This window comes from Argentina anserina, chromosome 2 (assembly GCF_933775445.1).
Source record: "Argentina anserina chromosome 2, drPotAnse1.1, whole genome shotgun sequence".
In the NCBI taxonomy this organism is placed as follows: Eukaryota; Viridiplantae; Streptophyta; class Magnoliopsida; order Rosales; family Rosaceae; genus Argentina; species Argentina anserina.
The window spans coordinates 1-142033 of record NC_065873.1 but is presented as its reverse complement, the minus strand read 5'-3'; the positions used below and the strand labels follow the sequence as shown (position 1 = coordinate 142033).

Below are 142033 nucleotides of genomic sequence, written 5' to 3'. Positions count from 1 at the left end.
GAAGTGAGGCCCCGACCTGTCGGTTTACACCCTAAGTGGGAAGGTCCCATGGAAATAATTGAAGCGGCTAGACATGCCGCATTCTATCTCCAGGACACATCCGGCCGCAAGTTAGCATACCCCTAGAATGCTCAACATCTCCGCTACTTCCCCAAGTAGCCCATGTTTCAATCGCCCGGTAGTTCTCTCCGCTACAGTAGTTGGTCTCCAATTTTACATCTCCATTATGTTTATCTCAGAATTTTCTTTGTACTATTTGCGTTGATTATCTCCATAACATTCTCCACTTTAGTTCAAATGTCAATTTATTACACAATTATTCGCCAAAATGAACTAAACAAAAGGTTGATTGCCAAAGGGAAAACCACCCCAGAATTTTTTATTCATACAACAATGCTTGCAACATTACATGAAAGCCACAATTGTCCTATGCTAACCCTAGCCGCATCGGCCAGGGACATTCCTACACTAATGAGAAACTAAGCTGCCGGTCCCTGGTAGCGTCACCCTTGGCAGTCGTTTGCACTCCTTTTTCATTCGCTCCACGATGCTGTTGCCTATGGGAACACAGGGTTGCTGGGCAGATTGTCCTAACTACCTCACTCTCGCCATGATAGATCTCGGCAGCTAAATGGTGCATATGAGATCCAACTTGGCATCAAGTAGGCTGCACTCTGCTTCTGGAGGGTTGGGAGAAGCAATCATCCCTCCTACGCAGCCTACAATCGAGACAGTTGAGCCGAGACGTTGATGGCCGCTGACCATCGGGGGGATTCCAAGAAAGTCTAGCATAAGGATAGGTTTTTACGCCGACCGTATACATGAGGATGTATTTTTACGTCTAAACCAGTTTATGGAAATATGACGGAATTTGGAGGAAAGAATTTGGGAATTTTGAGAGGTTTCGAAACCCCGAGAGAAAACTGGCAACTCGAAATTTTTTGTGTTTTCATCCTTGAGATGTTATCAATTTTATAGGAGAAGAAGCCACAATCCAATGGATAAGATCTCTCGCGCTAACATAGGGATTAAGAACGGCAATTATGCCTAATTATGGTAGTCAAGTGAACCGGGTGGCCACGTGGACTGGATTTACAACTAACAGTTTTCCCAAGGTTTGACTGTAATTGTCATTTATTAAGTGGTTGAACGTTCGAACCGTCTGACTATGGACAGTCACTGAGGTTTTATTTTGGGCATGGACTCTGGGGAAACATGGCCCAATGTTAAGTCCAATGGGCTAATAAAAAAATAAGACAATAATCAACATTTGTGGTTAATGAATACAAGTGTTACCTCGTGAAGCTATACTTGGTGGTCTGGTTACCTATTGGTGGATGTATCCAATTGAGAGAAATCTGGGGACATATAAAAAATATGTTACAAATAAAGCTAAACCTGAAGGTTCTATTGCAGAAGCATATATTGTGAATGAAGCAGTTACGTTCTGTTCTATGTATTTTCGTGAGATTGAAACCCGTTTCAATCGAGCAGAACACAATGTTGATGTAGAACATAACGAAGTAGGTGTTGATTTATCAGTGTTCTCTCAAAAAGTTCGTCCATTTAGTGGGAAAAAGTATAAATTACTGGACCGAAAGGAGGTGGATAAAGCTCATTGGTATGTGTTATATAACTGTGATGAGGTGCAACCTTATCTCAAGTAAGTGCCATTTTCTGCATTTGCGTTTATTAAGTTCAATAATGTTTTTCAAATTAAACGTCATCAAATTTAAACTGTAGCATGTTTGAAAAAGCAAGTGTAGAACTTTTTGTGCATCAGTGATCATTAGTACATGGATGCATGCATGTTCTAATGTATTTAATTATTTAATTCACATATGCAAAGAACATGAGGATGAGTTGATGCAAAGAAGTAGTGCCAACTTGTATAAAAGACAAGAAAAGGAGTTTCCAAATTGGTTTCAAAAAGGGGTAAGTTATTCAACTCAATATTAATAATTAGTATATTATATTTTGTATCAATAACTAAATATTTTCATTGGAATTCATAGATGACTAGCATGAGAGAAAATGGAATTGTAGATGCAACTGATAAGCTATATTGTCTAGCTTGTAAGCCGGATATACGTGTTCATACGTACACTGGTTGTATTGTTGATGGAGTTCGATTTCATACAAAAGATCTTGACGATCATCGCATTACCCAATATAGTGGGGTGTATGTTCCAGGAGTATTCACTGGTGGAAGTCATGATTATTATGGTATTGTACTAAGTGTTGTGGAGTTGACATACTTGCATATGAATCAAGTCTTCTTATTCAAGTGTAAATGGTTCAACACTGATTTATCAAGTAGAGACGAAAGGAAGAGAATGATACATTTTGATTATAATCTCACTAGCATTAATACAAGCTCAACGTGGTATGATGATGAACCATTCATACTTGCTACAGAAGCCCAACAAGTATTTTATCTTGATGACTATAAATTGGGTTCTCACTGGAAAGTTGTACAGAAGGTGCAACTGAGACATGTATGGGATGTCCCGGAGGTTGAAGATACTAATGAAGAGATAGATGAGGATGATGTTGATCCAGTGACAACTGATGCGTATCAGCAAGATGAGTTTAATGATGTCCAGTGGGTCGTTCAAGAAGAGGGTTTTCAAACTCCTGAATTACATTTTCACGATATTGAGCCAGAAGTTATTACTTTAGATGTTGGGAATAATGAATGGATGAATGATGATAAAGGTGAGAACTTCATAAGTGGCGACACTGAAGAAGAAGAAGAAGATGATGATGATCCAGAAGATGGTTATGAGGAAGAAAGTGATGAAGATAGTGATTAATTTATAATATAGCTTAAATCCAAGAATAACTAAACTGTTTCTTTTTTTGTTTGTTGAAAATCGTATCTTTATTCGTGACTTAATGACAAACTCCTGTGGTAATTATTTATTTATTTAGTATTAGTTTTGTAAGGCTTAATTCTTTTCTTGTGGCAATTAGTATTAGTTTTGTAAGATTTGATTAGAATTGGTTCATGTTGTTCTTGGTAATCGATTATATATTTTGTAGGATTGGTCAAGCTTTTGATCATGGTGGCATGGTGAGTTTTCATCATCTTTGTTGCTTATGAATTGTCTCTAATAAATCCTCAATTTCATGAGTGACTTCCCCTAGGCAAGCTTTGACGGTGACCAAATTGGCGAGGAAACTATTCATCAGTGAAAATTTAATCTTTAACAATAATAACATATTTTAGTCGTCATTGAGTTTGAAGGGTCTTGCAAGAGTTTTCACCAAACAAACAACAACGATATCATTATTTACCGACGAAATGAAACTTTGGTCAAGGAAGTAGTTCCTCATAAACTATGAATGTTTAGTCAGGAAACAATGGTCTTCTCGCCATTGAATTTGGCGGATTCCAAACAAATTGTCGCCAAAAAAAATAACGACGAATTTTTATTTCCTCACAAATAACTCCTTATTCTGAGAAAATAATTCTTCGTAAAACACAGAACTTTAGTGAGGAAACCTAAAACTTGTCGCCATTAAATTTGACGGGTTTTGCACAATTTTCCACCAAACTTACCGTGAGAAAACAATAATTCCTCGGTATAGGTTCTTTTGACGAGGAATTAATTTCTCGCGTAACATATATTTTTAGTGAGGAAACCTTATATTTGTCGCTATTAAATTTGGTGCGTTTCGCACAATTTTCCGCCAAACTTATCGTGAGGAAAAAATAATTTCCTCGGTATAGGTTCTTTTGACGAGGAATTAATTTCTCGCGTAACACATATTTCTAACGAGGAAACCTTATATTTGTCGTTATTTTATTTGGCGGGTTTCGCACAATTTCCGCCAAACTTATCGTGAGGAAACAATAATTTCCTCAGTATAGGTTATTTTGATGAGGAATTAATTTCTCGCGTAACAAATATTTCTAACGAGGAAATCTTATATTTGTCGCTATTGAATTCAACGAGTTTTACAATTTTTTCCGCCAAAACTATAACGACGAAATCATAATTTCCTCGTTAAATGTGTATTTTACGACTAAAAAGTTCCTCACCAAAATCTCAACTTTTCTCGCTAATAATATCCTAGCTTGTGAGACCAAATAATGACCATTTTTAGTGAGAAACTAATATTTTTGTCGTGAAAAGTAGTTTATTGTGAGAGAAATTTGTTTCTCGTAGAAAACATGAGAATATTTAGTGAGAAAACAAAATATTCATCGTAAAATGTGACATTTTATGAGGAAAATAAATTCTTCAAAAATAAATTCCTTGCTAAATAACCTTTGTGTTGTAGTGTATGAAAGCGATATCACGTCCTTCCATATGCGCTTTGTCTGTCTTTTTCAAACTTTTTTTTAAAAGAGGGTTAGAAGTGTCTTTAAAAAATATATATTTACATGCCTAGTCCATATAAGAAAATGCATGAAAAGATTGAGAACCCTATGCCCAACCTTCTAGGCCACACAATATAGCACCAAAGACTTAAAAGACTAATAGGGTTATCAAATTATTTCTTCTCCCATCCACATTCAACATACGGTTCTTATGCCACCACTTTAATTCGGCTGCCTCCACCACGACACCATGATTGCGCCGCCGCAACATGACGCTACCTCACCAGATAAGCATGATATCATCTTCATATATCACAACCCCTTACACACTAACGGTCACCTACAAAGAATATGAGAGACTCAGGGGGCATATATTAAACTTAAATGAGAATTAAAAGGAAATGAGAAAAAGAAAGAATGAGAAAAAGAGGGCCAAAATGGAAAATGGAAGGAATGATTATCATTCGATCCTTTGTTTACATGTCATCAAGAATTGGAAAGAGAAGTAGAAATAATTCTAGATATGTGTTTTTTTTATAACATTAACGTATTTATTAATTTGGAGGAATCAAAAACATGACTAGGTTAATTACCAAACGACTTCTCGCATATAATGTGAATTTATACATGGGATTAAGCTCATAATTTCATGTTATATTTGCCATGAAAATTTTGTTGGAAGTGGGATTTTGCTGGTGTGTATATATCAACTAATAAAAAATATGTAGAGGGTTGGTTAATTTTTGTTGTCAATGTAATAGAGAGGGTTGTCTCTGCATATTTACTAATCGTAGGGCTGGCATGGTATGAGAATTTACCACGATTACCGCAAAACCAACTGAGCTAATTAAATTGGTAACCGACTTTTGCGGTTGGTTACCGTACCAATTATAGACTTGGCGGTACGGTACGGTAATAGATTTTCATTACAACGGTAATTACCGTACCGACAGTTAATTTCCTCATACCTCATTCGCAGCTTCAACGCCTCTCACTCTCTCTGTCTCTCAACCCTCTCAAGTCTCACCTCTCTGGTACCTACTCTCACTCTCGCTTACTCTCAAGCTCGACCACTCTTAGCCGTCTCCGTCGCTTCCTCTCGAGCTCGACCGCTCTCAGTCGCTGCCTCTCTGGTCTCTCGATCTCTCTCGATTCTCTCTCATTAGTAGTTTAGTACTAGATGGGTCGTTGTTTACTACTTTGGCGTAAAACTTTGACAGTCACTTTCAGTGTCTCCATTCACAGCTCATCATGTTTCAAGGTTTCACCATCTGGGTGTTAATTAGCTGCCAAATTATTGCATTGTTGCATACTATAGGTTGTTGGCTTGCTGCATACTATACATTTCTCTCATTTGTGTGTTTTCTTGTTTGTTAATGGCAGAAGAACTCAAGAACTAGTGAACTACAAGGGATGGTTGGATGACTAGGCATCTAGGCAGACTAGCAACACTGCAGCCTTGCAGCAGTCCAGCAGCTTGTTCTCAACTATGTTTGTGATTTGTTAATGTGTTATTGAACAATTTGAAGTTTTGAACTATGTTTGTGACTTGTGGCTGTAATGTTGTATGATTCACTTGTATGAACCTTGTTAAGTTGGTTTTATAACTCTTTGTTGATTATTTCGTAGCAGGAAAACCCTAAAAGATTTGGGTCAGGTCTTATTTTTCATGAAAAAAAAACTGGCCCAATTTAATGTTGGTAAAGACCCAATCGTATCGTACCAACATGTCGGTATACCGACTTTGGTCGTTGGTAATGGTAATAAAATTTTGTTTACCAATTATAGTTGGTTGGTAATAGGTAATGGTAAAAAAATGTTGGTAACCGTACCATGCCATCCCTAACTAATCGTTTTGATATATAGTGCTTGATGATGCAGTTTTCTTATTGAGGTTTACTGTTAGAAGGTATCCAGACTTCTGGATTAGGTTAGGTTACAATTGAATCATTTTACAATCTCTTCTGTAATTGATATTATGTTGTAGGGATGAGTGAAGGTACATATATTGGTCTCCATAAAGTTGATGAAGATCCAAAGGTGTGGAGGACAAGTCATGAAGATCAGATTTGCATAAAGACTAATGAATGAGGTTTTCTAGTTGGACTAGGAATGGTTCACGACTTGAGTTTCCTACCATAGAGGTACTCTACCGATTGGCTTATTTAAGGGTAGAATAAATTATATTTGGAAGGTTGTTTTCAAATATATTTTCAGATTTATTAAGGTATTCAAAGTGATTAGGATTAGCTATAGAAAGAGATAAGAGTTGAATTGTTCTATCTTTTTAGCTAGATCGGTGAGTATCTAAAATAAGGTAAATATCTTTTACAATTGATTGTGAGATATAATAGGGTGGTGTGAGGTTAGATCCGGCTCTAGGAGAAAATAAAGGCTCAGCTTGTATATGTGATATAGGTGCTAGGGTTTCAGGTGCACATAGTGAAATACATCGAATACACAGTGGGTGAGAATAGAGAGAAGAAAAAGGTGAATCCAAAAAAAAGCTTAGTGCTAGAATATCTAAGTGACTCCATTAAAACCTGAGTGGCAACGTTAACGTTCTTAGTGAAGTTGATCATTCGTGTGACTACAACGATCTTAGTGAGATTGTTTCATACTTGATACTCGATCTTAGTAAGAAATATTTTACTTTTGAGAATACTATTATTATTGATTAAGGTGTAATCATTGTAATATGAATTATTTAATAGAAAAAAATGAAATTCTTTTACATATTTCGCTGCTATTACTCGTTCTTGTTTTATCTTGTATTTTTAATGAGTTTGGAGATTTTATGTCCATGACCGAGCTCTCTTAAAATGTAACTTATAATCCTTTTTTTATATTTTTTTTATAAAGATCTACTTTTCTAAAAAAATCACACGGATTGTAACAATCAATTTCACGTCAACTTCAGATCACCTTAGAGCGCTAACATCACAGCCTTCCTCACTCAACCATCTTTGCGACAATCTCTCTCTCTCTCTCTCTCTCTCTCTCTCTCTCTCTCTCTCTCTCTCTCTCTCTCAACCCAAAAGAATCATCACAAAATCTTATGTTGATGTCAAACCTCGCACCTCTCTCTCAAGTCTCAACCTTGCTTTTGGCAAGGGAGAATGTGATGAGGGCCTGATGGATCTCCACGGATAAGTCTCTAGGGTTGGTGTAGACTGTAATGCATCAGCGTTCGAGGATCTCCTTGAGTAGAACATAACCTTTTCTGGGCTCGTCATCGGGAAACCAGGAATTAGGAAGTGGAACCTTTTGAGTCCGAATGCAATGGCGCATACACATCTATACGTATTCAGAAAATAAGGGGAAAGGCGGAAGCTTTAAGGCCTCGTTTGTTTCACCGGCATACTTCCAAATGACATTTGTTGAGAAAGAAGGGGGAAAGTCGAGGTTTGAAATTCAAGGAGGAAGAGGGTTGAACAGTGTGTCAATGACCATCATTTTTTATTTTTCACATGGTTGACAGTGGAATTTAAATATATCCGGCCAACTAGGCATGGCCTGTACTGATGGCCGGTAGTCAAGCCTCATTCCATCAGTGGGTCAAAAAGATCATGAGCTCCGGAGACCCCCTCATTTCCTTGATCATTAAGGAGAACAAGTTGCAACTGTGTGTATAAAGCTGAGGAAATGAAGAAACAAAGGAGGCAATCTCCTCTCGACCGCCTTCCACTGTCATCACTTGTTATAGTAATGATGGATTTATGACGATGCCAAACTCTAACACTGTGTTTGGGTAGAGGACTCCAACGAGGGAGATGACTTTTATAAGGGATTACAAATTCCTCCGGGTCAAATCCCTCGTTTGGCAAAAAAAAGGGAGGGATTTTAATTACACGGGATTTCCACGGGGAATTTCGGAAGGGATTTCACCAAATAAAACTCATTCCTCTGAGTTCCACCTCTCCAGGCGTAACTTCAAAATTACACCGGACACTCGATTTATCGCGAATTCAACTCTTTCAATCGCTGATTTCCAGGTTTGTTCCACACTTTGGGCTTCTGATTCTCTTCACAATCTAGGGTTCCATGGTTAGAATTTGTATGTTTACATCTCCAATTTGGGCGATCTATGTTAGGTGTATAACTGTTTATTATCCTTGAGATAGTTCTTCAATTTCTTCATATGCTTTTGTTTATCGAATTGTTGAAAGGGATAAAAAACTTGTTCTGGGTTTTGTAATGGGATACGATCTGTTTCTATGTTTTACTTGTGGAGAGGCCTCCCCCGTCCTCTTTATGTCTCTGGTTTTTTGTTTTTGTTTTTGTTTTTGTTTTGAATGATTAGATATGGGTTTTGTTTGTTTTGATGAATATGTTACTGGGTTTTTGTAAGACTACTGAGAATCTCATGATCATCTTAGTGCCCTTGTTAGCTTACTGCTGCATAACTTATGAAGTTAGTATCCTAGTATCGTATCATCTAGCTTCATCATGCTTTCACTAGCTACGAGCATGTGATTGGTATCGTAATGGTTCCCATTGGGAGTAGTATGTTCAATTTAATTTCTGGCGGCACAACTGATTTACCTGTTTCTTCAGCCTACTTCATGCATGCATTTCAAGTCTGGTCCTTGTGTTTGTCTTTGTTATTGGCTTTAACTATCAAATTGATAGAACACATCAACTCATCAAGGGATGCATTTCGAGTTCTTATAATATCTAAAAATTAGTTTCATGACATGTGGTTGGTTAAAATGAAATGACGAACACTTTGCAGTAACAAACATTGAAATAGTCTTTATATTTTTTCCGATGTTACTTTGGCAATTGCAACAATTAGCTTTCAAACTTACTATTTCTGTTTAGTTAATTTTTCAAGCTCAGAGTGTTTTTTTTCATTTGGCCTGAGTATTTCCTGAGTGTTGATTATTAATAGGCTTAGCTAGGGAGATCCTCAAGTATGCTAAATATAGCTAGCTAGAGTTTCACTTTCTTCCATTACTACTAATGTTCTTGTTGCACTCGCACAATTGTTATCAGTAACATTAGTATCAGTAAGTTGTAGTAGCAGTAAATTATGATCAACAACTTGGTATTAGTTAATTAATAGGTTCCTACCTGAATGATGAATGTTGTTATTGATATAAAGTTGCGGTACATATTCATTTAATCGTTATTGCATTTTATTCCTTTCTTTCTTTCACTATACTTTGTGTACATTATACAGTAATTATATACATACATGCATTTTCTTCTCTTCTTTCTTTCGCTTATTTTCAGTCTTTTTTTTTTCACCATTTCAGTCATTCTTTATTTGATGAAGTTTTGTTCTTATGGGTGCAGTCGTGCATGTCCTAGGAATTTAGGATGGATCTTTGTCGTAAGCGTGCTAGAGATGAGTATGAGGAGGAGGGGGAAGAGAGAGAGGCTGAGGGGGAAGAGACAGAGGCTGAGAAGGAGGAGGATAGTCTAGACCAAATGAAAGCCTTTTTGGTTGCTGTAACTGGATTTAGAGCAGCAATAGTAGGTTGGTATCGTTGTAGGTTACTCAAATAGAGAGCCATTGCCTAACTGGGATGTACATAGGCAATTCTATATGGATCGATTATGTGGATCTGAAGTTGAGTGTATGGAGAACTTGAGAGTTAGCAAGTATGATTTTTCAAGACTATGTCAAGTGTTGTATGACAAAGATAGATTGCGAAGAACAAAGCACGTATCTATTGAAGAATCAGTGGCTATGTTTCTAAATATCCTTGGACATAATGTAAACTCACTAGTTGTGTATGGTTTCAGAATTGTCTTGGAGCTATTGATGGAACTCATGTTTTGTAACTGTTCGGGCTGCAAAATGACCTAGATATCGAAACAGAAAGGGAGATATTAACTATGAATTCAATTCTAATTTATAGTGTTTTTAATTCCTTTTTTCTCATCATTTTTTCCCTAGATTAATGAGTTTATAAAATTAAGTGAGGCAAGAAAATGCAGTCTACTTAGTAAAAAAATTAATTAATTATGATAAAACTAGAGTAAAAGTAAAAAAAAAAGATTAACATTATCAAATATAAAAATATGTCACCAAATTCCAAGATTGAATCCCTTTAAAAAAAAATGACCCAAACAAGTCATTTTAATAATTCATCACCCAAAGTCCTTTCATTCTAAAATTCCTTTCACTTTCAAATCCCTTCACTTCTAAATCCCTTCACTTTCAAATTCCTTGGAACCTCAAAATCCCTTATCCAAACACTCCCTAAAGGAGATTGAAAATCCATTATTGATTTCATCTTTCAAAATTTTAGATAAACCATTATGTACATAAATTAAAGAGGGGTAGCAACTTGAAAACAGAATTTTAAACAAACATAAGCAATTTGTATGCCTGGACAATGCCATTGGCCATGCACACAACTAATATCTATCCCTAATGTCCGCATAAACCCCAATGCCTAAATAATCTTATCAAGTCATAATCCATTCAAAAGTGTACCAAAGAACTCAGCAAACAAGCTGCTCAGCTCATTTTGTCCACTTATTGAGCTCTTTTGTAGTAGCTCTGACCAGTTTCTTGGTATTATCAACAAGCTCATCAACAAGAGCGCCAATGTCATCCCTGATAACATTAAAGCACAAAAGATTACTACCCACATGTGCAATTCACACCTAATATCATCAACAAGAGTAGGATGATATACAAAAATATCTTAAAAGGTAATTAAGTTGCACTGTTGCAGGCCTCCTAATATCATCAACAAGAGTAGGGGTATGTAATTCACATTCCATTGTTGCATACTCTGCCTGTAAACTATATATTGAACTCTTGGGAAAACGAGCTGGGGCAGACGAACATAACACTTACTGAGAGGTGAGATTTCCAGAACGAGTGCCAGCATTTTCACCATAAAAGAGATTGCCAACATTGGAGTACTTTCGTATGTCATCACGAGCGACGCCCTTGCCAGCGCCATAGCCGAATCCTAAGCCAACTCCACATCCAGCACCAACGCCAAAAGCAACTTGCATGCCAGGAATCCCAGGACCAAATCCTACGCCTAAAGTCAACTTGCAACAATTACATATTACAGAATAACAACACTAGTATTCTGAGCTAATATACAAGAGATGAGATTGAATGAATAATATCGAAAGGGAAATCGTAATAGGTACCGCCGAGGAGTCCGATGCCGAAGCCGACACCACAGCCAACGCCGAAGCCAAAGGCGGGGCCCAACTTGCCGAGTTGCTGGGTTTTGAGGACCGGAAGCTTCCACAACCAACCCTTGGCGTCCTCTCCATCCCTCGCCATCTCTTGTGCGACTCTCACCGTTTACTCGCTTCAAGGAGATAATTGGGCTTCTCTTGTTGGGCCCTTTTTAAGTTAATTTAAAAGCTAGCTTTTTTATTTGTTTTCTGTATCCAGAGAGCAGCATGAGTCAGAGTCATGTTGGTTTGTGGGCGGTGACTCCGGTGCGGGCGACGAGAGTGAGCCAATTATCTAGGTACCAGGACAAGTCCGCCTGCCGCTGCCCATCATCCTCATCCTCATCCACTCGTTGTTGCAGGTCTCCCTTCTCTTTCATTTTCAGATGTCAGTGATTCTACTCTCGTTTTTGGCTTGCAAATTCTTCCGCATGATTTACATGACCATCTCCTCAATGAGTCCGGGAGGTCTCAACTCTGAGAGGTTCAAGCCACAACCCTGTCGCTTTTGCATTCCTTCCTTGTTTTGCTCTGCCTAGCTAGTCACTCACGTACTGAATGGATTTAGGTCGCTTTCCGGAAGCACGCTATCTTGGTGAACCTGGTGGCCGGTATCTGAGGACAACTGTGGTAAATTAAAGCCATACTTTTGAGGTTACTATTTCTTTGTAAATAAGATACCCAAAGTGTCTCTTGCCTTGTTTGCCTAGGTCTCACTGCAAGAGTTGGAGCATGCTCAAGATGCAGTTGGAGACTTTGGAGGGGACAATAGAGCTGGCATTGAGGGTACGTTGCATAGAATATCCGCTATTAGGAGTAGGAATGGAGTGATAGTTGGATTGACTTGCCGAGTCGGAAGGGCAGTCAGTGGTCACATTGACATGGTTAAGGATCTGCTTCAATATGGGAAGAGCATCTTGTTTGTTAGAAAGTATGTCATCTAATTGCTGTCAAAGTGGTTTTCCTACCAAACATGCTTTAATTGAGATGGCACTTTTACATCATTATATTCAACCACTCCATGCCTCTTGACACTACTGAATGTCTATGGCTTGTTTATAACAATTTTAGCTGAGAAAAACTAAATTGATGACTTTGATTGCGCAAGTTCCCTCAGTTATGTACTGGTAGAAATTACATTATGTGATTTTGTAATATCAATGAATTCCTGCTGTCTATTGGAATGCTCTAAATATGGAAATTGTCATTATCAATGTCATTGCTACTCACCAAAGATGATCACATTACCAGCGGTAATCAAAATAAGTATCTAACATATCTCAGCTAGTTGTATAATGTCTTTATGATGATGTCTTTCAACTTGTGAAGGCCTGGGGTTGGCAAGACCACTATTTTGCGAGAAATTGCTCGTGCTTTATTAGATGAATTTCACAAAAGAGTGGTAAGTTATTTATTGGTCTAATACTGTGAACTCTCTCTCTCTCTCTCTCTCTCTCTCTCTCTCTCTCTCTCTCTCATATACTCCTAGTATTTCAGTTAGTAGTTCAACACTTGTTGACCACTAGGGCACTAGGACATGTTGTTGTAGATACAAGCAATGAAATGGCAGGGGATGGAAATATTCCACATTCAGCAATAGGAGGTGCATGAAGAATGCAGGTAGCAGAGCGATCCATGCAACACAAAGTTATGATAGAGGCTGTGGAAAACCACATGCCTGAGGTCATCATTGTTGATGAGATTGTCACAAAAACTGAAGCTCTTGCATGTCGCTCAATTGCTAAGAGAGGGGTCATGCTTATTGCTACTGCCCATGGAGAGCAGCTTGAGAATATAATGAAGAATCATACTCTTTCTGACCTGGTTTGTTCTGACTTCTATATAATTTATATGTTGAATAATCCCTTTAAACAATCCTTAATCTCTTCATCAGGGACATCATTTTGGTTGCCATCTGCTTGCAAATCTAAAATTCTTGTTGATGGCATAACAAAGTTTTCAATTTCCAGATAGTAGCTATGAATATCAGAGTCCTTTTAGTAAATTAGACTTATTAGAGCAATGACAAAAGATGTTGATGGGCCAGTGGCCATGGTTAAGGGATTTGAACAACAATTCTTTTAGAAATTCCACAGGATTGGTATTTCCACTATTTCAGCATGTTAATATCTTCTCTTTTTCATTTTTGCTTTTGCTGAGAAGTTTTTATCTTGATTTCGGCAGTTTTGAAAATAGAAGGAATCTTTAAATAAGTTGGAATATTAAACATGCATCATCAATGTGTTTGAAGATAATGTCTTTAGGCAGAGAAGGATGAAAGGAAGATGATACATGAAGCCAATCACAGTTCACATGAAATCATTAATCAACTTCGAGGGACTTGTGGTCTTATGCTCCCCTTCTTTAGTATGCCCTGCAAGTTGGCTGAATCTGTAGCCAAAATATTATTATGATTGTCAACAGCACTGATGAGTGGATGTTGTAATAGAAAATTCTTTGACTATCAACACAGTTTTACCCTTCTCTGTTGGTTCCCTGCTGAAAAAGATTAGGTACTAATTATATCGTACACAGGATAGTCTGCCAAGTCAAAGGTGATATGATTCGCTAAGATACAAATATGTAAGTGCCTGAGGTAGATAGTCCATTCATTTTTCATGATATGGGAGTCCAAAATTAGTAGAGCCATTAGCCATGTGTCTTTCAGTTCTAAGAAGGATGAGCACATGCCAAAATGATTTGATTGTTTATGATCCTCTGTTTCTTTATTCCATAAGATAATGCAAAAGTATAGTTTAACGCCATGTTGCGATTCCTCTAGTGTATATGGCTTAATGTTTGGTCGAAGGTGCCTTTCTAATATTTATTATCTGTTTTCAGATCGGAGGTATAGAAGCTGTTACTTTAGGGGATGAAGAAGCTAAAGCTAGAAAGTGCCAGAAAACCATTCTTGAGAGGCGAGCGCCTCCAACATTTGAATTCTTGATTGAGATGAGACACAGACACTATTGGGTTACCCATCAGGTGTGTCAGTCTATTTTTCTCTGTGTCACAATATTTACCTAAGTTTGCTCTCCTCCCTCTTCCATGGTATGAAAGAAAAAGTAAAAAAAAAAAAAAACCCCACCAAACACTTATACTTAATATACCCTCTCATCATAGTATGGAGATAGTAAATATAAACCATGAGCTTTTACTTCGTCTCTGCAAAGCTGAAACAGCTTACTCAATTGCAGAAGTCGGTGCCTGTTTATCCTGTTGACATGTCAGTCTTTTATATATCTTTGTTTAATGAAGTACTTTATAGTGGGTTAAAATGTTACCGTACACATCATCTTTATATTTAAGTACTTGTGTACAAGAATACAGCTAGTGTTTATTTGTATTTTTCCTCTTCCATTCTGCAGTAACTTATCTACATATATGTTTCTTTTTTCTTCTATTCTTATCCACAGACAGAAAAGAGTGTAGATATGTTGCTTCGTGGCAAAAGTCCACAGGTTGAGGTACATCTCTGAGTAATTGTATGTCTTGAAATTTTGTGGAGTTTTTCCAGAAGTTGTTTTGTCCTGCACATTAAACTTAAAAACCTTTCCTCTTATGTTTAGGTTGAATTTAAGATATTGCGTGGTACATTGGTTATTTATTCATTTTGAATCAAAAAAGCATAATTAAGTGTATAAACATCTATTTGTTTGTTGTTCTGTCTGAATTTGCAGATCCCAAGACTGTTTGAAGTTCAGTATTTCTGATATGTGGTCAATTCTTTGTTAAATGTATAAAAGTATATACACCAAAACTGTAATGGCAAAATTGCCAAAATACACCCAAAACTTGGTTAAAATTGTCAATTTGCACCCCGAACTTGCATTTGAGTAAATTTACCTCCTAAATTTGGTAAAAATTGCCGATTTGCACCTCATCAATTAAATTTAACTGTTTCTATCTAATTTTGCGTCACATGTCATGCACATGAGGGGTAATGTTGTCATTTTCTATTTATATTTTTCTTAAACACAAATAAAAATATTCTTTAAAAAGAGGATTATTTTTTTTAATCAAATTATTTATTTACATCTTTTTTCTACACACTTAACTTACTTCGAATTATATATTCAACATATCCACCTATTCAATTATAGTGTATTGTGTGTATATATATATATTTTTATATGTATACATTTATTTTTAATTTTCTATGTATTTATTTATATTTTTCTAATATCTTTTAACATACTATATCACGTAAAATAATAAATATATAAATCAATAACATGTTTCGAAAAAAATAAAAAAAATAAAGTAGCAAGTGTTCCTCTTTAGTAATTCTATTAATTTATTTCATTATTAAATATGAATAAATATATAATGGCAATCTGTCCCTCAAATGCATGACATGTGACTTAAAATTAGATAGAAAACATTAAATTTAACGGATGGGGTGCAAATCGGCAATTTTTACCAAATTTAGGAGGTAAATTGACTCAAATGCAAGTTCGGGGTGCAAACTGACAATTATGACCAAGTTTGGGGTGCAAATTGACATTTTTGCCAAAATTTAATAGTTGACGAAGCCAAGTTATAGCGAAGCTTAAGGATTTGTCATATGATTTTTATCTTGTTCCCTGTTTATTTAGAAAATTGGCTGGAGAATTTGGCAGTTCTTTCAATCCAATAATTTTCCGTGTCTGCATATTGGTTCAACCAAAATTATTCTTCTAATAACTTCTTTAGTATACCTTGAACTTCCTGGCAGGTAACTCATTTGCTGCACGCATGCCAGACTAAACCTTTGATCTTTAATTGAGAATTTCATTTTCTGTTTCTGGCTCCAATAATTTTATAATGAAGATAAATATTGTGGATTTCAACACTTCTAATATATCCAGTTAGTGATTTGATACAGCACATTAAGTAACCAATAGTAGTATCTTAAGTTCCGTATAGTTATTATAGGGCTCCATATAGACCATAATGATGACGTTTCCATCTTGTATTCTGGTGTCAGCCAATAGTCATTCAGCTCCTTTTCTTCTCGTGCTTAATGTTACTTTTGTTTTATAATGCCATCAATTCGATTTGCTCTCAATCTGTCTAGCATGTACCAAACTGTTAAAATTCTGAACACTTTGGTTTGCAGGTTAGGACAAGGGATGACAGTTTAAAGGTTGTAATTGAAAGATCAAAGGCATATGATAAATGTGATGCTTAATTTTTGCCAGCCCATTATGGGCTTCATTTTCCTGAGGTTTATACAACAGCTCTTTATTTAGCTTTCTGTTTAGCATTATGTGCTATGCATATAGCACTTACAGTGTTGTCATTTTCTTACTCAGATTCAACAAAACTCAGTGAAACCCGTGTATTGCTTTTATAAGGCAATAATAGTTTGCATTAGCCAAAGAGAAATATGGGAAGGAAAAGAAGGAAGAAGCCAGACGGCAGATGGTGTCCCTTTATTGAGCAGTCAAGCTGCAATCGGAGGCATCAGTAATGGATAGGGAAAGCTTTTGATGGTACATGATTTAATATAGAAATTAAAATACTGTCATTTCTATTTACTGTGAAAGCCTACTTATAAACTTTAAGAAAAGTTCATCGTAGTTTTCTATGAATCATCTCATAGTAAGCGTAATGTATTGTACTGAATTCAAGAATGGGCACTGTTTTTTTTTTTTACTCTAGCCTCATTTTTTTACGATGCACGTGTGATTCGTGAAAATTGTTCAGATGTTGTTTGAACCACTTATCTAAAACTATTTGTAATCATGTGTTTTTTTGGATGGTTTCATTATGAATTTTAGACTAAAGGTAATTTGCATTATTCAAAACTTAGTGAAATTTTTGAGCGCTTTTCGTTTTAGTATATTATCTAGCTGCATGCTATTCTTGCTACCTCTGTATCTATTCTTAACCAACAGTGCGTTTACTTCGTTCTAGTGTGCTATATAGAGTTGTGTAGATACTGAGTTTCAGAATAAAGGCAGGCTATTGGTCATGACCAGGGGTGGAGCCACAGCATGCTAGCCTGGGACTCAAGTCCCACCCAAAATTTTGGGGGAAAAAATAAAAGCTACATTTAATTAAGGGGTAATTAGGTTAATAATCAATTACCCCTAATATATATAACGAATCCCACCCGAAACAATAAACTCTGATTGTTGTTATAACAACAGCCCGACACCCAAATCATATTCAAAGTCGTGTTCGAATATTTTTTGGGTTTGTTTCACATCTAATTAGTTTTTTTTATGAGAAAATTGAAGACTACGTTTTTTTCTTTCTATTGTATATATATCTTACTTTTTAGTTTATTTTTGAGAAAATTGAAGTACGTTAAGGTTGTGTGCAGCCCTTTTGCACGCGCATGGAGCGTGTTGGAATGCTAGTCATTAATAAAACAGACCAAGGAAACTTGCTAGTTGCAATTAAACAAAATAGGCACCTCTCTTTTTTAGCTTTAGGCAAATTCTTCTATCTGACGGCACTGACGCAGTGCGCCACTATGCTCTCTAAAATTGGCTAGGAGCTAGATATTTTGATTTATATTAAGTTGATATATTTTGTGATATATTGGGATGATTATTTAGCTTATTTTGTGATGTATTGAGATGATTATTTAGCTTATTTTCAATTTTTATATTAAACTACCGTCAAAATTTTGTTAGTGTAAATTTAAGTCCCACCCGGTCTCAATTCCTGGATCCATCACCGGTCATGACTTAGTTCCCTTGTACGTAGTGATGAGATTGAATCAAAATTAGTTCTGTCGTGTATGATTGGATTCTAGTAGCACTGTTCAATCTTCAATGCAGGGCAATGCCTAAATTGGTTAAGAGTTTTGAAAAGTCAATACCGATTAAGAGCTTCCATGCATGGATGCTAGAGTTTCATTTTTCAAATAAAAACCAAAAAAACGCATGAGCCAACCTGGGCAGGCTTTGGACCCTTTGGTAGGCCGGCATGCATATATTCACATTTTGTAACATTTCAATTATTCATGCATTTGTGCAATATATGTATCTCTCTGTGTCTTCTTCGCTCTCTCCAACTAACCTGTTATTTAAATCATGCAAACTAGATTTGTCACCTTTCATTTCCATTACAGTTTGAACCATTAAATATGTGGAGAGTTTAACTTTGCTCAACTTCCCTTTTTATTTATTTATTTTATCAATTGCCGGCCACAAAATATCACCATTACATAGTTCTCTTCATCCGTTTGTCCTCAATGTACCACATTATTCTAAACTTAAATTGCTCCATTAAAATCCACTGCTATTGTTTCCTTAGCTCCATATCACCTTCAAAACCAGGAAACCAAGCTAATGGCACTATCTCTGAAAAACCAATTTACTCGGTTCTTTACATTTATGAGTATCCTTTTGCTTTCTTTAGCTGAACCTACAGAAAAGATCACTTCATGTTTGACTCTCCACAACATCAACAACTTTACTACATTCCCCAACACGGAAAATGTCTCTGATTCGTACTTTAAGTTGCTCAACTTTTCTATTCAGAATCTACGGTTTGCTGAGGCGACAGTTCCTAAGCCAATAGCCATTATACTCCCTGAGAGTGTTGAACAGATAATAAACTCTATATTGTGCTCCAGAGAAGTGTTCTTGGCAATCCGAGTGAGGTGTGGTGGACACAGCTATGAAGGTACATCATCTGTTGCTGCTGATGGAGCTCCATTTGTGATCATTGACATGATGAATTTGAACAGGGTTTCTGTGGATTTGGAAACCGAGATGGCATGGGTGGAAGGAGGTGCAACACTAGGTGAGACATACCATTCCATTGCCAAAGCAAGCAGTGTTCACGGTTTCTCAGCTGGGTCATGCCCAACTGTTGGTGCCGGTGGCCATATTGCTGGCGGTGGATTCGGACTACTTTCAAGGAAATATGGACTTGCAGCTGATAATGTGGTGGATGCACTTCTTGTTGATGCTGACGGACGATTGTTAGACCGACAAGACATGGGAGAGGATGTGTTTTGGGCCATTCGGGGAGGTGGTGGGGGTGTTTGGGGGATTGTCTACGCATGGAAAATCCAGTTGTCCAGAGTGCCACAAACAGTAACAGTTTTTGTGGCGTCTAGAGCGGGAAACAAAAGCCATGTAGCAAATCTAGTATATAAGTGGCAACATGTTGCACCCTACTTGGAGGATGACTTCTATATCTCCTGTTTTGTTGGTGCTGGTTTGCCAGAAGCCAAGACCAGCGGTACTACTGGGATATCAGCGACATTTAAAGGCTTCTACCTGGGTCCAACAAGTAGTGCTATTTCCACTCTGGATAAAGTTTTTCCTGACTTGGGTATTGTAAAAGAAGATTTCAGGGAAATGAGTTGGATCGAGTCGATCGTATTCTTCTCCGGCCTAGGAGGTAATGGAAGTTCTGTCTCGGAACTGAGAAATCGGTACTTGCAAGACAAAGGTTTTTTCAAAGCCAAATCAGACTATGTGAGGACTGCAATTTCTTACACTGGCATAAGCGCCGCAGTGGAAATACTTGAGGAGGAGCCGAAAGGGTACGTCATCTTAGACCCTTACGGTGGGATTATGCATCGTATAAGCAGTGAATCCATTGCTTTTCCTCACAGAAAAGGTAATCTCTTTACAATTCAGTACCTGGTGGAGTGGAAGGAAGAAGAAAATTACAAAAGAAACGAGTACGTAGGTTGGATAAGAAGATTATATAGTTCAATGACACAATATGTGTCATGGGGTCCAAGGACTGCTTATATTAACTACATTGACCTTGACCTCGGGGTGATGCGTTTGGTTGACACCAGAGTTCGAACCAAGGATAAGGATGATGATGCCGTGGAGATTGCCAGGGTTTGGGGTGAGAAGTACTTCTTGAACAACTATGATAGATTGGTTAGAGCGAAAACAATTATTGATCCAAGTAATGTTTTCAGTAATCAACAAGGGATTCCTCCAATGTCATATCTGAGTCAGCCTAGGAGTAACGCTGCGAGTTAGACTCAGATCGAGGCTTGTAATCGTATTATTCATATATATGCGAAACTTGTTCCGAGTCATCCAAATTCTTCCCTGTTTTGTTGCCAGTTTTTGTATCTAATCTATTCTCATTTCAGTATGAAATATTGTTAATCAGTGTCGACTTAGGAACTATAGATACATGCAACTGTGCTCTCAAATATAAGTGTTAACAAAAAATTTGCGAGCCCATATACATGAATATGGAGTGAATATGTGAACGCTCTCGGTTCTATGTGCATACTCTAGTCAGTAACGCTAAATAAGGATGAGGTATGTATGGATGAAAAATTGCGGAGTCGTGGACACCAGGAAATCATTTGAAAGGAAGAAATATACTAGAGAACAAGATGGTAGTGCAACACTGCCACGAGTCCACGACTCACTTGGAGATCAGAGCAAAGATAAGGAGTTGTGAGATCAGATGGCATCACTGTGCTTCAGTAGTAGCTTCATATTGAACACCCACACCCAAACTATACGCAAACGATCCTTCCTGCCTGCAACAACCAACCCAAGCAGAAGAAGATCAGTGACCATAGCAGCAGAGTCGTCTTCTTCAATGGCTACTGAAAATTTGGGTATCAGGATTGAAAAGAATCCTCCCGAGTCCACGCTCACCCAACTCGGCGTCAGGAATTGGCCAAAGTTTCTTTCTGTCTCTCAATATATTCCTTTCTTTCTCTTCTTAATTAATTTCTTTCCCATAAGATATGCGTCGCTCAGGATGAGATATGACTCATATGAGTAAACTGTTTCTCTTGCATATATTAGAATTCACTAGATCGTTCATCTTTGTTCCTCTGTTGCCTTTCTTTTTCTATCTATAAATTTCTTGGAAAGGAGAATATACAAGATTTGCAAAAATTGTCTTTTTTTAGTAACGTTAATTAGTTGCAAAAAATTTAGAACGTATTGATCAAGAAATAGGGGATTTGCGAATCCATATCTGTTATTCATTCAATAGAAATATTGTTGGAAATGTATATTGTAATCACTCGCAACTTCTCTCTATGATCCCTGCAGCAAAATGTAACTTGGCCTGCATAGGCAGAACAAAGCAGTTGAGCTACTTAAGTTTGGTCAGTGTAACTGCCTCTGTTTATTAAGTTGGTTCAGGAATTTTGGGTCACATTTGCTTACTTGGAATGTGAGGGAATAGTTACTCTTATGTGAGTATTCATTTGCTTACTAACACATGAAATAATCAGAATGGCTTTAGGTCCGACACCATCATGAATCCATTGCTGAATAACCCTTAACTTGATAATCAAGGGAGGCTTCGGTTTAATGATCATCATACACCAATTATTTTTTCTCCATTCCAGAGTCTCTGATCCATAACTGTCTTCATCTCAAGTAAATGTGTCATTATTTGGTAGCAGTACATTGTCTCATGTCTTATGTTTGAGGTGATGATACTTGGTATAGGCTGCACTCCTTTTGTCACACGATCGAATTTGAGAAACTAATTATTTTTTTAGTTTTTTATTTTTATTTTTTTGCTTCAGACTTTTAGCAGTTTTAGGTTTGGGGTCGACGTTTGTTATGTTTCATAATTGTAGCTCACGCTTTGGTCGACTTAGAGTTAGACATCGCAAACCGAATATTTCGAGGAGGGGAGTGAGAAAAACCATTATGGATCATGCATGCATGTGAGACAAATGTGCGCTCTACGATGTACTTGTCCGTGTATCACAAGCGTGCTTAGGCGGGCTAGTAAGCAGTTGAGTTTCCTTTGAAGTCGATATGTTTCTCTATGCTGTGTTTGAACGTAGTAATTTTATTTCGATGAAAATTTTATTTTCAGGGGAATTCAATTTTTAGTAATATAAAATTATATATTGTGTTTGGATTGAGTAATTTTACTTTGATAAAATTTTTATTTTCATGAGAATTCTATTTTTAATAATATAAAATTCTAAGAATTGATATTTTTTTTATTTGGATCTATTCCCTAGAATTTAAAAAATAGTTAGAACTTCATAGAAAAGATTGTGAATTAAAGAATAACACCTCTTTTTCATGGAAAATAAACAGGGAAAACAAGCTTCAAATTCTTCTTATATTTTCTAATAAAATTTGCTTTATTAGGAATTTCACCTCAAACAGGATAAGAAATGTCAAAATTTCTATAATTTAATTAAATTCTTCTTTATTTTTCTCTATCCAAACACAGAATGGTAAGTTTACCGGTTGCTTTAAGTTCACTTTTTTTTTAAGGCAGATCACCTAGAGGAGACTAGGTGTCGCAATTATTATTAATAAAAATAGCGTTATGCAACGGAGGGGGGGACGAAGAGCCTGAACCCCGGACTACATGAGTAAGACCACACATATCATCGTAGAGCGTATCATGTATAATGTCAGGAGGCTCCTCAAACCATACACTATCAAAATCACCCCAACAAACAAGGTGAGCTAGTCTATCGGCAACATCATTTGCTTCCCGAAAAATGTGCTGCATTGTAGAGGTCAGCAAGGCACGCAAGTACCGTTTACAATCCTCTATAACATAACCCACCTCCGATAGATCCACTATGCCAGAATTTAGAGCAGAAACCAACACAGAAAAATCACTTTCAATGTCTACATTCTCCCAACCTTGGCGAATCCCAAGGAGCAAGCCCTCTCTACACGCCTCGGCCTCCATAGTAAGAGCCGAACTAGAATATAGATAGGTCTTAGCAAGCACAGTGATACTTCTTCCACCATCATCCCTGCACACAACAGCAATACCTCCCCTACTCTTACTAGGGTCAAAGGCACCCTCAACATTAATTTTAAGCCTCCCCCTTGGCGGGGCCTTCCACTTCACATGAGGTATTTTCTTAGAACCATCAGTCTTAGGATGATAAACTTGGAACTCATCCAACATTTTAAAAACCCAGTGAATCATATTCATTGAATTAAGAGTCGTACCTTTCCAAAGAACCTGGTTACGCTCAAACCAAATCGCCCAAAGGCTCATAAGAAATCTGTCTCTTGCATCAATAGTAAGACTTTCCATCACATCCAGAACCCATTCAGTCAACGACCCCGCAGGGTGAGATTCAGCCTTTAAATGCAGTTGACCAAGCAACCAAAAACACTGGACCACAGAACAATTTTTAAAGAGGTGCAAGGCTGATTCCACATGGTCCCCACAAAGAACACAAAGAGGGTCACTAAGAGCATCCACACCCATAAATTGGATTTGCTCAAGCAAATGGTAGGGCCAGAAGCAAAATTTGCTTCAAGTAAATCGATTTCATATTTTGCTCAAGCAAATCGATTTTTTCACACACCCATTTACAATTTGTTTGAGCAATTCAATTTTGTCTTGTTGTGAAATAATTAATTTTTTTTACCAGATATATTTACAACCAATAATAATGTGCCACGTGTCATTATCGACTCAATATTATCCAAAATTTCCGATAAGATTTTCGACTAATAGATAATTGACATGTGTCACTGCCACGTGTCATTGTCGGTAAAATAATTGGAGCAGATTTCCGATAAGATTTTTGACTAGTAGAGAATTGACACGTGTCACTGTCGGCAAAATAATTTGACCAAATTTCTGATAAGATTTTCGACCAATTTGCTATAAAAACGTCTAATATCACTCATTATATACTCACACCATTGTGAAGAATCCGAGCATATAACTCATCCTTCAATCTAAACACTTAGCAACATTTCCTTGTTCATCACTCTGATGAATCCTTTCAGCTTCCACAATTTTTTCAGGCGGAGACAACGTCAACAAGAAGAGGATGACGATATGGAGCAATCATTCGTGAATCAGGTGGTCATGGCGGAAACACAACACGATGATGAATCAACACGACCAAGCGGTTCACGTCGCGGTAAAAAACCGAATAAGTCACGTCAAAGGCTATCTAGGGGACGCAATCTCATGGAAGATTACTTCATCGAACGTCTAATTTTCGACGCTCAAGACTTTATCATGACGGACCTCTGCAACCACGGCATGTCTTGGCATCAAAGAGAAGACGCCACTGGTTTGCTACGGCTACTTCCCCAACAAAAGATGACCGGGGCTCTACGAATGCTAGCGTACGGGTCAGCCGTAGATTAGTGTACTGAAATTACAAGGATGGGGGAATCGACTACCCTGGAATGTATGAAGGAGTTTTACAGCCAAGTGGTTCATCTCTATGGTCGAAGATACCTCCGCAGTCCAACACCAGAAGACCTCACGCGACTACTAGCTAAAGCCGAACGCCGAGGTTTTCCAGGTATGATTGGAAGCATCGACTGCATGCATTGGGAGTGGAAGAACTGCCCAACCGCCTATCAAGGGGCATACTCGGGCCGAAAGGGTCGCCCAACGGTTATCCTAGAGGCAGTGACCTCGTATGATACGTGGATATGGCACAGTTTTTTTGGGTGTCCTGGAGCTAAAAATGACATTAATGTGATACACCTATCTAATGTGTTCTCAGAGATCCTTGCCGGAAGAGGCCCAACTGTCGTCTACGAAGTCCACGGACAGAGGTACACCACAACTTATTATCTGGTTGACGAAATATATCCAAGGTACTCTACATTTGTCAAAAAAATTTCCAATCCCCAGACGCCGTAAGATAAGCTCTTCGCAAAGAAACAAGAGGCATACCGGAAAGATGTGGAGAGGGCATTTGGCATCTTGCAATCTCGATGGGCAATTATACGTCATAGTTGTACATTGCACCACAAATCGGTAATGACTACCATCATGTTAGCTTGCATTATATTGCATAACATGATTGTTGAGGAAGAGTATGTGGATGATGAGGATGATGATGAGGAAGAAGAAGAAGACTTGCAAAACCCATCGAGGGCTTTCCGGGTTTATGATGGGCCGGTGAATGCACAAGGGAATCAAGTTCTTTTTGAGCCAATTAGTAGAGATGGAGCTAATATACAACGGTTTCACGACGGTGTTGCCGATCTCGAATCCGCTTACATCCATCGAGAGCTCCAGAAAGACTTGGTGAAACACATTTGGAGAGTGGAAACCGGTGAAATACTTTAAATATGTTTTATTGTGTGTTTTCATGATGTTTATGTTTAATTATTAAGCTTGTGTTTCATTTTAGTATGTGTTTTAATTTAATGTGTATTTCAATTTCAACTTAATAAATAAATTGCATTTTATTTCTCGAAAAATTTAAATTACATAAAATGACGAGCCAAACCCAGATTTATTCTTAGTACAATACTATAACTATTATGGAAAAAGCACGCGACTTGGGTGATAACCATCCGAATATGTTTCATCGGTAGGTTGATCTTGACTAGCTTCTCCTTCATTAAGGATTGCTAGTTTCCTCTTGGTAAAATACATTTTCGAGATTGGGGTCATAGCCTCTAAATCCAATGTCATGATCCTTGTGTCATTCTCTTGTTTCTTCAATCGTAACACTTCTTCCGCCCTTGCTTCTTTCCGCTTTTGAATGTCTATGTACTCCGCATAATAATTAAGCTCACTTTCATTATGGGCTAGCCTCTTGGTATGCCATGATGCTTGGTGACTTGCAATGGTATGCAAAACCTCCACCCGTTGCTCAATAGGAGTCTTACCCTGTTTCTTTTGGCGCCTAGCTTCCTTTGCCGCCTTGGTTCCCATTGGTCTAGGAGGACTCGATGGAGCTGCCGTGTTGCTTTGAGGTGTCTCATTCAATTGGTCGTCATCCAAATTGATGGTTGAAGATGATTCAGTTGCGGAAGGAGTACCGTGGTAACTACTTGCATATGGAGATGGAGTAGTAGGTAGCACCGCAACGAAAGATGGATGATCTTTAACCACTTCCCAACATTCAAAGTGTGTAAACTTTTTCTTCTTGGCATTATAGTAACATGATTGAGCTCGTCGTTCCTGATGTAAAAAACTTATATTAGGTACTTATTTAATTACATAATTTAAATAAATTGGATAAAACAAATAATGTAACAAATTAGATATATTAAAACAAATAATGTAAACAATGCTACATATTTAAACAAATTAAATAAAACAAATAATGTAAACAAAATTAGATATATTAAAATAATTAAATATGTAAACAATGCTACATATTTAAAAAAATTAGATATAAATTACACAATTTTATTCATATAATCAAATAAAAATTATAATATATGATAAAACAATGTACTTACTTCGTCCATTAGCGAAGTGCCGCTAGCTATATGTTGTCGTGATGCCGCCAAACATTCGCCCCATTTTTGCAAGAGTAGCTTGAACTTGTTGTAGTGAGAAGCGAGCGCGATTCGGGTCCTCGGCTCCTTCGGAGGTTTCTCACCCGGTGCTAGCACCCAATTTTGCATATAATCGCCATGAATTGTGTCCCACAATTTGTCCCTATTTTGTTTGTTACCGTCATATTCATCAATGCTATGACGGACAAAAGAAATGCACATTTGTAAATCTTCGGAAGGAAGCCAATGGGTGCCCATTGTTTTGGAAAAAAATGCTAAACAAAATGAGAGAGGAGATGGAGGAAGATGTGAAATTTGTTGTGCACAAATTGGTGTGAGTTCATAACAAATTGAAGTAGTATTTATAGGCAATTTTTTGGGAGAATTTTGAATTTTTTGGGATTTTTTTACAATTTTTTGGGTTTATTTCCGTTATGATCAAATAGTAGCCGTTGCCAATTAATTCTGACCGTTGGATCGAAATTTCTGATTCAAAATGGAAGGCCCAGATCTATTGGACCGTTGGCCAATCGGTGAGACACGTGTCAGTCATTCATTGACTCGCTAAATTTTTTTTTTGACTGGCGCGTGCGTTGCACGCGCCTAACATAAAAAAAATCCGCCCGTGCCTGACGTCTTCCACGGGTGGTGGGCTCCGCCAGGCGGACGAGCAAACGCCGAAGCAAAATTTGCTCGAGCGATCGGACGAGCACCACGATTCGGTTGATTGGGCGAGCAGCTTGCCTCCTCCTGCTCGAGCTCCTCCGGCCGGTCCCTCCTCTTGCTCGAGCACGCCCGTGCGGATGCTCTAATATCCACCATACGTTTAAGAAGGGCTGCCCTTGTAGGTAAAATTCCTCTCAAAAGTCTCCACCCAAAGCTACGCACCTTAGGGGAACCCTTGCACCCCACACCATATGCCAATGTTTTTTGTTTACACCCCCTAGGTCCCCACTCGATGATGAAGCTTGTCCCCTAGACTTGATTATACACATGGTACCCACTTTTCACATTAAACAACCCTTTTCTATCAAAATGCCATACATATCTGTCAGCTTGTGATTCAAAGCTAATTGGGATAGCCGCAATCATCTCCATCTCGCCCAAAGTAAACAGCTCACATACTAAAAGATCTTCAGTCCCTTCCATTACTGAGGAATAAGGACGGAAACTCGGAAAGAGTGTGGAAACGGCATCCATGGGTCCTCCCAGACCCTAACCTGCTCCCCTGACCCCACTTGAAACCTGAGCCCAACTTTCAGAACCTCACGGCCAGCAATTATGCTCCTCCATGCATACGACTCCCCACCTTTCAACTCTACCTCCATAAACGAACAAGTTGGAAAATATCGTGCCTTAAGAAATCGTGACAGAAACGTTTCTGGCTGAGACATTAATTTTCACCCCTGCTTCGCCAGTAAGGCTAAATTAAACCCATGCATATCTCTAAACCCGAGACCACCATCACTCTTCGAACCACATAACTTTTCCCAATAGAGCCAATGAATCTTCCGCCCACTCTCCTCATCACCCCACCAAAAACGAGTCATAATGCGGTGCATTTCCTCACACATATATTTAGGGATCTCAAAGCAGCTCATAACATAAGACAGAATAGTTTGTGCTACTGATTTAATCAATAACTCCTTACCAGTACTAGTCAAACACTTCTCCCTCCAACCACTTGTTCTATTCCGAATCTTTTCATTCAAAAACGTAAAAGACTCCGCTTTTGAGTAGCTCAACTCAGTAGGAAAGCCAAGATACTTGTCATGTTTCTCCACTCTCTCCACCCCCAAAATAAAAGCAATACCCTCCTGCATAAAGGGGTGAACATTGTTACTAAAAGAGATACAACTTTTAGAAAAATTGACCACTTGACCAGAAGCTTCCTCATAAGCTGCAAGGATACCCTTAACCACCTCACATTCCACCCTACCAACTTGGAAGAAAATGAACGCATCATCAACAGAGAAAAGATGGCTCACACTCGGCGCCAAGCGACAAATACGAACTTCATGTAATGAACCAGACTCCTCCGCCGCCAAAATATTCCGAGAAAGAATTTCCCCACATAACAGAAAAAGATATGGAGGAATCGAATCTCCTTACCGTAATCCGCGAGAAGGCACAATCCTCCCTCTCGGCTCACCGTTAATAATAAAAGCATACGAAACAGTAAAGACACAACTCATAATCCAACTAATCCATCACTCTTCAAACCCTAACCTACGCATCACCTCCTCCAAAAAAGGCCATTCAACCCGGTCATATGCCTTACTCATGTCCAGCTTCAACGCACCAAAACCCACTTTACCACTCCTTCGCCGCTTCAAGCAATGATAAACCTCAAAAGCCATGAGAGAGTTATCTAAAATAAGACGCCCAGGAACAAAAGCACTCTAAAAAGGACTAATGATACCATCAAGCAGGGACACAATCTGTTAGCTAACACCTTTGACCCGATTTTATAAATTACATTGCACAGGGAAATGGGCCTCAACTGCTGCATGTGTTCTGGGACCTCAACCTTGGGAATCAAAGCCACAAAGGTTCTATTCACACTCCTCACTGCATCCTCCGATAAAAACAAATCCTTCACTGCCCCCACCACATCATCACCTACAACTTCCCAGAAAACTTGATAAAAACAAGGAGAAAACCCATCAGGACCTGGAGACTTTGAAGGATGCATACCCTTTAACGCAAAAAACACCTCATCCTTATCAACTTCCCGAACCAACATATCATTCTCCAAAGACGAGATAACAGGCTGCACCCCCTCCAATACGCTCTGAAAATTAGAAGGATTGGAGGACGTAAAAAGTTCCTGGAAATAATTGAGGATAATAGTTTCAATCTCGACCATACTTCTGCACCACACCCCTGCACTATTAAACAACCCCGAGATGGAATTTTTCTTCTTCCTGTTCTTTGTCTTCTGATGAAAAAACTTCGTATTAAAATCCCCATCCTTCAGCCAAAAAACCTTCACCCGCTGGCGCCAAAAGACGTGTTCCTTTTGAAGTAGGTTATACAATCTGGCCTTAAGAGTGGTCCTACTCTCATGTACCTCTACCGAAATCGACTCCTCAAGGAAAATAGCCAACTGGGCAGACACTCTCTCAATTTCAACACGCAACCCACCAAATTGGTCCCCACTCCACTTCTCCAAAGCTTCTCTGGTCCGTTTCAATTTTTGTGAGAAAAGACATAGGGACCCACTCCCTACAATACTCTCCCAACTCTCTTTGACCAATAACTTACATTTTTCCTCCAAAAGCCAAAACTCCTCAAACTTAAAACGTTTCTTTCTCTTCCTTCTCGGTCTGCGCACCTTTGTCACCTCAAGTAAGATGTGGACATGATCAGATGCACTTGGATTTAAATGTCTCACTCTTGAAGCAGGGAGCAAATCTCTCCAAGAGAGAGACGAAGTAAACCTATCCAGACGAATCTTGACTTCCTCTCCGCCCTTAATACCACTCCACGTAAACCGAGCACCCACAAACTTAATATCAAACAACTCACAAAAGTCAAGGGCAGCATGCATGTCATTCATAAAGTGATCCTTTCGACGAACACCACCTTGTTTGTCAATCAACTCACATATTTCATTATAATCTCCACCAACCACCCAAGGCAAATTGCCTTGAAGACTTAATTGACGAAGCAAGTTCCACGTTTGAACATGCTGCTCGGGCTTAGAAAAGCCATACAATCCTGTGAAACGCCAACAACCCGGCTCCCCCATCATTCCAATAACCACATCAATATGATGTTCCGACTGAGACTGAAGGTTCACCGTCACATCATCGTCCCAAAGAAGACACAACCCCCCTGCTCTACTAACTCCTTTACCATTCTTCCTTGTAATAAAACGACAATCCACCGTAATTGAATTTTTCCACCCTAACTCCCTTCTAACATCTTCCATTTCAACTGCTATACAATAAGTCTCACAAAGAAAAATAATTTTGGGATGAGTGAGGGATACCATCCCTTTAAGTCCAGTCACTATCCAAGAGTTCCCAATCGCCTGGCAGTTCTAACACAACACATTCATTGCTCGTGATGGGTCGAAACCGGACCCATCACGGAAAAGCGAGAAGAAACACGATCAGTGGCACTAGAACCCTTTACCGGCAGCTTAACAACACTTGTCCGACCTTTCTTTAGACTGCCACCAACCCTCACACCCCATTTTGCCTTCTTAACTTTATCCGAGCTAGGCCTAGCATGAGAAGGACTCAACACGGCCTGCTGTTGGTCCCCACATACATTTTCAGAGAAACCCACCTCCTTCTGGTCCCCACTTACATATTTAGAATTGCACACCTTCTTTTGGTCCCCACTTACATGTCCAGAAAAGCCCACATCTTTTAGACGTGTTGCATCCTCCACCACGGGCCCAACAACTAGAATGGGGCCACCATAAGTCACATGCGTGTCCTCACCACAACCTCCAGTTCAGTAATTTTTGAAATTGCCCCATCCGCTTCAGTTCCACGCGAATTCAATGGGGCACTCGTTCCCTCTATTCCCAGATTTTCGCTCACAACCACAACATCCCTACAATCGCTCTCTAAAGAAACCTCATTCAGATCAAACTGAGTAGCCCTCAAAACACGCAAGTTGTGATCCACTCCTAGATTGAAGGAAATCTCCAAATTCGAATCCGGAAAACCCGACTTCCACAAGCCGTTGACCCGCCGTTTCTTTCCGCCGCCTTCTACCGCCACCTCTGGGTCAACCTGCATCAGATCCCCACCAGCCTGCTCCGGCTCCACTCCGGTCCCCTCTGCCTCCCATTCCGCCCTATCCCTCGAAAACCCCGACAAAGTAAGCTCCGGAGCAGTCATCTTCCACCCACCACTAACCTTCCCCAAAATTCCAAACCCACGATCCTGGACAAGCTTTATACTTTTGTGCCGCCAACCAAAGATCTTTTTTCTCAGCACACAAACGAAGATCAAACTGTTTTTCTTGAATCTCTCCCGACTTATGTCGTACACACGAATTCTAGTCATGCCAGAGCATACCACAGAACTCGCAGAACCTTGGCAAGCCCACATAGTCGACATCAAAACACGAACCCCGACTCTTCCTCGGAAGACGAACGTGAGCCACACGCTGGAGGGGTTTGTCTGTATCCAACCGAATCCGAACCTTCAAATTTGATCCAAAAAACATCCTCGTTTTAGTCTCCTCCATCCTCGAGAACTGACCAATCGACTCACCGATTCTCTTCCCTGTCTCCGCTTCCATAAACAGAGGAGGAATCCCCCAAGCACGTATCCAGAAAAATTGCATATTCAAAGAAATCCGAAGAAGATCGTCGGACCCATCACTCGCCGCCACCGCAAACAAAATTTTATCAAAATGCTAGGGGCAGCCCCGCAGCACCCTATTCTGATCGTACTCATGAGAAAAAGAAAAGACAATCCTATCACTCCCCTCCAGCGCTACCGCCGAGACCCTAAGTTTGTCCGCCACAAACTTCTTTGGCCGTCAAAGAGACTTGATCGTTGCCATTAGAGCCTCCTTATTGTACCTCTTATGCGTTAGAAGCTGCCCAACAATCAAGAATTTCCTCTGGCGCCAGGACCCTGGATCATCAGAGAGAATAATCTCCTTCGCCTCCTCCTCTGACAAAACCAAACGCCTTACCATGTCACCCAACACATCCTCCATTATGCACAACCAATTCCCCAACACCAGAGCTCCTTGCCACACTTTGGAGATCAGCCCCCACATACGAAGCCCAGATCTACCCACAGAGGAACCCAACTGTAATCTTTATCGGAGTGGCCGACAAAGAAAACCCTAACTCCTCCCCGTTGAGAGAAAACGAGAGAGAGAGAGAGAGAAGAGACACGTTTTATCTTCTGCTTTAAGTTCACTTAGAGAGTAGCATATGTTGCGTGTTGAGTTTTAATACCCCTTAGTGTCTCTAATCTTTGGTCTAGAACTCAAACCCAAACTTAAATTTTACGACACCCAAATCTAGTGCTATTAATATAAGTTTTGCATCTCCAACCTATATGATCAGAACTCAAACCCATTTAGTTTGGGGAATTGGGGTTATGGTTTAGGTGGCTGGATTTAGTATCATGGGACCTAAGAAGCATGGACACGATTCAATACGTAGACACGGCATATATAAATGTTTTTGGACACGGAAACGTGGTGAAAACGTTAATTAAATATTATTTTTAATATATATATATATTTTAAAATTTATTTTATAAATTTGAAAGTATTTAGAATTTTAGATGTATATATATGTCAAAGTGTGCATTAAAATGATGAAAATATAACTTGTTAGAATGGCTAAGGACTTGATAAGTACCTTGGATAACCAAGGTTCGAATCCCATCACAAGTATTCTTATTTTTATCACGAGTTTCTCTCCTTATATATATATATATATATTAAAATGTGCATAAATATTAAAAAAACGGAATCTCTTAGAATGGTTGAGGAGTTGTTGAGTGCCTTAGATGACCAAGGTTCGATTCTCACCATAAGCACTTTCACTTTTATTATGAGTTGGTGTGTATCCGCGTGTCCTGGCCGTGTTCAAAGTCAATTCGCGTGTCCGATTGCAGACACGCGTGTCCGGCGCGTATTGGGGCGTGTCTGTGTCGGACACGCGATACGCCACTGCAATGGCGTGTCCGTGCAACCTAGCATGAGACTGTGAGTGGCAGATCTTAAGTCCTCAACTAGTGTTCAGTTTATATAGGGCAAGCAAGGCATATGTTCAGCTAGTGGGGTGGTCAGTTTCATTCAGTTTGTGGTTAGTGTGATATCGGGTTGTTGCCTCATGAGCAGCGGTGGACCTGTTTGAAGGGCGGTATGGGCGGCAGCCCAGACAGTTTTTCCAGTACATAGAACTTTTTGCTCGAGGAGTACTAAAATCTCGTGGAGTTTTTTTTTTGGTCAATAAATCTCGTGGAGTTCAGTTGGTTGTTTCTCTACATATAATTGACATGGGAGGCAGACTATCCAGGGTTCGAACCTATTTTTTCAACCTTTTTACAGTTTCTTCGTTCTTTTTTCAACCTTTTACAGTTTCTTCGTTCTTTTTTCTTTTCTCTCTCTTTTTTTCATAAAATATCTCTTGTTTTCTAGTTTTTCTTGTGAGAGAACCTTTTTTTCTATTGATATTATTACTTTTCTTCTTATTTTTATTCTGAATTTTTTCCCTAAAATTGAGTTTATTAAGATGAATGTATTGAAATACTATTTTAACTAAAGAAAAAAAATTCTGAAACTATATTGACGAAATTGATTGCATATAGGGTACAAAACTAGCCTAGACTAAATGTAGTTCTTGGATCTACCTCTGCTCATGAGTGGTTGTTTACCCTTTGTTTTGTTTTTTTATTTGATATTTTACGTTATTGTATATAGATGGATTCTATTTGCACCTTAAAAAAAAACCTAGCGTACCTTCATTTTTTTTTTTGAATTTTCAACTCACATGTAAATTTTGATAAACAATGGAGACATTTTAGTCATTTTAGAGGTGTAATAAAAAATAGAGGTACAATTAGTCATTTTGGGAGGTGCAAATAGAATCTCCCTTGTATATATGGTTGTATATGGATCTTATTATTCCAAACGACTACAAGTTCTACACAAACTTGGTTCAAGTAATTCTAAATCGATTTATGGTTCAAGTAATTCTAAATCGATTTATCAAACTGCACCACCACTGCACCATCACATTTTGAATGTATTATTACTGTAATATGAAGACATTAAGCGTAAGGCCTGGACGCAGAAAGCTGAAGTATTTCTCATCTTCGATTCGGAATTTTTATAATCTTCGATTTTAAATTGTCAAATATAAATTCTGCATAGTAATGATAGTGGGGTTTATCTTTACAGGTGGAGTTGCCCTCCAAGCAAGTTTCCATGGACGTACAGTGACAAAGAGACGTGCTATCTGCTGGAAGGAAAAGTGAAGGTTACACCTGCTGGATCAAAAGAGTCGGTTGAGATTGGTCCTGGTGACTTGGTTGAATTTCCTAAAGGAATGAGTTGCACATGGGATGTGTCGGTGGGTGTGGACAAGCACTATAAGTTCGGCTAGATCGAGTGAGGTTAGACCGATCGACCATCTCATTAGCTGTGTATTTCACTCCAACCTAGCTATAGATAAAACTTTTGCAGTCTTTGTTGATGAATCCTTTCTTTGCTGAAAGGGGTTCGGAACGCGCACTGGTAGGCTCATCTCTGTGTCCATGGTTATTTTCATTTATAAATAAAGCTTGCACCAGGGGGCGAAGTAATGTTAGAGAGAAGTAATGCTAGATATAATTAGAGGCTAAACTCTAAAATTTTCAATTAACAAATAAAACCTCAATTATTATTATTTTTGGCAAAATTGTTAAACTATACCATAAATTTGGCTGAAATTGTCAATTTACACCATATACTTGTAATTGAGTTAATATACATCTTAAACTTAGTAAAATTCGATAAGAAACGTTAAATTTAACGGAGGATGTGCTAATTGACAATTTTTACCAAGTTTAGGAGGTAAATTGACTCAATTACAAGTTCGGGGTGCAAACTGACAATTATGGCCAAATTTGGGATGCAAATTGACATTTTGCCTATCTTTTTCTAGAAAAATGAATAATTTCATTAGGCATCAAGCCAATAATGACCAACTATTGCTAGGTCAGGCAGGAGCAAGCTCCACTACAGTGTAATAGAACAAACTCATTATTTCTACAACTAGGAAGGGAAAACAACCAACTAAAATCCAAAAGAAAATCCAAAATGAAAACTAAAAAGCACTAATCTACACTCGCAAGAAAGGACTCGACACATAAATCATCAGGCTTGCGACCTAATGTGTACCTTTCAGATCATGCATCGAGTGCCTAACTTGCCAATGTAGGGTTTTGGAACTTCGATAGGCATCCGATCACCCCTCTCCAGGATCATCTTCTTCCTTTTTTGTTGGAGCAAGTACTGGCGACCCTGCATCCAATTCATCAACATCATCAGACACGTGCATCCCTAATCCAGGCTTGAAAGCCCAAGCCTTGGCCCATCTCCACCTAGTGTAGACCGAAGTCACCAACCAGGGCACCCGCCAACCATCGAAGCAAAACCAGAAACTTGGAGGACAGCGCCTCCATCTTGCTCCAGACCTAACGACCAAGTAGGGTCTTCGAGGTTGTCTTCGAAAGCTCGGCCCCGCCGACCATCAGAAGCACAACACCACCATCAAAACATTGAACATTCGAAGAGGATGTCCTAAATCCATTGCCCATATACCACATATCCCATCGAGCCAACCTCCCATCGTCAACCACAAGCGACACGGCCCTGCATCGCCGTCTAGGCACCACGATTGATGTCCCGCTCGAGAGAGTAACACAGTCGCTTATTGAAACCCTAGGTTTTGTTCTCCAAGGTCACAACGAAAGAGTCGGAGACGGCCTCATCTTTATGGGTTTATCTTGAGGAAAAAAATTAAAACCTCTATTATAAGTTTATAACCCAAACACAAATTGTCGAAAACATAAAGCTGAAAATATGGAATTAAAAAAAAATTGTTGAGTCCAAGAGCCAATATGCAAAGTTGGAGGGCTTGTGTATGCACATATTAGCTTGTGTAACACACCGAGACATAGTTTATATCTTGATCGGAACTCCACTTTGAAATTAAAGTGCATAATTTTTTATTTGACTCACTTTCTAGTCACATTTTTACGAGAAATTTTTATAAGCTACCGTAATACCATGTGACAATGCATAGTTGTATTCTTTATCTATTAGATTTCCACACGTGGATTTATTACACCAAAATTATGATTTAATATACTTTTATTATTTGTGAAATGATCTTTCATGGATATTGATGATTTTGAACTAGGATTTCGGGTTTAGAGTTTAGAGTTTAGGGTTTAGGGTTTAGGGTTTAGGGTTTAGGGTATTAGAGTATATGATGTAGGGTTTTAGGGTTTAGGGTATTAGAGTGTAGGGTGTAGGGATTTAGAAAGAAACCCAAAATAGTCTTTGAAAAAATAGCTTAAATATAATTTTTATAATTAAATATTGCATGTCAAATTGTGATTGGAATGATAAACCACTAGGCATTGCCACGTGGTGCTACGGTAGCATTGAAAAATTTCTCACATTTTCACATCTTTCCCATTAAGTGTTTAAGTATAAATCTATACAAAATTTTAGTCGATTTGATAAAACATATGTTTATGTAAATAAAAGCGGATAAATACTAGGAACAATGTCAAGACTTAATCTTGTGTTGATCCTAAACAAGAGAAATTTTTATATGCTACCGTGGTACCACGTGGCAATGCCTATTGGTCTTATTTACCTGCTATATTTCGACAAGTGGATTTATTACACCAAAATTATAATTTAATATATTTTATTATTTATGAAGTGACTTTTATGGGTATTGATGATTTTGAACTAGAATTTAGGGTTTAGGATTTAGAGTTTAGGATATTACCGTATTATAGTGTAGGGCATAGGGTTGTAGAAAGAAACCTAAAATAGTATTTGACAAAATAGTTTAAATATTTTTTTAATTAAATCTTGCATGTCAAATTATGATTATAAGAGTAGACCACTAGACACTTCCACGTGGTGCTATGGTAGCACTGGAATTTTCTCCCTAAACCAGTAATATCTAATCCAAAATGGAATGAATATCTACAATCCCAAAGGGATAGAATATATTTCATTATTCTTTCAAAAAACAAATATGACACTCTTGACTAGACATAGTATTTCGTATCTGCTTAACATCTCCAACTAGTTCCTTACCATGATTGGATAGTAGACATTGTTTAGTTTCGAAAAATCCTAATAAATTGCAAAGTGTTACAGAAGAATGTAATACGCATCAAAATAGAAAAAAAACATCATCTTTATTCATTGATAATGAGGCCTTATATATAGGCATTACAATGAGTATCCCGTTGAATAAATGATTATATATCCTTCTTTATTTAGACTAACATATACTAATTAGGATAAGATACACCGGAAGATTACGGAGAATAATTCTCCTACAACACTCCCCCTTGTATCGCGATCCTAATGTGTCATGGTGCATAACCATTGCCTCGGTAAAAACCTTGCCAAGCAAAACAAAAACCTCTTGGGTAAAATAAAAAGCTTGGTGGAAGGGAAAAATAGCACAAGGCACTAACTGCAGTTGAAGATAACATGTGGTATAGACTCCTCTTGAAGTCTGCAAAATAACTCCATATGATCGGTAACTCAATCTCGGAGTTTAGATAGATACCGTATACGAACGCTCTTCACATTCTTCAAAAGTAGCAATGGGTCAATGACTTGAATATAAAATCTCACAAAACATTCTTAAATCAAACATGTACACTTATCCGTACATGGATCAAAAGAAAGAGAATTGCATAACAACTCAAAACAAGAGTTTGCAATGAAAATCAGATTTACACGTGGTATGACATTCACGCACTTAAACAGTCATAACTTCTTCTATACAATAAGTATAGATGAACCGTAAATATTTATGGAAAGTAGACACCCGTCGTTTTCCATTGATATGTAGTTCACAACCTAGTTAGTTTTGAGCTGATCACAAAGCTCTATCAAAGTTGACTCAGCTGCAAGTTCCGGGACAGATTCGTCCTATTCTACTGAAACAGCTATAACTCACTCAATATAATAGATATGGTTAAATGGTTGGTGTCCCTGGAAATTACACACATAGCGATTTCCAATGGTACTAAATTCACCATTTTCAACAAGTGAGCTGTCATATAGGTCCCGTGGAAGTTGACCTACGAATCTGGATAGATTCTGACATCGCTTCATTAAAGTGTCTTTTGTGTTGGGATATAGGATTTGATGTCATAACGTGATGTGATCAAGCATTGACATATCTGTGGGCGCACTCAACCATCATTTTGGTCTTACAAGTTTAAACCGAATGAGATGTCGAGTCAAATATATTACAACAAGTACATGCATACACATATTGTACTTAAATGGAGAGTTTCATCTCCTAAGACTTATCATCGCTCTAACGGTGGAAACACGTCTTCTCCTGACTTTGACTGATTCATGAAATACTTGTAGGCATTGGTTTAACGTCTTTACTGCCTTTAACCAACCAATGAATAACATAATCAATAATGATCATCACTTTCGAGACCTAGTATTCTCAAGATCATTTCATTCTAAATACAGCTGCATGCAATATTGCATATCCCCAGATAATTATGAGTAAATTACTTATGTGTAACGAGGACCCTAGCTATAAGCTATAACCGCTTAATTGTCACTCCTAATCATCCATTCTGCATAATGAACATGGGGTTACGGGATGTTCAACATATAAACCCGGCTATGCAATAAAAATTCTTCAAAGTAAATTCTCCTGCATTATCCAATTTAATAGACTTGATTGGATGGTCAAGGTGGTGACCCCTGAGTTTTAAGCAAGGAGCTTCAGAATTGCAGCACTTGGCTCTTAGTTCATTAAGAGTCCTTCATACTTCATTTTAATATCCCTACTTTTATCAAGTTAACGCACTCCGTGGTCTGGAGGCATTTGAATTATGTTAAAACTAATCCATTCAGGATCTTTATCTACATCTCTTAACTAAGTCCCAACGAGATGATATGTGACCACAAGCTGTAAATTCAGTTGTTTTGGAAACCACCTAACTAACAAGGTATTATGAAAACAAACCATATCATATTAGATTCCAGCGCGTTTTTTCAGAGAGTTTGCATCATAAGGTGAGTCTAAACTCTTCTCTTTCTCACTACGCCTAACAAAGATATAACCGATAAGATTTACATGTGCGGTGTTGACATTACCTGACCAACGACCTATCTCTTTGTTAAAATTTGATCATACGGCTTTCCAAGAGGTTGTGGCGGCGACATGAGTCAATCATCATCATCAATTCTAGCTGGATAGCACTTTCCATGTAGGTCAATCTACAATGTTAGAATTTTACTTTAACAGAGTATGTATGGTTCGACATCAAACTCATTCAACGTCGTCATTCTTCGAGATCTCTCTTTGGATTGGTATTGACATTGAGGCGTCCTCCAATGATAACCATCATCCAAGAAAATAGACGAGTGAGTATCATTGATCATAGATCAAGTTGTGCCATAACTCACAATCAGCAAGTAATCGAACCAAATGGTCTCTTTACACTTTCGTGAGAACCACGGCCTAGTGACACCATCTACCACATTTGTGGACTCACCATGTCACCAATAAAGAGTGACTACATGTCCATTTGTCGGACATCAATCCTTACAGGCATAGTTCCCGCATGTGTATCTGATCTCATCACTTCCATTTATAGGACTATTAGGAACATGATGAGGCACAGTGGGACAAACAACGACAAAACCAAGTCGTTGAATTGGAAAAAAGTTGTTCTTCTCTCCCCCTAACGACGGGGAGACTGGCTCATCAAAAGTGACTAAATAAGATCGCATGTTAAGGTCTTTATAAGCGGACATAGATGGAAGTTCATGTCTTATTCAAAGACAAAATTCAACATCAAATAACCCATCATTATGCGCTTGTGAAGGTGCAATTTGGCACATAAAATATATGGACGATAAACCGTTAACATAATCCGTCAACAAACATGCATATTGTTAGACTTGGAACACTAACATGCGAATCGTTATAACTGTAACGTCAATGATGGTGATATAGATGGATACCGTAAAACAAGACACACTACAAGCCGCAGCTTATGGTTAGAATTGTTGGTTCGTTGGAAGCCTAGGCACATCAACAACCAATACCGAACCTCTGTTTTACACTTCCTTGAATGATTCACTGACTTTCCGGACCCCGAATGCTATGAAATATTAAGAGCAAGTAAAAATGGGTGTTATAAATTCAATGCCAATAGTCTCACTGCCGAAACCGGTCGGAAAAGTATCGAACCGGCCGAAATACGCGCCAGAGGTCAGTGATCAATTGTGTCGAGCGGTTCACCATATTCCAGGTCTCCAAATGCTCAACTTTTGTGAGTATGTAGCCTTGGATGTTTGGAATCAGTGGCCGCAAGTAGCACCTCAATAGCCCACCGAAAACTAGGTAAACCGGTCTTCACAATGACAAGTCTGCAATATGTAAATACTGAAATTTTAGCCTTTTTCAACTTTTGTCATTGTTTTGAGTGCTCCATAAGAACTAAGTGTTATGGTTTGATTTTAACCATGATATATGTATCGCCACAATATATTTTATCCTCAAAGTGAATCATGATAAACCAATTTTGGCTTCCATCATGTCTCATTCTCTTTAGCATAGGAGAGTGTATGACACTCCTAAACTTTACTAAAGAATAGGCTTGGAGATTGAGCATAGTCAATGAGGATCATAGAGGGGGCTTATGCACTTGTTAACGCATAGATTGCATCTCCATTACTTTGGAGGAATTTTATTGATCTGTTTAACTTCTTTTCTCAAAAGAATAGCCTACACGAGTCATCGATTCATTATTCCGAATCATAGTATCGTGAGAGAATACAATTCACACTATTTCGACTCATGAGATGCGCTATATTATTAGAAGTGATACATAAGAACTCTTTCACAATAAATTTGTAGTTGATAAATCATATTGGCACAAGGATTGTCTTCAAGTAGCTTATCATCTAACCAATTTTTATATATGGTATCGTTGGACATTTATCAACGTAGACAACTATTATGACAAAAACCATTTCATAGGTTCAATTGCTCAATTGGCCCATAAAAGCATGTGACTTGAATCATAATGCCATAAGGCATATAAACTTGAACACTAAACACTCTTTGATTCTTTTGTGATGATCTAGTCATCGTAGTCATAATGGATTAAAATTAAATTCATTAATAGCTTTCATTTAGCTATGTACTCAACGTCTCTTTAACATATTCATAAATAATAATATAGAGACAAGTAGTCTTAAGTCAAGACATATGAATATCACAATATAAAGCTCGGCAAGTGTACTAATATAGTCCCGAATGACCGCTTAACGTTACTTAAGGATTTTAGACCCCCAAACGACATTCACGAGTGATTTTGATATGCAAATATCATGCATATACACCATAGATCCAAATATAAATGATCGGTATTGCCTAGGCATACCCAAAAAGGGTTTTCGGCATAAACAAAATAGAGCCAAAAATGCTAGGAGTTTGGGAGGAGGCCGTGCGGGGGGCCTCATAGGGGTTGCCGGGGGAGGCTTGCAGGGGCTGCTGGGTGCCTAGGGGCCGAGATAAGAGCTCGGCCAATTTTTTATACCATTAGGGGTAAAATTGGGCGGCGGACGAAACATCTTGGCGATACTGCCAAGACCGTAACTCGCGAGCCTGTTATAGTTTACAACTCCCCTAATCTTGTACGAGCGTTAGTTCAATTCAAACTTTGTGAAAATATCATCATATTTTAAAACGGTGGAATATAGAGTGTATTTCATGGCATGTAACACTACAAATCATCACCAAAAAAAGGTGGAAACATGTCATAACAAGACATCAATCAAGGCTTCATCATGCCAACGAGACATAAATATGTTATAACAAGCTTTGTCAGTTCGAAATAAAGCAGAGAGTACATGCTCATGGCTCAGAGTCCTTTGGCGTTTTTTAATGCTAGTTTGCAAAGTGTTGATAAAAATCAATAATGACCTAATATGCCAAAGATTATAGAAAACCGAAACAAATGTATAATAACAACATCAAAGATCATATCAGTGTGCATTGCGCCACACAAAGATCTTGTAAGCCTGACTTATGTCACAATTAAAACCGTGGGTTTATGTAGGTAGTGCTATGTATTATGTAATGTGTTATATTACATTAACATATTACTTTTGGTAATAAAACCATAAATGCATCAAGACATTCTCGTAGATTCGTTTACTTGAACTACATGATAATTTTATAGCCAACAATTAGATTGAGATCATGACCATGAACCAATATATAAAAAAAGTATCAACTAAGTAACATTAGTCACAGAAACTTGGGAATAAGCAGATATGTAGTGGTTCAGACTATTAACCGAAGTATTTATGCTTCATTATTTTCATTTTATAACTGCACTGTATAATTGCTTTGAAATCAGTAATAGTGAGAAGATATTCTCATATTCTTCCATATAATGAGTGTCTTGTTTCAAGAACTTCTCATATCTCGCTCTTGTATATTTTGACCATAATGTTTCTGTTTTTCAATGAAATGATGTTGCACCAAAGAAAATTAATCCGGACTAGATGCATAACACATCCAACATGAAAATGCCAAATTTTTAGGTGCATGTTGAGGTTAATAAGAGGGAAGATTCATTAGTATCAATACGATACAACTTCCAAGTACTGAATTGGAAGTCAAGTCCCATAGAATGGTAATTTAATTCAATAAATCGTGACAAATTCCGTCACAATGGTATAAGTGACAATTTCAATCACAAACTGATTGTATAAGCGATAATTTCTGTTGCAAACCAATGTAGCTATACACAACGACTACGGATGATAACATCGGCACTCTCAGCCGCTCCAAAAACTCGGTACCAGGGGAATCATATCCATGTATACAACCCGAGAAGAGAAATAATCTGGTTGAAAAAGAAAGGGAGGTTGAAAGTCCCCGATGAAAGACACAATTTAGAGGAATTTAAATTTGCACAAAAACATTAACGTTAATTAAAACATACTTGTTTGTTTTCCAAATAAACAGCGTATAAGTGTTGCTCCTGTTTAGTTCTACGGTCATACTTGAATCCACGAATATACGTCGCGAAGTAACTCTCGCCATTCGATTACATATCGTCATGTGATAAATTTCAGCAAAATAAAAACATCTGGTTAGTTTAAATTCATCACATAGGAAATCAGTAAAAATAAAAATAAAATTACTAAAGTGACAGTAAGGTAAAAAAACTTTTTACCGGGGGGAAATTACCATTCCCCATTTACCAATTTACTGATTTACCAAAAGAGGTAAAAACCTCTTCAACCAAGTCGGGTCAAGCCAGAGAAGGACGACCGGGTAGGACCCTAAGAATTCGGGTCGACCTCGAAGGGCTAGAACACCGGGATTGCTCGAGGAGGGTTGTCAGCTTCTGGGTTTTTAGGCACGCAAGTCGGCGACCCAAGGTTGGGTTCATGTCTCCAGCGTCTGGTTCCTTGGCGCCGTTGGTGTTGTGTTGCGTCATTAAAACCTAGGTTGATCGGGGCTCTGACAGCAAGACTAGCAGCGTTAGGGCTGCAACTTGGCAACGAAGGCGGCGCTGCGTCGACCTATGTCGGTCGGAGAAGACCAAGGGGTGCCCAGAGCGAATATTTGGGTGCTTTAGTTCAAAACTGATATTTTATCTCTTATTTTCAGCAACAAATTTTCTTCTTCTTCTATTGAATTTTTTCATGACATAAAGAATTTTGCGTCTTCTTCTGTCGAATTATTTGCATGACATAATGAATTTTTCAGAAATTAGGGTTCTAGACCTAGGAACTTAGGGTTAGAACTACGTGTTGATAACGTGTTATAGAAGAATGTAATACACATCAAAATAGGGAGAATCATCATCTTTATTCATTGATAAGGAGACCTTATATATAGGCATTATGTGCGCCCCCGGAAAATTTCTTTATCTTTCTGGCATAATTGTCACGCTAACCGACATTTTTCTGAGATGTCCAATTTTTAGTCTACTATTTTTTGTACTAAACTACTCGTCGTCGTGAGTGCGAGAGTATTCGCGGAATGTTTTTCCGACACTCAGTTTAGGTTTTACAAATTTCTAAATTTTGCGGTGTTTAAAATTGTTTTCTGAATTTAGTCTTCAGTTTGGGTTTTTTTAAAACCTTGGGCTTAGAAGCCCAAGACCCGTCTCCGGGCCCAAGCCCGTTCCTCTCTCTCTCTCTCTTTTTTCTTTCTTTTTTTCTTCTCCTTCTTTTCTTCTTTTTTCTTCTATTCTTCTTCCTTTTGTTTCTCTTCCTTCTCCCCGAAAAGATCCGTAGACCGACGGCTTTGACCGGCCGCACCGACACCTTCCGCCACCTCTGGCCGCGCACCGCCTCTATTTTCTCCCTCTCCTCGAGCTCTTCAAGACCATGTGCTTGCATGCCGGATTCGAGCCACCTTCCGGCGAGTTTGAAATCGAGCAGTGACGCCGGTGAGCTTCTCGGCGAGGTTACGAGTTCTGGCCACATTCTCCTCCTCTTTTGGTAATCTCTGAGCCTCCCCTGGTATCTTTTCCCTTTCAATCCGCAACTCCCAAGCACTAGTCCCAAATTTCTTCCCTTGTTTTCCTCCGTCGTGAGCCCCGTCGCCGACGACCTTGATTCTCGATCTTAGATACCTCTGTTTAGCTCGAGTTGGATGTGGCGGCGTCGAAGCACCTTGGATGAGACCCCAATCGAGATACAATAGCTCGGGATCGACGCGGAGGAGTGCAGCTCCGATCAGATCTTTTTCCGGTTATTTGTAAAGGTATCAAACGAGCTCCAATCTCCTTGATTTTAGTGTTGTTGTGACCGTATTGTTGTTTCGATTCATTTGGTATGGTTGCATGTTAAATTAGGAGTGTTAGAAACCGGATTTTTGGCCGGAATTGCATATCGGAGGTGAAGGGTAAAAACCATGGTTTTTACCGTGGCAAAATTACTCTATTTACCGTTTTACTGTCATTGTGAAAATATCAAGATGCCCCTGTTAACTTTCAATAATTACGGTCTTACCCCTAGTAGTAATTAAGTTGAAAATTACTGTTTACCCAAACAATAATTAATTTAATTTTACTTAAGTCTCGATTCAACCTTTTTACCTTTAAGCCTCTCGATTTAAATCGGATTAAGGAAAATTAGTAACTTTTCGATAAAACGTAATTTTAGCTTTACGGTTAAACCTTTAACTCGATTTCTGCGTGAATCGGAAATCGAGAAACTCTTAAGCGTGAGAGATTTAAATGACAGAAGAATAAATTCAATCTTTTCATTATCGGTGATTCCGTCGTCCTGATATCCGGCACCAAGTCTTATTTAGTATTGGTGATCTCGTTGTCCTGATGTCCGGCACCATACTGTATTATTGGTGATTCATTCGTCTTGATATCCGGCACTGTGTTTGATTTAGTTTCGGTGATCCTGTTGTCCTGATGTCCTGCACCATACTGTATGATCATTGATTTTGTTGTCCTGATATCCGGCACCATGTCTTATTTAGTATTGGTGATCACGTTATCCTGATGTCCGGCATCATATTGTATTAACGGTGACTCTGTTGTCCTGATATCCGGCACCGTATACTTTATCGAAAATTGTATTGTTGTCCTGATTTTCGGTACCATGACTTGTGAATGGATAATACTAGACGCATAGTTCACCCAAAGGTATCCAGTGGTGTTGGTCTGGAGGCTAGTAGTTTGATAGCGTTCGAGGCTCGTTGGTTGTTGTCCAGTCCCAAGGATCTTACTACACAGTATCCATCTTTCCGATCTCCGAGTTGGATCCAGTTGACTTAATTGGCGTACTCTGGTACTCCTCGTCTTCCGACCTGGTGATTTACCTTCTTGTTAGACCGAGTTGGTCATTGAGACTTAGGCATGTTCTTTGTTTGACGTTTGAGTCTTACATCGCTACCTTTCGCGTTTGTTTATTTGCGTTTATATTTCGTTTGCTCTTCATGCCGTGTTGTCGGTTTATTTTTATTTTTATTCATAGCCTTGTAGTTTCGATTGATAGGTAGTCGACACGTCGTATTTGACGTGTCAGTTGCTTATTAATTCGGGGCTACGGCGAATAATGTTGCTTTCCGGTCCCGGAAATAGTCTCGGGGTGTGACACATTACATTGAGTATCATGTTGAATAATGGATTATATATCCTTCCTTATCTAGACTAACCTATATTAATTAGGACAAGATATGCCGGAAGATTACGGAGAGTATTTTTTTTTTTTTTGTAAAGGGGGGTTTGGAACCCAGCCTAACTGGGAGGCTCATCCCCACGCCCGGTTCCATTTATTGAAATAGTAATAAAATTTTGCATCGGGGGGACGTATAACCTGAACCCCGTGCTACATAGTCCAAACTACTCAAATCCGCGTAGAGAACATCCTGAATAATAGCAGGAGTTTCCTCTAACCAACAATCATCAACATAAGACTTACAAGCAAAGTGAGCTAGTCTATCTGCTACACCATTTGCTTCACGGAAAATATGTCTTATTCTGACTGAACGAAAAGCAACAAAGTAATGCTTACAATCATCCAAAATACGACTTACCTCTGAATAATTCTCTGCTTCACTCGTAAGGGCTGTAATAAGAATGGCCGAATCACTTTCAATGTCAATGTCATCCCATCCCAGAGAAATTCCCAGGAGAAGACCAACTCTACACGCCTCCGCTTCCATATTTAGAACCGAGTGCGCATGTACAAAAGGCCTTGCAAGTGCAGCAATTCCCAAGCCATCATGATTTCTAACTACAACCCCTACACCTCCAGAATTACTATCACTGATAAACGCACCATCTATATTCATTTTGAGTCGGCCTCGCGGGGGACACTGCCATTTTGTGAGAGGGCGTTTTTTCTTGGAGACGGGCTTGGAATGATACTGCTGAAAAACTTCCAACTGTTGTACCACCCACTGTGACATATTAAGAGGACAACAAGTACCACCTTTCCAGAGGATATTATTCCTCTCTATCCAAATGATCCACAGAGACATAAAGAGAATGTCTCTCTGGTCATAGCAGAGCCTCTCCACCATGCTAACCACCCAACTAACCAAGTCAAGAGGTTTATGCTTGTTGGGATCTAAATGTAGAGGACCTCAAGACCAAAACAACAGAAGGGAAGGGCATTGCATAAATACATGTTTACCTGTCTCAACCGCACCATGACAAAACACACATTCCAAATCCTCCACAGTCCACATGCATGTGTCGTCGGTGTAGGGCAGCCCTAGTGGGAATACACACAAAGAGAATTGAATCCGAGTATCCGACTAGCCTTCACAATTCAAGCCTCTTTACAACTCAGACGTTGAAATTTGAACGGGCAACAACCCAACTCAGAGGTAATGCAATCCTGTACACTTGGTGCACATTGTCTAAAAGTGTTCTCTATCCAATTTTTTGAAAAATAAATAAAAAAGAAATTTTTACAATGAATATAATTCGATAAGGTACGTACGTCTTTCACATGTAAGGTTGTAATGGAATTAGAAAACGGAGTAATAACCTCATTAGATGCTATATCCTTGAGTATAGGAATAATAGAAATAATGACTGACAGAAGTTGCAACTCACAAAGACAAGTAAATGATCCACCAATCAATTAACATAGAAATATAATCGGGAGGTCAATAATTAATTAATTACAGTAGATCTTATCTTTGATGAGTAATAAAAGATGAGGCTTACGTTGGATATAGTTTTAGCGCTAGTAGGACTGTAGGACACAAAATCTAATTTAATCTTGCGGTACAAAATATACTCGATCGAGATTATATCCTCGATCGATCTGTTTCAGTTGGGATATGTAATGGTTGTACCAATTTGATGCGAAATCAATCATATCGAGATATAGATAGTAAGTAAACATCTCATCCTAATTATACGCGATGCATTACCAGTTAGTTATCTTGCTTCCAAAGTCTGAAACAGCTCTATATAAAGGCCTCTTGTTGATCAACTTGTTTACCAGCCAACCTACATTTGAGATCTCGATCAGAAGAACAAGGTTTTAGATCTCAACCAAATCAGAAGGCCGGAAAAGAAGATGGCGGATTCACTGATTGTTGCTTTCGGAGAGATGTTGATCGACTTTGTCCCCGACACCGCTGGAGTTTCGTTGGCGGATTCCACCGGATTCCTTAAAGCCCCTGGTGGTGCACCTGCCAATGTGGCTTGTGCTATCACCAAGCTTGGTGGAAAATCGGCATTCGTCGGAAAGGTTCCTTTCGGATTCCATATATGATATGATGGATCTCTTTCTTTGTTCCATGCGATCTGTACATTATATATAAGTAATTATTTAACTAGCTAATATGATATGATATATCATGATGTATGACATGAATGTATAGGTGGGAGATGACGAGTTTGGACACATGCTGATCAATATACTGAAAAAGAATGGAGTAAACACTGAGGGAGTCTGCGTGGATACGCATGCTCGAACCGCACTGGCGTTTGTGACCTTGAGAACGGACGGTGAGAGGGAGTTCATGTTCTACAGAAACCCTAGTGCTGACATGTTGCTCAAAGATTCAGAGCTGAACATGGGTCTGATTAAGAAGGCCAAGATCTTCCATTATGGATCCATAAGCCTTATATCTGAGCCATGCAAATCGGCTCATATGGCGGCTATGAAAGCCGCCAAGGATGCCGGTATACTGCTTTCCTATGATCCCAACGTCAGGTTGCCCCTCTGGCCTTCTGCTGATGCTGCTAGAAATGGCATCAAGAGCATCTGGAATCAGGCTGATTTTATTAAGGTACCTATCATTGCATAACTTACCTGCATTTGTAGATAAATCAATATCCCAATATATATATATATAATTTATTTTTGAACAAAAAAAATTCATTATAACATGTCACGCATGTGTTATTTTATGTTTTAACCAATCTAGTACTAATTTATAGGTGAGCGATGATGAGGTGCAATTCCTAACTCAAGGAGATCCTAACAAAGAAGAAGTGGTTCTCTCCCTCTGGCACGATAATCTTAAACTGCTCGTCGTCACTGATGGTGAGAAGGGTTGCAGATACTTCACTAAGGTACGGTCCACCGATTTCACTGACCCTTCAACACTTTCTACATACTTCTACGTACATATACTAATCTACTCATGCTAAATTAATGTAACACATATACAGAAATTCAAAGGAAATGTGACTGGCTTCGCGGTTAAAACTGTTGACACAACTGGGGCGGGTGATGCTTTTGTCGGTTCATTTCTTCTTTCTATGGCTAAAGATATGTCCATTTTTGAGGTAAGATATATTTCAGTATGTTAGACTTTCATTTCCTAATTTTGATAATTATGTGACACAATCTTTTCTTTAGTAGATATTGTAAATAATCACGTTACAGTCATATTTCTTTAATAGATAGTGTAGATAGTCACGTTACAATCATTTTTTTTACACTATTATATAGGATGACGCAAAATTGAAGGAGGCTCTGTCTTTTGCAAATGCTTGTGGTGCTATCTGTACTACTCAAAAGGGTGCAATTCCTGCTCTTCCAGCCGAATCCGATGCCCTCGAACTCATTAAGTCGAAAGTCAAATAAATCTTATTTTTGCCCTTTTGTCATAGAGTTTATATCATGAGACTACCTTGTTCGGTTCTTTTATGTTTTTTTTTTATTTTGGTTCTCGTCTCTTTGGGCAATACTTATAAAATGGTCTTGTAACTATTGAAATTATTGGTCATGTAACTGATTATTTGCATGGTATAACAAGACCTATAATTAGTCAAGCGTCGATCGCAACAATAGTGTGGCTTATTTACATATGTAGCAAAGTGACTGAGTTAGTTACTTAATACCAACAGAGTTACTAACACAGTTACCAAACAGTTATCCATCTAGTTACATAAATAGTTACTAAGACAATTATTAAATGTCAATACAGACATTGAGATTTTTACTTAATGTCAATATAGTTACCGGAGTAATAATTGTGTAATTACTCAGATAACTGATCATGACTAGTTTGAGACAGTTTCTTAATGCCCATGCAGTTATACATCTGGACAATACTTAATGTCAACATAGTTACCAAAATAGTTACAATTACTAAAGTAACTATACTATGTAACTACTCAAATAACTAGTCATGTAACTACGTAAGTAACTATTAATGCAATCTAACATGTAACTACTCAAATGACTCGCAACTTACAAGATCCGGAACAATTATCTGAGTAACTGGTCATGACTATTTTGAGACAATTCCTTAATGCCCATGCATTTATACATTAGGACCATACTTAATGTCAACACAGTTACCGAAATAGTTACTTAATGTCAATACAGTTACTAAAGTAACTATTATGTAACTATTATGTAACTACTCAAGTAACTATTAATGTAATCCAAGTATCCAACATGTAACTACTCAAGTGACTCGTAACTTACAAGATCTGGAACAATTTATCTGAGACAAATACTTAATGCCAACAAAGTTACTTAGACACTTACTTAATGTCAATACAGTTACTAGAATAGTTATCGAAGTAACTATTTTGTAACTACTCAAGTAACTGGTCATGAATTTACTCAAATTAGTCAAGTAACTAAGTAAGTAAACAATCATGTAACCGACTATGTAATATTTTAAGTATGGTAACCACCAAAAAAACTATTCAAGTATGATAACTACTTAAGTAACTCACAAAGTGGCTAATCAAGAACTTGTGATGTAACTACTAACATAACTAGAATAATCAGTTACCTAGATACTGTTGATGCAATGCTTAAGTAATTAGAAGATTGATTATACTTACCCAACAAATAATCAGTTACATGAACAATAAGTTTGTAGTTACAAAACCAGTTACATAAGTAGTGCTAAATTACTAGAATAGTTACATAAGAGGTAACTTAGGTAATTTAGTTACATTTCTAGTTACTTGACTAGTTAGGTAGTTATAGAGTCAGTTACATGACTAATTACCATGTAACTTTCATGTAACTCGCAAACTAGTCACTTGAAGTAACATAATGAGAACTTAACAACATATACATGTAATGTTAGGTAACTGTTAAAATCTCAGTACTCCATGTATATACGTTTTAAAGGAAATCACTGCGGAATGGTTGTCTTTCCTCTACTTTGTTGTATCTCCCAAAATCGCACCTATGAAAAAAATAATATCCACAGTTACCAAACAATTATTTTATGGAAACACAGTTACCAATAAGAAAAGCATAGGTAAAGCCAATTACAATTGACCGTTACTCATTTCTTGTAGCGTATTTGACAATTAATTGATTGATATATCCACACATACTAGTTACTCAATTGTTACTTACTCAGTTACATGCATTATTTATGTGAACATGTAGCAAAAGCACAAGTAAAACTAATTACAGCCATCAACTTTCACAAAAAAAAATCCTACATAACTAGATAATTTCATGGTCAACCATATGATCATATGTTCAATGCACACACACACATACACAAACATACTTGTTATATATTCACCTCATCACCTCTATTATCTTGTCTCTGCTTTATCCTGACATTACCAGACAATTACCAACATAGTTACTAAGACAGTTACTCATTTCCAACAGAGTTACTAATATAGTTACAAAGACAGTTACACAATTCCAAAAAATTTACTAATATAGTTACCAAGACAGTTACGCAATTCCAACAAAGTTACCAATATAGTTACCAAGACAATTACTCATTTCCAACAGAGTTACTAATATAGTTACCAAGATAGTTAAGCAATTACAACAGAGTTACTAATATAGTTACCAAGATAGTTACTTAATTCCAACAGTCACTAATAGTTACTCAATTTCAATAGTTACTAATATAGTTACCCATACAGTTACCAATACAGTTACTCATTTCCAACAGAGTTAATAATATAGTTACCAAAACAATTATTCAATTTCAAAAGAGTCACTAATAGTTACTCAATTTCAATAGAGTTACTAATATAGTTACCAAGACAGTTACTCATTTCCAACCGAGTTACTAATATAGTTACCAAGACAGTTACTCAATTCCAATAGAGTCACTAATAGTTACTCAATTTCAATAGAGTTACTAATATAGTTACCCAGACAGTTACCAACATAGTTACCAAGACAGTTACACAATGTCAATACAGTTACTCAATATTATCAACATATGCTCATATAACTATTTTTAAGTAACTGATCATGTAACTAATTATTTAGATAGACAATCAAACAACATTAACACATTGTTTTACATACATTCACTTGCAAAGTCAATATAGTTGATGTGACATTTACTCAATACAAACAAACTTATCACCACAGTTATCAAAATAGTTACTAATACAGTCACATATAAAATTACAATACAGTTATGTGGTTAGTTACATGATTAGATACTTAAATAGTGACCTAACAGTTACTTAATAAAAACACGGTGACCAATATGGTTACATACACAATTACCAATACAATTATTAAGACAAAAACTCAATACCAACAAAGTTATTAACACAACTACAAATAGTCAGGTACATGACCAGTTACCTGCATAGTTACACGGTTGTTATAGACTGCACAACTAGTTAGATAAACAGTTACTTGATTGCATGATTAGTTACATGTATGGTTACTTGACCAGATGTAGACAATACATGCCCGGTCACATAAACAAAATACAAACCAAGCTCATAAAAACACAAAGATTAACTAACTAGGTAAACATTAGAATCAACTAGGTAATAAGAGACAAGCCTCTCATGCTCATATTACAACACTACTGACACTAATAACATACCAAAACAATAGAGGTTTTACATGACCACAACCTCATTGAAGACTTTTATCAAACATCTTATATGCATTACTTCTTTACATTAAAATTGAGCAACAACAATTGAGTAAGGCCAGTAGTAAATGAGCTATGGTTGGATCGCAACAATCATAGCATCATATATATCTATTCAAAATTCATAACTAAAAAAATCAAATTTAACTATTTAAGGTAAATAAACTATGCATCAAGCCAAAGAAGCTTCACTTCTTGCAAAACCGGACCAAAAACAAAGATGACTACAAGGTTAATTAAGCAATGAGAGCGAGGGAGAGAGAAAAGTCAAAAAACTTTATGGAGGTGATCGAATATGAAGGAGAGGATCTTGGAGACCCGATTAGTCGAGCACATCGACGAACCACAACTCAGCCTTGTGGACATCGTTGTCTCCGACATGGTTTGCTCAAGAAGAGGATTTCACGAAGCCTTGACGACGGCTCTAACGACGATGACATCGAGGTGTGGCCAAACTCCTCGACTATGTCATCAAGATCTTTGTAGGTGATGATAGAGATGTGGTGGATTTGAGAGAGAGAGAGAGAGAGAGAGAGAGAGAGAGAGAGAGAGAGAGAGAGAGAGAGAGAGAATTTCGATCTGGAGAGAGATAGAGAGTTTCGATCAAGATGGAGAGAGGAAGAGAGAAAGAAGGAGAAAATCAAATTAGTTAGGGGTGAAAAAAGGTATAAAAAAAGGAAATGGTATAAAATTCAAAGTGAAAAAAGAAAACTGTCTTTTTTATCATTTTGTAAATGAAGATATACATTTTTATCATTCACACCCTTTAATTAGAACCATTTTTATCAAATGTAAAACTAGGGTATTTAATTAACATTTTCATCTTGAAATAGCCATTTTAATAAAAATGGCTTTTTTAATTGTGGTTTCTAATCTTTCATAGATGGAGCATGGCAACACAAATACCATTCCAAAATACACATTGTTCCCCATGTGGTTCACAATATTATCCCAAATCTTATGAGCATCAGCACACACAACAAACCAAGTGGATAAAGACAAGATAGTTGAGCTATTATTTGATCGTTCTATTTTTTTTATAATCGACGCAAGGTCATATCTTAATATCAAAAAATGTACGAAACAATATGAATACATTCCGCCCTCGCGGACTACGATAAAATTTAAAATGTGCAGAACAATCAAAACTCTATACTAGAATTCTAACCATCTCTATGTTGAATCTCTGAGAATAGGCCCATAAATAACCGAGAACTGTTAGTTGTAGCTAACTTATCAAAGAAACGGAGAAACCAATCAAACCAGAGGAGCCACCCCATCCTGGGTTTCCTCATCAAAAACCACATCCTCTATCACCACCTCGGGCTCATCAGAAACAATTCCTCCGCCCCCACCGGCTCGGAGGCATGCTCAACAACAACCTCATCAACAAGCAGACCCACATCCACATCTAGCTTATTCACTGACCCATCTGGACTAGACCTATACTTCTTTTTCAGGACTCGCATATTTAAGGCTCTATACAGCCCATTCTTCATTGGACCTCCTACCTTGGGCTTATTAGTCGAGCCCTTTGGGCGGCATGGCTTGCGCATCTTGCATGGGGAGATAACAAGCAACCCATCTTGATGCAATAGGCTCAGCTCTGCCGGAAACAACAACACCAAATCTGATTCTGGCACCACCCAAACCACTGACGACCTATGCCTCTTAACCACTTCCATCCCCACCGCACGCTTAGTACCAACCAGAATGCAAGAAGCGGCAGGAACCTCCATAATAGCAGTCGAAGGCGACAGAGGAGGAGTAGATGGCATTACAACAGTTACCATCTCAAATTGTGTTGCCAGTTTGGCTGCCATGAAGCCAGGCATAGAAAAGGTAAACTACATCACCACCGCTATAGATCCCGACAAAGAAGAAGCTCCAGATGAGCCCAAACTCACCCTCAACCCAAACTCTAATCCAAAGTTAGGCTTAGGGTTGCTAAACGGCGCCATCACCGTCTAGATGACGATGACCCAGTGAACACCAACTACGCGAGCCTCAAACACATCTGACGGCCCTGGGCACTTCCCGACATGCTCCATCAACCCACAGGTCCAACAAAAGCCTAATGTATGCTCATACCTAAAGGTGAGCATTGCCGGAATCCTAGCCGTCCCAAATTCAAATCTCATTGGCGGGAAGGCTTGCCAGATAGGCTCCGACAGCCGGTGAAACACCCACACCCGAGCCCTAGCACCCCTCTTGATCTCATTCTCTTTGATCTCCTCCAACTCTCCTAGCGTTTCACCCACCAGCGTCACTGCCCCTGCCGTCATCAAAGCCGGCGGTAACCCCATGATATCCACAATGAACGGAAATCCAAGAATAGGAAATATCACTGGATTTGTGAGCCCATCATACTTTGCCATGATGAACAAAGCTTTGTTGTAAAACCATGGTCCCTCCGAGATCACATAATCGCGTTCCTCGCATGTAAACTTCAAGATGTAACGATCCCCTTGAGCTCTCATATGCAGTCGATTCTTATACCCCCATACCAATGTGAGAGCTCTTATCACCGCCTTAGGGAGTGATGGCTTCTTCATCCCCACCAAGTGTCCTACAACGAAGGGTTGACGCGAAATTGCAGTGTCACCGGCCGCCCCAGCAAACACCACCTTACCCTTCTCCTTGATGGCCAAGGTTGCAGCAAATTGAGAGGAAATACCATCCAACATGATGCGACTGAGAATTGTGCTGAACAAAAAGCGATTTTCAACCCTAGAGAAACCCTAGGGAGAGAACGGCGTTGTTGCTTTTTTTTTTCTGTAATACTACTGTAAGCCCCAGAAATATTGACGAGTTAAATTATTTTACGATCTCGGTGATTAAATAAGTAAATATTTAATAATATTTTACAGAAGTTTCTACAAGCTGAAATTATTGATTTAATAGCTTGGTGTTATAGTACACGTCACGATTAGTACGTGAGAGTTTTCTATAATTTATTCGGATTCACGAACTATTTATATGAATTTCCGAAGATTGAAAATTTAAAGAATTTATTTGGAATCCTTGTATTACCATTTAGGTAATCTGGGCCGTCTATTTCAAGGATCAATCCCACCCATTAGATTGTAAGCAGGTGAGTAATATGTATATGTATCGGAAAGGAAAGGATCAGAACAAATTGTTTGGTTCCCAATTGAGCTCACAGACTAGTTCCTCTGCTCCTCCCCGACCCGTGCGACTCCGTCGTCGATTCCGCCGCCGTACGACCGTCTCCGATCGGCGCACCAGTCTGGTTTTGATCATCTCGATGTCGTGCTTCTTCCTATGGCAGCGGCTCATCCTAGCTCCAGCCGTGGAGGGAGAATCAAAGAAGAGAAGGGTGAGATTTCTGGGTTTCTTTCCGGCGACTTCACAGCCTTTCATGGCTTCTCCGCCGCCGATTAGGTTCCTCATGGTAACGTTTTTCTTCTCTTCTCCGTGCTCCTTCCCTCTGTTACTCTAGTTCTTCAATTCGATTAAGTTTTGATCGATTCTTCCTCTCTCTTGGTTTGCTCGGATTTGGCATGGCTTGGCGATCCTCTTGGGTTTCCGGTGAATTTCTCCCTCTTTTCTTGCGTCGGTAGCTGAGCTCGAATGAATTAGAAGCTGAACTGCAGAGCTGCTGAAACAGAAGCAGCCAAGAGAGGATTTCTACTCTACTGGGTTCGTCAATGAAGCTTCGTGCTAATTTGGATTTAAGGGTAAGTTGCAGCTTGGAATTCAAGGTCTGGTTACTGTGAAATTCAATTGATTATGGGTGATTGATGTCCTTATAGTCTGGGAATTATGATGGTGGTATGATGTAGTTTGCTATGAGACTATGCGGCTGTGATTTCCTATTTTACTGTAACTGAATGGGAAATTGGAAAGTCTTTGATCATTGTTTTGTCCAGCTGATTGGTATGGAGTTGATTAGGAGTTTGTGGAATACGTTAGTATTTTGTGAAGCTCTTAGTTTTATGTACTTAGTTACAGATTTGGCTATGTGCATATGTGCATAAACTGAAAGAGTGAAATAGACAAGATGGACCATTAGTTATATTTTGTATGTTCTCTGATAGTAATTGGAGCTCCGTGAGTGAGTTTTGTTAAATTGTCAAGCTAGTACAGTGTATAAATAGAATTATTATATTATATATGAATTATCAAATATCTTTATAACAATATAAGGTTAAAATAAAAATCTAAAAACAATAAATAAAAATAACAAGTACAAATATTAAATCGAGGTACCCACTCAATGATAACTCTCAACAGATTTCCCTCCATTTTTGTGCCTTAAGTGGGCTTAGTATTTCCAGCAATTGCAATTGTTTCTTTATTTCTTCATGTTTATGATTCTACTATATATGTCTTTTTAACAGTGTCAGTAACTGCTCTGTATCATCCGTAACTAAACACTCCTTTACGAAGTGCTTAGTGTCCAAAACTACTAGTGTAGCCAACCCAACCAATCCAGATTCTGGATATCCTCAGTTTAAGTTAAGCTAGCGATGGGAATAAGAAAGGCTAGGTAGCAAAAAAAAACATAATAATAAAGTAAAGGCTTGGTTGATACTTCCCCTACCCCCTCCACCAGCAGCTCTAGTTCCAGGGATTGATGTTTACAAACTCGGTCTAGCCAAGAAGTTGTTACGGCTACCAAAAATTTCACCGTCACTTCGCCTACCCGTATCGAATAAAACATGCGGAGCCAAATCTTCTTCAAAAAGAGTTTTTACTGAAGCCGAAAGGTATCCTAAAGGAATGCTCTCAGCAGCTATCCACACAAGCATATGATGTGTAAGTGTGAATAGGTTCTTTAACTGGGAAATTGAGTTGATTGTTATAGGAGACCATGACCAAGGATCTGATATGGTACTCTTTTGCTTATTTTGCTTGGTTGGCTGTGCGGTGGTGGAGATTAAATGGATTAGGTGCTCATAATTAATTTATGGGTGTGCATAGTAAATTTATGGATCGTGTAAAATTACTATGCGACGGAAATTGAAAATATATGCATGTTGGTCTTGCATTTTGATTAGTATTCCGTAATCGGAACTAATCGTGCATTTGATTGAGATATCTAGATTGGTTGTCATATTGACAATGTCAAGTATGTGGTCAACGTAAAGAAATGTCGATTAGATGATTTATTTCGTAGTGATTGCATAAATATGTAGATATTATATTAATGACTATCTGTCGGACTCTAGGGACTCCAGTTACCCGAGGAATGGAAATGGAAAGTTCGTGACTCGCAAAATGGTGCATGTGTGGTTCGGTTGTTTTAATACATTTGTATTTAACCTAACCACAGGAGATGTGATGGCTTGAGAGCGAAGGGTGACACTGATTTCCTTGGGTTTGATCCCCTTAACCTCCGGAGGATTTTAGTTACACTAGTCGTGCGGGTTCCGATCTTAAGGACGAACTCGAAACGTTGTGTAGCTTGGTGTGGTAGCGAACGCTCTTGCTACGCTTACCTGTTATAGTATATTTGAGGTAAGGTCGTGTAGTTGGTCTATAGGACCGGCCATCAGATACTATTTGGTTTTGGCGCGCCGTATTGAGAATGTGCACCGATTCTCAAGTCAAGTTGTTTTAAAGTTTATCATTCATTTTTATGATTTGGTTTATAGATGTTTTATTGGGATCCCAACTGTTTAATTGTTTTCAAATCTTATCGAGAAATCATACACCAGTGTATGTGCAAGTACTGTGTACTGGTACAGGAAAGCAATGGATGAAGTTGGGTGTGTTGTTCAAATTTGGTAAACTGTCTTTCGATTTTCTTTTCAGATTCCATAGTTGGATATTGAATTCTAGAACTTTGTTAGAGCTAGTTTCTTTAGCTCTGTATATTTATTTCCATCAAGTTTGTTAACTTCATTTTGTTAATTGTATCAAGTTATAGACGGATATGTAAATTTCTGTGATAAACATATTTCACCTCAAAATTTATTTAAAGCTTATGTTGTGTTTACTAAAAATTATTCACAAAATGCCTTGCGTTTTTTAAAATGTAAATCAGGTTTTCGGTTTATGTTTTATAGACTTGCAGCACTGTGACGTACTTAAGCTAGTGAGGTGCAGTTTGGGGCGTTACAACTACTTTGATCGTTCAATGTTTTTTTTTTTTTGGGTAAACTCAAGAACTAAAATGTCGCCCATGAATACCCCCTCAAAATTATGAAAACTAAAGATACCATTAGTGGTAAAGATGAATTGGAGGTTTAGTTAGTAGATTTATGTATAGTAGATTTACAGACTCACTGCTTTCGCAAGATAAATAATCACCATATACTCATATAGGGGGTTCGGCTGGATTGAACCAGCGCCACCATTAACCATCGCTGTTAGAATGAGTAAAACTCCAACTATACCCTTACTTCAATTATGGGATACCTTGGTTGTCAATCCATCTCCGTTCCCAACTTGTGCAATAGATTTCAAACTCTAATGTGACAATATCAGTCACCATGGCCGTCGAAGGTCGAGCAAGGGTTGCTGGAGAAGAATCATTCATCGAGCCGAAAAGGTGTGAACCCAGATTTGTCTATTTTGCTAAACTCGATTAATATAGGACTCTTGATGAATAGAAACTCAAAAGGAACACCACTGTGGGTTTGAGTCGTTGAGTCTCGTCGGATACGCCGGATATTGCAGAATTTGGTCATAACCGTCTAGCTTCATTTCGATATGTTACCGTCAAACCTCAAAGCATGTACAATCTATGAGCATAAAGGGATTGATGATGAAGAAGCGAAGTGAATGAGACTGATATGGCGAGCTGTGGGTGGCAGATCATCAGAGAAGACGGAGTTTGGTAAAGGACATCATTGGAACACTGAAATAGCATCTAAATTGACTGATCAAATGAACGGTTGATATGTGGACACATGACATAGACAAAGATGGTTAGTGATGCTCATGGTTCAATGCAGACTCTTCCAGTGACAGAACATGATGGTACTATTAGTCTTAGAGCTATTGACTCTTTCCCAACTCACCCTAAAACAGGGGCAGCGATAATGGAGAAAACAATATTTTTAAGGTCTACAATGGAGGAAATTCGTTAAGAACGAAATTCGTAGTGTTTTAAATAAATCAGCCATGCTACATTTTTTCGCATCCTTTTTCTGGTTACAGTAATTTGATAGCTTCTTCTATAATAGGGTATTTACAACAGATTATGAATGTTAATTTTACAAATAGTCAGAAAGAAATTTATCACATTATAACCCTGATAATCTTTCCAAAAAACAAAACTATGATGGTATAAATGTTACATGCTCATAGCTCTGGAATGTTCTGATTCCCCCTCCGACTCCCCTTCAGCTGGCTCTACGTACTCCTGCACAGGTAGAATGTTTCTATATAATGTCTTCTGTTCATTTTTAGTCTGCTCTTTTCTAGTGTTCTAGAAACCACAAATTCTTTACTAAATAGTCCATGCCAACCAGAAATTGTATTTTCAACAGAACGTCCACTTTCATGAGAAAGAAAAAAGACAGACCGCCCCGCAAATAATTTGCTAAAAGCATGTACTGTTGACTAAAAAAAAAACTGTCAAGTAGATAATAAAATAGAGTAATTTCATTTCACCTACCTGACTTGTACGCCATAAATCATTTGTGCTCATCATTTTAATGAATCTTTTACGTTGGTGAGAACTAAGGTTCAGACAAGATCGATTACATTGGTGAGTCCATGGGCACCTGTGAGGAAATTAGAAGTGCAGGGTACTAGTGATTTAAGGTGTGAAGGTCAATGAGGTAATTGAAATTATTTGAGGGATCCTAAAAGGATATAACCAAAACAGGAAGACACGATTGGCAAGTTCATCATTCCTTGATCTATTGAGGACTACAGAAGGTTATTGGCTTTCCCGTGCCTTTTGAAAAGATATCATTCAAGATTTCAAGTGATTCAACTATACCAACCGGAAGCAATCTTTACAGAGGATTGCCAAACCCATGATGATGACACGATGAATGGAATCTCACTCGGATTAGAGGCCTTCCTTCATATTCTCTAAGTGGCTATGATTTTGACAATTTTAGTTCCAGCTGCCCTAGAGGCTTCTTTTTTCTAGTTTGTTTCAGTATATTCATAACAAAAGTAAACACTACAAAATAAGAAGAAAAAGGCAGGAAAACTGTAATAACTTGCAGAATCATACCACGGATTCTTTCAACTTTATTTTTCGTAGGTATCTTTCCAACGCACCATCCCCTCGAATAATCTTCCCTCCAAATCCAGGGGCATTTTCTGCACCCACGGACTTCTCATCAACAACTACAGCATCTATTCTATCTTCTCCTGTTTTAACATCTGGAATCTGAGACAAAAGCACATCAAGATAATTAGTAAACTGTACAGTACATTATTTTCATTCCAAATCATGCAGATACGCAGTGGATTCTACACACCTCATACATGGCTTCAGTTAGAATACTTTCCAATATCGCTCTTAATCCCCTGGCGCCAGTATTCTTAGCCATCGCTTTATTTGCCATGAGTCTCAGTGCTTTGTCCGTGAAATACAGCTTCACCTGAAATGGTTTCAATGTTCATGCCTGGGGAAAGTAATTATATAGTTGATGCTTTAGTTAAGTTTGCAAACATTGTAATGATAGAAACAATTTGATCCCACCATCCTGGCTTGTCCCCCACCCTCTCAATGATATCTCTAATGAAATCATAAGATTCCTGTCTTAACACTAGTCAATCATGATACATAAGCTTCAACTCTAGTAGCAGAACATGTGTAAACAAAAAACACAAAAAAAAAAAAGCAGATGTAACGTGCTCACATTGTTCATGCTAAATAGTTTCTTGTATTGTTTACCAAGGGCATTTTTGGGTTCCGTAAGTACCTGTAAAAAAAAATAAAAAGGAGAATATACAGAAGGTCAGTGCTGACATTAGATGCCAGCTCATTCAGTGCATTGAGACGGTTAATTAAGTAAAATCTAACACAGGAATTATTCTGTTACAAGTTCTAAAGCAATCTTTTCCAGGTACAGTATATTGTATGTAGGATCAGAAGCACCTACAGGGCAGTGAATCCAAATACAAATGCTTTCGTTGTTACCTCAACAAGTTGGTCTTTAGTTAAGGCAGATAAACTAACTAATATTGCAAAACGTCCAATAAACTCTGGTATGAGTCCATATGCAATGAGATCAGCACTTTCAACCTGGAAATTTGAAATACAGTTTTCAGACCATACGGAAAAAAACATATTACTTTGTATCAAGCTGATAAATTCGTGTTCCATAAAAGAAAATTAGAAAAGGTAAAATTTGTATTCATCAGCGACTTTGAAACGTCTGAATCATACCGATTCAAGTAAAGATGATGTCACTATTGCATTGGTTACACCGCCAGCTCTCATATTGGCACGGACAGGAGCACCAAACCCAATAGAAGAATCTTGTCGTCTGGTCAGAAATACATATAGTTTTCTTAGATATGTTTAGCCAAAAAGAAAAAGAATTTGCCTAGGAAAATACGGACATACCTCTCTGAAATGGTCTTTTCAAGATCTACAAATGCTCCACCGCAAATAAAAAGGATATCTTTTGTATCTATCTGCACGTCATTACATGAGTTTTAGGATCATAAAACTGTAATAGTGAACTAGTTAGTTGGAGATTATATTGTTTTGACAATTTTCATGGTAAAACACTTTACCTAGTTCTGATGAGTCGCTAAAGATAGAATTTATGATATAGTATGAGTAAAAGATGCACGATGACAAGTCTAATTTTGAATTTGCAACATTGACGTGGAAGCACAAAATTCATAGTGACCTTAATCAACACGGGGAAACTGATAATGAGATAACCTTAAAAAGATCTCTATGACTAATTTTCCACGGGAACCCTCTGCCTCCAGGACCTATTGCTTGGCATCCTTGACTAGACAACCCACGGGGTAACCAGTATCGTACGCTTGACAAAGGAATGTACTTCCTCTCAGGGCTCAATTGATGTAGTGGATCATTAGTTAGTCTTAAGAGAATACAGCTGCCAGCTGGTAGTCAGACCCCAGATGGTTTCTGTCAGGCCATTATACATAAACTCCCATGGTCGTAGCATATGTGCAATGAAATGAAGAACAGACATCACCATTCCTTGATCCTACACCTTCACAATTCCCTTTTTAAGAACTTGCGTTTATAATTTACTCTCCTAAATGTTGTACACATTTTTAATTACTCCTAGTCACTGTTGCTAACTTAAGGCATCCAGGGTCCTTTGCTGATACTCCACCAGTTGCCTTGGGTGAAACAGCCAGTAACAGGACAGCTAAGCTCACACAAGCATTACATCACCCAGATCAGCTTTGCATCTAGAACTGAGCTTAGTGTATTAGTCAGATGACGTTTAGGCCAAAACGCAAAGATTTCAAACTATGCACATTGATCAAATTAGGAATTTTGTAAGATATGATGAAAACTAGATGAAACTAGCTAAACCTAGGTTCTAGAATGCCCAATGGAATAATTAACATGATATGAACAAACTTTCTAATAACATTTACGAATTTTGAAGCTACAAAATGTCATACCTGTATGTTATCACCCCGTGGATGCTTCCTTGCATTCTTCTCAGGAACGTTCACTATCTAAACAGAGAAGAAAACATTAAATTATTAAATTGAACCCACCACAGAGTAGTCTTTAGTGAGTAGAAAAAACTCTGATGGCAAATTATTAAATTAATAACTCCGACTTGGCAAGTTCATTATAACTAAACGTGCTTAGCTGATATGTAGCCTGTGTAAACTTACAATTTAGAGGCTCATTAAAAAGAATCTTTTTGAAAATAAAATAAAACACGCACGTAAATCAATACATATAAAAACACACACACACACAAATCAATATAAAAAACACAGTTTGACTAAAAAAGTTAAAAGTTTAAATTTTGGATAGAATAAATAGTCCACCTTATTAGTAAGACTCAAGAATTATTTTGAAATAGTAGATTACAAATTTATATCACTGAGATAACAGACGGATTTCTTTGTACGAAATAACGGTGATCCAAGTAATTAGATGTCCAAAGCCTTAGAGAAAATCCAGTAGCTTCCCTTTACTCAGGGAAAATTTTCGTTGTTTCTCTCCAACAGATTCCCTAAACACTATCCGTAAAATAAGAATCGAGGATGAGAGCGAAAATAGCATTCTCTATACTTTTACTGATACCTTTAAAAGGTTTTAGAGATGAATGATGAAGTCTCCTTGCAAAGTTGCAATCTGTTGAGAAGCTTTTAGAGCAACTCCAACAACTTCCCTAAATCTTGTACTTTCTCTATTTTAGGGATAAATTTGGTTGTTTTGCTCTTACGGATTCTCTAAACACTATTCTCAACATAGTGAATGTGATGAGAAAAAGCAATATTCCCTATATTTACAACATTCTTTATAGTTCTAGATAAGGATTTAGGGAAGACTGATGATAAATGTAAAATAGGGTATCTGTTGGAGTTGAACCATAAAATGTATCCAAAATTGTGCTTTTTTGCTTCTGTATAATAAGAGAAATTCTGGGGAAGTTGTTGGAGATGCTTTTAGTAGTTTTTGTTTTCATGTCTTATTTTGTTTAGAGAGCCGATGAGAGGTGGTTGCTTAACAGATATCTTAGCATCCAATGCAACATAGGGATTAGGAGTCTTTAATGTTGTGGGAAGTTTAAAGGGTGTCTAAAAGAGTCTAGGGTTATGTACCTGTAAACTCAGTTCTGAGATATCATTTTATCAAAGTAACACCAGATTGAAATACTTCAAAGGCTTCCAATTTCCCATAGAAATCTTGGCTCCAACAGTGATTGGAGTAATCATCAAATGGCAAATGAATACTTTGAAAGTAATAAGGAAGTTACAGGCAAATTCAGAGATCAGTCAGAAAGTGTGGAGCATGCAAGAGACCTAATGTAAAATGATTGACCAACCCAAAGAGCACTTTTTCAAATTTCATCAAACAAAGAATCTTTCCCGAGGCCATACATAAAAATAGGACAATTCGGACTAAATCAACTACATGGTGGTTGAGACAAAAAAAGGATAGCACGGAAATCGTACAAGAGAGATTGTACAGCCTTCAGGCCAAGGAGTTAAAATTAGGTTTGGAAGGAGTACCAAATTTGGAACCTGAAAAGTGTTAATGAATTCAAATGAACTTCTGCTTTCAAAATGTCGACAGCAATGGCACTTCCATAATCAAGTCATAAGTCATAACAGACAGCCAAAAGTGACATTTCTGTTGTAATGTTCAATGAACTCCATTTTTGTACATGACTTGGGTTCGGGTGCCAATTTATATACCTCCTTTTCACTTTTTAATATATTATTTTCACTGTTTTCCAACCAGTCTTTGCTGAATTTAAATCACCTAGAAAGTGACCGGCCGGATTCAAAAGACAAGAAAAGAGACAATGTGGTGGAGGAAACCACACCCAACATTCAATTTGTTCCAGGCATTCAAAAGTAAATTGATTGCAAAAGGTTAGCCGGATAAAAACAGTAAAACCAAGACAAAAAATTTCACTCACAGTTCCTTCAAGCATTTTCAGTAAAGCCTGCTGAACACCCTCTCCAGAAACATCTCTGCTAATGTTTTGGCTCTCAGCCTGAAAACCAATAATAGAAAGTAAAAAATATGATGATGCCCAGTTGCCCACAAAGTATGCAGAAATAATTAAAATACAGCACCTTCTTAGTTATCTTGTCAACTTCATCTATGTAAACAATCCCCTGTTGAGCTGCTTGTACATTGAAGTCAGCTGCCTATTTACAAGAACAATCACGTGAGTTCATTGATGTAACAGGTATTAGAGCACAGGTTAGAACCTTGCAGTCAAGAGCTTATACAGACATCAAACGTTCGGTTAACTAAGTTGTAATCTAAAATATGCAGAAAATTCCAGCGGACAAAATTTTCATCAAGCTTATACAAATAAGGAAATACTTTTGGATATTAAAAAAAAAGCTTTTGGCAAAGCAGAAAGTTGCATTGCTGTCTATAGATTCACTATAACTAGAATGAGTCTTGTTCATCTGGTCAAGTGATTTTTTACCAGGTTGTGTTTAGCACCCTCGATTTAAATCCATTAGTGTCAATAACGCATACACTTACACCACTCTCGCAATATGCAAAACAACATAAAATTTGTAAGAAAAATTATGCAGAGAAAGGAGTAGATTATTCACATTTCAAAGATTATTAAATATTGGAGAATACATAGAACATAAACAAAACACATGTATATGAAAAGGTAACAGATATATGAGTGGATCTACGAAAAAAGAAAGAAAAAAAAACTGGAATGTCAGTTACTTGTTAGCAGAAGAGTGAAATACAATACATACCGCCAATAATTTTTGCAATATTGATTCGACATCTTCCCCAACATAACCAGCCTGCAAAATAGCAGTATCTGCTTCTTTCAGTTTACCAGCAATTGATAGAAGATATTTCCACCCTATAAACATGCATCATGGTTGATTATAGTCTATGAGAAGTGAGTGTTTCTTTATGACAAGGCCAACTTGCTATTCACTGCAATTACTGATAGATACAAACTACTCAAATTAGGCAGTAAAATGGATGAGCTTGAATTCAAGACTAGTATGCATGAATTTTCAATTCATAAGAGTTGTCAATAAATCACTATAAAAAAGAACTCACCTGTGTTAAATTTGTTGCATCAGTAATGACGAATGGCACATTCACAAATCGAGCTAGTGTTTTTGCCAGCAACGTCTTCCCTGTTTTACGATATCATCGTTAGAGGGGAAGTTAACATCCTAAGGGGTTTTGCTGTCGTATCCAAAATAAAATAAAAATTCCACAGTCATGTATAACCTTAGTTCATTATTCCAGGCTAAGAATAGAAACAAGTGGAGTGCTTAAGTTGATAAGAGTGCTTCAGAAATATTAAATACCAGATCCAGTTGGGCCCATCAAGAGCACGTTGCTCTTTTCTAGCTCTACATTATCTTCTTTATCTATTGTGTTTAGACTTGTGGATTCTGCTGCTGACCTAGAATCAAACTCCATTGGTTCAGTCATAGTACTAAATCCATAGAACAGATAGGAGTCATGTCTAACAGCATTAAGAAATGTTGTGTTTAAACAGAAGAAGAAGAAGAAGAAGAAGAAGAAGAAGAAGAAAAGACTTGACAGAGAGTTAAGAGCATGAATATGATTGGATGCAAAGAGGAAAGTGAAGACCAACCCTTTGGGCAAGGAGGCGTGATAGATTCGTTTGTAATGGTTATAAACAGCTACCGAAAGCACCTGCAAGGCATGTAGCAAAATGTCAGAGTAGCATGGAATGAGCATGAAATTAATGAAGCAGAGATAGGAGCAAACAAGTAGAATGGGGGAACCTTCTTGGCTCTTTGCTGGCCAATAACGAACTTATCGAGGCCCTTGCAGATCTCCTTGGGCGTCGGCAAATCCTTTCCCAAATTGGAGCCGCCCCAGGACGTCTTCTTGTCTTCACCATCTCCGGCGGGGGCCCGAATGACATTAACTCCGGGTGCAAAAGGTGGGCCCGGGGGCGTGTGCACAGCAAGTCCATTGGGAGGCGGAGGTGGCTCCGACGCCCCAGCATTAGCATATGTTCTCAAAGTGTCCCAGAAGGATGCCCCCAGGTCGGCACTGGAATTGGTTTTGATTTTGGTGGCGTGACGATGGGAAGAGGTTGTTGCGTTAGTGTTGCTGAGCCTGCCAATCTCTACGAAAGTGCCTTGGAGGGGAGCAATCTGGTGCGGTCGGAAGTAGTAGGCGGTCTTGCAATTGGGGCAGAGATTGAGGGCCTGATACTGAAGCTCAGAGGTCTCCGTCGGCGGCGGAGAAGGAGATAAATTAGGTAAGCGGCGATCGGAGAAAATGAGGTCCATGCGATTGAAGGAGCAGCGCGGGCAGTTGGCCTCTGCCCTGATTTTACGAGTGGTGCTGGAGCCGCTGTGGTCCCACTTGTAGCGCGCCTGCACTCCGACTAGAGACTCCCTCCGGCGATGAACATTCAAGTGGTTCAGGTGCGTGGAGATTGCGGATACTTGAGTGAACCGCTGGTGGAACTGTGCTATATGCTTTAGCTTCTTCCATCTCAGCATGCCGGACATTAACAACAAAGTGAGATACTGAAACTGAGATTGGAATTGGGATTGCGATTGGGATCTCCAATGCGTTATACTATTATAATAATATCAAACTGTGAGCAAGTGATAGCAATTAGCAAGCATTTGAAAAAGGAAAGATAAAAGTGGGGAGCGTTTGTAGGAAGAAAAACTGAAATACTGCCACCCAAAATCCACAATCCACACACTCTCCCCTTTCTTTTTCTGTCCAGTCTAATTTTTGCCAACTTTGACTCTTTGACCGTGTGTTCGCGTACCCAGCCCTCTTCTTTGCCGCTATATCCGCCCGTGTCAAAAAAAAAACCCAAACAAAATCTAAAGTTAAACCCTAATGCTATATTGGGCCAGACTATATTTTGGCCTCCTAAAATATCATATTTTATTTAAAAAGCAGTTTACCATCTCGAACAAGAGAGGGTTAAATTTTTTTAAGGTGTACATTTGGTTAGGTATACTTATATGGTTTCATTGATAACATTTTGACATGATATAACTAATCATCATCAAACTAAAAATAATAATCGATCATTATGATCTATGTAGTAACTATTTGGTTTTAGACTAAAAAAAGCAATATGAACGTAAAATTGTCATATTCAAGATCCTAACTATACATTAAATTATGTATACTTGTAATGTTATATCATTAATTTGTAATTTGTTGGAAGTGGAAACAATGGAGGTTTGCGTCATTAATTTGTAATTCGGTGCACTGTTCCAACTTTCGTCTGAATTTTTCATCCAGATTAACAAGTTTCATACAAGCAGTGAAGTCCAAATCGAGATGTAGCTCGAATCGTCGCCCAAATCCGATCGAATCATGTCTAAAAGGAAGGGATAAGACGATCTGCAATAGCCTCGAGCTCCGAATTCACTAGAAAAGGGCGCACATGAGTGTTGACTTTCAGTCGGATCTTGCGGGCGTTACAGCGTCGTGTACGACGGTTGGCGTGGCGTGAAACCGGTATGGAACGACTCGAAATGATGAGGCGGAGCGAATGAGACCGGTGGCGGGATGACGAAGATCAGGCGGCCGAAAAAATTCTGGGTTTCTTGGGTGAATAGTGGCAAGAAAATTTGAATAATACGAAAATCTCATTTCTCCCCTTTTTACCCCCTATTTATACTATTTTCAAAAAATGTCCAAATACCCTTTTGTTTTGTAAATTTTTCATATGAACTCCGATTTGGGCATGTCACATGTTTACGAATTCATATCGACGAGCTCTACAACTTCCGTGAAGGATCTTTCTCGAAACACTTGCACATCGAAAAGTCAACTTTTAGAGTCGCTACACTTAAAATGACTCTCGATTCGAGTAAAAGATAAAAGTAAAATCGTAAGGAAGGGTAAAAGGTTCGGTGCGTACCACTTTCCAACGACATATATTATATGTCACCTGATAGTTATAACGACGCCATGCTACTAGGTGAGATATTTAAATTTTCTCAAACGACACAACACATATGTCGCCTGAAGGCATAATTGGCCTAGTGTTGATCTCCATGTCGCATTATGATACCACAATCAAGAGAGATGAGGCGGCATTAATGATTCATTGAGGCCGAGAGAGAGAGAGGGTAACAGCACCGATGGTTCATCTAGGCTTGGCGTCAAAGAAAGAAAGTTTTTTTAAGTAAGGATAGTAATGTAATTTTAGGTTTAGGGTTATTTTTCTAATATTTTCTTTAATTATCTAATAAATTTATGATTTTCACCTTAAGTTAAATTTATATGAAAACACAAGGAAACAATGAAAATGACTTTGTTAAGTAAAGGCATTCATATCTCTTAAAAATATTTTGAAAACAAAAAAAAAGAAATACTAAAGAAAATAAAAAGAAAACATTTATATAAGGACATTTTGGTAAATGTATATTTTTGTTTGGAGAATATTTAACGGCCACCTCATCATTTTAACAGAGGAATTGATGGAGTTGACTATGTAGATTAAAAGTTGCAAGTTCGAGAACTATATAGAGGATATTGAAACTTCAGGGACTAAATGAATGACCGACCAAAAGTATAGGGATTAAACAGACGTTTGCCCTATTTATTTGTTCCAAGGGGCACATTGCATGGTTGTGAAATGTTATTTTGATTAGCGAGACTAGTCCATTTACTAGAACCGGGAGAGGGGATGAACCGGCAATTACTGATGTTATTAAGAGTATGATATCGAAAGAGAGGGGATGAACCAATAGTGTAGCAGATGCTACTAGGTCACTAGTACAGAGGGGATGAACTAGTGGACCTCAGATATATTTTCAAATATTGAAGGGATGTATGTGACCCTTGTTTGGTGTGCGTTGTGGTGTTATATTGTTTTATGAGAGATTTATTGATATGTACGTGAGCTTCGGGTGATGTTATATTATTGTGTGAAGTATCGGATTTACTTTATTATCGTATTGACTACTCCTTGTTTTGAGATCCAAAGTGGAAACCAAAAAACCTGACGATTACGAAAGAGAAAACCTCTGCCGCCAAACAACGTTGTAGATTGAGGTCATCACCGCCAGTTTTTTAGTAAATTTTTCAAAGTCTTGGAGTTACTTTTAGTGATATTTCAAACTATTGTCGAAATTATATCGACCTGGTGACATGGTGCCTTTGTATTGGTGTAAACTTTGCGTAGTGATTAAGGGACAACATCTTATCCCCATATCAGTTTAGCCCCAAAAGTGTCATGGGACACGTGTTAGCATGCATGGTGAAATAAGTGGGTATGTTTTTTTTTTGATTTGCTAATATATTACATGATACACTCATTGAGTGCTTCTTTTTTCTTACCCATTTGTTTATATTATTTTTTGCATAAAAGTATAGATTTGTCAAGTTGGGAAGGAGTATGTGACGATAATGTACTCATATTATCCTATATTTCTATCCCTCATATCTTTGGTTTATATGTTTAGTTCTCTAATTTATTATTGATTTATGTTATTTTAGTGTGTTTAAAGGTTTGTGTCAAAGATAGAAGAAAAAGACTAAAATGAGCTAACAAAGATTAAATGATAATTATATTCTTCATTGTTAGAATCTACCAATGAAGAAGGTCTAATCTTGCCGAGCTACTATGAGAGTTCCAGATCGAATTAGACCATGAGTCATATATCATTGGAAAGATACATAAGTATATTTTATATAGGAAGTTACGGATCTTGATTGGATACTCTGAGAGGAAGTTATGATATTTGAGTGATGAGAGGTCAGAGCTGAAATCTGCTCGGGTTCATTAACATTCATGGAGAACTCAAGTTGCGTTGCCAAATGCATTCAATTTCAATATATTAAGGTCAATGATTCAGATGAAGATGCAAATATTAAATGGATTCTTACTTTTACAAGAGATATTTTAAGGTTTTCCCATTTCATATCAAGTTAGGAGTCTCAGTCCAAGTCTTACAAGGAAATTGAAGTCAAAGATGAGTAAAAATCTTCCCTATATAAGGAAACACCAATTTCATATGAGGAGAGGTCTCCAGAGCACAATGTAGATGTCAAAAGAGCAAAGACCATCTATCCATCTTCACCATTATATTCTTCTATGTTTTTTTATGTTTTTCTTAGTTGTAGTTTGTCAAACCTTTTCTCTAGGGTTAGGATGATGCTCTTTCAAGATTGTTTATGTAGTTTGATGTTTTAATTGATGAATTTATAGTTTCTTTATGATGATTTCTTAGTCAACATTTGAATTGATGCTTTATGTTTAAGTTCTTTGATTGATCACCTTAGGACTTTGCATATAGTAATTAGAAGATGAATTTGAGGCGTACCTGCAATATAATTTAACTTAGCTTCTTGTAATTAAGAGTTGTGAATTACATTATTGTCATACCTAAAGTAATGGTTCATGATTCTCTTGTTTTCTAGAATGTAAACAGTCATTCATATTAAACTTATGTCGTACTTGGATAGACTGCATGTTAGGATATACGAAATCTGTCGTACTTGGAGAGTATCATACACCTAAGGAAAACTATGGTCTAAGTGTCGTACCTAGATTTAGATACGAGAATTGTCATCTAGAGAGACGAAGAATCAATTAGTTACATTGATACATAAATATAATTGTTAGTAGTTGATTCTGATACCCTAATTTTTTCATCTTGTTTGTTTGTTTCATTTGTTATTTGAAAATCTAAAAATCCATATTTTGATTGTTTTTATGTTCTTAGTTTAGATAAATTAAGTTAGGATTAAATCAATTATCAATCCCTAGTTTGAACGACCTTGTACTTGGACACTATACTAAAGACGATTTGTGCGCTTGCGAGTTTTAATTAAAATTTCACAACTGACAAGCCTAGAAAAAAGTGATATTTCATACATTCCTCTTTATAAAATTAAATCACGTGTTGGAACCGGCGTTGGATGCTTAAAACCCACCGATCTTGAGACCAGGGCATGACATTAGCAGACCCAAACCAATCATAGGATCCATGATCTCAAAATCACGGCAGAGTTTGAGGTCGTTGGTTAGTTTTCGGCATTCGTGGAGATTTGATTCATTTCCTCTTTTTTGATGACATTTTGTTGTTGGGGTTAGAGGAATAGTTTTCTTCGGCTCGCCTAATAGTGGAGACAAGGCGTATGCTTGGTGGTCGGATAAGCAGGTTTGATCTGAAGGGGAGGATTTTGGGCCTTACGTATGTTGTGGATTGAGGGTGGGTCTAATCCACTTAGTTAACTATTTATGAATATGTAATAATGGGTTATTGTGAGCTTTAACACAAGAGCTATAGTGATTCATCTCCCTCTTTTGGGGTAGACTACTCCACTTGAATTTACTAGGTATAGACAAATAGCCTACAATTATACAAGTGGAAGAGTTGGATCATTTCTAAATGGGAGGAGTGGTCCCTTTTATAAGTAAGGGAACCACTCTCCTTTACTTGTTCTTCAATGTGGGATGCAAAGTCTCATTCTAGTCTTCAAGTCTTCTTCTCAAGGTATATTGTTGATGTTGAAAAGGTGGCTTCTCGACGAGGTCTCAGTGACTTCTAACTGTCGTTGGTAAGTTTGTATGACGAGCTACGCTAAAGATGTCATGGTTGAGTCTTATCGTGGCTTCTAGGTCTGCCGAGAGATTAATACTTATGCTTGGTGGCATGACATACTACCTCCAAGGTGGTGTTTGGTTTGTGCTATTTCTGGCGAAGAATGGCGGAACAACGACGAAGGTTACTAGCGAGGGTGTCTAGAGCAGGATGCGTGTCGGTAGGTCTGAGTTGGATGCCTAAATTAGATCTGGGTTCTCAATTTTGGGCTATTTTGGTTTTGTATTAGATGAGATGGACTCTGCTCCTAAGGCCCAATCACTTTTGGGCTCGTATTTGTGATCTAGGAGGTTGGTGTTTGCTAACTTAGTATGTGACTCTCTTTTGGTTTGGAGGGCCAAATCTTTCATTACTTGGGTATACGTCTCATCATTCGGCCCTAAGGCTCCGGCCCGCCCTAAAGCCCGGTCGTCTGGTCTGCCCAAATGCAAAGGCCGGCTCAAGTCCTTTTCGATTAGGGTAAGGTTGTCGAAATGAACCCCGGCCTGACCCTATTGAGCCTTTTAGGGCCAAACCCGGCCCGGCCCTAAAAGCCCTATCCGAACCTACCCTATAATTTTAATTTATTTTTAATTTTAGTTATTAATTATTACATACATGATACATAATAGTACTATGAGACTAATGGGAGTATGGCCGTGAGGGTATTGGCCTTTTGGGCATTGGGGTAATCTTAATTAACTCATTCCAAATAAATGAGGCCCATTTTTTTCCAATATTGTCTTAGTGGACTACTGGACGTCTGGACTTTTTCAAAACTCTAGGTATCTAATTAACTCCATATCTCCATCTAACATTTAGTGGGTTATCCCCCGCCACTTCATTCATCATTCTCATCTTCTATATTTGTTTCCGACTATTCAATATTCCCAAATTCTCATCATCACCTCCGCTTCCAATCCAATCTCGTTGCTTCCATCTCCAGTCTGACCTCGTCGCTAAGGAAATTTTGAGGCCTCACCAAGACCTTGCATCGGCGCCAACTCCTAATCAGTTGCCTCACTTACCGTCGAGAAAGCTGAAGAGTTCAAGGTTGAATTCTACCATAAGAGAAAAGCCACTTTTGAGAATAACTAAGTTGCTATCGGGGAGAAAGAGAAGGTTAGAGCAAGTTACCTTTCCAGAATATCATGGATTCACGGTTTCTCTACTCTTTGTTTGAATGAATTGTTTTGGTGAATACGGCAATTTTTTTAAACTTTGATGCCTTTGGTTTGAGTGTGGTTGGCTCACAATCTCACATGTTCAAGCCTTTCAATCTTTTATGGCTGATATTGATATCTAATTACTCACATAGTATTTACGATTGATTTTTGATAGATTTTACAATTTAAATAGGTTTCTAGGAAAAGTTATATCTTGAAATCATGTCAACATATCTTGAAATCATCATCTGAAAAAGAACTGGTCTTGGGTTTTTATAAAGTAATTTTTTTCCTATTAGAAAATATGAAGATAAATTGGTTGTTAGAACTCTAATTTGGTCTTTGGGGCTTGTTTATACTGAATTTTTTACCATTGTTCACAGACCCCCAAATCCCCATTTTATCAGTTACCGTTAGACATTTAGACCCAAAAATATGTTCATTGCAATCTAGTTCCTTGTCTAGCCTCTATAAATAAACATAAACACCAACAACCTATTTTGATCTTCCAAACATGACCGTGTGAAAAAGTTTCCTTTCATTTCTCCAGCAAATCAATGACTGGTATGACTATCAATATTTTCAAAATTATATGTGGGCTCTTCTCTGCTTTTTCCAAAACATAATTCATCATACTTACCAAGCTTCTTTTGTTTTTTATATAACATTGGAAGAGATGGGAGCAATTAAAGACTTGGAAGGACGATGAGCTTCGTTTTATGTTCAATGGGGGTTGCTCCTGTATTTGATATCTTAAACTTCAAGTAAACTCTAAACCGTTCTCCTAACGTTGTAGTGTAAGACCTTGCTGCATTGTTGTGTATCAGAGTTTTGTTTGCTTAATTTCTCAATAGTTTCATGGATGAAATGTTTAAGTCAACAATTAGTCCCATGTTTGCTACTTCCATATACCCCATCCAAACTTCAGTGACTCAAACAACCCCAACAGACCCACCAACAGCTCCACAACCTAAACTCATTTCCTTAGAGTTCAGACCGTAAAACAAGAATCTGTTTGGAGTTTTTTTGAAAAGATTGAAGTTGTTCAGGATAATGTTACTGTTAAATATGTTAAGTGTAGTGTTTGCAATACATTGTTGGTACAAGGAGGAAGTAATGGAACTAGCCATTTACGTAGGCATTGGGGCACTCATGTTGGTAGTCAAGCACATGATTATAAGACTCAAAAGGCAATAGGTTCTGATTCTAGTGGGAATATAGCAAATTGGTCTTACGATAAGGATACTGCTAGAAACGAAGTAGTGGACTATGTAATTAGAGTTGAAGATCCTTTTACATTCGTAGATACACATGATTTTACTGGGTTGGTCAAAAGAGCTTTTACACCTCAATATGGAGGACTATCAGCTTCTACTTGCAAAAGGGATATGATAAAACTCTTTACTGCAAAAAGAAATGAGTTGCTCAAAACACTTGAAAGTTTTAAGGGCAAATTCAGTTTGACTTCTAATTGTTGGTCATCACATGCTAATATGGGATATATGTCTTTAACTGCGCTCATTTTATTGATAAAAATGGAACTTGAACAAAAGAATCATTACTTATAAAATGATGGAGTACCCACATAGCGGTGAGACACTTGCTAATCACATAAATGAAGAGTTGATTTCTTGGCGCATTCATGAAAAAAATCTTCTCAATATCTTTAGATAATGCCACAAATAATGATGTTATTGCTACATTACTCCCTGGTTTTCTTATGGTCAATTTCGTCCTTAAAAAATATTTTCATGTGCAATGTAGTGCTCACATTTTGAATCTTATTGTTCAAGATGGTTTGTGTTTGTTATCTTCATCAGTTGTTAAAATCACTAATAGAGTTAAGAGTATGGATTCATTTGGTAAAAGGCATGCGTTTTGGGTTAATTGTTTTAACAATTTGAATATGCCAAAGAGAAATATTGATATTGATGTTCCTCATAGGTGGAATTCCACATATGACTTGCTCCAATTAGCTGAAAAGTATAAGATTGTTTTGAATCATTATGTTCATAAACTAAACCAATGTAGTCGTCATGCTACTTTACCACTTCTCACTGATGAAGATTGGTTAATTTCTAGCATTGTCTGTTGCTTTTTAAAGGTTTTGATTCTTCAACAAAAATCTTGTGTGCTGTGTATTATCCAACGTCATGTTGTGTTATTGCATGCTTGGTAAGAATCAATGCAGCTTTTAATAAATATGCTAGCTATCATGTTATTGTTGCTGCTTTAGGTGCCATGAAATCAAAATTTTCCAAGTATTGGAAAAGTTTCCCTGATGTATTTTGTCTTGCAGCTGCTTTGGATCCTAGATATTAATTTTTTACAATTAGCCAATGGATGAAAAGTATGGATGTTGCTAATTGAGAAATTAATACTAATATTTCTAGTCTTAAGAATCAATTGTTTGAGTTGCATGAAATTTACAAGCAGAATGTAGTGGTCCAAAGCACTACTACTTTAAGCTCAAATATGTCTACATCTACATATGATTCTGTTGTTTTACCCAATGATGAAGATGAGGACTTTGCTGAGGAGATTTTAAAAAGGGCTAAGAATGCAACTTCTACTTCCACTTCTTCAAGTTCTGATTTGCAATACTATACTTGAAGTTCTTGATAGTATGGTATTTGACATTTTAGGTTGGTGGATATCTCATGAAGAAGTGTATCCAGTGCTTTCTTTGATAGCTTGTGACTTGCTATCTGTTTCGACCTCCACTGTGGCTTCAGAAGCTGCATTTAGTGCCGGTGGAAGAGTAGTATTTGAGAAGAGGGCGAGTCTAAACCCAAGCACCATACAAGCTCTTATTTGCCTAAAAGATTAGAGCTTGGCTGAGAAGATGGAGCAAGATAAGGATCAAGAAGATCTTTGAATTAAAGAGGAACATATTGCAAAACGAGTAAGACCTGAATATATGATTGCACTTGAACGTGCTAATTCAAACAACCAAGTGGTCGAGCCGATAGAAGATTGAGAGAAGCAACCTTTTGAATATGGTATGTCATGTTTACATCAAAATAATTGACTGTTGTGCTTATTAAAATTGTTTGATCTATGATTGATTGAATCATTTATCTTGTATTTAAGTTATGTGATGAATGATTTACTAAACCATCCATCTGTTTGTAGGTACATTGGGTTTCTTTTTGATATTACAAGGTTTTTTGAGAATTGATGAAGACTTGATCAGTTTTTGCATGACACACTACAATCTTTAGGTTCTATCTTTTGTAGCCTTAGTGGCGTATTGAGGTAGTTCATTATAAAATGAAAATTTCTAGTAGAATGACTTGATATTTAGAGCATGAATTGAGCTTCAGTTTTTGGAATTAATACAGGCTCCCAAACATATGAGAATCATGTTTCATATGAAGCTTGAATAGTTGAATATATGCATTGAAAGTTCAATAACCTAGATGGCTAGCTTCTCATATACTTGTTTTTTTTTTTCCATTATGAATTAAACAAAAGCCCAGCATGGCCCTAATTTTTAAGAATGGCTAGGCCCGGCCCTTTTGGTCTTTGCAGATTGGGCCTCTAGGGCGGGATGAGTCTTGCATTTTGAAGTCTTTGCCCGACCCTAAATTTTGTTGACTAAGTCAAAGTCCGGCCCGGCCCGACCCGACCCTAGGCCCTAAACTTTAGAGTAGGGCTAGCCAAGTCTGGCCCATGATGACCCCTACTTGGGTACTTCACAATCGAGTTTGCGGCATTAAGATTGCTTAAGATCTACTTAATCAGTTTCGCACAATTCAATTGTATCGTAGTCTTGCAAGGACTACTCTCCCCTTGGTGATTGCCTCGTCAGTTACGGTTACAGTTAAGAGTTACAAATCTTACTAAATTTTCACTAGATTTGGACATATGTAGGACAGCGGTGTCTTGTGACATCAAGTCACTTGGTTACATTTCATTCTCGATTCGTTTGTGCATATTGACTTTTGCTACCGGATGCGTCTCTTTTAATATAGCGATATTAAAAACTAAAATATCCACAAATAATAATAAAATGTAAAATAGTCATTAGAAAAATTTCCTAAATATTAAGCATTCTGCACTCTCGGTATTGTTCAACTGTTCACTATTATTTTCAAGTTTATAATGGACTGAGATCCTCTCCTAATGGATTTTTTCCTAATATTACCTAATAAACAGATCTTGGCCATCCATTATCAACCAACAGTCAGGATGAGCCCAATTGTTAAAAATTTATCCTCCCCTTCTCTCACCCAATTCTCTCTCTCTCTCTCCCTCCTTTCAGTCCCAACTCTTCGTCACTTTCATTTTCTTCTGTAAATTAGATCTGCAGGTTGATCTCATTCTCTCATTATGCAGGTTGATCTTCATTTTATTCTCTTCTCTCATACATCTGCCGCCGTAGAGCTCCCATAAGTTCCGAGAAGCTCTAGCATTCTGGAATGGCTGCGGCTAGCCCCGGACGGCGTGGTCCCCACTCGACGCCCGGTCGCACAACCCCTCGATCATCCACATCGCCATGACCTACCTCCATCGCCGGCGTCTTCTCCATCCTCCAGCACGCCACCTGTCCTGAGAACATAGTCTTCCACTTCGTCGCCGCGCGCCCGCCGCCGGGACAACCTCCGCTGCGTTGTCACCGCCACCTTCCCCTACCTCCGGTTCTGCCTCTACCACTTCGACTGCAACCTCGTGAGGAACAAGATCTCCTACTCTCGACCAGCCGCTCAACTATGTGCACATCTACCTCGCCGACCTCTATCCTTGCAGATCTAATTTACTGAAGAAAATGAAGAGAAATGACGAAGAGTTGGGGCCGCAGAGAGAAAGAGAGAGAGGGTAACACAGAGCCGGAGAAGATGCAGATCTTTGTGAAAACCCTAACCGGGAAGACCATCACCCTCGAGGTCGAGTCCAATGACACCATCGACAACGTCAAGGCCAAGATCCAGGACAAGGAAGATATCCCGCTGGACCAGCAGAGGCTCATTTTCGCCGGAAGCTCGAGGATGGCCGTACACTCGCCGATTACAACATCCAGAAGGAATCAACTCGCATTTGGTTCTGAGGCTTCGTGGTGGTATTATTGAGTCTTCTCTCATGGCATTGGCTAGGAAGTACAACCAAGAGAAGATGATCTGCCGCAAGTGCTATGCACGCCTTCACCCCCGTGCTGTCAACTGCATGAAGAAGAAGTGTGGACACAACAACCAGCTGAGGCCAAAGAAGAAGATTAAGTAGACATTGAATTGCACGTGTGGAATACAGCCTCTGGAAGAACTGGATACATTATGTTTGCTGTTAGAATCTGTAGTAACATCAATATGTTTGAACTTCAATCCTTTTGGACGACTAGTTTCATATTTTTACTCTATCTTGATGTCTGAACCTTATTTCATGTAATGGCAATTTTGCAAGCTTTCAATTAAAAAAAACTGAAGAGTTGGGGCAGAGAGAGAGAGAGGGAATTAGGTGAGAGAATGGTAGGATAAATTTTTAACAATTGGGCTCATCCTGACTGTTGGTTAATAATGGATGGCAAAGATCTGTTTATTAGGTAATATTAGGAAAAAATCCATTAGGAGAGGATCTCAGTCCGTTTACAATCGCCTTTACTGTTCTCATAACTGTTCAACTGTTCACGGTAATGTTCAAGTCTCGGTGCTTTCTATTCGTATTTACTGTTCTTAAGGATAAATTTACAGTTCTACCCTCAGTTTTGTGGTAATTACGGTCCTGCCATTCGACTAGGTATAAAACACGGTGATGATGCCACGCGTCAACTTTTTCTTCATCTTCACGCTCGATCCTGAACCTTTTGCACTGATATGGATTTCTTTCTTAGCGATCTGGCCACTTGGAAGCATCCTTACGTGTCTCTCTTTTCTTTGTCTCTCCCCGACCTCCCCTCTCCTCTACATCTTTGTCCTCCCAAGGACCATATTTGTAAGTTTCTATTTCTTAATCAATGAGTTCAATTATCCAATACTCTTCAAACCTATTTGATGAAAAAAGGGGGATAACAATCATCCTGGTGTAGACTCATTTGATCAATTCGAGGGATTCGATTGGATTCATGTGCATGTAACTTCTAGGTGGTGAACTATGGATTTATGGGTATGAAAAAATTTTGGCTTTTCAGTTCAAATTTTTTTTGTCGTGCATTGATGGTGACAAGTCTCAACTGTAGGGTTTTGGTTTGATCTACAAAAAGAAGTTGAGAGAGCACAATCATGGATTTTTGACATATTCAGTCTCGGGTAAGCTTCGATTTGGTTGTTCCTTTTGAATTGGGGTGTTATGACTTATGAGCATTTTTCTCCATGAAATCTGTTCTAAGACTGATGAAGTCTCGGTTATCCTTTAAGAACATATTTTGGAAGTTGAATTGGCTCAACTTTTTCTTCAGGGTACAAACTTTAAATCATTTGCCTACATGGAAAATTGAGGTTAATTTCATATGATTCAGTAGGAGTTGGTAGCTATATCTAATCTATTTCATGTTTATGTTTTTTGACATAACATATAGATTTAATATTAAATTAGCCAGATAGCATGAAATAGCAATTTGCTAGATACTCAAAATGTAAGAACGAATCCTCATGATTACTTGATTCGTATAATATCACAGCTCTTAGTTTGAGATATTTTTGTTGCTTTGGCTAATTTACATATTGCTTTCTTTTTTTATTCATAACTCTCAATCGTCTATCCTGCTTTAGTTTAGCTTTATTTTTAGGTAATACAACAACCTATTTTCTGATTCAATGTAAAAAAAAACTATAATTATGGTGAAGATGAGTTCAGTAAGATTGACCAATCGCCAATTTGTACTTTTATTAACTGTAGAAATTTTCCCTTCGATTCCAGTTGCGATGCCAAGTGATTAGGTTTGTTTCAATGATTCATTATGACTCGGTTTTGTATTGATTATGTTAGGGTGGTATTGGAAGTCGGACCATGAAAGAGGGAGTTTTGTTGATGATCTGATGGTTATTCCAAAGAGAATCTCAGCGATTTGTATTTCCTAACTTATTGATGAACTTTCAGATGCATTTGTTGTAAGAGACAGTTTACAAAGATCAAATCATATGATTACTCGAGTATTAATAGTATCATAGCTCCTCTGTTTAAGATACTTTTGTTGCTTTGTTTCCTGAATTTGCAAATTGGTTTCTTATTCATCTTCATTGTAGATATTCTACAATCTTCTGTCCTGCTTTACTTCAGCTGTGATCTCACAATTTGAATATGGATGGCATTGTTATATAGTTCCAATGACACATTTATATGCCAGACTCACACATTAATGTTGTTAACTGTTCATGTCTTAGAGTACTGTAAGAGTTGTATACACAAGATGTTTACGGGTAGATTTGGGTAAGCCGTTATGTACAAAACACAAGACTCCTATTCTCAAAGGTTCCCTGTGAGTTTCCAAGATAAAGGTGTAGGCCTATATGGTAGCACCATATCTTTCCAGTGTACCAGTATTAGAGCTTCTTATCTTGGCATTATCATCCATATGATATCTCATGTATAGATAATTGCAAAGTTGTACATCTAATCTGTATCAGGTTTAGTGATTGAGTTGTAATTGTACCTCTTATATGCATCATTATAAATCTTACACAAAATATATGGTTGTATCCAAGGTTCAAAATATCGGTATCGGAGGATATACCATTTTTTTTTTTGAAAAAGGGAGATATCGGATATATCGGGGATATTGGAAAAAAAATATTTGTTCCTCTTCCGAAATTATTTATTTATTTACTATTGAATTACATACAAACAAATACAATTATTAATTTTATCTAATATCAGAAAGAGGCTCTAGGTATTTGAAAAGATGCATGTTGATCAATAAAAATACAATACTTTGCTCAAGACATACGAGCCATATAGTACGAATTGTAATGGTTAACATGATAGTCATATATCTCTTTTGAGCTACTAATAGTATTTCCGAGAAATGGATAATAAGGATGAACCCAACTCGATAATTGATCATAAACGTCTCCAAACTGACCATAATTGTAAATACGATGACCATATTGATAATTGACTTTATGTGAATCGTTTGACATCTCACTGTGCTCTGTGCCTAAACTGATAAAATCAAAACTTAAGGCAATTGAACTAACATCAGATGAAATACTTTGATCATCAATGTCTCCTCTTGTTCTCTTCCTGCACCTATTTTGATGTTGCGCACCATGACCACCTGCTTTAGATCCATGATTCTCATCTTGAGTAGTATGATTAAAATTACTTTTCACAAGTAAACTGCTCAAATCTTCCACCTATATAAGATTGTCCATATTCAAACCTTTTAACTCCACCACCCTGTCGACTTCCACCACTACCATCACCATTTCCACTACCACCACCACCATCATCATCACTATCTGAACTATTTGGAGTTACTACACCACCCCACACACTAGCATTATCAGAATCATTTTCCGGGTCTCCAACTTTATCAGATAATACTTTGTTTACATCAATTCCAAAATTAGTTGCCTATTCTACGACATGTGGAGGAGGGTTGTCATTTTCATCATCGAGGTGTGCAGGCATAATCCAATCATGAAGAGGATCAATGTCATTCTGAAGTGTTTCACTAGCAACATGAAGTAGATTGATATAGTTGTTTTCATTGATCACATTATTCTTTACTAGTTTATCACGTAGTCGTAACTTCATATTGTAGTAATAGTATATGAGTTTTTGCAACTTCATGAGACTACGTTGTGACCCTTTATTTTGGATTCCTTCACGGTTAAGGAGAGCACTGGTCACTGATATGGCTTGACTTTTAAGAATTAAAACTTGAACTTTCACTCCTCATCTCGATATATTTTACGAAAAATTAAAAATTAACCGATTGAAAGACTACTCTTCTAGTCTTATTTTTTATATCCCTCGAGGCTCGAGGTGATTAGTTAATCAAAAACTCCAGGTCAAGGAGAGTCTGAGATATCCTCAAGTTGAGTTAATTTTTTTTAAGTGAGAATTTTCAGATATTTCTCTAAAATATCGAAGATATATCAGATATATCAAATATATCTTAAATATCATAGAAATATCGGAGATATTTTACGTTATCAGAGAAATATCGGAGATATTTTACGTTATCAGAAAAATATTGCAGATACGGGAAAAAATAAGATATTTACTTTTAAGATATATCATTTTTTTATTAAAAAATGAAAATATCAAATGATATATTAGAAATATCGAAGAGATTTCGTAACTTGGTTGTATCCTTATTATATTTTAAATTGAAATAAGTTTTAGCCTAACTGCAATACAAACTTTTTTGTGAGATCAGACTTATCACATTAATAATTCGTGGGCAATATGCCTAGTCAAGCCGAGAATAATAGTCTTCACGGAATGCAGAAGCTTCAAATTGAAAGTCCTGTACAATGCTTCGACTATGGCTACTGCTATTAGTACTTTGCGTGCCTCTGCTACGACGGGTCAACTCCCATGAAGAGTCGGGTGAATGGAGCTGCGAGTCGGACTCAGACATCCGAATCCAGGCCCAGTCCGGGCCCGGCCTTATCACCCTCGATGGTCACACCGACGATTGGAAGGACGTGGTTGGTTCCGAGTTCCCTCTTCTCCCTGCTCTTGACCCAGATGCTGAGAACGAGTACACAGCTGGAAAGATGACTGTCAAGGTAGCCTTCGATTTATACCAGACCTTGTTTTAGGACTGTTTACTCTTGTTTGTCTATTTTGTCGTTTTGACATAGCTGGTGTACAGGCTTTGCATGATGGCCGTGATGTCTTCTTTATGGTTCAAGTTGATGGGGATTACGCTTACTCAGAAGGGTATGCTTGATTGTGTTCTACTGTTACGTTTTGTGGAAACTGATTTGCAATTAGATACTGGATGTTGTTGTTGTCTTTAAAAAAAAAAAACTCTTTTTGTTTCATTAACTCGTCACTCGGTTGCATCACGTTTACAGTTATCTTTGACGATGATTATTTCATAGCTCAGCGCGTAAGTTGCATTACGCCATTACCAGTGAATTTCATGCCTTATTTTACCTCTTGTTTTATTATCTTACTTAGTGAGAGTAACAAATGCCCATCTATTGCGCTCATGTTTCAAATCGGTGAAGCTGCAACTTATCATAATGTAAGTTTCTTCACTGGCCTATTGAACTATGCATTTTTTTCATTCTTTTTTCTATATTCCTGTACAAAATATTTTGCTCAAGTATTGGGATGTTCCAACCCAAAGGGATTTTGTATTGCTAGATGGGCGGCTGTAAGGAAGGAGTTGACTCTTGCACAAACAAGACTTGCAAAACCCATGAAGTTGATATTATGCACTTCTCTATTGGAAATGCAATTCCTGGACGTCTCTATGGTGGCAACCCAATGGACAACAGGGATGGAAATGGAGGTGACAGGTGCAGCAGTGCATTCCCATTTATTGAGTTTTATACTAGTGATCCACATGTTTAATGGACTCTGATTTAATTGTATACTGTCATTTTATCGTAGCAGGTTTGGTCATTTGGTTGATCTTTATGCTTGGAACCCACACTGTAGATACCTAGATGGAATTAGCTCTTCAGGTATTCGGTATTCCTAAGACTATTTATTCTGCTGGTACTTTTATATGAATGGAGGAATAAGGCTACTCTATACATTAGAAAAAGAGACTAGCTTTACAATATAAGATAGTGTAAATGAAGTGCTACAAGCGCTGTAGAGAGTGACGACAAAGAGATAACAATTTATGAAGGCGGCATTGAACTTATTCTGGTAAACTCAATGTCAAATTTCATGATCCTCCAAGATAGTTCTGTGTTGAAAATTGTTCACCCTTTTCATAACACCCAAACTCAACAATATCTCTGGTTCATCTAGCTGGCTATTATCTTATTATGAAATGACTTCTGTTACACTTTATTTCCATTACAGAAGCTTCTAACTGCACATGATATAATTTAATAACGTTGCCCAATCTTACCTCCATTGGAAAATTTGCCAACAGTAAATAGCACTCTTTTAGCCCCCCTCCCTCAGTCAAAGAAATGAAACAAACACTCCTATGTATGTTTGTTATTTATTTTTATTTTTTGGTGATTTTTGGGGTTCTAATTAAGCTTATCTATTTCAATTGTCAGAGAATGATACTAGTGCACAAAATGATTGGAAAGGCTGTTGGTGGCACAGTAGCTTGAATGTTCACTCAGGTATAGGAGACGTTATCAATCATAGACATTTGCTTTTGTGACTCTGTTCATATATATATATATATATATATATATATATTATTTTCCAACCTCGATAAGCTGTGTCACTTCAATTAAGCGCTTTTTGGCTTAAACTTGTTGGCTTATGTTCATTGTAAAGGCTAAACCCTATTCCCTATTTATGGCTAGATTGTGCAGTATATTATACACACACACACACTAACTTCTCCTTCCCCCCAAAAGTTTTCTTTTCCCCTCAATTTTATATCTTTCATTGTTACTATGACAGGTTTTGTGGAAGAAGATAGTCCTTATGCATCAGATGGTCAGAAGGGTACATTCTATTTTGAATTCTCTAGGCCTATGAGAACTATGGATCGCCTCCAACAGGTCAGCCTCTAGATTTTGAGCTACATAAAATTGATTCTCAAAGATGACATCCGCCGCACCAAAAAAAAAAAAGTTTTGCGCATTTTGTGTTGTATGTTGGGCATGTTGCTTGCAGATTGGTCTGTTCTTGTGGTTTCTTATTGAACCAAGATAATTACGACTAGCATCATCTAGTGGAGTTGCCAATTGAAGAATATATTCGTTGGACAAATCATGTGATGAAAGTGTTGTTACTCATTTCGGACTTTGCTTTTTTACTTGCACAAACTGCAAATTTGGCTTCTGCCTGTTGTTTATATATGTAGTCAATGTCAACAAACTTACCTGCCCTTGGAAAGATAACTTTTTTTGCTTCTCGTTTCTACCATGCTGCAAGTTTGTTGTGAGTAATGCTGTAAGTTTGTTTTGGGAGGATAATTGAGTAAAGGAAGATCAGCTGTAAGTGTTATGTCCTAGGTTTTTCTCTCTCTAGTAAGAAACAAGAGTATTGCAAGATTCGTCGATGTTTCCCTTGTATCTTTATAATGGAATTTGGCTTTAGGAGAAACCTTGACGACTTGGAGCAGCTTAGCTGGTTGTTCTTCTAAAATATTTGGAAGAAGCTTGCTTCTCGTCGATGGAGGTCAAATCAAGTTGGAATAGTTTGTGTTTGGCTCTTGTGCAGCGACCAATCTTGTTGGTTTGGGGATGATTTCTTGCAAATGTTATTGTTTCTTTTCATGTATCAGGGATAACTTTACTCATTTATTTCTTTTCTCTCATCGAAAATCATTTATGAAGTTGATTTTCTGGTAAGGTTTGTGGCTATTGAGAGGGTTAACACTTGCAATCTTGTCAAAAGGAGGTGTTGCATGTGCCTTTCTCGTCGCTGGTGCAATTTATCGTATGGGTTCCCCACCCCCACCCCCATATGCCCGTTTGAACCATGTCTTCCTCCATTGCCATCTTTCTTTGAAGTTGTGATGCAAGGTATTCAAGGAGATTGGCAATTATTTGGTTTTTTTTTCTCCAAAGGGTTGCAATGAGCTGGTGAGCAGTCGCTTCATGGCTTTGGGAGAAAGGCAAAGCCGGATTCGTTTGTCTTGGGTCTTATAAATGGAGCAAAACAGAAGAATTTTGAGGTTTACGAGGGGTTAGGATGATTTTCGGGATCGAGTGCACTAATTGTTTAGTTTATAGGATGTTTTGTTTCTTGTTATGATGGTTGTTGTGCTGGGAGGCTGATCTCTTGTTCTGGTCACTGGCTACTAATTTTTGTGCGCGAGTGTGTGTGCCCTCGTTCATTCTATATACTCTCTCCTTTTTGTATCAAGTCTTTGTTTCATAAAAAACAGAAAAATGTTCAGAAACTTACTGTGAGTCTTTTTGGATTGATAACTGGTCTGTGCCAGTCTGTTTATCCTATAACTGACCTTACATGCTTATCGGTGTCTCGAGAGGGTTCCCTCACAATATGAACTTGGTGGACCCTTAAGTTTCTAGCATGCAATTTTTAGAAGTGTTCATTGTTCAGTCCCCCCTGCAAGCATCATTCCTGAAGATTAGCCTAATCGAATACTGTTTAGTGACGTGATTATGTCCATTTTCATTCGAGTTTTGTCTACTTAATTGTATCTCTTTGCACATTTGGAAAAGTAAACAGTTTTGGATTCGGCTAATTTTTGTATTCTTGCATTTGAATGTATAAGCAAAATAGTTCTGGTCATTGATTAAATTGCATGCTAGCTCGAAATCCCACAAAATTTTAAATTTGAGGGAGTTCTGTAGATTGAGCCCATACACACAAATAGCAAGTAAAATATTGAACTTGTATATTATTTTAAATAAGAGTATTCAAATAATCATCATGTAAGGAGAAATATACTTTTTTAGAAGTCTGAAATCAGTATTACTTGGTTTGTGCAGGATGCTCAATTCACAATTGGTGGATCAAGTAAGATGTCAGTTGCCTTCTGGTATCCTGTTGATGGAAAACCATGGCATGGCTCTGGACACTATTCTGTTAGCTGTGACTGGGTTCACTTGGATATATCTTTGGAAACTTCAATGCTAACCAAAGTGAGACAAAGTAGTTCAGTCAGTGCTGCTAGTGTTTTTGCCCTTTTGCTCTCAGTAATCTCATTATGTACTTCTGTTTTTATCGGGTATTGGGTTGTCAAACCCAAAACCATCCCCTTCACACCTGTGGACGATGACAATCTTTAAGATTTCCAGTGGTGGAATCAAATCGAGTTGTACTTCTGTTCTGGTAAAAGATTTTCTTTTTTGGTGAAACGGACTGTACTTAAATCTGCACTGCATTACTGCATGTCCATCCATGTCATTATTTAATATAACATTTTTGTTAAATTTCGAATTGTCAAATTACTTTATATTAATTATTGAATAAACCTACTTCTTAATCACATTTTTTCTTCTTATCTATTTAGATTTTATGTCAATATAAGTAGTCCTTGTACAAATTATCAATCAATTTATTAATTGTTAAGATATCAAACTAAATCAAAATAATGAACGAATCAAATCAGTCATAGATGAACCATTCATGTTCACAATTGCCAAATCAGATTTGAGTGTCTAAATGTGTTTCAATTTGAATAAATGCCAAATCAGATTTGAGTGTCTAAATGTGTTTCAATTTGAATAAAAGTTTGTAGAGATAATCTACTGTATATACATTAAAAACTAAACATTTAAGATGATTGAAAAGTGGGTGACAAAAAAAGTCATCATGCTAACTTAGTGGTCCTTATTGAAAAAGCTTCCTAGTTTCTACTTTCCACATATTTAGAACTGATACCTCACATTGATAAATAAATAAGAAAAGAGGAGCCGGATGGCAAAATAGCTGGTGCCATGTACTGCAAATGAAAACATCAGCTTCTCACGCAATTTGCATATAATACAACACAACCCTAAGGCAAAATTGGTGCAGGTGGGGTAATTAGAGACCATTTGGGAATTTGGATCACTGGATTTCAAGTGAATTTAAGAATTGGTGAGATTCTTGATGCAGAAGCTTGGGGCCTCTATTTTGGTTTGAAGGCTGCTGTTAACTTGAATATCAAGAATTTGGAGATTGAGATTGATTATGCAGTGTTGGTTCACTTGTTACAAAACTCCAACCTATCCAACCATCCTTTGGGATCTTTGCTTGAAAGTTGCAATAATCTGATGGCGTCTATGGACAATGTGAAATTAGTGCATATTTTTAGAGAGTGTAATATGACTGCTGATGCTTTGGCCAAGTTTAGCACTAGTCATGAGATTAGTCTGGTGAAGTTTGACAGTCATGTGCATGCCTCTCAAACATACCTTGATGATCTTGGTTCTGTCTCTAGAGCCAGGAGATCTGGTGCTTGTTTTAGCACTTAATTGTCTGCTTTTGTTTTTCCGTTGGGCCTTTTAGGTCCCGTTTGTAACCAAAAAAAAAAAAGCTGGTGCCATGTAATGCAAATGAAAACATCAGCTTCTCACGCAATTTGCATATAATACAACACAACTGAATCTAGTTCCCGAATCATTTAAATGATTTGTGAAACAGAATAAAACTTTGCGACATGAAACAAGTTATCGAGGTCCCTTGCATAAAATTAATGCATGTAGTAAGCAAATTTGCGTGAAAGATTAATGGTCAGTTATTCATCCTTGCCATCTTTTCCTTCAACATTTTTCAAGAACCGCAAGAACCAGTACGCAGAAGATTTCGGGTGGCGGGAGAGCCCATTCTTGTAGTCAATGTAAACCAAACCAAAGCGTTTGGTATAGCCTTGAGCCCACTCGAAGTTATCCAGTAATGACCATGCAAAATATCCCCTCACATCTGCTCCATCCCTGTCCATAATTTAAAATTAAAATAATAATAATAGTACGTATTTTTCCTTGCCTTCATGTTCATGCATAATATGAGTGAAGATGCCAACATTTAACTAACTCCAAGTCGTTAGTTAAACCAACAAAAATGCCTCGCCCTACCAGTCTACCACATTCAGACAGCACATGACAAAAAAGATCGATCTATTACTAATTCACAGGAAAAATCAATGAAAAAGCAGTCGAGCTACCTCATTGCATTGCTGACTGCTGCAAGGTATCTTTTAAAGTAACTAACTCTCAGCTTGTCGTCTAGCATTTCATGAAGTGGGGAGGAATCATTATCCTCATCATCCATACCTGTAAAGGTTTAAGAGAAAACGAAAAGGATCAGTTTGTTACCAAAACCAAAGTAAATTCTTTTTTTTTTCTTTTTTAACTTTTTAGGGAGGTGATGGTTAATGAAACTACCCATTGGTATAATATATTGGTTTTTCCTTTTCTTTTCTTGGGAATGGATGCATTCATACCATTCTCAGTTATAAATATCGGTGGATTATTGTATCTCTGTGATATGTGATTCAAGACCTTATGGATGCCCCAGGGAACAACATAAAGCCATTCTGATGCTGCCTGCCAAGCAGAATGTTTTAGTAGACTGGACAAGGTATAAGATAAATACGTGCTCAAAAAAATTGTGAGTTTGAAGATGACGGAGTTCATACCTTCTCACCAATAATCTCACCTCCTTCCCATTTATCTGAGGAAAAAGAGACAACACTTAGAGCAAGATAGCCACACAGTTTTTCTTAACAAAAATTAATGATGAAGTAATTAGAGACATCACCAATTCTCTCCATCTCTTGTGCTCTATAAAAATCACCCTCCTCAGGGCTGTCTTCTACATGAGCAATAAATCTTGATGTATAGTGATTCAGACCAACAAAGTCTAATGAGTTCTTGAGCAAATCCTTATCTTCCTCTGAAAATATGGGAAGCCGATCTCCAAGTCGTTCACGCATAACTTTGGGATATTCTCCAGAATATATTGGATCTAAGTACCTGTAGTTGAAGTGGATTCTAAAAAATAAAATGGGAGACAAAACTATCTAAATTCATTTGGCAAACTGCCTGAGTTGGCACTGGAGCTGAACTAAAAGAAAACTGTCAAGAAAACCCAGTGCAATACAAATTACTCATGTTCTGTATTTTGAAGAAGGTTTTCACACATGGCAGCTAATACAATATAGGTGCAATTAATAAGATTCTCGTCGTACCAGGAGGCAGCAAGACGAGTTAGAATTCAATTTCAATCTGTTACAACTTTTTTTTGGAATTATTATCATCCAAAATATACAATATTCTGTACTTTAATAATTAAATAGAGTAACTTGTTAGTTTTTATCCCCACCTGATCCACCCATCCTAGATACCAATATAGATTTGAGCCAATGACCTCCATGCGGTTAGTTAGGTCAGCTAACCAACAAGCGACAGCTCACCGGAAATTTTGGCAGATTCAAAACAATATAATCCGATAATAATAGCTTTTTATTTTATCACAACTAGAGAACAAGTAAGTACCATCCAAGCTGGAAATCTAGGCGCCTTGCTGCAGCAATTTTGTCTTCAGTTTTATTTGAATTAGCCTCTGCCCATTCACAGTCTACTGCTATTCCTATTTGTCCACCTTGCTTATCCTGAAAGGACACAGATAGTAGCAAGAGTTAAAACACAAATAAAATTGTATATAAATCTCTAACTAATAGAATAATTCCTAATTTAACATATTAAGAGACTTTTAAAAAACATGGGAACAGAGGGATATGCAAACCAGTCACTGTTCACTAGTTAGAGCCTCTTGACAATGATTTACAAAGTTTCAGTCAATTCATCAGATAACAACAGTGAGACTGAACACATATTCACACAACTCAGACAAAACCACTTAAAAGCCCAAAGTCATCAAAACTCACTTCCAGATCCACAGGAACCTTTCAGTATCAACATGTGTTGCAATCTTCCAGAACCTGCATGTCGGTACATAGTTGACTGTGATACCATCTGTTCTGACCCAGTGACAGAGTCAGCAACCTTGGCATCATTCCCAACAGGGACTGGACACTAATTCGGCTCCTTGCAATTCCTTGTACAAGCAACTGAACCCAAGCTCTTCATGGAGTGGTAAATTTAGTAGGTATGTGTTTATATTTGTATGTTGTCCCTTTGTATTTCTGTTGGCTTGTTGTCGTATATTATATGTTATGGAGAGGTTTGGGTAAATAAACATCTAGTGGAGCCAGTGACTCCAAAAAAGGGCCTACGTATAGATAGAAAAATAGATAGGTAGAAAGATATCTTAGACCAATGTTAGAGTCACGATGTCCACACGATACACAAAACTTGGGGAGCAACAACAAATCACTCACAGATTGGCCTGAGAAGAGAGCTTGTTTTTGTGTGGGAGGGACCAGATGGTTCTTTAATTGTAATCTTCAGTTTATCTCGATTCAGCATTTTCACCCAGGGACGTAAGTCAATCAATTTGGGTGGGTCAAGCATGTTAAGTCTTGAGTTGTTGAGATCGTTGTTTTCTGGTTCAGTATACTAGATTACAGTGGCTTGGCTGCATTGCAGAATTTATACGGTCTGCCTCACCCAGAAACTAAAAAGAATAGACAAGACACAAGTAATTGAACAGCATACCTTATACTTGCTTTGGTATATTGAAACAGCAGCCGCATGGGCCAACAATTGATGGTGTGCAGCCAAATATGGTTCTGAAGATGCATGTTCATGTTTTCCAGGAGCAAATATCCCATAACCGTAACCATTGACAGAAGTCTGAAGAGGCTCATTAATTGTGATCCAGTTCTTTACTCTATCGCCAAAACTTGCAAAGCAGGTGTCTGCATAGACTGAGAAGTATTTTCTGCATTTACAGAAAATGTGAATAGATGACTTTTAGTTGTCTCGTTCAATATTCAACTCCAAATGTGTCTAGAATGAGAAAGGTCTCCTTTAATAGATATTGATTTCAGATGAAAACAAAAAGAAACATTTGTTCACCAGATAATGCTATTTCATTGCCTATAGTCCACCAGATAACTCTATTTCTAGCATCCTTTCCTATTCTTAGCTCCATATAGTATTCAACCATGCACTCTGTAGATATAAATGTTCAATCATGAAATGAATTTAGCCACAGGGTCTCTAGATATACACAAGAAGATGTGGTCTCTAGATATACACAAGGAGATAATAATGCTTCAAACTGCCTAAAAGCTAAGAATATTGACAAGTTAAATGTAGCAAATTATTCTTTCACAAAATTTTTCTTTCCCACATCTATAAAATATACTGACATGAGAAATATTATTTAGAACCAAGTTATTTGCAAAATAACTTTAACTAATTTACGACATTGTACTTACACAATCTGCTTGTTTAACCACCCTCCCATACTTTCATGAAGATACAATGGCAGATCCCAATGGTATAGTGTTACATAAGGCTGGATGCCTGCAAGAATAAATTGATGAATTCACTGATGCAACCGGAAGGAAAACAGTATAAATAAATCACACCTTTTTCAAGGAGAGCATTGATGATATTATTGTAGTAAGCAATCCCATCTTCATTGACTTTGGTTCCTAGACCATCTGCAAACAGATACATACGAATATACACTGTTATCCAGTTAACCTTAGCCAAAAGAAACATGGAAAATGCCCAGCCCCCTAAAAATTAATTGAAATTAGCTTCTTATGGATTTCCGCATAGAATATCTACACTGTAATCTCAATATGTTTAGATACTCTAGACAAGTAACTACGCTGTACTCTTCTGTAAGGAACCAATCATCAAATTTCTATAAAAATCAGTGCAGGTTGTAATTTTCTAAAGGACCCCAATAATTAGAAAAAAATTTCCACCATTACGCTGAAGATTTAATCACTAATATTTCCACTTAGCACTCTCAAAGTAAAAATTGGTAGTCTTTGTTATTTCCCACAATCTCGAAAAGTTTTTTTGTAGATAAACTTTATGTCACTCGAATAGCTCCCACTATATTTAACATTTAGCTATGAGTGTTGGGAGAAGTCAATCGTTTCCACCCATAGATAGCTAAATATATTTTCATCACTTTTGCATTGCTAGGGTGTGTACTAATTCCTCTAGTCTTCCGTCATGTTAGGACTATGGATTTTAGGGGGACTTGAGACTTGAGAGATCACGAAGTATCTTTATCATCTTGGCAGGAGTATTATTCTTTATCATCACATTGTTGTGGATCGGTCAGTAAGTGTGTCAAATTTCCTTCTTAATCAGAATTTTCATTGCCCCTGCTCTGACTGCTGACTTGATCTATCCGCACCAAATTTCCTTCTCCTCTGTAGCATGGAAAGCTATAGTTCCTCTCACCATAAGGGTGTTAGCTTGGATATTGTTAATGGAAATATCATTACATGACATTGTTCAGAGGAGAAGACCTGCTATTCCTTTTACCTCATGATATTGATGGGTGTTTAATGTGCAGACCTGGAACTGAGTACATGAACCACTTGTATTTACAATGTGAAGTTGGATTAGCTCTGTGGAGAGTGGACAAAGGGTTTTGTAATTGAGACTTAAAAATCCATTGGTTCTGTGTTGAACCTAGCCACAAGTTTTGAGGAGGTAATAGAGAAGCTGAAGTTTTTGTGGAGAAGGGTTCGATTGTGGGAACCTCTATGGGCATTTGTTTCCTCATAATGCAGAAATAGTTCACTCCAGGCTACTCTTTATAATTGGAGTGCTACTCGGCTTAACCCTCTCTCTTTTTTTTTAGTTTTACATTTTTGTTGTTTGATTCCTATTTTGAGATGCAAACTAGAATATGGCTATCAAATTTATTGGACACTTTGCTTACTCTATTACTAGCAGAATCTTTATTTTTTAAGAAAAAGATGTCAAGAAAAATCCAATGAATAAAGTGCAACTATTCTACAAAGGAAATTATAGTAATAATAATATGGATTTAAGGTTCAACTCCTTTTACAATTAGCAAGAAAATGCATTACTAGGGCACATACCAGGGAAGATTCGAGACCATGATATGGAAAACCGATAAGCATCAAATCCCAACTTAGCAATGAGATCAACATCTTCCTGTGTAGCATTTTACAGTTTGTGATACATGTTAAGTATATGCCATGAACTGATATTCCAGCCTTTGAGTAACACTATGGACAGCTGTAAAAAAATCTAATCATGTATTCTTTTTAAACTATTTAAACCAAAAATACTACTAACAGATTAGGCTCGCGTAAAATGTGTCTTCATCCTTCAGAATCCACATAATAGGGAAAAAAGAAGAAACAGAAAAATAGTAAAAAGAAGTGATGTGATCATGGCTCAATTGGTTATCACTAACCTTATACCGATGATATTGATCCACAGCAATGTCACCATTGCTTCCATCAATGATCTTGCCTATCAAGAAATACATGCAAGTTCCATAACCCAAAAACAAAGCAAAGAAAAGTACAAAAATGGTAGAAAAAAATCATCAAAAGATGTGAAAGCATCAAGCAAGATGCTACTCCCTGGAAGGGACTGCCATAAGCTTGATGCATAGAATGTACCTTTAGTGTGTGTAAAAGCATCCCAGATACTAGGACCCCTGTTGTCCTCCTTGCAGGCACCTTCAACCTACAAACAAACAAAGCTAACTAAGATAATCGACAGCAAGCTTTTAGAGATTCAACATAGTGCATTGGGGTCTAAGACTACTGAAAAGGGAGAGAGAAAAACAAAAAACTCCTTTTGCAATTACTTTGTTTGCAATATATGCATTGTTATTTGGTTGCACGCTTTATTTTAAAATCATCAACATGAGTAAACCAATAGGAGCTTTATTTTATTTTGACTTTCATATTTTAATAGCCAATACATGAAACACATTAGAGGATCTCAGATGAATTCGGTTGCTATTTTGTCGAGGCCAAAGAAATTGGTTGTCTGCTAAAAATTTAGAGGGTCGTAATAATTTCTTAATTTTTATTTTCTTTACTATTCTGGCAAACAGGTCAACAAAATTGGGGTTGAAGAAAAATTTAGTGAGGCAGACAATAATCAACTGTTCTTCAAAAGAGATAGAACTCTTCACTGAGGCATAAAATCAATCACAGAATCACAACAACATCTAGTATACAACTATGCATCAAACAGGTGTGAGAAGCAAAATGTTTGGAAAAAAATGCAAAAATTTAAATTTCATTAATAAAAAAATTATGTGACAAATTGTACAGAACCACTCAATTGTGGTAGATCAATAGCATAACAGACGAAACCAGATAAAAGAAAAGGGAACAGTGCCCACTGCATCAATTTTCTCTTCTGCAACAAATTGATGATAAATAGGAAGAGAGTTCATAGTAATACTGTGATCAAGGTTCCGAGGACTGATGCAAATGAATGTCATGCGTGCAAGAATTGAATGCGATTTTTGGTTTCACAGGAGATCTGGATTGTCCTGACCTGATAGGCCGAAGTGGCAACGCCGAAGACGAAGTCAGGAGGGAAGGCACTGCGAGAGATTTCATCTGCTTGTTCACATTCCTTTAAGAACTCCATCTTACCAATTCTTAGGTACAGTAGCCAAGATAGATAGCAATGCCTTGCTTTTTAGAGGGCTCGTAGTTGTGTGGCTGTCTCTGTCAAATCACTCAAATGGTTAATCGAATTCAGAGAAAAAGTTAATAAGGATCGTTGGGTGAAAACGGTAATAAATGATAATGTAAAGATAACAAAATGTAAAGCTAAAAAACATTAAAAAAATTAGAAAATAAAAGTCTTCTAAAAATAAAAACACATATGTGCAATCGTGTTTGAACACAAGATCGCCACAATATATATCATAAAACCTTTTATAAGTTATTTATTTAATAATTTTAACTGAGATTTATTTTTTTTGGGGCTCTAGGAACAGGCTTTCTGGGCCTATAGCCAGGGCCGGGTTTGCTACTGTGTCTTCTCACAGTTGATTTTATTTTAATGTCGTTGCATCAGAATTGCTCATGTAGTCATACTGCGAAATTTCTCACACACACATCGGTGTAAATGGGCGGTTATCTATTTAATAAAATGGAGAGAAGTTTTAAATACACACTCATAGACATTTAATACACACCCATATTATTTAATATTTCAAAAACGATTATGTATGTATGTTAAATGACCAAAATAGTACATGTAATAATTAAAAAAACAAAATTAAATCAAATTATTAAAAACGGAGATTTTTTTTGGAAACAATTAAAATAAGAGGAAAAGAAAAATTATACGGAAATCTTTAAATTAGTATATATTTTGATGCAAAATTAATGGAAAAAATAAAACAATCAATTCATTCCTTAATTTTCACAAAAAAAAAATCATTTCTAATTTTAGATCAAGAAAAAAAATTATAATTTTCATTTCATTAGATTTTCATCAACTTACATTCTTAAAATAAGGAAATGTTCACCTTCAGCTTTTCTTATATATATATATATATATATATTCTTCATTTTGTTTATAATTTTCATGTCTAAATGATTTTGAAAACGACAATTACAATCTATAATGATTTAGAAAAACAAACAAGAATCGACATGAATATTTCTAAGATGTCAATATAAATATTAATATATTAATTACACTAAAAAGTAGCTTTGTATAGCTAAATAATGAGGTATTTTGTGATTTTTATTCAAGAGTATTTTGGCAGTGTTTGGTAGAGCTTCTTGGCTCTGGTGATTATAAGTTAAGCCCCTTAAAGTGTTTGGTAAAGTGGCTTCTTCCTTCCGGCTTCCAAAAGCCTTAGCTTTTTTTCTTGGCTTTTAGAAGTTGGTACCCCCAAGCTTTTAGAAGCAGAAGCCTAGAAAACACGGAGAGAACTGTAGCACAATTAAATGAAGTTTTCAAAATACCTTTAGGTACTCCTCATCTATTTCAATAATTACCTGATCCAAGTTCTTCTTCGGTCTTCGTCTGTTCAACCTTAACTCAGCATGTTCTTAATAAGCTTTGATCGAATACAATAAGTGACTCTAAGGAACGCGCCCCAAGCGCCCCCTTTCGAGTCTTAGGGCAGAAGCAATCGAGAGAAGTTTACTCTGTGCAGTGGTTCAGTGGATCCTTTTCGATCTTATGGGTGGCGTGGGTCCTCTGGTGGAGGGCTTGCTGGCCGGGTTTTGGAAAAGATATGTATTGCTTAGAATTTCATGGCTTATATTTTAACAGAATAAGAAGATCTGCATAGAAAGCTATTGCCAATTGAAGTTAGTGATTGCAAGTTCATTTTTGTTTCTATATTTTGGAGATGAACTGAAAACCCATATATTACATGTTACAATATTGACATTATAAACCCCCGCTTGTAATTTCTCATGGTAATTGTATGTTCAATTTGCCGGGGCTTGATTTAATGAAAACTGTGGCTAAACACCAAATACCTGCTGCTACGTGCTGATTTTCATTTAATCACCAATCGTTTGACATGTAGTCTTCGTGTTAACAATACAACGGGATCATATTATTTGAGTTAAAAAGGTGTGACTACATGTCCAGGACTCCAACAATACAACGGGATTATCTTATGTAACAACTATACTTGTTACTTTGGTTGTTAAATAAGACTTTTGGAGGCCTCTTTCATATAGTTCGTCTCGGACCTCTGAAATGCTTATTACAAGTGTGAAAAGATTAGAAATTATATATTATACCTTCATACATACTTCAATAAGATCAATTTCAGTTAAAAGGAGGGTTTTAAAGGAGAAAGCGATCTAGTGGTATGAGAAGCATTGCGGCTACTCCTAATTCAACATATCACTACTCTTCTTCTTAATATTGATCGAGGGGAATTGAATAGGATGTCAAATAGTTAAAGTAAAGCTCGGTCAACTAATTAAGTGAGCTTTATTGGTTGGGACACGAAGAAGACTTGAAGCAAGAGAGATCGAAGAGGGACAGACCCATTTCATATAGTTATGTCACGCATTGTCCAGAAAATGCATGCATGCATATAGGCCAAGCTAGCACTTGGGTCAAATAGTTGAAGTAAAAGCGGGGTCAAACTAATTAAGTCATTTAAGTGAGCTTTATTAATTGGGACACGAAGAAGAGTTGAAGCAAGAGAGATCAAAGAGGGACAAACCCATTTCATATGGTTATGTTACACTTACGTACCACAACATATAGTTATGTTACACTTACGTACTACAAAACATGGAAGTAAAGCTCAACCCAAAAATAATATGCAAACACATGTCTAGCACAAATACAATTCCGAGCGCTACTTTCAAGTCCACAAGACACTGGCTAAAGCTACTGGCAACAAGAATTGAGACACGGTATAACCAATTATATATACTCTATAAAATATAGGATACGGTACAACCTTTCTAATTAGTGTCTTATTACTAATTAATTGTTGGTGGTGGTGTCAGACTACAGAAAACAAATGAGAATTTACATTTCATTGGATCGCCAACATTTGAGAAATTTGACAAACATGTCCAAATATGATAATTCCCCAACTATATAAAGACACATTTCATAGTTTACTTTGCATTTCTTTGAGAAGAACTGAGAAGGAAGGTAAGAAATGCACATGCTACATCAGAATTGAGAAACAAACACGGTGCAGAGTCCTGCTAAACCACAAAGGCAAAGTCCAACAAAAGCGAAATAGGGAAAATCGGCAATAATAGATGTTCGATTCTAAGTAAAGTGATTAAAAAATGAGAATTGAAACCAGTCAACCAAGGAGCTATTCCGAAAGGAGTTAAAAATTCGAGAGAGAGAGAAAAAGAAGATTTCTTTTAAGAACTAGAGAACATAGTGGCATCTTCATCAGAAATATGTATATGCTTGTGCTGCAAAGATTGCATGCAGTGAATGAAACACAATTGAAATAAACGGTAAGCAGTATGAATGATATTAAGACGGAAAAGATCAGAGCCAAGGGAGTTTAAGAATAAGTATCAATATTGAGAAAGAAAGAGAGCACAAATATGAACACATTAACATACAAGATCATATTTGTTAGTTTGATACACGTTTAGATACACGTAGGTTGACACTTGACACAGTACTTACATTTTGTTTATTACAATATGTATAAATCTAGAAGCGTCCTTGTACATCTCTGGTTAGTTCTTTTCTGCCATTTCCCAACTGAGTTGTGTCTTATTTGCACTCAAGGTGTTTGCACTCAAGTTTTGATCAAAAAACTAAACATACAAGATAATATACCCAGCAAGAAAAATAGAATAAATTGAAGATGATGGATAGCTGTCAGTTTCACTCGCCCACAACCTATATGACCAAATGCCTCAGTGGCTTGTGGCCTATAAAAGCCAAGGATTCCCGCACAAAATCTCTCTGCTCTACAAAAGCTTTTCCCGCTTCTTCAAAGCTTGCATTGCTCCACCAAAACCTCACTTCGGCTCCTTCCTTCCAAAAAAAAAGCCTCACTTAGAGAGCAATGGATGATGATGAGGATCCTCATTTCTGGGAACACTATTACTACCAGTTCCGGTCATTGTAAGTCATCAGTGTTTGATGTTTTCCTCGTGACTTTACATTCTAAATGTGTGTTTGCTAAATGTGATCGGCTTTGTGTTTGCTCTTTAGCTTTCCTCTTTGGCTTGCGAAAGCTTGTTATATTTTCAGAAGTGAAATTTTCTTTTGAAAAGGCCTGATTATTAGATTTGTTAGCAGATATTGAATGCTTGGTTTTCTTCTGCAGAGATGAAGAGGACCTTGCCTTCTTTGAAGAGATTCCTCCTGTTGTGCATAATGAAGTTCATGCTGAGAATGCTCAAGCAGCATTGGCAGCAGCACAGATCCAAGCTCCTCTCAACTTTGAAGATGCTCAGAACGCCGCTGAAGAAGCAGTGGTCCAAGCTCCTCTCAACTTTGGAGATGATCAGAACGCTGAAGCAGAGATCCAAGCTGCTCTCAACTTTGGAGATGTTCAGAACGCTCAAGGAGGAGCAGCAGCAGAGATCCAAGCTGGTCCCAACTTTGGAGAGGCTCGGGAGGCTGAAGCAGCATTAGCACTGGTCCAAGCTGCTCCTAACAATGCGGAGGCTGAAGCAGCAGCACCACTGCTCCAAGCTGCTCCCAACAATGCACAGGCTCTCAATGATGAAGCAGCAGCACCACTGCTCCAAGCTGCTCCCTCCTTTGGAGAGGCTCGTAATGGTCAAGCAGGAGCAGCACAGGCTCAGAACCCCCAAGATACAGACTCGAGCAACCACGGAAAAACCCGACGTCACGGAAAGAAAGAAAATAACAGCAGATACCATCCCTACTTGCGTGACCAAATCAAGGTAGCAGCAGCCGCAGTGCTTGGCTTTGCCATGGGATACTTTGTCCGTTCTCAGAAGTGAGATACATTTCATTTCGCATGCAAATACCCTGTATGGTCGGATCTTTTAGTTGACTTGCGCCATTTTCTTATTGTTGGTGGAAAATGGTGCTGGAGTGATTAGTGTCTAGTGAATGTGGAGCTATGTTTGTAAGTTTTTCTATGTTCATATCATCTCTTGGCTACTTGTTCAAAATTATGAGCTTAATACATCCACAGTCGGCAAGTGGTTTGCTAGAAAATGGGGATTAATCTAGCACCAATATTGTATAATAAAGCAATCGTAATTCTGTGGTGAGATTGTCACTCACATCAATGATGCTCAGGGTGGTGAGATTGGATAAGGACTTTGGCAGTGATGTCGCGAAGCCATTCCAATAAATGTTGATAACAGAAAGACAATGTAAAGCATGAATGCAATCTGATAACAGCCCGCTGATGTAGGATATGTACGGATGTATACAGGTTGCATATAAATCTAAACCACTTACAATAGAGTGAACCAACTTCGCAGGCCACGTTGCTCGGCATTTTCAATCCTTCCGGGCATCCTTTGGATCAACTAGACTAGCTGAGAGCAAGGTGGACGGTTCCTTATTAAGTAAACCTTGAGCTCCCTCAGCAAAAACAAGATAGAGGCCAATGTGCAAGAGAACACCAAAAGGGTTGACATTGTGTTGTTCTTCTGGTATGTATTTTATTAACGATTGGGTGGCATTATAATGGGTTGGAGTTTAAGAAGGAAATGGCATTATGATGCAACTAATGACTGCCAGGGTTTGGTCTGGAAAATCTCCGAGACAACAAAACATGGAGTCGAATACGGTTCCTGATCCTCATAAGTCATAACTCATCATTGTCAACTTGAGTGCTACTCAACTTTAACTAAACAATGGTATACTAATGGCTTGTAATTTCACAGTGCAAGACTATACTTTTATCATCTGTTTCAAGCTTTCTTGATCATTGTTTGTTTTGTTCACCATTGTTTTCACAGATGAATTATGCACCTTATCTTTCTCTATTAATCAAGCAAATAGACAAATAGTGCTTATGAAACTGCTTCTCAAAACCCAACAATCACCTTTATTTATTAATTGTTTTAATATAGAGAACTTTGCTCACAGTAGAAAACCAAGGAGTAGCTCGATCACTATTCTACCTGATCTGCAAACGACGTTGTTCTCCCTCTTCTACATGGCGCACCAGTTATTGGTAAGAAGAATGGTGGAAGACGAAACCTCAAGCAGAAATGTACAGAAAATCGACCAAAAAGGTGTGATTACTGATTAGGTAATTGTTGATATGATGAGGGTTTCAACTTTTATTTTCCAGATTTGTATAGCTCTCGAAGATATGGACTGGTAAACAAAAAATATAAATTGAGTGAAGGCTAACATATGGCACTTGGAAAAATGCCCAAGTATGTTATCGCTACGCTTGGTAAGATTTTTAATTGAACCAAACATAATTTGATCACAGTACAATTTACTTTTAATGGGGTAGCACGGTAACTCGAAGAGCATGAGACTAATGTTAACTTTCTTAATTCGTTCTTACTGTCCCAGTAACTTTAGTGACAAAAGGATCCAACCGCCCAAACTCAATCAAGCGAGGATCAAACGGTCATGATGAAGAGTACGAGGGGGAATTGAATGCTTTGTCGGCTACGCGCGTGGAGAAAGCCTCGCTCAGAGTTTGCTCCTTGACGTAAAACCACCGGTTCACCACAGCTCAAAAGGAAACAATAAACTAATCCCTCTCTCCTCCGGTGGGTCACAAAAGAAGAAGATGAAAGAATCCCTCGAGTGCAATCGACCCAAAACGAGGCCGTTTCGAAGTGTTTTCTCTCCCAATATAAATACTCCCTCACTTCGGCTCCTTCCTTCAAAAAACAGAGCCTCCTCTCTCTTTAGCTCACAGGTTCTTCGCTCAGGTACGATCGGAATTTCGCTTTTCGATTGTTACTTCTTCTGTTTCTGTTTGTGTGTTTTGCTTCTGGCGTTGTTTTAATATGCAATTTCATGCATGATTTTGTTCTGGCGTTGTTTCTATATGCAATTTCGTTAATCTCCTCAATTTCAGTACCAACTATTTGAATCCCCTAGTTTTATATTCGATTTCGGTTTCAATATTTCGTTGATTTTGTTTTTGATGTGTTCGGGCGATTTTTTAGGGTTTCGGCGAGGGTGGGATCGTCAGCAGCCAGTTTGATTTCGCAAACGACTTCTCTCTTATCTCTTCCACCGAAGGAATTTGTACTTTGGAGGTAGCATTTTCGTCTAAATTGTTCAAACGGCTGTCATTTTTAGGAGGCCTGAAAAACTTATGCTATTGAATTTAGATGACTGGTCAATATGTCAGTTTCCACTCTTGTATCGCAGTATTGTAGTTGATAGGATGCTGAAACATATGGAAATGAATAGTGTAGATTAACTCTATAAACAGTTAATCCTTTTCAATGTGAATGTTGAGTCGACTTGAATTTGGAATAAACACGCCTGAATGATTAAACCTGCTGAATTGATTTTATCTTGGAGTTGTATAAACACGTGTTTTTAATGGAGACTTTGATAGTCTGGTTTTTGTTATGATTTTGCTTCTGGCGTTGCTTGGCTTACAGGGAAACCTGTTTGGCTACATTTTCTTCATCTTTGAGAACAATGGAGGATGAGGATGCTGATTTCTGGGCTGACTATTACCTGCATAACGAGTTCCGGGCATTGTAAGTCCTCAGTGTTTGATTTTTTACTCGTGACTTTACATTCTAAATGTGTGTTTGCTAAATGTGATCGGCTTTGTGTTTGCTTTGCTTTGTGTTCGATTTGACTTGGGAAAACTTGTTATATTTTCAGAAGTGAAATTTTCTTTTGAAAAGGCCTGATTATTAGATTTGTTAGCAGATATTGAATGCTTGCCTGCTTGGTTTTCTTCTGCAGAGATGAAGAGGACCTCGCCTTGTTTGAAGAGATTCTTCCTGTTGTGCATAATGAAGTTCAGCCTGCTGCAGCAGTTCAAGGAGATCCCGGTCTTGAGGTGGGCGGACGAGGAAGGGGAAGAGGAACCCCTCTTGATGGTGAGCTTGGGGAGGTGCAAAGGGGCAGAGGAGGAAGGCGCAGGGTAAGGGGCAGGGGAGGTCGAGGAGGTGTGGGTGAGGCAGTGGAATATTTTTACCTTGAAGCAGATATAGGAAGGGGAAGGGGCAGAAGGGGCAGAAGGGGCAGAAGGGGAAGGGGCAGGGGAGAAGTTGATGGGCGAGGGAGGGGTGTGGCTGCTCCAGTGGACTCTGAACAACCTCAAGGTTTTGAAGCAGCCACAGCTGAGATCCAAGTTGCTCCCAACTTTAGACAGGATCAAAACTCTCAAGAACCACCACCACAGCTCCAAGCTGCTCCCAACTTTGGACCAGGCTTGATAATCCGCAAAAGAGCCCCTCGAGGTCCCACAAAGAGAGCGAAGAAGGAGGAAAGCAGATTGCAGCCGTTCCAAGCTCAACCGGAATCCCAATTCAAGGCAGCAGCAGCCAGAATGCTTACCTTCCTCGCAGTACTCATGTTTGGATACCTCCTTGGTTCCCACAAACAGAGGTAGATTTCATAAGTAGATTTCATAATTAGGAAAATTAGGTCAATGGAAATGCTCTAGGTAGTGTAAGGGTTTACAGCATTACAAAGTCTCGTCTCTTGAGTGCTGTACAAGCCATATCACCAAGAGCCAATTATAACGAACTCAAGAAATGAGGGCTTCCACTCTGGAAGCTTTGATTGTGCAAGTGTATGACCTTCATGATCTAAGAAAGAGATTTCTTAGATTTCTATTAGTGAATAGGACTAAATTTCTAGCCTGGTGGAATAATACATGCAATCATACAAGTATATTGGACGTAATGCTTGGTTTATGATATGCTGGCTGGTAAGTGTAAGGCTATGAATGGAAGAGATGAATGATGAATAGAGTTGAATATCATAAATATTACGTTTATCTCTATCTTTTTTTTTTTTTTTCTCTTCTATGTTTCTGGCCTGGAAACTACAGAGTAAGAGATGTTGGTGAAAAGAGTTTAAATTAAAAAAAAAAAACAAATAATTAAAGAGAGTCATTTCAAAAGAAAGAAAGAAAGAGTCTTAGTTAAAGTTCAGACATCAATCCGAACCAAAAAAAACGCCAGGGCTTCTTTAAGCAAGCTGATGTTAAGGCACTGGCTGCGAATTCATGCCCTCGCCGGCCTCAAGTTCTTAAGGAAAAGCCTCTGAGTCTTCAACAAATACACCGAGCTCATTGTCAGCCTCCAAAAAGAGCGCCGGGAATAATTCAAGTTGTTCCGCCTTAGCTAAGAAACCTTTGGATTATTGATTCTAGGAACTGGTGTAGGCCACCACGGGAGCACAAATGCAAACCAACCAACAGAGTTATAGAAATCAAATCCAACATCTATAGGTGGATCAAGTGGACTCTTCTCTAACGTGTTTTCACGAAGATTGCACATGACTATCTGTTCCGGAAATTTCAGGTAGATGATATCCTCATTGCTTGGCAGGAAACCTAGCACGTCCAGTTTGCCTGATTTTTGTGCAGTGATCTCAGGATCTTGGGAAACCATGTCCAACATAGGAACACCGTCAAATATCAAAGTCCATTCCACGTTGCCTGAAGTTTCTCTCAGTTCCCAAATACTAATAAATCCACATATATAAAAGGGGTATATTCGCAAACGCCCCTGGCACACACCTAGTTGGAGAGCTTGGTTTAGTGATCCGAAGACAGGGATGATACGAATACCACTAACACTGATATTAAATGGATCCAACTCAAGAGTAAAGCCTTTATAATTAAACCAGTACAACTTGCCGTTGAAAGCCACGCCGGACCGCCAGTAAATGAAAGAATCAAAGCATTTTGGTATTTGTGCATTAGTAATACAGTCTTTCTCGGTCCACTCCCCTATCTCAGAAGAGAATGCCTCCACACAGAAACCGTGTTCTAGTCCTGTTGACATTGGAACTATTCGCACAATCGCCCACCTATAATCGGCATTACCTTGATCAGCATAGTAGGGATCACAAAGGAATCCCGCCGGCACCATCTTCCGGTGAACTCGAGGGGTGGAAGGGAGAGCCACCCATTGCTTGGTTATTGAATTGCAGATGTAGTAGTCACGCTGATCAAACCGGGTTGCGCAGCACAGGACCAAGTCATTGAAAGTTGCTTCCACAGTTGGTGTATTATCACGCTGCTTAACACCTTTGAGGAACTCCATTGAATATATCCCTGGAAGTTTGGAACGAGTGGAGGTGAGGGGTATGAGTTTGTAATCACCAAAGTGGCGCATAACATGAGCAGTCAGGTAAGGCCTCGTCGGAAATTCGAGATGAGATAAAACCCGGCTAACGAAATAAGTTTCAGAGATGAGATCAAACCAGCGCTTGCACACACGCTTGCACCCGAATATGGCCTTAAGGTTAGGAATTCGAGAAAGTATTTCGACAACTATACAGTCGGGGATATCAGAAATTGTGGTTGTCGATTGTGGTGGTGAATTTGTTATGCATTTCTTGAACCTTTTAGATGGAGAGAAGAGAGGTAATAAGGTAGCAGTACGTCTTTTGCGGCTGTTTGTGGTAGCACCACCCAGATAGTGATGTAATAAAGGTATCACGGTGCTGAAAACCTTGCAGTTATACATTGCTGGAAACAATCTCGTATTTGGTGAGGAACAAACTCATGTTGAAGGTTTGCGTATTTATAGGATTTCTACTCATATTATTATTCCCACGTAAACAAGGAATTATTATCCCATGTATAGAAGGAATAGGAAACGTATATCTGCATTCCCCTTTCTAGGGAGTAAAACAAAACTAAATCTGAGAGAGAGTAGTTGTGACATGTGTCGAATTTTGATGAGTGGCACTGGTTTGGCACAAACACTCTGGTACAGGTGATGTGCTCTCATCCTAAAGAAGGGAGGCATAATTGCCAATTTCCTACCTTAGCTTAGCTTTGGCTTTGGTACCAATTTGCTACACTAGCTTTAAATTTTGACAATTTGCTACACTAGTTTTCTAAAACTTGCCAATTTGCTAAAATATATGTTAGTCATTTTTTTGAACCTCAAATGGAATTACTGGTGTGGCTTTGGGTGTATTGACTGCATCTTTTGGTGTAACTGGGACCAAATTGGTTATTGGGCAGTAAAAATTGTAACGGGCGTGCCCGATGCTATTCCTGTAATAGGATCGCCCCCTGTAGAGTTATTGCGCGGAAGCATGGTACTCGTGCAAAATCTTTGAGCGCCGCTCCGATGAACTTGGAACAAATATCCTGCCTTTGTAATACAACCGATCATTCACAAGAGTGAAATTCTTGCGCGTGCACTTACTAGTGGCCAACTCATGTAGCAGAGCAGAGGCCTCAGGGTCACGGCGACAAGCAGCATCAATGTCTTGAATGCTATCGAAAATGGGGGCCGAGACAGTTCGAATAGCCATCAATTCATGTTGTCTAGAGAGGAGATCAGGGATCGTATTTGTCTTACCAGGCTTGTACTCAATCGAGTAATTGTATCCCATCAATTTCGATAGCCACTTGTGTTGGGCTGGTGTCGATACTCTTTGATCGAGCATGTGCTTAATTGTCTGGTGATCAGTGCGGATTGTGAATGAATTACCCAAGAGATAAGGGCGCCATTTATCAATGGCAAGGAGGATGGAGAACATTTCACGGTCATAGGTCGACAACGCCTGTTGTCGCTCTGTTAAGGCTTTGCTGATAAATGCCACGGGATGCTTGTCATGCACCAACACGGCACCCATACCCTTAGAACTCTCATCAGCATATATGGCTGCTCATTCCGAGGGGTTCAGGCATGCCGATCCGGTTAAATTCGGAGAGCTTGTCGCTAGTCCAGGACTTAACGTCAAAGAGGCGAGTTGGTCGCCCTACACACAGGTAGGGGTCTGGAGCCGATCCCCTGATGAGAGTTGTCACTGATCCTTGTTCCAATTTCACACTGCAATGAAGTTCTAGGGAAAAGAAATGAGTAATTTGAAACTCAAAACATGTTCAACCATATAGGAATCATATATAGGAATCTGATGCAATATAATTAAAGGTATATGGAGATTTACTTTGAAAGAGTTGGAGCCTTTTCACGCATTCTCTGGATGAAACGCCCGTTGTGGAAACTTCTCGCAGCTACATCTGAACTGTATTTTTCCAAGGAATAAGTCAATTTCTTATCGTTTCCATCTTTGTAAAGAGCATATCCAAACACCATCTGAGCATCAATGAATTATGAGTTCATTGTTTCATAGCCGTTGAGGTACAAATTAAGTTTAATAGCAAATCACATGAACTCTTAATCTAAGAATCTGCAGAATCTAGAGGCAAAGTTCCAAAACTAGCCCACTCTAAGGATTTTTCTTTTCCTGATTGCTTATTACACATCATCGCATATACTCATAATCAACTGCATCAAAAAGTTTCAACATAATAGAGAATGCGACTTGGTTGCCAAAGTAGCACCAGATTGCCGAGCACACCGGAGAATAAGTCCATCCTTCTCTTAAAACTTCCACATCAATCACTGTGCATGGTCCGGCTGCTACTCTCATATAGGCCTCTCCACTTTTCAGAAGTAACCTCATTTCAGCCTAACAATGGCTTTCATATTCAAAAGCTCAACAATATTACATGTGCTTCTAGTTTTTGGAATTTGGGCATCCCTAGCCTACTGCCGCACATTGCCTGATGCTGAGCTTAATGTAATGGTGAAGAGACATGACCAGTGGATGGCTAGTCATGGACGCGTCTATAAGGACCATGTGGAGAAGGAGAAGCGTTTCAAGATATTCAAGGACAAGTGTGGAGTTCGTAGAGTCCTTCAACATGGGTGGAAATAAGCCTTACAGTTTAAGGATCAATGAATTCGCAGACCTGACTAATGAAGAGTACTTGGCCTTCCGCAATGGATACAAGTTTCAGTCTCCAAATCTCATGTCATCATCTGGAACATCATTTAAATATGCCAATGTGACTGCAGTCCCGTCTACTGTGGATTGGAGGAAGCGGGGAGCCGTGACCCCTGTGAAGGATCAGGGTTATTGTGGAAAGCCTAATACCCGGCCACCCTTCTGTCTAATTTTATTCAAGTATATACGATCTACACTTTTATGTTATGTTGTTAGAGAACTCCAAATTAAATTTTGCCCACAATATCTACATGTGAACAGATTATCATGCATGTCATGATCGATCTTCATCATAAGTAGTAGCAGACGTACGTATTCATTTCCTAGCTAAACGAGTACTTGATAGCTTACACACTCGATCAGAAGGTAGACCATCACTTTTAGAAAAACCTTGATCCGGGTGGAATGTTCATTAGTTATTCGAGACCCACATCAAGCTTGAGATAACATAACATGTTAGATATATGTAGCAAGAGAACACTGAAGTGTGGGCTGTGATCTTAAGTTCTCAACATGTATCTTACTCAGGCACGTAATGTCATATATTTATGTTCGTAGGATGTTGCTGGGCATTTTCTGCAGTGGCAGCTACAGAAGGAGTTACGAAGCTAAAAACAGGGAAGTTGGTGCCTCTTTCGAAGCAACAACTAGTCGATTGTGACACTGTTAGTGCAGGCTGTTCGGGTGGTTTAATGACTTATGCCTTTCAGTTCATCATCCTCAACGAAGGCTTGGCAGCTGAAGGAGACTACCCTTATCAGGGAATTGATGGGAGTTGCAGGAGGAACAACGAGGAAACTCCTGCAGCCAAGATCACTGGCTATGAGGTTGTGCCGGAGAATGAGGAGGCTTTGTTGAAGGCCGTTGCGAACCAACCAGTCTCAGTTGCGATTGATGCCAGTGGGGCTGCCATGCAGTTTTACTCTAGAGGGGTGTTCACAGGACAATGTGGAAGTGAATTAGACTCTAATTCGGGATCAAATTATTTGAATTCGTAAAAATTAATAAACTTTATACGAATAATAAACCGCATTGTTTCGCCTCGCGACATTGTAAATCGAAAACGGAACCGCTTTCGGAAATCTTAATTGGAGAAACATTACGCTTCCGCGATGCGAGAATCGACTTTTACTCCGTCGCTCGTTTCCAAAGACTTCCTTCATGAAAGTTGTAGAGCTCGTCGATCCGAGTTCGTGGACATGTCACGCGTTCTAATCAGACGTCGCATGTGAAATTTAATAGCGACGGAAGTTAGTTTCCAATTTTGAAAAAGAGTATAAAAAGGAATGTTTAAGGGTTAGGGTTTCCATTTTCGAAAACCCTCATTCTCTCTCCTCCTTCCCCTGCAGCCGCTCTCTCTCTCCCCGACTCTCTCTCTCTCTCAAAAAACTCATCGCCAGTGATCTCGCCAACCGGACGTCCGTGTCTCTCACCGCCGGCCTCAAAAGCTTCGCACGGTCCACCGCAGCAACCCACGAACTCGACACGCCTCCCCCCGCCGCCGTGAGCTCTCGCGCGACAACCCGAGGCCCCGTGACTTCCTCCGCCGTCCGAGCTGCTCCTCCGGCGACGCCAGTGCACGAGGCTAGCACGTCTCCACCGCTCATTACCCATGGTGCTACATATGATGAGATTGGAGCTCAATTCGCGCCTCGCCCCTCGCCGCTGCTCGATTTTGCCGCCGTCGAAATTCAAGCACCTCCAGTGATTTCCTAGTGATTCTGAAGCCATATCTAGGTAAGGGTTTGCTTGATTTTTTGTTTGGTGTGATTGTTGTTGAATTTGTGGAGGAATTGGGGAGAATCGGAGGAGGAGGATGAAAATGAGCACCGCCGCCTTAGGCGGCGCGTGAGGGAGGGTGAGAGGTGCAAGAGGCGGCCTTAGGCCGTAGAAGGGTGGAGCAGAAGGAAAGGAAAGGTTTTGGGTGGCGGTGGGCAAGCCACGCGCGCCGGTTTGAGCGGCGCATGAACCCCACGCGCCGCCACGTGCGGCGGCACGTGAACAGTAAATTTTCAAAAAGTAATTTTTGTATAAAGTGATTTACATACGGTAAATATAAAATTATTTTATGTATGGTGAATGTCAAATTATTTTACGTACGGTGAATATAAAATTATATTACGTACGGTGAATGTAAAATTATTTTACGTACAGTAATTGTAAAAATTATTTTTGAAAGGTAAATTAGTAATTAGTATTTATAGGATAAGTAATACGGAAACAATACGTATAAGAAAAGTAATACGTAAACAGTACATATATAAAGAGTAATACATAAATAGTATGTATATGAAAAGTAATACGTATATGAAAACATTAATATGTGAATAGTAATTTACGTGAACAATAATTTCATAAAAACCGAAAATTACTGAACAGTTAAACATTAGTACTGTTTCGACATTTCAGGTTTTACATAACGTTTCTAATCACTTCTTCTTCAATGTAGGTGATCGATTAATCGAGTATAGGAATTGCTTTCAGTATTGTGGGAATTACGCTCAGGAAACTAAGGTGAGTAAAATTTCACAATGACGAATCTACCCTTAGCGGAGATTCATAATTACACTTATTTTAAAAAGATTGAACTATGATATGTATATGATATAGTGGATTGTGTATGTGTATAATTGGTAAAATCGATACATATATATGGGTTGCTATATTATATACTGTCATATTCCCGATTTCCCGTTTTCAAATAAGTTCATTTATGGTATTGGTATTTAATTATTTGAGCATGTCACTTGGTTTGTACAATAACATGTGAGGATTGTTTTGTACGTGGTTTTAACTTGAGTTATGTTAAAACGTTTTTGTTGTCTTCGGACATGTCTTCAGACGTGTTGGCATGTCGGAACCTAGCCTTGGCCGGGCGACAGTTACGATACAGTTAGAGCTCTAGTCTGTCTGCCGGTTTACTGGCATGAGAGGTAACAAATGGGTTATCGGCTTATGTGTACCCATATGTTTGAGATTATTGGGTGACAGATGAGTTGCCCAATGCCCGGCGGTGTACTGCATGAGGGGTAACAGATGAGTACCCGTATTATAAATGTAATTGGGTAAACATATGGGTTGTCTGATTTCTCATGAGCACTTATATTTTAAGATATTATTGGACGACCATATGAGCTGTCCTTTGACTCATGAGTACATTTATAATTGGATGTTTCAATATTTACTCTCGTATTACTATACATGTTAGTTTGTTGTTTACTCATACGAGCTGCAAAGCTTACCGGGTTTGTGTTTTGCAATCCCGGTGCACATATTCGATGATGTAGGGGATAGTTCCGCATGTGTGGATTATCAGAATCGACGGACAACTCTGAAACTTCGAAGTTGCCTTATTTTATTTTGTGGTGAGGATTGAGATGATTTTTACATTTCCATTTGATATAATGCTTGAATTATAAATTTGGTTTGTAATAATCAATTCGACTGAGTTGTACTATAAACTCAGTAACGATCCGCTGTGACAATAAGATGATTTCGATTTATTGAGATTGTTTTAGAGTTTTTCATGACTTCGATTTTTGAGTTTCATGTTCGAAATTTCGGGGTCGTGACCATGGAGTAACTGCAGTTGGGTATGGGACAAGTGATGATGGTACGAAGTTTTTTGGCTCGTGAAGAACTCATGGGGTAGAAGCTGGGGTGAAGACGGGTACATAAGAATCCAAAGAGATGTCAATCTTAGGGGACGTCTTTGTGGTATTAGTGTATTACTAAGCAAGCTTCCTATCCTACTGTTGACTAGCAAATAATCTTGATATATGATATTAATGGAGCTTACTTCCCTGCTTGAATTTTAGACGTACGATATATGGGATTACATGCATGCAGATTTCATGTCACAAAAATTTATGATGAAGAGCTAAGGTAAAAACATCAGAGGATCAAAAATGAAGAGCTTCGGCGAGACACAAAACAAACCGTTATACATAACATATGCATTCAGGATCTTCAAGTCTGATGTTCTTTTAACCAGCGACGCGCACGATTGACACTCCCAAAATAGGGACGTGACAATATGATCCACTAACAATCGTGTGTAATGGCTGCTTTTCAAATATGCGCAAATCACTCAGTGCACCAAAGGTACTAATGAAGTGCCAAACTTGATAGTTAAATAACCAATTTGAACTGAATTTATTACAGCCTCGCAGGGGTTTTACTCTTTCGTCTGACCGACATAGTTATTGTTTATTGCTGCAGGTTGAAAGTCCTTGTTTTGTTGGTTTGATCTTGGAAAACTGTGAGCTTCCACACGCAAATCATGGACATGTGATTTTGGGAGATCCTTCACTCATCCTGTTTTATCCTATTAGTTCCACTGAGGTTCGTTGCTTGGTCGATATACCTGGAACAAAAGTCCCTTCAGTAGCTAATGGTGAAATGGCCAACTATTTGAAGACTGGTGACTCCTCAGGTATCTTTCAGACTTCTTTTCAATTTTTTTGTTGATTTGATTAATTCAAACTTGATATGCATACTGATATTATTGATGAACTAATCTGAGAACTACTTTGTATTTCAGATTCCCCCACAGCTATACAGTGCTTCTATGGTTGCAGTAGAGAAATGATGGCTGCTAATCCGGTTCCCACTCCTGGTGCACTTTTGTTAGGCGATTCATTCAACATGAGACATCCATTTGAGCCTTGGAGGCATCTTTCATATGGACCAGTATCTCTTCTCTCTGGTCTTAACCCCCGTCCACTACACTTGTCTCTCCATTTCTTTGTTGTTGCTATATATGGCGTAGGGCACTTGATGTTTCCATTCCCTTCACCTAAACGCATATGGCTTGGTGCTAGATTGATCTTAGTATGTTAAGAACATGTTACAACTTATTGTAATTATAATTTTCTATGCTGATAACTGAGTTCTTATACAAATATTTCTTGGTTTATTATTTTCAGAGTGCATCAGGCATCATATTCCCTATTATAAAGGGCAAAGGAGTTAGACAAATGTTCTTTCCTGCAACTGTGCCAGCATATTACTGATCTCCTCATGTTCACTGAAGGAAATGAATGGGTGGAGATAAAACATTGTAATCCAGATTATTTAGTTTGTTACTCCGCATCCCAAAGCGCGCTGCCTTCCTAGGCTCCCTATGTTATATGCGACGTGACTATGGAGCACAAAGGGTAGCCTTTCTTACCTAATTTCAATCGTGATATCCTAATTTTATCGAAAGAGCAGCATTTGTTCCAACCAGAAAGACCTTTACAATGCTGAAACTAAGAGGGAACCAATTATGTTCTGAATTCTTTTAGGATTAGTTGTTCTGCCCCGATGAAATTGTACATGTACAAAGTCATAGTAATTACCACTGATCCACATTCTTTTTCAATCATTACTTGTTTCAACTGCAAACCAATCATTCAATGTCACCCTCGAATACCAGCTAACCAGATCCGAAGAAGAACTGAACTGAAAAACACGAGTAGAGAATCCACCTGAAAGGTCACATGCTTCTCAACTAAGCTCGACGACTTTCACATCGCCATTCATTCAACCAAATCCGAGTCACGGATATCTTAACCTTGATAACATGGAATATTTCTGCAAACATTTTGCTCAGAAGGTTCTGCACATCGGTAATGAAGACAATATGGAGAAAAGAGGGGCAGGGCAGGCTATTTGTTGGAGCATTAATCAAAAGAATGCGAATATGGTTTCCTCTATAGAAAAATCAAAAGAGCACCACATTTCAAACAAACAAAAACAATACCAGGAGAGGAAGTTAGAGATAAACTTTATACATATACTGATATACAATAATTAATCCTGCACTTGTAATTGTACATGCTTTCCTTAACCATAGAGCTCCTTGGTATCAGTCATACATTCAAACATTGTTTTAAACTAAAATTGACCCAAAATTGACCCAAAATTGTCTTACATGTCCAAATTAGTCATTTAGCAAATTAGTCTTTGTAGGTATCTTGTATTTCATTGTCCACATATTAACCGTACACTCTTCAACACCAAATATTCCCTGAATCAACTCATTTAATAAAACTGAAGTAGATAGCTTCCGGAATAGAGGATAATACAACACAACGACTATTTTTTTCACCTGATTGGCTAAACTCATATTTGAATTTTTGATTTTGGAATTATGAAGTCAAATCTTAATAGCATGTTAGAAGTATCAAGTCTTTGCATGTAAAAATTTATGGGATTACAGATGAAAAGGGAACCCCTAGCAACTCTCTGATTACTAGAAGGCGCCAAATAAAACCACAGATCTCATACAGCATATTTCAAAATTATGTATTGTGCTGATTCAAAAAACCTTCTCATGGAAGGCCAACCTTTTTTCCCTTTCCTTATGACGTACTTGGGTAGAATTAAACCTAAAACAACATAAAAAGGAACAGTTTCCACAACTTTCCTGATTATAAGCAAGTGCTATAGATACAGCACCTCTCATAAGATCAGCCTACCATATTATACCTACAGTAAGATGTAAATATTAATTTGTCAGTTCACTATAGCAGAAGAAAAGAAAAGGAAGAAATTAGTCATTGAAAAACCAAAAAACTTACTTGCTGCTGGAGGCTAATTTTCTCTCTTTCATTTTTCTTGAAAAAGTTGGACAAAAAGGACAAGGGAAAAACAAAAGCTGCTCTTGCAAGCATTACAAGACTGAGCAGTATTGAAGTCACTGCCACAAAAGCAAGCACCATATGTAAAATACCAGTTCAATAAAAAGATAAAAGTAAAAGAAGTGGGTATTATTATTATTATTATTTGAAATGCAGACAATTTCTCTATATAAGCTAAATGAGTGTCTGATATTCATATAATATTTGTAATGTAAAGGTTCAAAGTATTCTTCACTCCTAAATTTATACTTACCTATCACTTACAAATCTCCACTTGTCGATGTCCAAGGCATCCATACCAACATAGAGGAAGATAAAAATCTCCCAAACAAATGACAAGGTCACAAAAGCATGCCTAAAAGAAGTCACAAAAATTTAACAGTTAGATACACGACCTTTTGAAATTAATTCTATGATTATCACTTTGAAATAGAATAAGTAATGGTTAGAACTAGAAAGCCACACTTGGTCGTGACTCTTGAACTCTTTGTCACATTGTGCCAGGTGTAATGGGACATAACAATCCCACAAAAGAACACAGTGAGAATGGCACTCGAATAGAATAGCTGCAAAACACATCAAATATATCATCGATCATGACTTCAGCGAATATAGCTAAAGCAATCAGAGCTGCACAGATTATATTAAAGCAGACAAGGAGGGTGAAGAAGCACCCTGAGCCTTTTGTAAAAGTCTCAGAGTAGAAGGAAACCTCACCGCAGCCAGTATATATGAAAGGCATGAGCATCATAAGAGCAACCTCACGATCAGTAGAGTGCCTTAATATGCCAGAAAGCAAGTTGTCAGAAAAAGAATCTATTTTAAAACAAACTTACACATAGAAACTAAAGATGCTACGATATTAAATAAAATGATTTTGGCATAACATCTAAATCCAACATCATACCTTGCAAAATAAAGCTTTTTGATGATGAAAGCACTTAGCAGCCCTGCCTGCAAAAGAACCAAGTTATACCAGGGAAAAACTCAACATTTTGACTTGACCATGGACAAAGAGAATACAGAAGAGAGCTTACAAACACTCCCAGCATGGTGCTTGCAAAAAACAAATACAAAAAACTGCCCATAAATTGCCAGGCAATTCCAGAATCAATGTGTGTCAGATCAAAGCTCTGGATAGCATTGAAAAGCACCACAGATGTAGCATCGTTAACAACTACCTCCCCAAATACAAGACTGTACAGTAATGGTGTCTCGTCCTGATTGAGCACCTGCACCAAAGAAATAAACAATCTAATTAGTTTGGAAACTTGGTGACTTTTATGAGATTGAAAGCTCAGATGTAAGATATGTGCTTTACCTGCAACGTGCATACAGAATCAGTTGCAGCAAATATTGCACCAATTGCTGCAAATTATAAGCTAGAATGGTGAACAACAGAAGCAGAATATATATATACACTAGGGAAACAAGGAAAGCTAAAATACCGAGATAATCCCCTATGTCCAGCGAACCAACGTTTAATTTCTTGAAGATCTGAGTAGCACCTAAATCAAGGAAATACCAGTAAGCTAAGTATCCACATATTTGTATCGCAAGAAGTCAAATACGCAATTCGCATCATGAAAACCTCAATTAGGGTTTAGAGAGTTGTGAGACGTACCAAATGCTATGATGCTGCAGGATATTAGCGTACCAATAGCACCAAACATTAGAATAGTAATGAAATTGATGAAAAACTGCTTCTTTTCACCTGAAACCTGGTACAAGTAGCAAAGGCGAAAGCATGTATGATAAGTACAGAGAAGAAATACTAGCAATGAAAAGAAAGTGTACAATATGGGAATAACCAGGAGGAATGACAGATAATTCACTGCTACAAAGAAAGTTGGTATTCTAATTGTGAGATATAGATAATTGGTTTTAAGCTGCTCATAAGAATATTTAAAATAGTTGTGGAAGGTGCATAAGCTTTGAAATTAAAGAATTTACAGTGAAAGTTGTAAAATCTCCAGTTGATTGATAACAAGTTACATGAATCAAGTCTACGGCAGTATGATACTAAAATCTCAGTACACCTGTATGAATGGAGAAGTGTACAAGCACGTGTACAAGCACATATTTCGAAGACTATCTCAATTTCATCATTCAAATAAATTCTCTCATATTTTGTAAAGGAAGCCAGGTGAATCATTTGTAACAAAAGAATGCCAAAGATGACAAAACAGCACAAACGGCAGAGGAGGAGCTCTGTTATAGATATGCCCAACAGAAATATCAAATTGGGTCTTGTGGTTCGGCTACAATGTCAAATTGAGGCTTCTGATTCTGGGATTTTGAGATTGAAATCTTTGACGCAGGAAACGAATAAAGAGTTCCAACAGAGAAAGATCGGCTGGAACTCAAAATTTTGCTTTCAAAAGTTATAACAAAGCTGGGAAAATGCGACAAAGACTGTTGCTTCCTTTTGGGTCAGATGAGAAATGGGGATTGTGGAAACCTCTGGAACAGAAAAGAGAGAAAGACCAAAATGGAGAAAGGTGAAGACTTGAGATAGAGTGCGTGAGATTGATTGTAGTTAAAAACAGGGGAGGGAGGACCCCAAACGAAACAGAGCCAAGACGATAAATGTCTGATCTGCTGCGGCTTTGTATAGATTAATAAGGGAGGTTGTAATAATCTTGACCGTTGATAGTACTGAGTGGAAGAGACAGGGATAAATTGACGGTGAGGAGGTAGGAGTGGAGGTGGAGGGTATGTCTGTGGTGAAGTATGGGATTGCTGTCGGTTGAGGAAGCTGAAAGACATCCACTAATAGTGACTTTTCAAATATTCCTTTTTAGTCCTACACACACAAATTATATAATGAGTAAATGAACGGAAATGAAAATATGATTGGCATTTAATAGGAGAGGTCTTAAATTAGAACAATATCTCGTTTGGCTTGTGTTACCCTCTTATTTGGTCCGTAGTTTGTTATGAAAAAATTGGAAGCATTTTTATGGAGTTATGTTTTGTTATTACGTAATCTCAAACTATAAAACGGCACACAAGCGTGAAGTTTCTAAATAATGAGTTTGTACTTTTTTAGTACTAATTTTGAACACTGTTTCGAATCTCATCATCTTGTTCTCCAACTTGTGATAAATGGTTCGCAGTCATATGCTCTTAAGTCTTAACTAATTATGTTGATTGTAAACCTGCTACAACCAAGACGTGAATGAATCAATCGAAAACTTTATTACTTATGTCTTAATTGTTACCTCCTTGTCCCCAAAGTTCATACATTCATTTCACTAGTATGCCTACCACATAGCAAGTTCAAGTATAAAATTCACGGCACCTTTCGTATAGAACTGTTTTTTTTTTTCTAAGCATATCACCATAAGCCATTGAGACACCCAACAAGTTAGAAGCAATTCTACTTAATGGGACCAGCAGAATAAAATGGTGTTGTTCCATTGTCCGTTAAAGCCACTATAAAACTTTTCACAACACTAGTAAACAGATGATTGACTAGATGATGTGTTAGTCAAACTGTAAGTCCAAAACTCTGCAAAAGCTAGCTTCTTCATAGAATAGCAGGGACCATGATGATTGAGGGTGCGTCATTCAAAGTGGTTATGCTGATGCAGAGGCAAAAAAAAAAATTAAAACTTGAACACTGACTAACGACTTACACAAATTCTCCATATAAGAAATCCATTAATACCACGAAGTGACTGATAGAGTAAGAATTAAGATCATTATACCTCCTCTACAAGGTAAGCAAACAACAGGACAAACTTACAGTAGGAATTATATAAGATAAGAAACTCGCCCAGGAATCTCCCAAATTCCAAGCATTGAATAAACGAATTAAACATTGGTTAATGTCTTAGTCCACTCTATCATTTGCACCAGACATGTGCTATGTTAGATCCATTATTAATTGCGAATTTGTACGTGTAGAGAAATTATTATATGTACTTATCGTGTAATCTTTCTTTTTTTGTCTTTTATTTAGAGGCTGCTTTGGTGTTTCTTAATTTCTTTTCCGTTCTACTCGTCATACAACTTTAACGTAAATTAGTAATCATACTGATCGCGGCATACAAATTTATTGATAAGAAAGATAGAAGGAAGAAGACGAAGTTTGGAAAGAAAAAACACAGATATAAAATTAGACTATATCATGAACAATCTGATCAATTAAACCACGGATGCAAGTTACAATATTGACATTATAAACCCCCGCTTGTAATTTCTCATGGTAATTGTATGTTCAATTTGCCGGGGCTTGATTTAATGAAAACTGTGGCTAAACACCAAATACCTGCTGCTACGTGCTGATTTTCATTTAATCACCAATCGTTTGACATGTAGTCTTCGTGTTAACAATACAACGGGATCATATTATTTGAGTTAAAAAGGTGTGACTACATGTCCAGGACTCCAACAATACAACGGGATTATCTTATGTAACAACTATACTTGTTACTTTGGTTGTTAAATAAGACTTTTGGAGGCCTCTTTCATATAGTTCGTCTCGGACCTCTGAAATGCTTATTACAAGTGTGAAAAGATTAGAAATTATATATTATACCTTCATACATACTTCAATAAGATCAATTTCAGTTAAAAGGAGGGTTTTAAAGGAGAAAGCGATCTAGTGGTATGAGAAGCATTGCGGCTACTCCTAATTCAACATATCACTACTCTTCTTCTTAATCTCAATATTGATCGAGGGGAATTGAATAGGATGTCAAATAGTTAAAGTAAAGCTCGGTCAACTAATTAAGTGAGCTTTATTGGTTGGGACACGAAGAAGACTTGAAGCAAGAGAGATCGAAGAGGGACAGACCCATTTCATATAGTTATGTCACGCATTGTCCAGAAAATGCATGCATGCATATAGGCCAAGCTAGCACTTGGGTCAAATAGTTGAAGTAAAAGCGGGGTCAAACTAATTAAGTCATTTAAGTGAGCTTTATTAATTGGGACACGAAGAAGAGTTGAAGCAAGAGAGATCAAAGAGGGACAAACCCATTTCATATGGTTATGTTACACTTACGTACCACAACATATAGTTATGTTACACTTACGTACTACAAAACATGGAAGTAAAGCTCAACCCAAAAATAATATGCAAACACATGTCTAGCACAAATACAATTCCGAGCGCTACTTTCAAGTCCACAAGACACTGGCTAAAGCTACTGGCAACAAGAATTGAGACACGGTATAACCAATTATATATACTCTATAAAATATAGGATACGGTACAACCTTTCTAATTAGTGTCTTATTACTAATTAATTGTTGGTGGTGGTGTCAGACTACAGAAAACAAATGAGAATTTACATTTCATTGGATCGCCAACATTTGAGAAATTTGACAAACATGTCCAAATATGATAATTCCCCAACTATATAAAGACACATTTCATAGTTTACTTTGCATTTCTTTGAGAAGAACTGAGAAGGAAGGTAAGAAATGCACATGCTACATCAGAATTGAGAAACAAACACGGTGCAGAGTCCTGCTAAACCACAAAGGCAAAGTCCAACAAAAGCGAAATAGGGAAAATCGGCAATAATAGATGTTCGATTCTAAGTAAAGTGATTAAAAAATGAGAATTGAAACCAGTCAACCAAGGAGCTATTCCGAAAGGAGTTAAAAATTCGAGAGAGAGAGAAAAAGAAGATTTCTTTTAAGAACTAGAGAACATAGTGGCATCTTCATCAGAAATATGTATATGCTTGTGCTGCAAAGATTGCATGCAGTGAATGAAACACAATTGAAATAAACGGTAAGCAGTATGAATGATATTAAGACGGAAAAGATCAGAGCCAAGGGAGTTTAAGAATAAGTATCAATATTGAGAAAGAAAGAGAGCACAAATATGAACACATTAACATACAAGATCATATTTGTTAGTTTGATACACGTTTAGATACACGTAGGTTGACACTTGACACAGTACTTACATTTTGTTTATTACAATATGTATAAATCTAGAAGCGTCCTTGTACATCTCTGGTTAGTTCTTTTCTGCCATTTCCCAACTGAGTTGTGTCTTATTTGCACTCAAGGTGTTTGCACTCAAGTTTTGATCAAAAAACTAAACATACAAGATAATATACCCAGCAAGAAAAATAGAATAAATTGAAGATGATGGATAGCTGTCAGTTTCACTCGCCCACAACCTATATGACCAAATGCCTCAGTGGCTTGTGGCCTATAAAAGCCAAGGATTCCCGCACAAAATCTCTCTGCTCTACAAAAGCTTTTCCCGCTTCTTCAAAGCTTGCATTGCTCCACCAAAACCTCACTTCGGCTCCTTCCTTCCAAAAAAAAAGCCTCACTTAGAGAGCAATGGATGATGATGAGGATCCTCATTTCTGGGAACACTATTACTACCAGTTCCGGTCATTGTAAGTCATCAGTGTTTGATGTTTTCCTCGTGACTTTACATTCTAAATGTGTGTTTGCTAAATGTGATCGGCTTTGTGTTTGCTCTTTAGCTTTCCTCTTTGGCTTGCGAAAGCTTGTTATATTTTCAGAAGTGAAATTTTCTTTTGAAAAGGCCTGATTATTAGATTTGTTAGCAGATATTGAATGCTTGGTTTTCTTCTGCAGAGATGAAGAGGACCTTGCCTTCTTTGAAGAGATTCCTCCTGTTGTGCATAATGAAGTTCATGCTGAGAATGCTCAAGCAGCATTGGCAGCAGCACAGATCCAAGCTCCTCTCAACTTTGAAGATGCTCAGAACGCCGCTGAAGAAGCAGTGGTCCAAGCTCCTCTCAACTTTGGAGATGATCAGAACGCTGAAGCAGAGATCCAAGCTGCTCTCAACTTTGGAGATGTTCAGAACGCTCAAGGAGGAGCAGCAGCAGAGATCCAAGCTGGTCCCAACTTTGGAGAGGCTCGGGAGGCTGAAGCAGCATTAGCACTGGTCCAAGCTGCTCCTAACAATGCGGAGGCTGAAGCAGCAGCACCACTGCTCCAAGCTGCTCCCAACAATGCACAGGCTCTCAATGATGAAGCAGCAGCACCACTGCTCCAAGCTGCTCCCTCCTTTGGAGAGGCTCGTAATGGTCAAGCAGGAGCAGCACAGGCTCAGAACCCCCAAGATACAGACTCGAGCAACCACGGAAAAACCCGACGTCACGGAAAGAAAGAAAATAACAGCAGATACCATCCCTACTTGCGTGACCAAATCAAGGTAGCAGCAGCCGCAGTGCTTGGCTTTGCCATGGGATACTTTGTCCGTTCTCAGAAGTGAGATACATTTCATTTCGCATGCAAATACCCTGTATGGTCGGATCTTTTAGTTGACTTGCGCCATTTTCTTATTGTTGGTGGAAAATGGTGCTGGAGTGATTAGTGTCTAGTGAATGTGGAGCTATGTTTGTAAGTTTTTCTATGTTCATATCATCTCTTGGCTACTTGTTCAAAATTATGAGCTTAATACATCCACAGTCGGCAAGTGGTTTGCTAGAAAATGGGGATTAATCTAGCACCAATATTGTATAATAAAGCAATCGTAATTCTGTGGTGAGATTGTCACTCACATCAATGATGCTCAGGGTGGTGAGATTGGATAAGGACTTTGGCAGTGATGTCGCGAAGCCATTCCAATAAATGTTGATAACAGAAAGACAATGTAAAGCATGAATGCAATCTGATAACAGCCCGCTGATGTAGGATATGTACGGATGTATACAGGTTGCATATAAATCTAAACCACTTACAATAGAGTGAACCAACTTCGCAGGCCACGTTGCTCGGCATTTTCAATCCTTCCGGGCATCCTTTGGATCAACTAGACTAGCTGAGAGCAAGGTGGACGGTTCCTTATTAAGTAAACCTTGAGCTCCCTCAGCAAAAACAAGATAGAGGCCAATGTGCAAGAGAACACCAAAAGGGTTGACATTGTGTTGTTCTTCTGGTATGTATTTTATTAACGATTGGGTGGCATTATAATGGGTTGGAGTTTAAGAAGGAAATGGCATTATGATGCAACTAATGACTGCCAGGGTTTGGTCTGGAAAATCTCCGAGACAACAAAACATGGAGTCGAATACGGTTCCTGATCCTCATAAGTCATAACTCATCATTGTCAACTTGAGTGCTACTCAACTTTAACTAAACAATGGTATACTAATGGCTTGTAATTTCACAGTGCAAGACTATACTTTTATCATCTGTTTCAAGCTTTCTTGATCATTGTTTGTTTTGTTCACCATTGTTTTCACAGATGAATTATGCACCTTATCTTTCTCTATTAATCAAGCAAATAGACAAATAGTGCTTATGAAACTGCTTCTCAAAACCCAACAATCACCTTTATTTATTAATTGTTTTAATATAGAGAACTTTGCTCACAGTAGAAAACCAAGGAGTAGCTCGATCACTATTCTACCTGATCTGCAAACGACGTTGTTCTCCCTCTTCTACATGGCGCACCAGTTATTGGTAAGAAGAATGGTGGAAGACGAAACCTCAAGCAGAAATGTACAGAAAATCGACCAAAAAGGTGTGATTACTGATTAGGTAATTGTTGATATGATGAGGGTTTCAACTTTTATTTTCCAGATTTGTATAGCTCTCGAAGATATGGACTGGTAAACAAAAAATATAAATTGAGTGAAGGCTAACATATGGCACTTGGAAAAATGCCCAAGTATGTTATCGCTACGCTTGGTAAGATTTTTAATTGAACCAAACATAATTTGATCACAGTACAATTTACTTTTAATGGGGTAGCACGGTAACTCGAAGAGCATGAGACTAATGTTAACTTTCTTAATTCGTTCTTACTGTCCCAGTAACTTTAGTGACAAAAGGATCCAACCGCCCAAACTCAATCAAGCGAGGATCAAACGGTCATGATGAAGAGTACGAGGGGGAATTGAATGCTTTGTCGGCTACGCGCGTGGAGAAAGCCTCGCTCAGAGTTTGCTCCTTGACGTAAAACCACCGGTTCACCACAGCTCAAAAGGAAACAATAAACTAATCCCTCTCTCCTCCGGTGGGTCACAAAAGAAGAAGATGAAAGAATCCCTCGAGTGCAATCGACCCAAAACGAGGCCGTTTCGAAGTGTTTTCTCTCCCAATATAAATACTCCCTCACTTCGGCTCCTTCCTTCAAAAAACAGAGCCTCCTCTCTCTTTAGCTCACAGGTTCTTCGCTCAGGTACGATCGGAATTTCGCTTTTCGATTGTTACTTCTTCTGTTTCTGTTTGTGTGTTTTGCTTCTGGCGTTGTTTTAATATGCAATTTCATGCATGATTTTGTTCTGGCGTTGTTTCTATATGCAATTTCGTTAATCTCCTCAATTTCAGTACCAACTATTTGAATCCCCTAGTTTTATATTCGATTTCGGTTTCAATATTTCGTTGATTTTGTTTTTGATGTGTTCGGGCGATTTTTTAGGGTTTCGGCGAGGGTGGGATCGTCAGCAGCCAGTTTGATTTCGCAAACGACTTCTCTCTTATCTCTTCCACCGAAGGAATTTGTACTTTGGAGGTAGCATTTTCGTCTAAATTGTTCAAACGGCTGTCATTTTTAGGAGGCCTGAAAAACTTATGCTATTGAATTTAGATGACTGGTCAATATGTCAGTTTCCACTCTTGTATCGCAGTATTGTAGTTGATAGGATGCTGAAACATATGGAAATGAATAGTGTAGATTAACTCTATAAACAGTTAATCCTTTTCAATGTGAATGTTGAGTCGACTTGAATTTGGAATAAACACGCCTGAATGATTAAACCTGCTGAATTGATTTTATCTTGGAGTTGTATAAACACGTGTTTTTAATGGAGACTTTGATAGTCTGGTTTTTGTTATGATTTTGCTTCTGGCGTTGCTTGGCTTACAGGGAAACCTGTTTGGCTACATTTTCTTCATCTTTGAGAACAATGGAGGATGAGGATGCTGATTTCTGGGCTGACTATTACCTGCATAACGAGTTCCGGGCATTGTAAGTCCTCAGTGTTTGATTTTTTACTCGTGACTTTACATTCTAAATGTGTGTTTGCTAAATGTGATCGGCTTTGTGTTCGATTTGACTTGGGAAAACTTGTTATATTTTCAGAAGTGAAATTTTCTTTTGAAAAGGCCTGATTATTAGATTTGTTAGCAGATATTGAATGCTTGCCTGCTTGGTTTTCTTCTGCAGAGATGAAGAGGACCTCGCCTTGTTTGAAGAGATTCTTCCTGTTGTGCATAATGAAGTTCAGCCTGCTGCAGCAGTTCAAGGAGATCCCGGTCTTGAGGTGGGCGGACGAGGAAGGGGAAGAGGAACCCCTCTTGATGGTGAGCTTGGGGAGGTGCAAAGGGGCAGAGGAGGAAGGCGCAGGGTAAGGGGCAGGGGAGGTCGAGGAGGTGTGGGTGAGGCAGTGGAATATTTTTACCTTGAAGCAGATATAGGAAGGGGAAGGGGCAGAAGGGGCAGAAGGGGAAGGGGCAGGGGAGAAGTTGATGGGCGAGGGAGGGGTGTGGCTGCTCCAGTGGACTCTGAACAACCTCAAGGTTTTGAAGCAGCCACAGCTGAGATCCAAGTTGCTCCCAACTTTAGACAGGATCAAAACTCTCAAGAACCACCACCACAGCTCCAAGCTGCTCCCAACTTTGGACCAGGCTTGATAATCCGCAAAAGAGCCCCTCGAGGTCCCACAAAGAGAGCGAAGAAGGAGGAAAGCAGATTGCAGCCGTTCCAAGCTCAACCGGAATCCCAATTCAAGGCAGCAGCAGCCAGAATGCTTACCTTCCTCGCAGTACTCATGTTTGGATACCTCCTTGGTTCCCACAAACAGAGGTAGATTTCATAAGTAGATTTCATAATTAGGAAAATTAGGTCAATGGAAATGCTCTAGGTAGTGTAAGGGTTTACAGCATTACAAAGTCTCGTCTCTTGAGTGCTGTACAAGCCATATCACCAAGAGCCAATTATAACGAACTCAAGAAATGAGGGCTTCCACTCTGGAAGCTTTGATTGTGCAAGTGTATGACCTTCATGATCTAAGAAAGAGATTTCTTAGATTTCTATTAGTGAATAGGACTAAATTTCTAGCCTGGTGGAATAATACATGCAATCATACAAGTATATTGGACGTAATGCTTGGTTTATGATATGCTGGCTGGTAAGTGTAAGGCTATGAATGGAAGAGATGAATGATGAATAGAGTTGAATATCATAAATATTACGTTTATCTCTATCTTTTTTTTTTTTTTTCTCTTCTATGTTTCTGGCCTGGAAACTACAGAGTAAGAGATGTTGGTGAAAAGAGTTTAAATTAAAAAAAAAAACAAATAATTAAAGAGAGTCATTTCAAAAGAAAGAAAGAAAGAGTCTTAGTTAAAGTTCAGACATCAATCCGAACCAAAAAAAACGCCAGGGCTTCTTTAAGCAAGCTGATGTTAAGGCACTGGCTGCGAATTCATGCCCTCGCCGGCCTCAAGTTCTTAAGGAAAAGCCTCTGAGTCTTCAACAAATACACCGAGCTCATTGTCAGCCTCCAAAAAGAGCGCCGGGAATAATTCAAGTTGTTCCGCCTTAGCTAAGAAACCTTTGGATTATTGATTCTAGGAACTGGTGTAGGCCACCACGGGAGCACAAATGCAAACCAACCAACAGAGTTATAGAAATCAAATCCAACATCTATAGGTGGATCAAGTGGACTCTTCTCTAACGTGTTTTCACGAAGATTGCACATGACTATCTGTTCCGGAAATTTCAGGTAGATGATATCCTCATTGCTTGGCAGGAAACCTAGCACGTCCAGTTTGCCTGATTTTTGTGCAGTGATCTCAGGATCTTGGGAAACCATGTCCAACATAGGAACACCGTCAAATATCAAAGTCCATTCCACGTTGCCTGAAGTTTCTCTCAGTTCCCAAATACTAATAAATCCACATATATAAAAGGGGTATATTCGCAAACGCCCCTGGCACACACCTAGTTGGAGAGCTTGGTTTAGTGATCCGAAGACAGGGATGATACGAATACCACTAACACTGATATTAAATGGATCCAACTCAAGAGTAAAGCCTTTATAATTAAACCAGTACAACTTGCCGTTGAAAGCCACGCCGGACCGCCAGTAAATGAAAGAATCAAAGCATTTTGGTATTTGTGCATTAGTAATACAGTCTTTCTCGGTCCACTCCCCTATCTCAGAAGAGAATGCCTCCACACAGAAACCGTGTTCTAGTCCTGTTGACATTGGAACTATTCGCACAATCGCCCACCTATAATCGGCATTACCTTGATCAGCATAGTAGGGATCACAAAGGAATCCCGCCGGCACCATCTTCCGGTGAACTCGAGGGGTGGAAGGGAGAGCCACCCATTGCTTGGTTATTGAATTGCAGATGTAGTAGTCACGCTGATCAAACCGGGTTGCGCAGCACAGGACCAAGTCATTGAAAGTTGCTTCCACAGTTGGTGTATTATCACGCTGCTTAACACCTTTGAGGAACTCCATTGAATATATCCCTGGAAGTTTGGAACGAGTGGAGGTGAGGGGTATGAGTTTGTAATCACCAAAGTGGCGCATAACATGAGCAGTCAGGTAAGGCCTCGTCGGAAATTCGAGATGAGATAAAACCCGGCTAACGAAATAAGTTTCAGAGATGAGATCAAACCAGCGCTTGCACACACGCTTGCACCCGAATATGGCCTTAAGGTTAGGAATTCGAGAAAGTATTTCGACAACTATACAGTCGGGGATATCAGAAATTGTGGTTGTCGATTGTGGTGGTGAATTTGTTATGCATTTCTTGAACCTTTTAGATGGAGAGAAGAGAGGTAATAAGGTAGCAGTACGTCTTTTGCGGCTGTTTGTGGTAGCACCACCCAGATAGTGATGTAATAAAGGTATCACGGTGCTGAAAACCTTGCAGTTATACATTGCTGGAAACAATCTCGTATTTGGTGAGGAACAAACTCATGTTGAAGGTTTGCGTATTTATAGGATTTCTACTCATATTATTATTCCCACGTAAACAAGGAATTATTATCCCATGTATAGAAGGAATAGGAAACGTATATCTGCATTCCCCTTTCTAGGGAGTAAAACAAAACTAAATCTGAGAGAGAGTAGTTGTGACATGTGTCGAATTTTGATGAGTGGCACTGGTTTGGCACAAACACTCTGGTACAGGTGATGTGCTCTCATCCTAAAGAAGGGAGGCATAATTGCCAATTTCCTACCTTAGCTTAGCTTTGGCTTTGGTATCAATTTGCTACACTAGCTTTAAATTTTGACAATTTGCTACACTAGTTTTCTAAAACTTGCCAATTTGCTAAAATATATGTTAGTCATTTTTTTGAACCTCAAATGGAATTACTGGTGTGGCTTTGGGTGTATTGACTGCATCTTTTGGTGTAACTGGGACCAAATTGGTTATTGGGCAGTAAAAATTGTAACGGGCGTGCCCGATGCTATTCCTGTAATAGGATCGCCCCCTGTAGAGTTATTGCGCGGAAGCATGGTACTCGTGCAAAATCTTTGAGCGCCGCTCCGATGAACTTGGAACAAATATCCTGCCTTTGTAATACAACCGATCATTCACAAGAGTGAAATTCTTGCGCGTGCACTTACTAGTGGCCAACTCATGTAGCAGAGCAGAGGCCTCAGGGTCACGGCGACAAGCAGCATCAATGTCTTGAATGCTATCGAAAATGGGGGCCGAGACAGTTCGAATAGCCATCAATTCATGTTGTCTAGAGAGGAGATCAGGGATCGTATTTGTCTTACCAGGCTTGTACTCAATCGAGTAATTGTATCCCATCAATTTCGATAGCCACTTGTGTTGGGCTGGTGTCGATACTCTTTGATCGAGCATGTGCTTAATTGTCTGGTGATCAGTGCGGATTGTGAATGAATTACCCAAGAGATAAGGGCGCCATTTATCAATGGCAAGGAGGATGGAGAACATTTCACGGTCATAGGTCGACAACGCCTGTTGTCGCTCTGTTAAGGCTTTGCTGATAAATGCCACGGGATGCTTGTCATGCACCAACACGGCACCCATACCCTTAGAACTCTCATCAGCATATATGGCTGCTCATTCCGAGGGGTTCAGGCATGCCGATCCGGTTAAATTCGGAGAGCTTGTCGCTAGTCCAGGACTTAACGTCAAAGAGGCGAGTTGGTCGCCCTACACACAGGTAGGGGTCTGGAGCCGATCCCCTGATGAGAGTTGTCACTGATCCTTGTTCCAATTTCACACTGCAATGAAGTTCTAGGGAAAAGAAATGAGTAATTTGAAACTCAAAACATGTTCAACCATATAGGAATCATATATAGGAATCTGATGCAATATAATTAAAGGTATATGGAGATTTACTTTGAAAGAGTTGGAGCCTTTTCACGCATTCTCTGGATGAAACGCCCGTTGTGGAAACTTCTCGCAGCTACATCTGAACTGTATTTTTCCAAGGAATAAGTCAATTTCTTATCGTTTCCATCTTTGTAAAGAGCATATCCAAACACCATCTGAGCATCAATGAATTATGAGTTCATTGTTTCATAGCCGTTGAGGTACAAATTAAGTTTAATAGCAAATCACATGAACTCTTAATCTAAGAATCTGCAGAATCTAGAGGCAAAGTTCCAAAACTAGCCCACTCTAAGGATTTTTCTTTTCCTGATTGCTTATTACACATCATCGCATATACTCATAATCAACTGCATCAAAAAGTTTCAACATAATAGAGAATGCGACTTGGTTGCCAAAGTAGCACCAGATTGCCGAGCACACCGGAGAATAAGTCCATCCTTCTCTTAAAACTTCCACATCAATCACTGTGCATGGTCCGGCTGCTACTCTCATATAGGCCTCTCCACTTTTCAGAAGTAACCTCATTTCAGCCTAACAATGGCTTTCATATTCAAAAGCTCAACAATATTACATGTGCTTCTAGTTTTTGGAATTTGGGCATCCCTAGCCTACTGCCGCACATTGCCTGATGCTGAGCTTAATGTAATGGTGAAGAGACATGACCAGTGGATGGCTAGTCATGGACGCGTCTATAAGGACCATGTGGAGAAGGAGAAGCGTTTCAAGATATTCAAGGACAAGTGTGGAGTTCGTAGAGTCCTTCAACATGGGTGGAAATAAGCCTTACAGTTTAAGGATCAATGAATTCGCAGACCTGACTAATGAAGAGTACTTGGCCTTCCGCAATGGATACAAGTTTCAGTCTCCAAATCTCATGTCATCATCTGGAACATCATTTAAATATGCCAATGTGACTGCAGTCCCGTCTACTGTGGATTGGAGGAAGCGGGGAGCCGTGACCCCTGTGAAGGATCAGGGTTATTGTGGAAAGCCTAATACCCGGCCACCCTTCTGTCTAATTTTATTCAAGTATATACGATCTACACTTTTATGTTATGTTGTTAGAGAACTCCAAATTAAATTTTGCCCACAATATCTACATGTGAACAGATTATCATGCATGTCATGATCGATCTTCATCATAAGTAGTAGCAGACGTACGTATTCATTTCCTAGCTAAACGAGTACTTGATAGCTTACACACTCGATCAGAAGGTAGACCATCACTTTTAGAAAAACCTTGATCCGGGTGGAATGTTCATTAGTTATTCGAGACCCACATCAAGCTTGAGATAACATAACATGTTAGATATATGTAGCAAGAGAACACTGAAGTGTGGGCTGTGATCTTAAGTTCTCAACATGTATCTTACTCAGGCACGTAATGTCATATATTTATGTTCGTAGGATGTTGCTGGGCATTTTCTGCAGTGGCAGCTACAGAAGGAGTTACGAAGCTAAAAACAGGGAAGTTGGTGCCTCTTTCGAAGCAACAACTAGTCGATTGTGACACTGTTAGTGCAGGCTGTTCGGGTGGTTTAATGACTTATGCCTTTCAGTTCATCATCCTCAACGAAGGCTTGGCAGCTGAAGGAGACTACCCTTATCAGGGAATTGATGGGAGTTGCAGGAGGAACAACGAGGAAACTCCTGCAGCCAAGATCACTGGCTATGAGGTTGTGCCGGAGAATGAGGAGGCTTTGTTGAAGGCCGTTGCGAACCAACCAGTCTCAGTTGCGATTGATGCCAGTGGGGCTGCCATGCAGTTTTACTCTAGAGGGGTGTTCACAGGACAATGTGGAAGTGAATTAGACTCTAATTCGGGATCAAATTATTTGAATTCGTAAAAATTAATAAACTTTATACGAATAATAAACCGCATTGTTTCGCCTCGCGACATTGTAAATCGAAAACGGAACCGCTTTCGGAAATCTTAATTGGAGAAACATTACGCTTCCGCGATGCGAGAATCGACTTTTACTCCGTCGCTCGTTTCCAAAGACTTCCTTCATGAAAGTTGTAGAGCTCGTCGATCCGAGTTCGTGGACATGTCACGCGTTCTAATCAGACGTCGCATGTGAAATTTAATAGCGACGGAAGTTAGTTTCCAATTTTGAAAAAGAGTATAAAAAGGAATGTTTAAGGGTTAGGGTTTCCATTTTCGAAAACCCTCATTCTCTCTCCTCCTTCCCCTGCAGCCGCTCTCTCTCTCCCCGACTCTCTCTCTCTCTCAAAAAACTCATCGCCAGTGATCTCGCCAACCGGACGTCCGTGTCTCTCACCGCCGGCCTCAAAAGCTTCGCACGGTCCACCGCAGCAACCCACGAACTCGACACGCCTCCCCCCGCCGCCGTGAGCTCTCGCGCGACAACCCGAGGCCCCGTGACTTCCTCCGCCGTCCGAGCTGCTCCTCCGGCGACGCCAGTGCACGAGGCTAGCACGTCTCCACCGCTCATTACCCATGGTGCTACATATGATGAGATTGGAGCTCAATTCGCGCCTCGCCCCTCGCCGCTGCTCGATTTTGCCGCCGTCGAAATTCAAGCACCTCCAGTGATTTCCTAGTGATTCTGAAGCCATATCTAGGTAAGGGTTTGCTTGATTTTTTGTTTGGTGTGATTGTTGTTGAATTTGTGGAGGAATTGGGGAGAATCGGAGGAGGAGGATGAAAATGAGCACCGCCGCCTTAGGCGGCGCGTGAGGGAGGGTGAGAGGTGCAAGAGGCGGCCTTAGGCCGTAGAAGGGTGGAGCAGAAGGAAAGGAAAGGTTTTGGGTGGCGGTGGGCAAGCCACGCGCGCCGGTTTGAGCGGCGCATGAACCCCACGCGCCGCCACGTGCGGCGGCACGTGAACAGTAAATTTTCAAAAAGTAATTTTTGTACAAAGTGATTTACATACGGTAAATATAAAATTATTTTATGTATGGTGAATGTCAAATTATTTTACGTACGGTGAATATAAAATTATATTACGTACGGTGAATGTAAAATTATTTTACGTACAGTAATTGTAAAAATTATTTTTGAAAGGTAAATTAGTAATTAGTATTTATAGGATAAGTAATACGGAAACAATACGTATAAGAAAAGTAATACGTAAACAGTACATATATAAAGAGTAATACATAAATAGTATGTATATGAAAAGTAATACGTATATGAAAACATTAATATGTGAATAGTAATTTACGTGAACAATAATTTCATAAAAACCGAAAATTACTGAACAGTTAAACATTAGTACTGTTTCGACATTTCAGGTTTTACATAACGTTTCTAATCACTTCTTCTTCAATGTAGGTGATCGATTAATCGAGTATAGGAATTGCTTTCAGTATTGTGGGAATTACGCTCAGGAAACTAAGGTGAGTAAAATTTCACAATGACGAATCTACCCTTAGCGGAGATTCATAATTACACTTATTTTAAAAAGATTGAACTATGATATGTATATGATATAGTGGATTGTGTATGTGTATAATTGGTAAAATCGATACATATATATGGGTTGCTATATTATATACTGTCATATTCCCGATTTCCCGTTTTCAAATAAGTTCATTTATGGTATTGGTATTTAATTATTTGAGCATGTCACTTGGTTTGTACAATAACATGTGAGGATTGTTTTGTACGTGGTTTTAACTTGAGTTATGTTAAAACGTTTTTGTTGTCTTCGGACATGTCTTCAGACGTGTTGGCATGTCGGAACCTAGCCTTGGCCGGGCGACAGTTACGATACAGTTAGAGCTCTAGTCTGTCTGCCGGTTTACTGGCATGAGAGGTAACAAATGGGTTATCGGCTTATGTGTACCCATATGTTTGAGATTATTGGGTGACAGATGAGTTGCCCAATGCCCGGCGGTGTACTGCATGAGGGGTAACAGATGAGTACCCGTATTATAAATGTAATTGGGTAAACATATGGGTTGTCTGATTTCTCATGAGCACTTATATTTTAAGATATTATTGGACGACCATATGAGCTGTCCTTTGACTCATGAGTACATTTATAATTGGATGTTTCAATATTTACTCTCGTATTACTATACATGTTAGTTTGTTGTTTACTCATACGAGCTGCAAAGCTTACCGGGTTTGTGTTTTGCAATCCCGGTGCACATATTCGATGATGTAGGGGATAGTTCCGCATGTGTGGATTATCAGAATCGACGGACAACTCTGAAACTTCGAAGTTGCCTTATTTTATTTTGTGGTGAGGATTGAGATGATTTTTACATTTCCATTTGATATAATGCTTGAATTATAAATTTGGTTTGTAATAATCAATTCGACTGAGTTGTACTATAAACTCAGTAACGATCCGCTGTGACAATAAGATGATTTCGATTTATTGAGATTGTTTTAGAGTTTTTCATGACTTCGATTTTTGAGTTTCATGTTCGAAATTTCGGGGTCGTGACCATGGAGTAACTGCAGTTGGGTATGGGACAAGTGATGATGGTACGAAGTTTTTTGGCTCGTGAAGAACTCATGGGGTAGAAGCTGGGGTGAAGACGGGTACATAAGAATCCAAAGAGATGTCAATCTTAGGGGACGTCTTTGTGGTATTAGTGTATTACTAAGCAAGCTTCCTATCCTACTGTTGACTAGCAAATAATCTTGATATATGATATTAATGGAGCTTACTTCCCTGCTTGAATTTTAGACGTACGATATATGGGATTACATGCATGCAGATTTCATGTCACAAAAATTTATGATGAAGAGCTAAGGTAAAAACATCAGAGGATCAAAAATGAAGAGCTTCGGCGAGACACAAAACAAACCGTTATACATAACATATGCATTCAGGATCTTCAAGTCTGATGTTCTTTTAACCAGCGACGCGCACGATTGACACTCCCAAAATAGGGACGTGACAATATGATCCACTAACAATCGTGTGTAATGGCTGCTTTTCAAATATGCGCAAATCACTCAGTGCACCAAAGGTACTAATGAAGTGCCAAACTTGATAGTTAAATAACCAATTTGAACTGAATTTATTACAGCCTCGCAGGGGTTTTACTCTTTCGTCTGACCGACATAGTTATTGTTTATTGCTGCAGGTTGAAAGTCCTTGTTTTGTTGGTTTGATCTTGGAAAACTGTGAGCTTCCACACGCAAATCATGGACATGTGATTTTGGGAGATCCTTCACTCATCCTGTTTTATCCTATTAGTTCCACTGAGGTTCGTTGCTTGGTCGATATACCTGGAACAAAAGTCCCTTCAGTAGCTAATGGTGAAATGGCCAACTATTTGAAGACTGGTGACTCCTCAGGTATCTTTCAGACTTCTTTTCAATTTTTTTGTTGATTTGATTAATTCAAACTTGATATGCATACTGATATTATTGATGAACTAATCTGAGAACTACTTTGTATTTCAGATTCCCCCACAGCTATACAGTGCTTCTATGGTTGCAGTAGAGAAATGATGGCTGCTAATCCGGTTCCCACTCCTGGTGCACTTTTGTTAGGCGATTCATTCAACATGAGACATCCATTTGAGCCTTGGAGGCATCTTTCATATGGACCAGTATCTCTTCTCTCTGGTCTTAACCCCCGTCCACTACACTTGTCTCTCCATTTCTTTGTTGTTGCTATATATGGCGTAGGGCACTTGATGTTTCCATTCCCTTCACCTAAACGCATATGGCTTGGTGCTAGATTGATCTTAGTATGTTAAGAACATGTTACAACTTATTGTAATTATAATTTTCTATGCTGATAACTGAGTTCTTATACAAATATTTCTTGGTTTATTATTTTCAGAGTGCATCAGGCATCATATTCCCTATTATAAAGGGCAAAGGAGTTAGACAAATGTTCTTTCCTGCAACTGTGCCAGCATATTACTGATCTCCTCATGTTCACTGAAGGAAATGAATGGGTGGAGATAAAACATTGTAATCCAGATTATTTAGTTTGTTACTCCGCATCCCAAAGCGCGCTGCCTTCCTAGGCTCCCTATGTTATATGCGACGTGACTATGGAGCACAAAGGGTAGCCTTTCTTACCTAATTTCAATCGTGATATCCTAATTTTATCGAAAGAGCAGCATTTGTTCCAACCAGAAAGACCTTTACAATGCTGAAACTAAGAGGGAACCAATTATGTTCTGAATTCTTTTAGGATTAGTTGTTCTGCCCCGATGAAATTGTACATGTACAAAGTCATAGTAATTACCACTGATCCACATTCTTTTTCAATCATTACTTGTTTCAACTGCAAACCAATCATTCAATGTCACCCTCGAATACCAGCTAACCAGATCCGAAGAAGAACTGAACTGAAAAACACGAGTAGAGAATCCACCTGAAAGGTCACATGCTTCTCAACTAAGCTCGACGACTTTCACATCGCCATTCATTCAACCAAATCCGAGTCACGGATATCTTAACCTTGATAACATGGAATATTTCTGCAAACATTTTGCTCAGAAGGTTCTGCACATCGGTAATGAAGACAATATGGAGAAAAGAGGGGCAGGGCAGGCTATTTGTTGGAGCATTAATCAAAAGAATGCGAATATGGTTTCCTCTATAGAAAAATCAAAAGAGCACCACATTTCAAACAAACAAAAACAATACCAGGAGAGGAAGTTAGAGATAAACTTTATACATATACTGATATACAATAATTAATCCTGCACTTGTAATTGTACATGCTTTCCTTAACCATAGAGCTCCTTGGTATCAGTCATACATTCAAACATTGTTTTAAACTAAAATTGACCCAAGAATTCAAATGGCATGACCAAGAATTCAAAATGCCCCTCATGAGTTCGAAAGGCAGTCTTAGAGATGTCATCCTCATGCATTCGAAGCTGATGGTACCCCGACCTAAGATCAAGCTTCGTAAAGTACTTGGCTACGTGCAATTCATCTAGAAGCTCATCTACAATGGGTATAGGGTAGCGGTCTTTCACAGTCACGGCATTCAATTGCCTATAGTCCACGCAAAATCGCCAATTGCCATCTCTCTTCTTCACTAATAAAACCGGTGAGGAAAACGGACTTGAGCTACGTCGTATTATGCCGGTTGCCAACATCTCCCGGACTTGTGACTCCAATTCACTCTTTTGGGAGTGACCATAGCTATATGGCATCACATTCACCGGACTGGCATGAGGAACTAGAGAGATGCGGTGATCAATATCGCGTTTCGGAGGTAAGCCAGTATGTGGTTCAAATAGCTGAGCAAAGTGAGTCGACAAAGCCCGCAGCTCACTGGGCTCGTTATCAATAGGCTCAGTAGAAGCTATTTTGAAGAGGCCCTTAAAGCCCAACTGATCAGAGTGCAACAGAGCCAATAAATCCCTAGACTCCGAAAGAGATATTTCCGATGTGATGCCCTGAATTGTATACCCTCTGCCTTCGACAATGAAGAACATAAACTTGGCTGGAAAATGCCAACCAATGAACCCAAGTTGATTCCACCATTGAGCTCCCAAAATCACAATCATCAACTGGCAGGAGAATGAAGTCATCTAGCAATTTATAATCACCCATCTGCACTGGTACATTTGGTGCCATACCCCACGGCTTTAGAAGGTGGCCGGAGGCAGAGGTGAGGGACACTGGTGGGCTTGGTTGAATAGGGAGGTGAAGCTCTCTAGCGAAATGTGGGTGGAGGAAGTTGAGGGCGGAGCCACAATCAATAAAAACCACAATTGATCTACCATTGATCTCACCACGTACTCGCATCATGTCTGTTTTCTTAGTGAGAGTAATGGCGTGGAGGGGCAGGGGTTGTGGTGGTTGTGGGTCAGTGTTTGGGTTGGGTAATTCTGACAAACAGTCCTGGAACTCTGAATCCACCTCAGGTTGGGCAGTTTCAAACACGGCCATAAACGGGCGTCGACAGACATGGTTCTCACCAAATGGGCCATTACACATGAAGCACAGTCCTTTTTCTCGCTGTTCATATTGATCCTTTGGTAGCCAGTGCCGAATTTGGCCTGGATGGGCTTGTCGTTGTCCTTGGGCAGTAGTTGGTGGTCCAGTGGAAGTAGGGACAAGAGGGTTGGTAGTGGCTGGTTGTCTTTGGGCTGTGGGACCAGGGGTTGAGCTGGAGGATGTAGACGAGTCCCACCGGTTGTGTGAGGACCACGACTGGTGCCTAACAGGTCTGAATTGCGCCAGACGAGTGTCGTTGAATTTGGCCTCATACCGGCGAGCCAGTCGCTGAGCGCGAGAAAGGGTTTTGGGTTCCCAAGCCATGACATCATGTCGTATATCTGGCCGGAGACCGCCCAAGAAATTGTGAACGAGCTGAGTTTCCGACCAATGAACAGCACGGCATGACAACTTCGTAAACTCACTTATGAACTCGTTGATGAAGCCATGTTGCTGGATGTGAGTCAAATCCGCCAAATAATCAGAATCGTTGCCAACACCGAAGTGTTCCAACAATGCCGTGTGAAATCTTTCCCATGCAGTAGCCGGGTTGCGCATCTGGAATGATGTCATCCAAATGGAGGCGTCGGGCCCAAAATGAAGTGCAACCGTAGCAACCCGCTCAGCCGGCATAACTCTGTGGATTTGCAAATAGCGGTCAGCCATGGTGAGCCAACCAACAACATCCTCCCCGTGAAAATGAGAGAGATCGATCTTCGGCTGCTTGTAGTAAGGCTCATAGCCAGAATATGGGCCGGTGTTTCTAAAAAGTTGTGGGAAATTGCCAGAAGGGGTGAACGAGTATGGTGGAGTGAAGGTGTTGTTGCAACCATGCAGAGGGGAATTGGAGATTGGAGTGGTGGTGGTAATGGTTGAGAAACTGGACGAGGCAGCAGAGTGGGGGTTGAAAAGTTGGGAAGTGGTGAGAGGTGGGTTTGACATGCCCACAGAGAGGAATGAAAGATCCAAATGGCCGGTGGGAGTGGGCGGTAGGTGGGTAACAGACCCAAACTGTGGTGCGCCAGGCTAAACAGTCATGGCGGTAAGAATCGCATCGACCTTCGCGGTGATGTCAGAGAGAACAAAAGGAAAAGTAAAATAACAACTGGATTCAATTCATTTCTCAACCCCCTGCCTCCAAAGGAGGTTTACATACATATAGCTAGCTTCTACGCTTTAGCACAGTTGTCCTACTAGAACTTACAGCTACTTAACAGGCTACAAGACTGGGCCTCAAGGGCAAATACAACAAGAGGAATTATAATATAGTCCTAACAGTTTGGCACAAACATCTCTAGTACAGGCAATGTGCTCTCATCCTAAAGAATTAGGGTTTAGGGTTATAGGGTTTAGGGTTATAGGGTTTAGGGTTTAGGGTTATAGGGTTATAGGGTTTAGGGTTTAGGGTTTAGGGTTTAGGGTTTAGGGTTATAGGGTTTAGGGTTTAGGGTTATAGGGTTATAGGGTTTAGGGTTTAGGGTTTAGGGTTTAGGGTTTAGGGTTTAGGGTTTAGGGTTTAGGGTTTAGGGTTTAGGGTTTAGGGTTTAGGGTTTAGGGTTTAGGGTTTAGGGTTTAGGGTTTAGGGTTTAGGGTTTAGGGTTTAGGGTTTAGGGTTTAGGGTTTAGGGTTTAGGGTTTAGGGTTTAGGGTTTAGGGTTTAGGGTTTAGGGTTTAGGGTTTAGGGTTTAGGGTTTAGGGTTTAGGGTTTAGGGTTTAGGGTTTAGGGTTTAGGGTTTAGGGTTTAGGGTTTAGGGTTTAGGGTTTAGGGTTTAGGGTTTAGGGTTTAGGGTTTAGGGTTTAGGGTTTAGGGTTTAGGGTTTAGGGTTTAGGGTTTAGGGTTTAGGGTTTAGGGTTTAGGGTTTAGGGTTTAGGGTTTAGGGTTTAGGGTTTAGGGTTTAGGGTTTAGGGTTTAGGGTTTAGGGTTTAGGGTTTAGGGTTTAGGGTTTAGGGTTTAGGGTTTAGGGTTTAGGGTTTAGGGTTTAGGGTTTAGGGTTTAGGGTTTAGGGTTTAGGGTTTAGGGTTTAGGGTTTAGGGTTTAGGGTTTAGGGTTTAGGGTTTAGGGTTTAGGGTTTAGGGTTTAGGGTTTAGGGTTTAGGGTTTAGGGTTTAGGGTTTAGGGTTTAGGGTTTAGGGTTTAGGGTTTAGGGTTTAGGGTTTAGGGTTTAGGGTTTAGGGTTTAGGGTTTAGGGTTTAGGGTTTAGGGTTTAGGGTTTAGGGTTTAGGGTTTAGGGTTTAGGGTTTAGGGTTTAGGGTTTAGGGTTTAGGGTTTAGGGTTTAGGGTTTAGGGTTTAGGGTTTAGGGTTTAGGGTTTAGGGTTTAGGGTTTAGGGTTTAGGGTTTAGGGTTTAGGGTTTAGGGTTTAGGGTTTAGGGTTTAGGGTTTAGGGTTTAGGGTTTAGGGTTTAGGGTTTAGGGTTTAGGGTTTAGGGTTTAGGGTTTAGGGTTTAGGGTTTAGGGTTTAGGGTTTAGGGTTTAGGGTTTAGGGTTTAGGGTTTAGGGTTTAGGGTTTAGGGTTTAGGGTTTAGGGTTTAGGGTTTAGGGTTTAGGGTTTAGGGTTTAGGGTTTAGGGTTTAGGGTTTAGGGTTTAGGGTTTAGGGTTTAGGGTTTAGGGTTTAGGGTTTAGGGTTTAGGGTTTAGGGTTTAGGGTTTAGGGTTTAGGGTTTAGGGTTTAGGGTTTAGGGTTTAGGGTTTAGGGTTTAGGGTTTAGGGTTTAGGGTTTAGGGTTTAGGGTTTAGGGTTTAGGGTTTAGGGTTTAGGGTTTAGGGTTTAGGGTTTAGGGTTTAGGGTTTAGGGTTTAGGGTTTAGGGTTTAGGGTTTAGGGTTTAGGGTTTAGGGTTTAGGGTTTAGGGTTTAGGGTTTAGGGTTTAGGGTTTAGGGTTTAGGGTTTAGGGTTTAGGGTTTAGGGTTTAGGGTTTAGGGTTTAGGGTTTAGGGTTTAGGGTTTAGGGTTTAGGGTTTAGGGTTTAGGGTTTAGGGTTTAGGGTTTAGGGTTTAGGGTTTAGGGTTTAGGGTTTAGGGTTTAGGGTTTAGGGTTTAGGGTTTAGGGTTTAGGGTTTAGGGTTTAGGGTTTAGGGTTTAGGGTTTAGGGTTTAGGGTTTAGGGTTTAGGGTTTAGGGTTTAGGGTTTAGGGTTTAGGGTTTAGGGTTTAGGGTTTAGGGTTTAGGGTTTAGGGTTTAGGGTTTAGGGTTTAGGGTTTAGGGTTTAGGGTTTAGGGTTTAGGGTTTAGGGTTTAGGGTTTAGGGTTTAGGGTTTAGGGTTTAGGGTTTAGGGTTTAGGGTTTAGGGTTTAGGGTTTAGGGTTTAGGGTTTAGGGTTTAGGGTTTAGGGTTTAGGGTTTAGGGTTTAGGGTTTAGGGTTTAGGGTTTAGGGTTTAGGGTTTAGGGTTTAGGGTTTAGGGTTTAGGGTTTAGGGTTTAGGGTTTAGGGTTTAGGGTTTAGGGTTTAGGGTTTAGGGTTTAGGGTTTAGGGTTTAGGGTTTAGGGTTTAGGGTTTAGGGTTTAGGGTTTAGGGTTTAGGGTTTAGGGTTTAGGGTTTAGGGTTTAGGGTTTAGGGTTTAGGGTTTAGGGTTTAGGGTTTAGGGTTTAGGGTTTAGGGTTTAGGGTTTAGGGTTTAGGGTTTAGGGTTTAGGGTTTAGGGTTTAGGGTTTAGGGTTTAGGGTTTAGGGTTTAGGGTTTAGGGTTTAGGGTTTAGGGTTTAGGGTTTAGGGTTTAGGGTTTAGGGTTTAGGGTTTAGGGTTTAGGGTTTAGGGTTTAGGGTTTAGGGTTTAGGGTTTAGGGTTTAGGGTTTAGGGTTTAGGGTTTAGGGTTTAGGGTTTAGGGTTTAGGGTTT

At 38.6% G+C, this 142033-nt stretch overlaps 12 protein-coding genes, 3 long non-coding RNA genes and 3 pseudogenes across 18 annotated transcripts; 12 read left to right on the top strand and 6 right to left on the bottom strand.

The window, feature by feature from the left end:
* Nucleotides 1–10629: 10629 nt before the first annotated feature.
* On the bottom strand, nucleotides 10630–11624 carry LOC126782444 (uncharacterized). The gene is made up of 3 exons (XM_050507693.1): nucleotides 11459–11624; nucleotides 11151–11343; nucleotides 10630–10904 (listed from the first exon to the last, which is right to left on the bottom strand). The coding sequence occupies exons 1-3, from the start codon at nucleotides 11595–11597 to the stop codon at nucleotides 10811–10813; spliced, it is 426 nt and encodes a 141-aa protein (XP_050363650.1). The 5' UTR covers nucleotides 11598–11624; the 3' UTR covers nucleotides 10630–10810.
* Nucleotides 11625–12034: 410 nt separating this feature from the next.
* LOC126782445 (uncharacterized protein ycf45) lies at nucleotides 12035–17199 on the top strand. The gene is given in 8 exon segments (XM_050507695.1): nucleotides 12035–12121; nucleotides 12202–12422; nucleotides 12821–12897; nucleotides 13026–13315; nucleotides 14333–14476; nucleotides 14908–14958; nucleotides 16593–16700; nucleotides 16789–17199. Coding segments are annotated over 7 exon segments (927 nt in total). The 5' UTR covers nucleotides 12035–12049; the 3' UTR covers nucleotides 16665–16700; nucleotides 16789–17199.
* A 1581-nt stretch (nucleotides 17200–18780) lies between these two features.
* Nucleotides 18781–20488, top strand: LOC126783697 (berberine bridge enzyme-like D-2). The gene has a single exon (XM_050509213.1). The coding sequence runs from the start codon at nucleotides 18781–18783 to the stop codon at nucleotides 20443–20445; it is 1665 nt and encodes a 554-aa protein (XP_050365170.1). The 3' UTR covers nucleotides 20446–20488.
* Nucleotides 20489–20820: 332 nt separating this feature from the next.
* On the top strand, nucleotides 20821–34964 carry LOC126783698 (uncharacterized). Its single transcript, XM_050509214.1, has 2 exons — nucleotides 20821–21111; nucleotides 34555–34964. Exons 1-2 carry the CDS (start codon nucleotides 20888–20890, stop codon nucleotides 34757–34759), a joined length of 429 nt encoding a protein of 142 aa, XP_050365171.1. The 5' UTR covers nucleotides 20821–20887; the 3' UTR covers nucleotides 34760–34964.
* Nucleotides 34965–48407: 13443 nt separating this feature from the next.
* On the top strand, nucleotides 48408–50087 carry LOC126782963 (probable fructokinase-5). The gene is made up of 5 exons (XM_050508321.1): nucleotides 48408–48645; nucleotides 48779–49189; nucleotides 49341–49475; nucleotides 49575–49691; nucleotides 49858–50087. Exons 1-5 carry the CDS (start codon nucleotides 48472–48474, stop codon nucleotides 49990–49992), a joined length of 972 nt encoding a protein of 323 aa, XP_050364278.1. The 5' UTR covers nucleotides 48408–48471; the 3' UTR covers nucleotides 49993–50087.
* A 5134-nt stretch (nucleotides 50088–55221) lies between these two features.
* Nucleotides 55222–55941, bottom strand: LOC126782139 (uncharacterized). Its single transcript, XM_050507313.1, has one exon. The coding sequence runs from the start codon at nucleotides 55939–55941 to the stop codon at nucleotides 55222–55224; it is 720 nt and encodes a 239-aa protein (XP_050363270.1).
* Nucleotides 55942–60304: 4363 nt separating this feature from the next.
* LOC126782924 (CLP protease regulatory subunit CLPX3, mitochondrial) lies at nucleotides 60305–68571 on the bottom strand. 2 transcript variants are annotated; one of them, XM_050508278.1, is made up of 15 exons: nucleotides 67640–68569; nucleotides 67486–67547; nucleotides 67193–67290; nucleotides 66936–67015; nucleotides 66617–66667; nucleotides 65960–66034; nucleotides 65800–65877; nucleotides 63815–63871; nucleotides 62763–62833; nucleotides 62583–62682; nucleotides 62334–62438; nucleotides 62053–62115; nucleotides 61669–61791; nucleotides 61419–61577; nucleotides 60305–60590 (listed from the first exon to the last, which is right to left on the bottom strand). In XM_050508278.1, the coding sequence occupies exons 1-15, from the start codon at nucleotides 68378–68380 to the stop codon at nucleotides 60522–60524; spliced, it is 1932 nt and encodes a 643-aa protein (XP_050364235.1). In that variant the 5' UTR covers nucleotides 68381–68569; the 3' UTR covers nucleotides 60305–60521. The 2 variants fall into 2 exon arrangements, with proteins under 2 accessions (XP_050364235.1, XP_050364236.1); XM_050508279.1 differs by lacking the exons at nucleotides 60305–60590; nucleotides 61419–61577 and having other exon boundaries at nucleotides 61669–61815; nucleotides 67640–68571.
* Nucleotides 68572–79413: 10842 nt separating this feature from the next.
* LOC126784480 (ubiquitin-60S ribosomal protein L40-like) lies at nucleotides 79414–80003 on the top strand (annotated as a pseudogene).
* A 379-nt stretch (nucleotides 80004–80382) lies between these two features.
* LOC126785315 (uncharacterized) lies at nucleotides 80383–81793 on the top strand. Its single transcript, XR_007671039.1, has 3 exons — nucleotides 80383–80532; nucleotides 80777–80846; nucleotides 81526–81793. It is a non-coding gene; the product is annotated as an uncharacterized LOC126785315 (long non-coding RNA).
* A 2171-nt stretch (nucleotides 81794–83964) lies between these two features.
* LOC126785314 (uncharacterized) lies at nucleotides 83965–88600 on the top strand. Its single transcript, XM_050510955.1, has 8 exons — nucleotides 83965–84278; nucleotides 84365–84432; nucleotides 84676–84742; nucleotides 84865–85019; nucleotides 85117–85187; nucleotides 85743–85811; nucleotides 86101–86201; nucleotides 88107–88600. The coding sequence occupies exons 1-8, from the start codon at nucleotides 84021–84023 to the stop codon at nucleotides 88404–88406; spliced, it is 1089 nt and encodes a 362-aa protein (XP_050366912.1). The 5' UTR covers nucleotides 83965–84020; the 3' UTR covers nucleotides 88407–88600.
* A 1052-nt stretch (nucleotides 88601–89652) lies between these two features.
* On the bottom strand, nucleotides 89653–96697 carry LOC126785313 (beta-glucosidase 42). The gene is made up of 13 exons (XM_050510954.1): nucleotides 96537–96697; nucleotides 95642–95708; nucleotides 95431–95489; nucleotides 95090–95165; nucleotides 93602–93676; nucleotides 93449–93536; nucleotides 92721–92946; nucleotides 91599–91714; nucleotides 90862–91076; nucleotides 90740–90774; nucleotides 90545–90647; nucleotides 90266–90374; nucleotides 89653–90035 (listed from the first exon to the last, which is right to left on the bottom strand). The coding sequence occupies exons 1-13, from the start codon at nucleotides 96630–96632 to the stop codon at nucleotides 89840–89842; spliced, it is 1461 nt and encodes a 486-aa protein (XP_050366911.1). The 5' UTR covers nucleotides 96633–96697; the 3' UTR covers nucleotides 89653–89839.
* Nucleotides 96698–103271: 6574 nt separating this feature from the next.
* On the top strand, nucleotides 103272–104499 carry LOC126785227 (uncharacterized). The gene is made up of 4 exons (XR_007671033.1): nucleotides 103272–103354; nucleotides 103595–103687; nucleotides 104042–104143; nucleotides 104358–104499. It is a non-coding gene; the product is annotated as an uncharacterized LOC126785227 (long non-coding RNA).
* Nucleotides 104500–109073: 4574 nt separating this feature from the next.
* On the top strand, nucleotides 109074–113148 carry LOC126785224 (senescence-specific cysteine protease SAG39-like; annotated as a pseudogene).
* A 2419-nt stretch (nucleotides 113149–115567) lies between these two features.
* On the bottom strand, nucleotides 115568–118456 carry LOC126785225 (sodium/hydrogen exchanger 1-like). Of its 3 annotated transcripts, XM_050510846.1 has the most exons (11): nucleotides 118051–118456; nucleotides 117636–117732; nucleotides 117460–117519; nucleotides 117333–117379; nucleotides 117049–117243; nucleotides 116919–116965; nucleotides 116729–116790; nucleotides 116477–116577; nucleotides 116265–116366; nucleotides 115952–116070; nucleotides 115568–115859 (listed from the first exon to the last, which is right to left on the bottom strand). In XM_050510846.1, the coding sequence occupies exons 1-9, from the start codon at nucleotides 118090–118092 to the stop codon at nucleotides 116268–116270; spliced, it is 750 nt and encodes a 249-aa protein (XP_050366803.1). In that variant the 5' UTR covers nucleotides 118093–118456; the 3' UTR covers nucleotides 115568–115859; nucleotides 115952–116070; nucleotides 116265–116267. The 3 variants fall into 3 exon arrangements, with proteins under 3 accessions (XP_050366803.1, XP_050366804.1, XP_050366802.1); XM_050510847.1 differs by lacking the exon at nucleotides 116477–116577; XM_050510845.1 differs by lacking the exons at nucleotides 115568–115859; nucleotides 115952–116070 and having other exon boundaries at nucleotides 116477–116790.
* Nucleotides 118457–125070: 6614 nt separating this feature from the next.
* On the top strand, nucleotides 125071–126292 carry LOC126785228 (uncharacterized). The gene is made up of 4 exons (XR_007671034.1): nucleotides 125071–125153; nucleotides 125394–125486; nucleotides 125841–125942; nucleotides 126141–126292. It is a non-coding gene; the product is annotated as an uncharacterized LOC126785228 (long non-coding RNA).
* A 4554-nt stretch (nucleotides 126293–130846) lies between these two features.
* Nucleotides 130847–134921, top strand: LOC126785223 (senescence-specific cysteine protease SAG39-like; annotated as a pseudogene).
* Nucleotides 134922–135193: 272 nt separating this feature from the next.
* On the top strand, nucleotides 135194–136173 carry LOC126782134 (squalene monooxygenase SE1-like; the record flags this gene model as incomplete). The annotated part of the gene is made up of 4 exons (XM_050507308.1): nucleotides 135194–135262; nucleotides 135380–135593; nucleotides 135702–135991; nucleotides 136087–136173. Coding segments are annotated over 4 exons (660 nt in total), but the record flags the coding sequence as incomplete, so codon positions are not given.
* An 865-nt stretch (nucleotides 136174–137038) lies between these two features.
* On the bottom strand, nucleotides 137039–139154 carry LOC126782133 (uncharacterized). Its single transcript, XM_050507307.1, has 2 exons — nucleotides 137822–139154; nucleotides 137039–137715 (listed from the first exon to the last, which is right to left on the bottom strand). The coding sequence occupies exons 1-2, from the start codon at nucleotides 139152–139154 to the stop codon at nucleotides 137039–137041; spliced, it is 2010 nt and encodes a 669-aa protein (XP_050363264.1).
* Between the last annotated feature and the right edge of the window lie 2879 nt (nucleotides 139155–142033).

Excerpts from the sequence above, each read along its gene's own strand:
- LOC126782444 (XM_050507693.1), bottom strand. The coding sequence starts at position 11,597 with ATGGCGAGGGATGGAGAGGACGCCAAGGGTTGGTTGTGGAAGCTTCCG. Across the intron at positions 11,344-11,458 it reads CGGCATCGGACTCCTCGGCG|GCGTAGGATTTGGTCCTGGG; the intron begins GTACCTATTACG and ends AGTTGACTTTAG. Across the intron at positions 10,905-11,150 it reads TCTGGAAATCTCACCTCTCA|GGATGACATTGGCGCTCTTG; the intron begins GTAAGTGTTATG and ends TAATGTTATCAG.
- LOC126783697 (XM_050509213.1), top strand. The coding sequence starts at position 18,781 with ATGGCACTATCTCTGAAAAACCAATTTACTCGGTTCTTTACATTTATG.
- LOC126783698 (XM_050509214.1), top strand. The coding sequence starts at position 20,888 with ATGGCATCACTGTGCTTCAGTAGTAGCTTCATATTGAACACCCACACC. Across the intron at positions 21,112-34,554 it reads GGCGTCAGGAATTGGCCAAA|GTGGAGTTGCCCTCCAAGCA; the intron begins GTTTCTTTCTGT and ends TTATCTTTACAG.
- LOC126782963 (XM_050508321.1), top strand. The coding sequence starts at position 48,472 with ATGGCGGATTCACTGATTGTTGCTTTCGGAGAGATGTTGATCGACTTT. Across the intron at positions 48,646-48,778 it reads AATCGGCATTCGTCGGAAAG|GTGGGAGATGACGAGTTTGG; the intron begins GTTCCTTTCGGA and ends ATGAATGTATAG. Across the intron at positions 49,190-49,340 it reads ATCAGGCTGATTTTATTAAG|GTGAGCGATGATGAGGTGCA; the intron begins GTACCTATCATT and ends ACTAATTTATAG.
- LOC126782139 (XM_050507313.1), bottom strand. The coding sequence starts at position 55,941 with ATGTTGGATGGTATTTCCTCTCAATTTGCTGCAACCTTGGCCATCAAG.
- LOC126782924 (XM_050508278.1), bottom strand. The coding sequence starts at position 68,380 with ATGTCCGGCATGCTGAGATGGAAGAAGCTAAAGCATATAGCACAGTTC. Across the intron at positions 62,834-63,814 it reads CACGGGGTGATAACATACAG|ATAGATACAAAAGATATCCT; the intron begins GTATGACATTTT and ends AATGACGTGCAG. Across the intron at positions 62,116-62,333 it reads CTAAAGACCAACTTGTTGAG|GTACTTACGGAACCCAAAAA; the intron begins GTAACAACGAAA and ends TTTTTTTTACAG.
- LOC126785314 (XM_050510955.1), top strand. The coding sequence starts at position 84,021 with ATGCTTCGACTATGGCTACTGCTATTAGTACTTTGCGTGCCTCTGCTA. Across the intron at positions 85,020-85,116 it reads GATGGAAATGGAGGTGACAG|GTTTGGTCATTTGGTTGATC; the intron begins GTGCAGCAGTGC and ends TTATCGTAGCAG. Across the intron at positions 86,202-88,106 it reads CTATGGATCGCCTCCAACAG|GATGCTCAATTCACAATTGG; the intron begins GTCAGCCTCTAG and ends TGGTTTGTGCAG.
- LOC126785313 (XM_050510954.1), bottom strand. The coding sequence starts at position 96,632 with ATGGAGTTCTTAAAGGAATGTGAACAAGCAGATGAAATCTCTCGCAGT. Across the intron at positions 95,709-96,536 it reads TTGCCACTTCGGCCTATCAG|GTTGAAGGTGCCTGCAAGGA; the intron begins GTCAGGACAATC and ends GTTTGTTTGTAG. Across the intron at positions 95,490-95,641 it reads TGCTTTTACACACACTAAAG|GCAAGATCATTGATGGAAGC; the intron begins GTACATTCTATG and ends ATTTCTTGATAG.
- LOC126785225 (XM_050510845.1), bottom strand. The coding sequence starts at position 118,092 with ATGTGCTTGTACACGTGCTTGTACACTTCTCCATTCATACAG. Across the intron at positions 117,733-118,050 it reads ACACTTCTCCATTCATACAG|GTTTCAGGTGAAAAGAAGCA; the intron begins GTGTACTGAGAT and ends TACTTGTACCAG. Across the intron at positions 116,791-116,918 it reads AAAAAGCTTTATTTTGCAAG|GCACTCTACTGATCGTGAGG; the intron begins GTATGATGTTGG and ends TGGCATATTAAG.
- LOC126782133 (XM_050507307.1), bottom strand. The coding sequence starts at position 139,154 with ATGTCAAACCCACCTCTCACCACTTCCCAACTTTTCAACCCCCACTCT. Across the intron at positions 137,716-137,821 it reads AAATGTACCAGTGCAGATGG|CCAAGTTTATGTTCTTCATT; the intron begins GTGATTATAAAT and ends GGCATTTTCCAG.